At 43.3% G+C, this 144,179-nt stretch overlaps 4 protein-coding genes across 4 annotated transcripts; 3 read left to right on the forward strand and 1 right to left on the reverse strand.

The window, feature by feature from the left end:
* Positions 1-10,774: 10,774 nt before the first annotated feature.
* Positions 10,775-41,077, reverse strand: slc25a11 (solute carrier family 25 member 11). The gene is made up of 9 exons (XM_084318537.1): positions 40,817-41,077; positions 38,122-38,274; positions 37,165-37,282; positions 36,991-37,079; positions 35,812-35,902; positions 35,250-35,340; positions 26,208-26,307; positions 23,474-23,525; positions 10,775-11,584 (listed from the first exon to the last, which is right to left on the reverse strand). Exons 1-9 carry the CDS (start codon positions 40,879-40,881, stop codon positions 11,429-11,431), a joined length of 915 nt encoding a protein of 304 aa, XP_084174663.1. The 5' UTR covers positions 40,882-41,077; the 3' UTR covers positions 10,775-11,428.
* A 14,583-nt stretch (positions 41,078-55,660) lies between these two features.
* LOC311240533 (dynein regulatory complex subunit 5-like) lies at positions 55,661-70,967 on the forward strand (the record flags this gene model as incomplete). Its single annotated transcript, XM_084329112.1, has 6 exons — positions 55,661-55,817; positions 56,381-56,949; positions 57,237-57,686; positions 58,853-58,988; positions 70,424-70,809; positions 70,953-70,967. The coding sequence occupies 6 exons, from the start codon at positions 55,661-55,663 to the stop codon at positions 70,965-70,967; spliced, it is 1,713 nt and encodes a 570-aa protein (XP_084185238.1).
* Positions 67,783-87,111, forward strand: LOC311240761 (motile sperm domain-containing protein 1-like). Its single transcript, XM_084329340.1, has 6 exons — positions 67,783-67,821; positions 70,953-71,333; positions 72,986-73,061; positions 84,335-84,645; positions 84,898-85,053; positions 85,777-87,111. The coding sequence occupies exons 2-6, from the start codon at positions 71,048-71,050 to the stop codon at positions 85,803-85,805; spliced, it is 858 nt and encodes a 285-aa protein (XP_084185466.1). The 5' UTR covers positions 67,783-67,821; positions 70,953-71,047; the 3' UTR covers positions 85,806-87,111.
* Positions 87,112-106,110: 18,999 nt separating this feature from the next.
* LOC311230774 (motile sperm domain-containing protein 1-like) lies at positions 106,111-125,645 on the forward strand. Its single transcript, XM_084317133.1, has 6 exons — positions 106,111-106,460; positions 109,592-109,972; positions 111,586-111,661; positions 122,922-123,232; positions 123,479-123,634; positions 124,311-125,645. Exons 2-6 carry the CDS (start codon positions 109,687-109,689, stop codon positions 124,337-124,339), a joined length of 858 nt encoding a protein of 285 aa, XP_084173259.1. The 5' UTR covers positions 106,111-106,460; positions 109,592-109,686; the 3' UTR covers positions 124,340-125,645.
* The last annotated feature ends 18,534 nt before the right edge of the window (positions 125,646-144,179 follow it).

Raw genomic sequence — 144,179 nt, forward strand, 5'->3', positions numbered from 1 at the left:
CTTAATTATGTTGTGTGCTCTCCTGGTGGCCCTGGTAGAGTAAATGTCCTGTAGTGAGGGGAAGGCTGCTCCAGAGATGTACTGGGCAGTTTTAATCACTCGCTGGAGTGCCTTCCTCTCCTTAGCAGTGCAGTTTCCATACCAGACCGTGATTGAGCTGGTAAGGACACTCTCAACCGTACTTCTATAGAAGTTGCTGAGAATCTTGGGTGTCAGACGACACCACTGCTGTTGTAAAGTACATGATGGAAGGAAACAAACAACAATTTGCCTCTCATTCAGCCATTAACTCTTTGACTTTTCCATCTGAAAGTGCTATTATTATTATATTATTATTATTATTATTATTATTATTATTATTATTATTATTATTATTATTATTATTATTATTATTATTATTATTATTATTAGTATGAATAATATTATGAATAGTATTATTACACACAGATATGTAATAATAATAATAATGTTGTATTGCTATAATGTTACTATATTATAGTTATTATTGGTTATTAGCTGCAAGGCCACTACTTGTATTTGTCAATATATTATTATTATTATTATTACCATTCTTCCTAAACATATAGTTCCAGTCCCATGCAAGACTATAATCCACTGTAATATGGGCCCTGTAGGCCTGATGGTGGTACTATAGCAATGTCCAAAATGTCACTGATGGACATTACTGGACACACTCATTTCTTGTCCAAATGAAAATCCCTTTACAGGTTAGAGATTGTTGGCCTATTATCATGATGGATCATGGACAACTATAAACTTGTAGATTTTTTTTCTTGCCAGCCTGGGGGATTGAACCGGCAACCTTATGGTCACAAGCCCACTTCTCCAACGGTTGCCAAATACTTACCGTAAAATGAAATACATTTACAGATTACAACCTTTATTTAATGGTTCATATTTTGATATTGAGGGTAATTTACTATATTTTTATGGCATTTACACTTAAAAGTAGAAAAACAAAAGTAATCTAAAAGAATACAGTGAATTTCCTGTGAATTCTTTTTTTTTACAGTGTACTAATTAAAGTAAGACACTGAATGTCACTGACTCATACAGTACTAATTACAGTAAGACAATGATGTCACTGTGACTCATACAGTACTGATTACAGTAAGACTGAATGTCACTGTAACTCATACAGTACTAATTACAGTAAGACTGAATGTCACTGACTCATACAGTACTAATTACAGTAAGACACTGAATGTCACTGACTCATACAGTACTAATTACAGTAAGACAATGTCACTGTGACTCATACAGTACTAATTACAGTAAGACAATGATGTCACTGACTCATACAGTACTAATTACAGTAAGACAATGTCACTGTGACTCATACAGTACTAATTACAGTAAGACAATGATGTCACTGTGACTCATACAGTACTAATTACAGTAAGACTGAATGTCACTGTAACTCATACAGTACTAATTACAGTAAGACTGAATGTCACTGACTCATACAGTACTAATTACAGTAAGACAATGTCACTGTAACTCATACAGTACTAATTACAGTAAGACTGAATGTCACTGACTCATACAGTACTAATTACAGTAAGACACTGAATGTCACTGTGACTCATACAGTACTAATTACAGTAAGACTGAATGTCACTGTAACTCATACAGTACTAATTACAGTAAGACAATGTCACTGTGACTCATTGTTTCACATCTGAACATCATTTGAAACGTGATATGGAGCAACTGCACAATCTGTGTCTCAATGTTGATAATATTTGAATGAAGACTTGTGGAGATATAGCGGTTAATTGATTTAGCATATTTTGGAGAAAAGATAACATTGGAGTGATGAACTTCACAATTGACCGTAGGTGCCAGATTTGACCTTTAGGCTGATGCTACAGCGCCACCATCAGGACTATTGGCCTCATATTTGAGGAAGCATAGTCTGGGCACAGGACTGGACCTACTGTATGTGCGTCGTTTTGTAAATGTTCATGCATAGGAAGGCTGTTTTAGTACAAATCTGTTGGCACTATTGCGCCCCCTATGGAGTGGTATTCAAATCGTTTTGTTCTCATGATCATAATACCTTCACCCAACATATCTACAGTACTGAATATCATGATGATTGTATAAAATAATGACGACTTATGGATCATTTTATGCTAAGAGATGTGCTTTAATCAAAGTTCAAGAAGTTTGTCGGTTTGCGGCGGCCATACATTTATCCAATTTGGCTCATTTATATTCGCTTGTTTCCCTGAGGCTCTGTATCTGATTTGGTTCTCATTGAACCAAATGTGAAAATGCCCTGTAGACAAATCTGTTTTTCATGAAAGTCAAAATAGTGGGCAAACAATATGGCGGACATGGGTCGTCCCAATTGCAAAGTTGTATATATACTGTATACATATATATATATACCATAACACCATTATGAAGTTTGCAGACGAAACAACGATGAGTCGGCCAATAGAGAGGAGTTGCTCAACACCAAGAAAACCAAGGAGCTCATGGTGGACTTCAGGAGGACCTGTCTTAGGGGTTAGGGGGGGTGTGTGTGTCAGAGGACATGCCCAGTTTGAGGCCTACTCTCACCGAGGTCGAGCGTGTCTCCGTGCCCCCGTCCACATCACCGAGGTCGAGCGTGTCTCCGTGCCCCCGTCCACATCACAGAGGTCCAGCGTGTCTCCACGCCCCCACATCACTGAGGTCCAGCGTGTCTCCACGCCCCCGTCCACATCACTGAGGTCCAGCGTGTCTCCACGCCCCCGTCCACATCACAGAGGTCCAGCGTGTCTCCGTGCCCCCCATCCACATCACCTAGGTCCAGCGTGTCTCCGTGCCCCCGTCCACATCACAGAGGTCCAGCGTGTCTCCGTGCCCCCCATCCACATCACCTAGGTCCAGCGTGTCTCCGTGCCCCCCGTCCACATCACAGAGGTCCAGCGTGTCTCCACGCCCCCACATCACCGAGGTCCAGCGTGTCTCCACGCCCCCACATCACCGAGGTCCAGCGTGTCTCCACGCCCCCACATCACCGAGGTCCAGCGTGTCTCCACGCCCCCACATCACCGAGGTCCAGCGTGTCTCCGTGCCCCCCGTCCACATCACCGAGGTCCAGCGTGTCTCCACGCCCCCACATCACGAGGTCCAGCGTGTCTCCACGCCCCCACATCACCTAGGTCCAGCGTGTCTCCACGCCCCCACATCACCGAGGTCCAGCGTGTCTCCACGCCCCCCCCCCACATCACCGAGGTCCAGCGTGTCTCCACGCCCCCACATCACCGAGGTCCAGCGTGTCTCCGTGCCCCCCGTCCACATCACCGAGGTCCAGCGTGTCTCCACGCCCCCCGCCCACATCACCGAGGTCCAGCGTGTCTCCACGCCCCCCCCCCACATCACCGAGGTCCAGCGTGTCTCCACGCCCCCCCCCACATCACCGAGGTCCAGCGTGTCTCCACGCCCCCACATCACCGAGGTCCAGCGTGTCTCCGTGCCCCCCGTCCACATCACCGAGGTCCAGCGTGTCTCCATGCCCCCCCGCCCACATCACCGAGGTCCAGCGTGTCTCCACGCCCCCCCCCACATCACCAAGGTCCAGCGTGTCTCCATGCCCCCCCCCACATCACCGAGGTCCAGCGTGTCTCCACGCCCCCGTCCACATCACCGAGGTCCAGCGTGTCTCCACGCCCCCGCCCACATCACCGAGGTCCAGCGTGTCTCTGTGCCCCCCGCCCACATCACCGAGGTCCAGCGTGTCTCCGTGCCCCCCGCCCACATCACCGAGGTCCAGCGTGTCTCCACGCCCCCGCCCACATCACCGAGGTCCAGCGTGTCTCCACGCCCCCCCCCACATCACCGAGGTCCAGCGTGTCTCCATGCCCCCGCCCACATCACCGAGGTCCAGCGTGTCTCCACGCCCCCCGCCCACATCACCGAGGTCCAGCGTGTCTCCACGCCCCCCCCCACATCACCGAGGTCCAGCGTGTCTCCATGCCCCCTGCCCACATCACCGAGGTCCAGCGTGTCTCCAGCTTCAAGTTCCTGGGAGTCCACGTCTCCGAGGACCTCTCTTGGAACCTCAACACCTCAGCACTGGTCAAGAAGGCTCACCAGCGCCTCTTCTTGCTGAGGAGACTGAGGAAACCCCTCCGATTCTGGTGAACGTCAGTCTCAGTTTCAGCTTATTTAAAAAAAGACAGTAGGCCTACACATTAATAAACATTTCTGTAAATGTGTCCGTTTTAGCCAGCTGGCTAATTCGCAACTGTAGTCCTTTTGGCAAGATGTTATAAGACCGACCATACACCTAGAACAGAAGGATTACAAGTAAAACACAGTATTTTACAACACAATCCAACATAATAGTAAAAGCAATAATAAAATACACAATGAACTTATTAAAGGTGATCACATGTTTGATTGGTTAATAACCAGGTCTTGAGTTTAGTAACTTTTACCGGTGCACGATACTGTACGACTCTGTTGCCTATACTCAATTTATACCTACCTACTGCTTTCACTGTCTACAACTGCCCTACACTGTAATCATAGTCATCTTAACTACCCATCCCATACTATACTCTACCCATATACTCTGTATGGTAGCATGTACAACAGTGCTGTATATACCGCATACCGGTATTTACATTTATATTTTTATATTTACGGCATATATATATATATATATATATATATATCCATATTTTTCTGAATATACCAGATTATAATCCCTCTATATACTTACTTATACACCTGCATATAACCCATAGCTCTGTATGATAACATGTACAATAATAATGCATAAATATCTACCCACACCTGTATGTACTTACCTGCACAAGTCCTTTTACATATCTGTAGATACTATATCGATATCCTACTCTTACTAGTTACGCTGCTGGCCAGTATGACTACTACCATAGTGTCTTTACACTGTATATTTACACTATACTACAACTCTGTACATACTTGATTAGCACTACACTCAGTAGTACTAATTTGTATATTTTGTACCCAGTTTAATCACCTGTACATTGTATATTGCTGTTGCACTTTACTGTTACATTTGCACTCTGTTTGGATGCCAAACTTATTTTCGTTGTACTGTACTTGTGCTGTATAATGACAATACATTTTAATCTATTCTAATCTAATCTATTGTGTGGAAGGCACCTTTATGAGGCTAAACTGCAGACAAGCCTGTAGTTCTAGTTTTCCTCCAGCAGGGGGAGGTGACCAACCACTACTGTCAAATCCTCTCTCTGTGTGAATGAATGAATGAATGAATGAATGAATGAATGAATGATTGAATGAATGAATGAATGAATGAATGAATGAATGAATGAATGAAAACTTTATTTAACAGATTGCAGAATTGGTACAATACAGTACGGCTCAATACACACAATTGTTAAGGGGATGCAGACCAGAGAAAGACGTTTGTCTTGTTTACATCAGGGTCCCCCATTTTCAATTCATATTGACATTTATGACATACACAACATACATGACATTTATGGCATAGGGACATACAGGTATTTAGTACTGATACATTTGTGACATATACGGTATTCAAATATACAGTACTGTTACCCATAGATCCTGACAGACATATGATGGGGAGGGGACTGTACATGAATGAATGAATGAATGAATGAATGAATGAAAACTTTATTTAACAGATTGCAGAATGGGTACAATACAGTACGGCTCAATACATACAATTGTTAAGGGGATGCAGACCTGAGAAAGACGTTTGTCTTGTTTCCATCAGGGTCCCCCATTTTCAATTCATATAGACATTTATGACATACACAACATACATGACATTTATGGCATAGGGACATATAGGTATTTAGTACTGATACATTTGTGACATAAACGGTATTCAAATATACAGTACTGTTGCCCCTAGATCCTGACAGAGTATATACATATGATGGGGAGGGGACTGTACATTAGGAGGGGGTGGGTGGGTGGGAGAGAAATATACATACGGCGGGGAGGGAATATATACATGCGGTGGGGAGGAGACTGTCTATTAGGAGGTGGTGGAGGTTTTGGGCATTTACGGTGGCCAGTTTAGAATTGCAGCCTCCCGTAGGTGCTCTTTAAGAGCGGTTTTGAATGTGGGCAGGGATTCACATTCCTTTACAGCTTTGGGTAGGGCGTTCCACATTGTTGTGGCATAATTGCGAAACGTGTTTAGTCCCTTGTTTGAGCCGAATCTGGGTTTAACATGATTTGTTGAGCTTCCTCTGGTGTAGTGGTTGTGGTATTCACTGACCTTTGGGAAGTATTTTGACATGTACATGGGCACCCCGGTCGTATAGTGTATCTTGTAGACCAGGCCCATTGCAAGTTGCTGTACTCTGTCGTCTACTCTAAGCCATCCTAGGTTGTCAAAGTGGGCAGGGGTGAGGTGGGTTCTGGGGTTCAGGTCAAGTAGTAGTCTGACCAGTTTGTTTTGTGATGTTTGTAATTTTGTTTTAAGCGCCTTTGAGGTGCTTTGGTACCATGAGGTGCACGCATAGTCATAGTACCCTTGAATGAGTGCTCCTGCCAGAGTCTTCAGGGTATTCTTGTTTACCAGAGAGGAGATCCGGTACAAGAATCTAGTTCGTTGGTTAACTTTTTTTTATTACATTGGATGCCATTTTGTCACAGGAAAGATTTGCCTCTAGGATGGAACCCAGGTAGGTAATTTCATCTTTCCTTGTGACAATATTGTCACCCACTGTAACTGAGAAGCCGTCGGTCTTGCTGAGTTTGTTATTTGAACCGAAGAGAATGGACTCTGTTTTACCCATGTGTAATGATAGTTTGTTATCAGCGAGCCATATGCAGATTTTGCCTAGTTCCGAGCTGAGGGTTTTTTCAACCTGTAACTTGTTCTTGTCAGAGACCAGCAGGGCTGAGTCGTCCGCAAACAGGAACAAGTTGCAGTCACAAGCTGACGACATGTTATTTGCATAAATTAGGAACAGTGGTGTGGTATGGGACTTGGCGGGTTCAGTAGATGGAGCGCTCGTCTGGTAATCAGAAGGATCCCGGTTTGATTCCGGCTGCTCCCGGTAGCGTGTCGTCGAAATGCCTATTAGCAAGACACTTAACTTAACTGACCGAGAGCAGACGATTTTAGCATGGGATAGAGCACGAACGAAGGCATGTAGACATTTTTTTTTCATGTTGGAGTATAAATAGTGCCTGTCAAATGAGCCATACTATTGTCTCCATAGCTATAATATAGAATATACGATGGGTCTGCAAACATCGTGAAAATGGTCAAAAAGCTGGCTCCAGGGAGTAACACCCCTTCCTGACAGGGAGCGACGCGAGCGAGCGTGATTGCGAAAATGATTAAAATGTATTCGTTTCAATCAGACTATCCTGACCTGCCGCGAGCGACAGCGAACTGAGCGGCGATGTCGTTCACCCCTCAGATATTCGCTCGCTGTGTCTCTAGTTGGGCGATTACGCGGCCGAGTCCCGCCCCTAAACACTTTTTATTGGTCAAGAATTCATTTTAACTTTGCCCCCCCCCACGTGTGCTTCCAGGTAACACACACACACACAGACACACTCGGACACGCGCCGCCTCATATCAGGACAGTGTCGCGCGCGATTTCGTCTCCAGTTCGCTCGCTCGCTCCCTGTCAGGAACCGGTGTTAGACGAAGCCGTCTGTTGCGATGCCACCATTAGATATATACGGTAGGGATCCGTCACCTTGTTTGTAGAGCTATAACTATATTCTATATTATAGCTATGGATACAATACTATGGCCCATTTGACATCACCTATCTATCGTTCAATATGTGAAAAAGAATGAATTTGTCCATCCATACGTTCCCGTGTTATACCGTGGTGAATATAAGTATGGTTTCAGAGCGGTCTAGGGTAATTCATGAAATGCTGAGTTAAAGCCCTATACCAGGGGTGGCCAACCAGTCAGAGATTAACACTTTCAGCGCCACGCCTGGTTTTCCGTTTTACCGCTTGAATGCCACCATCGGCGCCAATGTTAACGTTAATATCGCCTAATCTATGTTTTAAATTATGGCTATGTGTCTAATCTGCCCATCGCATTATCAAAGACTATTTTCCAGTCAGTGCTGTGAAGGCAGATTGTTTTTTTATCGCGTTGTTGCCGTTTCAGAGCAGTTAGAAAAGCCCCCGTTTTGATATAAAAAACAGCTCATTCTGGAGCATTCTATGAAAATCGTCTTTTAGTGGAATATTCCACAACGTTGATTTTCGTCGGCCTTTTTATGAATCGTTTTCAAATAAACGCTAGATGATCAATATTATACGTGCACGCACGCACATTACGGCCGCGCACGGATAATCGCCTCGTTGATTTCCTCTTGGACTTTTACAGTGAAACCGAAAGAAGACATTTCACAAAACAGCTTATAACTTCATCAAACTTACTCTGATTATCCTACCACTGATAACATAGAGTCCTTACCTGACATCAGATGGTATCCAACTGGTATATTCCAATTCCTGATCACCATTCGAAAAAATCGATACGTGTATGGATCCAACGCGATACAGTAGAACTCCATGATCCGCGGGGATCTGAGGCTCCAGAATGAACTCTGGTAACCCCGGCTGGATCAGTGAACTGGAAAATGTACCGGATTTTTTTCCCCATTAATTTTCATTGAGTCCATTCCAAAATCACTTATGTCATCTGGGAGACGACAGGGGGCGCTTTTTTCCACAGTGATCGTCGGCGCCCCTCGGCTATACTCGGGTAGGCTCGGGTGATGCAATAATTTTTCAGATCGCAAAAAAATAATAATAATCCGAGAAATCTCGTGAGTGGCTAGCAACCACCTATAAAAAAACACGAGAAATCTCGTGAGTGGCACTGAAAGAGTTAAGAGCCACAAAAATTACTGTGGTACCACAAAGAGCCACACCATATACCAGCGTTTCTCAACCTTTTTTTTCAGTCACGGCACCCTTCATGTGTATATAGGTCTCACCCTCTGGTCTCTGAAGTTGCTAATGTCTTTTTTATTTGGGCCTCACAGGGTTAAAAGTACCCTGTGAGACCCCCGGTTACAAAATTACAAAATCATGTTTAGCCATTTAAAAAGAAAAAGTCTGTAAATGTTTATTTAAAAAATGTTAAGCACATGTATAGTCAATTTGTCCTGTTGTTCAGCCTCACAATGCTATTTGATAGTAAATGTGTTTATATGTCCCACCCTCTGAAGTTGCTAATGTCTTTTTCCTCTTATGCCCGAAATATACAGTAAACGTGTATATTTTCAGCATTACGTTTGTTTACCAATGATTTTAACTGTTATTAGTGAAATATAAGATTATAGAAATCTCAGGGCATTGAGTCGGAAATCGGCGCATATTGACAGGAGGAAGTGGAGCAGCCAAAAGTGAGTATAGTCTTTTGAAGGAAGAAACTCTGGGCTTTCGAATTTCGAAAAACTACCCTACCCAGCTCACACCAGCCCCTGTCAATCATCTGACTTCTGGATTTACTTTTTTATTTCTCTTATTTTTTGGGATTATCTCCCACAAACCTGAACGTTATTGCGATAAAACAGAACGCAGTTAGTTTCTCTACCTTTCTGTGAACGTCTAGCAAAAAACGGGTGTTGCAATATGATGAAAAATGGTAGAGAAATTTAAAAAGATGGCAGAATTCAGTACTGTATACAAAACCTGTTTTCATTTGCTTAGATTTTTCAGGTCTGGTAAATTTTAGCATGGTGTTATTCACAGTCAAAGATAAAAAATATTTTTTTAAATATAATTGATATTCTCCTTTGGTTCATTACAATTTACTCAAGCCTAGTAACACACTATTTCTGACACTGGGAATACATTCCCTGAGATCCATAGATGTCCCTAGATTCAGATACCAAGAACATGCAAATAGACCATTTAAAAAAAAATCTGTGAATGTTTATTTTACGTCTTTATGGAATGAGTGACATACAAAAAAAAAGAAAAAAGTATATAATTATAATATATATATATTTTTTGTTTTGTTTTTATGGATGGAAGAGCCACACATTGACGGGCAAAGAGCCACATGTGGCTCGCGAGCCGCGGGCTGGCCACCCCTGCCCTATACGTCCATTCCACTATAGACGTTGCCATTTCTTGCCTGTATACGCTATTATCCCGAAATCAAATCTATATCATAGGTATTATGTTCCATCATGAATGCATGAAAGGGGGGGGGGGTCATTTCTGATTATTTGATTGTCAGTAACGGCATTCGCATTGAACACTAAAAACGGTTATCAGCCCGATCGGTGTAAAAGCATTGCAGGATCAAGCTAAAATTGACGTCAGATCATTCTTACCTGTGATCGGGAGTATTCCAAAAATTATATTCAAATTGTTTGATCGCCATCTGGTACATCCAATGCCCATTTGGCCCACGGCATAATCGACCACAACTTATGGATCGGGGTTATTTGACGCGCTTCGATGGAACTGGCAGAACGGCTGCCCTCGCCCGACAAGGAAACATGAAAACGGAGACGTTTGGCCGTCCCACAGAGAAAGATACAAGGTTGCAAAGGGTGCTCGATACCGCCGTCTAGCGGGATGTGGCCGGTATTGCACATTAGGGACCTCAGACTCATTCCATATGGCAAAAACAGGCTCCCTGGGTGGATAATGAATACAAATATCTACCCAGAAACTACTTTTCTCGTTTTTGGCACTGAACGACTTAGGCCCAGAAACATTTTTGGCACCCAAAGTGTTAAGAGAACTACAAAGCAGATGAGGCTCAAAAACATATTTTATTATTTATTTCTCTCTCTCTCTTTCCATCCATCTTTAACTGGCTGTAACCATACAGAGCCATCCCATGGGGGGTTCAAAATGCTACAAACATGATGACATCACTGACGTTCTTCATGACAGTAATTTTACATTCTTTTTTTATTACAAAAAGAATTAAATCCGCTTTGAAAACACCGTTCTGAGTGTGTGCATGTGTACAGTACGTGTGTGCATGTGCATGTGTACAGTACGCGTGTGCGTGTACATTATGTGTGTGAATCTACATGTGTACAGTACGTGTTTGTGTGTGTACAGTACGTGCGTGTGCGTGTACGTGTGTACAATACGTGCATGTGTGTGCGTGTACATGTGTACAATACGTGTGTATGTGTGTGTGACTGCGTGTACATGTGTACAGTATGTGTGTGTGTGTGGAAAGGAGAGTGTGATTAGTGGACTGTACCAAGTCTCAGTGCTTTGGAGGGGTGCACCACTGGGTAGTGTATGAGTTGATACAGGTCTAGTCTACTTGGTACGACTCTGTAACGCTGTCTCCTCATTGGCTTCACTTACAATGCGTGTGCGTGTGTGTGTGTGTGTGTGTGTGTGTGTGTATGTGCACGTGTGTGTGTGCGTGCATATGTGTGTGTGTCTAGCGGTCCAGCACGTGCTTCTTATAGAGCTTATTCATCTGTTCGAGGAAGATGAAGGTGAGGACTGTGTGAGGACCCAGACGGGCGTAGTATGGAGTGAAGCCCTTCCACAAGGAGAAGAAACCCTCGTTACGAATCACCTTCACCAGCACCTCCTGGTAGAGAGACACAAAGATGCAGAGAGAGAGACACACAGAGACAGAGAACGAGAGAGAGACAGAAAGAGAGAGACACACAGAGACAGAGAACGAGAGAGAGACAGAAAGAGAGACACACAGAGACAGAGAACGAGAGACAGAAAGAGAGACACACAGAGACAGAGAACGAGAGAGACAGAAAGAGAGAGACACACAGAGACAGAGAACGAGACAGAAAGAGAGACACAGACAGAACGAGACAGAAAGAGAGACACGCACACACACACAAAGCTAGACAGAGAGAGAGACAGACAGAGAGACAGACAGAGGCAGAGAGAGAGACAGAGAGAGAAAAAGAGAGAGAGAGATAGAGAGGAGGGAGGAAGAGAGAGACAGAGTGGAGGGAGAGAGAGACGGGGAGGGAGGGACAGAGAAGGGAGTGATATAGTAACAGTATAGTAATAGTAAAATATAGTATCAAACTAGTACTAATTCTTAAACTGTAATACTAATTAAACCATTCTTATTCTGTACTACTAATTAAACCATTCTAATACTGTACTACTAATTAAACCATTATAATACTGTACTACTAATTAAACCATTATAATACTGTACTACTAAGTACACCATTCTAAAGGTGCTCCCATAGTCGAGCGGACCGTACACAGAGCGGACTCAAAGCAGACCCAAAGCGGACTCAAAGCAGACCCAAAGCGGACTCAAAGCAGACCCAAAGCGGACTCCAAGTGCGAAGGTCCAATTTTCTAATGCGCTGACGTCCGCGCCGCTGACTTGGTGTCACACAAAACGCTGCTCTCCGTTTTGGTTGACATCGACTTGCATTTAATGTGACGCCGATCTGCATTTACTCTGACCACTCGCTTTTTCTTTCACTCGCAAAAGAGAATGAATGAAGTGTGTAAAACTGCCAGTTTTATTATCGAAATATTGGAAACGGAGATAACATAGAGTCTATGTTATCTCCGTTTCAGAGCATGTGAGCGGAGCGGAGCGCGGAGCAGAGCGGGTGGATTTTGAAATGAGTGCGGAGTGGGCTTTAAAATGGGTCAGAGTGACTCCGGAGCGAGAGCTCTCCTCCGCTCCGAGCCGCTCAGTGCACACAGTGTGTTGTGAAGGGCCAGATTAAACCGAATATATATATTTATTATATATATATATTTAATTGTATTTGTATATTCTCTAATATTCCTTGATATCCCTTGTATATTCCTTGTACAATATGCATTGAATATCCATCCTAGCCTACTGAACATCCCATAATAGTCTCCATTCTACTATTGGTCGAGACCTTGGTGCCAGGCTGCCATACCCCCCAGACCCAGTTCAAACGTACCGCTCAACATGTACGAACAAGTCCTAGTTCCGCGTAGGAATCTGGCTACCGCACCACTAACGGTACTATTTGTTCATAGTGCGTATATATACTGCGCTACTAAAGTAGGACTTCCTTTTTTAGTCCAGTTTCTTACCCTCCAATAGAGTGACAGACGTAAAGCCTCCCCGCGACGCCACGTGTGGGAGTAAGGCCAAGTTCGGCCTACCATCGGTATTGAGACATCGTGTATATTAATATTTGAATAGTCATATTTGGCACTATATCGTCGAGTTGGACGTAGTCTATTAAGCTAATAATAGTCTATTCATATGTAGTGCTTCGTGCGGTGAGAATACTATCGTAGTCAGTACCCCATCGTTTCGGGCAGAGAACTGGCTGCTTATCCAGGGTGGCCGACCCCATGTGAGGCTGCACCCGAGGAGCCCCAGAGCCGACGAGCGAGTGGACCTGCATACCGGATTATTCTACCGACGACAGCCCGCCTTCCCAGGCACGGATTATGCTTTGTATACAGTGATTATTCTATGGATAAAGACCAACACTGCCGTGTGTTGGAAACCCCCCCCCGGAGAGGACGACAGGTGAGGAGACGCTCTACACGACGAGGTCGCTTCACGTCTCTCCATCGTGGACCGGAGGAAGCCGGCCCACAGAGAGTCCAACTGCTTTCATCTGTGGATCGAGGATCGCTGAGGCACCGAGCCGCACAACCGTGGGTTCTCCCAGGATACCCTCGGCCAGACGGATACAGCCAGACTCTACCCCCCCCCCCCTTCTCCAGTTGTCTTACAAGCGACCGGAATTCCCCCCTAGTGTATCCAGTTCTATAATCATTAATAGAATAGTAGCTTACTACAAAAACCTAGGGGTCCGCAAGGACGACTTCAAACTGGAAATGGTAACAACAGATGAGGTACTCAATAAACTGAGCGCCCTCCAACCTAACAAGGCCACTGGCCATGACAACATCCCCTCCAAATTCCTCAGAGACTCAGCAGCCGCCATCACCCCAATCATCACACACATAATAAACCTCTCCATAAAACAGGGACACGTCCCCAAGGACTTCAAAATTGCGAGGGTGACCCCTCTGCACAAAAAGGGCAGCAAATTAGACCCAGGCAACTACCGCCCTGTTTCTATTCTCACCTCCATCTCGAAAGTCATGGAAAAAATAGTCTACGAACAGGTCGAAAAGTACCTAGCGGAAAAAAATCTAATCTACGAATTCCAATCTGGCTTCAGAACATCCCACTCCACTGACACATGCCTTCTCTATTTGAATGACCACATCAAACAAGAGGTGGACGCAGGCAAATACTGCGGCATGGTCATGCTGGACCTACAAAAGGCCTTTGACACGGTCAATCACTCCATTCTGATTGACAAGCTAAAAGCAATTGGTTTTGATAGCCTATCAGTGAGCTGGATGCAATCCTACCTTGAGGGGAGGGAACAGATGGTGGAGGTAAACGGTACCCTATCCCCCCCCCTCACAGTGAGCTGTGGTGTTCCACAAGGAAGCATACTAGGACCGCTACTGTTCCTAATTTATGCAAATGACATGTCGTCAGCTTGTGACTGCAACTTGTTCCTGTTTGCGGACGACTCAGCCCTGCTGGTCTCTGACAAGAACAAGTTACAGGTTGAAAAAACCCTCAGCTCGGAACTAGGCAGAATCTGCATATGGCTCGCTGATAACAAACTATCATTACACATGGGCAAAACAGAGTCCATTCTCTTCGGTTCAAATAACAAACTCAGCAAGACCGACGGCTTCTCAGTTACAGTGGGTGACAATATTGTCACAAGGAAAGATGAAATTACCTACCTGGGTTCCATCCTAGAGGCTAATCTCTCCTGTGACAAAATGGCATCCAATGTAATAAAAAAAGTCAACCAACGAACTCGATTCTTGTACCGGATCTCCTCTCTGGTAAACAAGAATACCCTGAAGACTCTGGCAGGAGCACTCATTCAGGGGTACTACGACTATGCTTGCACCTCATGGTACCAAAGCACCTCAAAGGCGCTAAAAACAAAATTACAAACATCTCAAAACAAACTGGTCAGACTACTGCTTGACCTTACTCCTAGAACCCACCTCACCCCTGCCCACTTTGACAACCTAGGATGGCTTAGAGTAGATGACAGAGTACAGCAACTTGCAATGGGCCTGGTCTACAAGATACACTACACGACCAAGGTACCCATGTACATGGCAAAATACTTCCCAAAGGTCAGTGAATACCACGATCACAACACCAGAGGGAGCTCCACAAATCATGTTAAACCCAGATTCGGCTCAAATAAGGGACTAAACACGTTTCGCAATTATGCCACATCAATGTGGAACGCCCTACCCAAAGCTGTAAAGGAATGTGGATCACTACCCACTTTCAAAACCTCTCTCAAGAGACACCTACGGGAGACTGCAATTCAACACTGGCCCCTGTAAATATCCTAACCCAACCCCCTCCAATGTACAGTCATTTACCTAGTATGGTTTTGTCAATAGTCCAATGTACAATTTTGTTTGTTTGTACAGAGTCTCCCCCCCCTCAATGTACAGTTTTGCTTGCTTATACAGTGTGCCCCACCCCCCCCCCCAACCACCTCCAATGTAAATTACCCAGTATGGTTGTCAATATCCCAGTGTACCCAACCCCCCCCACCCAACCTCCTCCAATGTACAGTTTCTACGTCAAATGTATATACTCCCTTTTCTTGACTCCTTCTGTATCACAAACAGTACTGTATTTGCAAATCTGGTATGTCATAAATGTATAGATGTAGCAGTACTGACTATCTGTATGTCATGTATGTCATATATGTCCTGATGAATTGAAAATGGGGGACCCTGGTGGAAACAAGACGAAAGTCTTTCTCTGGTCTGCATCCCCTTAACAATTGTGTGTATTGAGCTGTACTGTATTGTACCCATTCTGCAATCTGTTAATAAAGTTTTCAATCAATCAATCAAAAGTATCATTGCTATTATTCCTTAAATATTCCAGGTTGTATATTTACCGCCTGCGCCACCAGAGATTGGACGTTCTCTATTGATATACCAACGAATACTCTTGCCATAAAAGTGCATACTAATTCCCATTCATAAATGTGATTGATTTGATTAAGTGCTTGCTCTACACACCATCGCTGTGTAGAAATAAAGACCTATTTCTAATTCGTACATTTGTGTTGGATCCGTTTCATCTACGTGACAGTGTTCATCATAATATATTTATGCCGAGTACTGGGTGGCCGAATATTAAGTACAAAGGTAGTGGTAGTAAGTATCATATCTAGTAATACAGTCAGGGAATTGTACCCCTCAGTTACAATTGGTCCTTCGAGCCGGAGCACCTGGACCTGGAGCACCAGCACCTGGACAAGCGGGCCATGGTACACTGCCGGTACCAGCCCATACCAAGGAGCGGGAGGAGACTCGCCTAGGAGGCCTCTCCCCCAACGCTCGCCGATGTATCCACAGTCAGCGTCATACATTGGCACGCCTATGGTACCCGACTTCACCCAAGAGAACCGGGCCCAGTATACAGAACTCCGCATGTGTCTGGAGACCATGTTGGTGGATGTATTGGATGAACGCCATAAATACGCCATCCTACTGAAGCACTTAAAGGTACCCCGCGCACATAATATAGCGCTCGCCTACGCGACTTCCACCACCCCATACACAGCAGCGCTGGTAGCATTGGACCAGAGGTATGGGCGCATATGGGATTACGTGATCCAGGAGATCCGACACATCGACCGCTTACCCCCAGCAATAGACAATCGAGCACTGGACGACCTGTCCATCAGAGTGCAGTCCCTGGTAGGGATGTTGGGAGCGCAGAGAGAGAAGGGGAGGCATGAACTTTACGCCAACTCAAATGTGGAAAGGATCTTGGAGAAGCTGCCGCCCGCTCGACAGGAGCGTTTTAGGCGGCAGAGAGACCACCGAGACCCGAATGGCCCCGAACCGAACCTCCTCGATCTAGCAGACTTCCTGGCGAGAGAAGTCAGCAGCCTACGGCTAGATACATTCGGACGGAGCACCCCTGGCTCCAGAGAAGGAACCAGACGACTAAATGATGGAAGAAGATCGGTGACTGTGATGCACCAATCGGAGTCAGTACCGAGCAGCAGGAGCCACAGTACCCCCTCCAGAACGGAGAAGTGGAAGATAGTGTGCCCCTACTGTGAGAAAGAACACTGGCTAGCGCAATGTGACTCCTTCCCCAAGCTGAACGCGGAGGAAGCAAGTCAATGGATAAAGTCCAACAAGCGCTGTTTTCGCTGTGCGCGCTCACACATGGCAGCCGAATGCCGCTTAAAGAAAAGGTGCACCAAGTGCGATGGAGCCCATCTGGACATACTTCACGACAGTAACAGACGGCGCCCTTCACCCGCACCATCCAGCAGCAAAGCGAGCGTCATGTACATCGATCCCGCCAGCAGCAGTGGAGCCCGAGTACTCCTAAAAGTAGTGCGTGTGACACTAAGCTACCAGAATAAAGTCCTGGACACTTACGCCGTCCTCGATGACGGGTCAGAGAAGACCCTTCTGCTCGCCTCCGCTGCGGCCCAGCTAGGGCTGCGGGGAAGCGAAACCCAAATGACAATTCGGACAATAAGACGAGATTTGAAGACGATAAAGGGCGAGAATGTCTCATTCTCTATCGCAGCAAGCGGCCAGCCTGAGCGACGGTACCAGATTACAGACGCTTTCACCAGCCAAGAAATAGGACTGTCGCGGTACACATACCCCGTCGCCAAGCTGATGGAGAAATATGCACATCTGCGCAAGTTACCGATCCCGCTCATAGACAATGCTATGCCGACCCTGTTGATAGGCTCCGACCATGCAGACCTCATTGTCCCGATAGACCGGGTTCATACCGGACCCCGAGGCTGTCCTGCAGCAGTCGAGACCCGTTTGGGATGGACTCTCCAAGGCCCGCTCGCCAAATCTCTCAACCGAAGTACAGCCACTAGATGTCTCCACTCCCGAGTCACAGAGGGAGAAACCGCACTCCTGCAACACGTAGAGCGGTTATGGACCTTGGAACAAATGCCCTTTAAGAACGGAAAGAAAGACATTCGCTCTAAAGATGACATTTACGCCATTCACCTCCTCGAGACAGGGACCAAGAGAGTCCCGGTCAACGGCGTGTTGAGATACGCCACGCCACTCCTGCGGCGAGAAGGAATGCCTACTTTCCACGCCAAGACAGACGCCACAGAACGGTACCTGCTGAACACGGAGCGGCGCTTAGCCAAGAACCCCGCCCAAGAGAGTGTATACCGCGCTGAGATTGAGAAGCTCATCACAGCGGGACACGTCACAAAGATGGACATTAAAGAGGCTGACCAGACCACTGAATCGTGGTACGTGCCTCACCACAAGGTCCATCACAACGGTAAAGACCGCATAGTATTTAACTGCAGCTACCAGATCGGACCCCAAAATCTGAATAAAGAGTTACTGCCCGGTCCCACACTCGGCCCCTCCCTACTCGGCGTTCTACTCCGCTTCCGCCAGGAAAAGGTGGCCATCAGCGGGGACATTAAAGGAATGTTCCTGCAGGTGAGATTAGTAGAGGAGGACAAGCCCCTGTTACGGTTCCTATGGAGAGAGAAGCCAGGAGATGAGCACCCAGCCATCTACCAATGGGAAGTCCTCCCCTTCGGAACGACGTGCAGCCCCTGCTGTGCTACATTTGCACTACAGAAACATGTAGCAGAGGACCCAGCAGCGGACGAAGAGGTCCGACACAGCGTAAAGAACAGCTTCTACGTAGACAACTGTCTACAAAGCCTTTCAACCCAGGAAGAAGCCGAGGCTCTCCTGATTAAACTCCGCGCCTCATTGATCAAAGGCGGCTTTGATCTCAGGCAGTGGGCCAGCAGCGATCCGCAAGTACTGCGCAGCCTCTCCTCCGAGGACAAGGCAGCCAGCAGCGAGACCTGGATGGCTACAATCCCGGGAGAAGCCCAGGAGATGACCCTGGGATTGGTGTGGCGATTCAAAACAGATTCGCTTCACTACAGACACAAGCCCCTGACTACGGAGCAGGGAAGGCCGGCGGCGGCGCCGACCACCAGACGGAGTGTGTACACAACACTCGCCCGACAATATGACCCGCTAGGATGTATTCTACCGTACACCACCAGGGCAAAAATGATTGTACGAGCATTGTGGGACAAGGACCAGGGCTGGGACGACCCCATTCCCGCACACCTTGCATCCACCTGGAGAGAGTGGGAGATGGAGCTCCACTCACTCCCAGGCGTTAATATGCGCCGAAGCTACTTCCCACCCACGGTGAGGCCAGAGACATGTAAAATGGACTTACACGTCTTCAGTGACGCCTCAGAGGTCGCATACGGATCAGTAGCCTACTTGCGGGCCCAAGAAGAGAGGGGAGAGATCTACACAGCATTTGTCCTCGCCCGCTCGAGAATAGCCCCACGCAAGCAACAATCTATCCCACGCCTAGAGCTCTGCGCAGCCCTAGCCGGAGCGCACCTAGCCACGCTCATCCAACGTGAGCTCACCATACCGGTGTCTAGAACAATCCTGTGGTCAGATTCCACGACAGTACTCGCCTGGATCAAATCGGACTCATGCAAGTACAAAGTCTTCGTGGGAGTCAGAGTCACCGAGATTCAAGACTTAACCGAAGAGTTAACCGGAGAAACAGAGTGGCGCTACGTTGATACAAAACAGAACCCAGCTGACGTCATCACCCGGGGAATGCCCCTAGATGACCTCACCCGTCGCAATGTCTACAGTGACGGCCCAGCATTCCTAAAGCTCCCGGAAGGAGAGTGGCCCACGCCTATCCCGAGGGAAGCCAGTCAGGAGGAGGCTGAGAATAAGAAGCCTGTGTTCTGTGGATTGAGCACTGTTATCTCCGCAGACCCCAACATAGATGATTGCACTACCATAGAGAGTGCACAACAAAGGACATTCCTACTGCACTACCTACCGTCTCTACAGACCCGCCAGAAGTGGGTAAAGGAGAGAGACAATTTGACAGAAGGAACGGTCGTCATGATTATTGATCAATCACTGCCCAGAGCTATGTGGCCGGCCGGCCGCGTAAGCAAAGTGATCACCGGTGCCGACGGCAAGGTCCGAGCAGCTGAAGTGCTTGTCCAGGGTCGCACTTACACCCGTCCCGTGGCGAGGCTCATAGAACTGCCCCGACTCCCAGACACAATCGATGATGACCATGACCCTATAACCCTATGACTTTGTGAAGTTGACTGACCCCTACAGCAAACCCTTATGTGTAAATAGACAACGCGATTAATCTGTCTCTGCTTAACTGATTAGGTCTGGGACCAATCAGGGGGTGGCTGTTGTGAAGGGCCAGATTAAACCGAATATATATATTTATTATATATATATATTTAATTGTATTTGTATATTCTCTAATATTCCTTGATATCCCTTGTATATTCCTTGTACAATATGCATTGAATATCCATCCTAGCCTACTGAACATCCCATAATAGTCTCCATTCTACTATTGGTCGAGACCTTGGTGCCAGGCTGCCATACCCCCCAGACCCAGTTCAAACGTACCGCTCAACATGTACGAACAAGTCCTAGTTCCGCGTAGGAATCTGGCTACCGCACCACTAACGGTACTATTTGTTCATAGTGCGTATATATACTGCGCTACTAAAGTAGGACTTCCTTTTTTAGTCCAGTTTCTTACCCTCCAATAGAGTGACAGACGTAAAGCCTCCCCGCGACGCCACGTGTGGGAGTAAGGCCAAGTTCGGCCTACCATCGGTATTGAGACATCGTGTATATTAATATTTCAATAGTCATATTTGGCACTATATCGTCGAGTTGGACGTAGTCTATTAAGCTAATAATAGTCTATTCATATGTAGTGCTTCGTGCGGTGAGAATACTATCGTAGTCAGTACCCCATCGTTTCGGGCAGAGAACTGGCTGCTTATCCAGGGTGGCCGACCCCATGTGAGGCTGCACCCGAGGAGCCCCAGAGCCGACGAGCGAGTGGACCTGCATACCGGATTATTCTACCGACGACAGCCCGCCTTCCCAGGCACGGATTATGCTTTGTATACAGTGATTATTCTATGGATAAAGACCAACACTGCCGTGTGTTGGAAACCCCCCCCCGGAGAGGACGACAGGTGAGGAGACGCTCTACACGACGAGGTCGCTTCACGTCTCTCCATCGTGGACCGGAGGAAGCCGGCCCACAGAGAGTCCAACTGCTTTCATCTGTGGATCGAGGATCGCTGAGGCACCGAGCCGCACAACCGTGGGTTCTCCCAGGATACCCTCGGCCAGACGGATACAGCCAGACTCTACCCCCCCCCCCTTCTCCAGTTGTCTTACAAGCGACCGGAATTCCCCCCTAGTGTATCCAGTTCTATAATCATTAAAGTATCATTGCTATTATTCCTTAAATATTCCAGGTTGTATATTTACCGCCTGCGCCACCAGAGATTGGACGTTCTCTATTGATATACCAACGAATACTCTTGCCATAAAAGTGCATACTAATTCCCATTCATAAATGTGATTGATTTGATTAAGTGCTTGCTCTACACACCATCGCTGTGTAGAAATAAAGACCTATTTCTAATTCGTACATTTGTGTTGGATCCGTTTCATCTACGTGACAGTGTTCATCATAATATATTTATGCCGAGTACTGGGTGGCCGAATATTAAGTACAAAGGTAGTGGTAGTAAGTATCATATCTAGTAATACAGTCAGGGAATTGTACCCCTCAGTTACACAGTGGTTTAAACTGATGTAATATACATGTAGTACAATGCCAAAGCAATAGGTGGCGATGTAGTTCAAACATGAAGGCCATTTTCAACCAATCAGAAGGGTGAACGCGTCACTAGTCACTACACATCCTGCTAAGTCAAAACAGAAATCCGCCATCTTTAAATCACCTCGGGAACTATTAGCAACATTTATTTTCAGCAAGAAACAAACAAGGTGCAATAAAAAAAAAGGATACATTCACTGTGTTCTGCCTCATTTATTGATGAAACGAAACATCAACACAATGTAGCACCAAGAGCGGAGAGTTTAGTCTCACAAAAAGAGCGCTGATGTTGTTAGCTTACATGCTAACGTGAATGGGATCTGCCAGTATAAACACTTAGCATTGCGGCTAGGCTAGCGTACATTAGCATAGTAAAGCTAGTAGAATGGTTGAAAACTTTACTTAACAGATTGCAGAATGGGTACAATACAATACGGCTCAATACAAACAATTGTTAAGGGGCCCAGGGGGTGCAGACTGTTGTAGTTTGGTCAAATCAAGCTAATTTATATCATGCTCCAAACAAAATATTTTTTCTGTTGAGCGGGCAGGAGCGCGGAACGCTTGATGCGCAAATGAAGCTGAGCGCTGAGCGAGCGTAGAGTGGCTTGGGGGGGGGGGGCCAACATGAGCGAATGAGAGCGGAACTAAGCCGTCCAGAGCGAAGAACAGATTTCTCGGCCGATCTACGCCGCTCACATGCTCTGCTCCGTTTCCAATATTTAGAAAATAAAACTGGTATTTTTATTTCATGCAATGCGTGTTTGTCATTTCAGCACCACGCGCTGTCCACCTCATGTTGAGCAAGCCTATACGGTACATTGCACCTCGCTGCCTATATACCTGTTATTCAAGTGTGTAAAACTGCCTGTTTTATTATCGAAATATTGGAAACGGAGATAACACTCTTTATTTTGACATCGGATGACGACGACATGACAGAAGTTGAACAGCGTGGGAACATTTTTGTAAACTGCCGCGAGACATGTAGGAAATTGGTCCGCGCAGGTCCGCTGAGGTCCGCTCGACTATGAAAGCTCAAAGAGTCCATGCGGACCTCGCAGAGTCCAGTCCGCATACAGTCCGTTCGACCATGGGAGCACCTTAATACTGTACTACTAATCAAACCATTCGTATACTGTAGTATTAATTAAACCATTCGTATACTGTAGTACTAATTAAACCATTCTTATACTGTAAGCGCCGTAAGAACTGTTTCTGGACGGCTGCCACGTATGCGCGCTGTATGAGTGGATCCTAAGACTGTCTCCCGACCCCGCCTGTCCATCCCTCCCTCCCTCCCTCCCGCCCACCTGGTGCAACGACACTTTGTTTAACTACTCTGTTGTTGATGCAGCCTGACTATCGCATATGGCGTCTCAGGCATTCTGTAGATGACATGTGTCAACAAATGTACATGTCTGTTTGAATTTATGCTGTGCCATTGTTACTGTAAAAAATTTTATGATTGTGATGTTGTTATTATTATTAATGAGACGATGAGCTGTATGTGTGTGTCGCTGGAATTTCCCCAAGGGGATTAATAAAGGAATATCTTTTTAGTACTAATAAAACCATTCTTATACTGTACTACTAATCAAACCATTCGTATATTGTAGTACTAATTAAACCATTCGTATACTGTAGTACTAATTAAACCATTCTTATACTGTACTACTAATCAAACCATTCGTATACTGTACTCACCGCACTATTTTTATACTCCGGCTTGCCATCAATCATTCTCATACTCTGAATCCTGAGGAAAAATAAATATTAGTCATGAAAAGTTCATATCTGTGTGTCTGTGTCAGTATGCATGTGTGTGTGTGTGTGTGTGTGTGTGTGTGTGTGTGTGTGTGTGTGTGTGTGTGTGTGTGTGTGTGTGTGTGTGTGTGTGTGTGTGTGTGTGTGTGTGTGTGCGCGTGTGTTAGAGCCTGTTTTTGGGATTCGAACATTTGCCAGGGTTTTTCGAACGGACGTTCGAACCATCGTTTTTAATCATGCAAAAATTTGCTAATTTTTCTGGTTCAGTACTGTCGAGTCTTAGCGCACATTTACGCATAATAACGTAGCGCATATGCGCACATTGCTGCGGTTATTAAGAGTACTGACTACGTACTGGTCACGGGACGCTTCAATAATGTTTGGATGATAATCCATTTTGTGAATACATTTGTTGAAACAACATCTTTGTTGGCCAACGGCTCCTGCTACTTTAACGTTAGCAAGCTAAAGCCAAGGGCTGCGCTCTGCATAGCTTAATTAATGTGCATAACATAACTTACCTGTGTAACGTTATGTAACTTGTGTTCCCTTGGGAAAGCATCAGCATCAGCATCACTGCATACACTTGGTTTAATCCAAACGTCCATTCGGAAACGTTGCATTATGAAATAAGACGGTGAGTGTGATTCATTTCCTGATATGACGGTGACCCCTCCTCATCTCACTAGACTGTGTTGTTGTGACCTGTGTTCGCGCGTGACTTTCGCATTATTGTAAACACAACATAGTACTGTGATATTCTCATATAGATCACATTCTGATATATATTTGTTGTGTAAAATAAAAATTGAAAAAAAGAATGCACCGATCGCCACTTCCGGTTTGGCGTGAGTGTAACTCGCCCGACCATCCACCAGGCGGCGGTATTGAGGCGTTGCAATATCAGAACAGGGTCCGGCTGCGATCCGGAGGGAGGCTGGATGAATTATGAATGCCATGGCGAAAAAATTAAATATTTATCCCAAACACGTGATATGCCGTTGTTGGCGTTCAACGCATGGCGGGCAATAACGATTTACGCCGTTTATGGCGCACAATGTGTTAATTAAGATTCGAATGCCAACGTAACTAACGAAGGTCCGAACGAGTGTGTGTGTGAGTATGTATATCTGTGCGTGAGTGTGAGTGTGAGTGTGTGTGTGTGTGTGTGTGTGTGTGTGTGTGTGTGTGTGTGTGCAGGGGAGGAAACTAACTTTTTGGCTTACCAGCCAACTGGCGAGTAGATGATTTTTTTTACCAGCCAAACAGATTTTTTACCAGCCATAAATAAATCGCGCTAATTGTGATAATTACTTCTTTGTATGTCTTCGTCTAAATTGATTTTCAATCATAGTAATAATCACTGTGTCTCTACTCTTTCAAATATGTATTAGCATAAAACATTAATAAGTGTCTCTACTCTTCACAATATTAGCATAAAACATGTATTAATCACACCGTCTCTACTCTTCAAAATATTAGGATATCACATATTAACATGAAAGAGGGAACTATTCTGGACTGGGTTGGGCTGAACTGGGCAGTGAAAGATGCTGGGCTGGACTGGGTTGGGCAGGGAAAGTTGGGCTGGTCTAGGTTGGACTGGGTTGGGCTGGACTGGGCTGGGCAGTGAAAGAACCAAGCATTTCACTGTAATGTAATAGCTAAATAAAAAAAACTTGAACTTGACTTGTTACATTTGCACTCTGGTTGGATGCCAAACGTATTCTGGTTGTACTGTATGATGACAATACATTGGAATCGAATCTCATGTCAACGCTAGGGGTTCAGCAGGTGTATTCTGAATGACAAGTATGACAACATCACCGTTGTGAAGGGCATATGGGCGAGTGGTGATATGGGGGGAAACCGGTAATAATTCTGTAATAATAAAATGTCACTCGGCTGCATTTAAGCAAAGCCGCTCAGTATAGTCATCCACTATGTTCAATGCGCGTTATGGTAGCTTGTTACATGCTAGGTAGCTATCCGGCTAATGCTGGGTTAGCCTCACGCCCACTTGTCATTCTCATCCGACTCGAAGGAGACGTGTCGAGTGCTGTTGTTCGCCCCCATGTCAGACAGGCCGCACTGATATCCGAAAGAGACGACTCTACATGCAATTATTTTCATCCACAATGTGTTTTTGTCTAAGTTTGTCTACGTTGTCAAGCCGGTGACAGGAGTCTGTAGGTCCGCACGCAGTGGTCTATCCACTTCCCCTAGATGCGCGACATCTTCTAGAAAACGAGTGTTCATTGGAGGAGCTTAGAGCGCATCTGTACAATGATGATGTTCATTGGTTATGGATTATTATGAGGCGCAAATGGGAGGAATCATAAGGGGGGAGTCAGAGTTCGGCTTGTGCCAGTGAGCAAATCTGCAGATTGCAGAATAATTTTATTTTGTTTACTAGTCGCCAGACTGGCGAGTGGTCTTCGTGAATCACTCGCCAAACATAAAAAATACTCGCATTTGTCGAGTAAAGTGGCCTAATTTCCTCCCCTGTGTGTGTGTGTGTGAGAGTGAGTGAGTGAGTGAGTGAGTGAGTGAGTGAGTGAGTGAGTGAGTGAGTGAGTGAGAGAGAGAGAGAGAGAGAGAGAGAGAGAGAGAGAGAGAGAGAGAGAGAGAGAGAGAGAGAGAGAGAGAGAGAGAGAGAGAGAGAGAGAGAGACCTGGTCTTGACGATGTCAACAGGCATGGACGCTGCTGTGGTGACCAGACCACTGATCATACTGGCACAGAAGTGACACAGAATATCATCTCCAAAATATCCTGAGAGGGGAAAGAGAGAGCGAGTGAGAGAGAGAGCGAGAGATAGAGAAAGGGAGAGAGGCAGGGAGAGAAAGAGAAACAGGCATATACTGTATAAGTCAATAGCACTCTGGAATGCTCTGCCGAAAAACATCTCATCCACAATACATAATAAAATTACAAGTCAAGTATGTAACTGTTATCTGTGTATTTTATCTTTTTTTCTTTTTTGACTGGAATGTTAGATTTTATAATGTGAATTTGTATATTTGTATTAATTTAATTTTTTTTATTTATTTTTATCCACTTTTTCTCTATATTTTCTATTTTTCTATACTGTAGTGTGTTCTGTAGTGTGTAGTGTAGTGTGTAGTGTAGTTTTTCTTTTTGTTTCCACTTTTTCTCCCCATTTTCTATTTTTCTCCCATCCCAATTTCGTATTATCCAATTCTTCCCTCCCCTGTCTTGACGTTGCTAGACTATGCCTCGCACTGGTCGGTTGTAGTGAGGACAGTAGCCTTGCATCACGTGTCCCCTCCGGTACACGAGGAGGCAGCCTGTCGCATCTTTTCACCGCAGCAGCTCGAACTCTCAGTGGCGAGGAGTAACGCGTGGGAGGCTCACGCTGCCCCCGCTACTTCCTGCTTCCGTCGCACCGGCGTCACCAAACCGACCTGTAGGAGTCGCTGTCCACAACGTCCAATCCCCACCCACCGGTTTTCCCACCCTCTAACACTTTGCCAATTGTGTTAGTATGAACGACCGGCCAGCCGGTAGCAACGCAGAGAGCTGGGCTCGAACCCAGCGTCTCCTGCGTTAGAGGCGAGCGCCTTGCTCACTGCGCCACTCAGCCGCCCTGTGTACTGTAGTGTGTACTGTAGTGTGTAGTGTGTACTGTAGTGTGTAGTGTGTACTGTAGTGTGTAGTGTGTACTGTGTATTGTAGTGTGTACTGTAATGTGTAGTGTAGTGTGTTCTGTGTATTGTAGTGTGTACTGTAGTGTGTACTGTAATGTGTAGTGTAGTGTGTAGTGTAGTGTGTACTGTAATGTGTAGTGTAGTGTGTACTGTAGTGTGTAGTGTGTACTGTAGTGTGTAGTGTAGTGTGTAGTGTGTTCTGTAGTGTGTTCTGTAGTGTGTACTGTAGTGTGTAGTGTAGTGTGTAGTGTAGTGTGTAGTGTGTACTGTAGTGTGTACTGTAGTGTGTTCTGTGTATTGTAGTGTGTACTGTAGTGTGTACTGTAATGTGTAGTGTAGTGTGTAGTGTAGTGTGTACTGTAATGTGTAGTGTAGTGTGTAGAGTTGTTCCGATACCGATACCAGTATCGGAAATGCCGCCGATACTGCCTAAAATGCTGGTATCGGTATCGGCGAGTACCCTCTAATGTTGCGCTCCGATACCATGATGTAATTTATCAACAACACTGCGGACGTTGGGCTCTGTAGATATACCCTACTCGCTGAGTGAGCATTATAAAACAAACGTGTGCTTAATCGACCGTGAATTAAAGTGTCAATTGCCATTTGTCATTTTAACAGCAGAGCAGATACTTTCTTAAAATACCATCGTCCCGACAGAGCGCTGTTGACAGGGAGCTCTGATGGGTTCGCTTGGTGGCTGGTGTTATTAGCATTGAACAGCTAACCGAAAGCTAGCTTTGACGTTACCTTGGCTAAAGTTGGGGCTATTCATAATCCAGCAATAATGGCTGCAGACCTGCAAGCAAAGTACAGCAAGTTGGCAAAGGAGTATTCCAAGTTAAATCACAATGTCACCAGTAACGTTACAGTCTTCTATGGTCTTCCCATCTGCTGGTAGCTCCATGCTAGCTAACCTAGCTCACGTTAGCGTCGTCACTGAACCACCTCGCGTACACAATTAATGACATGTTGCGGACAGCCATATCGGCGACAATGTTTAGCTTTTAGTGCCAAATGATAAGAGTCTGAGGCGGAGTCTCAAAAGAGAATGTTGAATATTTATTGTGCAAAAATCACAACAGATCCTCTCCAACGGAGCCTTGTAGACTGAGTAGGGTATATCTGCAGAGCCACTGGGTAGCGAGTGCAAAGCGAGTGGATCATTGGAGTAGGGTATATCTGCAGTGCTGCAGCCCCATACTCATTGATTAATGATACTAATACAAATCTATACAATCACCTGTTGAATAAATACCATTACTTTCTAGTTATTACTAAAAAACAGTATATATAAAACAGTATCTGTAAAAATATATATATATATATATATAATTTATATACTTTTTTTTTTTAATGTATGCACTGGTATCAGATAAGTATCGGTATCGGCCGATACCCAAAGCTTAGGTATCGGAATCGGATCGGAAAGGAAAAAATGGTATCGGAACATCTCTAGTAGTGTGTACTGTAGTGTGTAGTGTAGTGTAGTGTGTAGTGTAGTGTGTAGTGTGTTCTGTAGTGTGTACTGTAGTGTGTACTGTAGTGTAGTGTGTACTGTAGTGTGTAGTGTGTTCTGTAGTGTGTACTGTAGTGTGTACTGTAGTGTGTAGTGTAGTGTAGTGTGTACTGTAGTGTGTACTGTAGTGTGTAGTGTAGTGTGTAGTGTAGTGTGTAGTGTAGTGTGTACTGTAGTGTGTAGTGTAGTGTGTAGTGTAGTGTGTACTGTAGTGTGTACTGTAGTGTGTTCTGTAGTGTGTACTGTAGTGTGTAGTGTAGTGTGTACTGTAGTGTGTAGTGTAGTGTGTACTGTAGTGTGTACTGTAGTGTGTAGTGTAGTGTGTACTGTAGTGTGTACTGTAGTGTGTAGTGTAGTGTGTACTGTAGTGTGTAGTGTGTACTGTAGTGTGTAGTGTAGTGTGTACTGTAGTGTGTACTGTAGTGTGTAGTGTAGTGTGTACTGTAGTGTGTACTGTAGTGTAGTGTGTAGTGTGTAGTGTGTTCTGTAGTGTGTACTGTAGTGTGTAGTGTAGTGTGTACTGTAGTGTGTAGTGTAGTGTAGTGTGTACTGTAGTGTGTACTGTAGTGTGTACTGTAGTGTGTACTGTAGTGTGTTCTGTAGTGTGTACTGTACTGTAGTGTGTAGTGTAGTGTGTACTGTAGTGTGTACTGTAGTGTGTTCTGTAGTGTGTACTGTAGTGTGTTCTGTAGTGTGTAGTGTAATGTGTACTGTAGTGTGTACTGTAGTGTGTACTGTACTGTAGTGTGTAGTGTAGTGTGTAGTGTAGTGTGTACTGTAGTGTGTACTGTAGTGTAGTGTGTAGTGTAGTGTGTAGTGTAGTGTGTAGTGTAGTGTGTACTGTAGTGTGTAGTGTGTAGTGTAGTGTGTTCTGTAGTGTGTACTGTAGTGTGTAGTGTAGTGTGTACTGTAGTGTGTTCTGTAGTGTGTAGTGTAGTGTGTAGTGTAGTGTGTACTGTAGTGTGTAGTGTAGTGTGTAATGTAGTGTGTAGTGTAGTGTGTACTGTAGTGTGTAGTGTAGTGTGTAGTGTAGTGTGTACTGTAGTGTGTACTGTAGTGTGTTCTGTAGTGTGTACTGTAGTGTGTAGTGTAGTGTGTACTGTAGTGTGTAGTGTAGTGTGTACTGTAGTGTGTACTGTAGTGTGTACTGTAGTGTGTAGTGTGTACTGTAGTGTGTACTGTAGTGTGTAGTGTAGTGTGTACTGTAGTGTGTAGTGTAGTGTGTACTGTAGTGTGTAGTGTAGTGTGTAGTGTAGTGTGTTCTGTAGTGTGTACTGTAGTGTGTTCTGTAGTGTGTACTGTAGTGTGTAGTGTAGTGTGTACTGTAGTGTGTAGTGTAGTGTGTAGTGTAGTGTGTACTGTAGTGTGTAGTGTAGTGTGTAGTGTAGCGTGTACTGTAGTGTGTAGTGTGTAGTGTAGTGTAGTGTGTACTGTAGTGTGTACTGTACTGTAGTGTGTAGTGTAGTGTGTAGTGTAGTGTGTACTGTAGTGTGTACTGTACTGTAGTGTGTAGTGTAGTGTGTAGTGTAGTGTAGTGTGTACTGTAGTGTGTTCTGTAGTGTGTACTGTAGTGTGTTCTGTAGTGTGTAGTGTAATGTGTACTGTAGTGTGTACTGTAGTGTGTACTGTACTGTAGTGTGTAGTGTAGTGTGTAGTGTAGTGTGTACTGTAGTGTGTACTGTAGTGTAGTGTGTAGTGTAGTGTGTAGTGTAGTGTGTAGTGTAGTGTGTACTGTAGTGTGTAGTGTGTAGTGTAGTGTGTTCTGTAGTGTGTACTGTAGTGTGTAGTGTAGTGTGTACTGTAGTGTGTTCTGTAGTGTGTAGTGTGTAGTGTAGTGTGTACTGTAGTGTGTAGTGTAGTGTGTAATGTAGTGTGTAGTGTAGTGTGTACTGTAGTGTGTAGTGTAGTGTGTAGTGTAGTGTGTACTGTAGTGTGTACTGTAGTGTGTTCTGTAGTGTGTACTGTAGTGTGTAGTGTAGTGTGTACTGTAGTGTGTAGTGTAGTGTGTACTGTAGTGTGTACTGTAGTGTGTACTGTAGTGTGTACTGTAGTGTGTAGTGTGTACTATAGTGTGTACTGTAGTGTGTAGTGTAGTGTGTACTGTAGTGTGTAGTGTAGTGTGTACTGTAGTGTGTAGTGTAGTGTGTAGTGTAGTGTGTTCTGTAGTGTGTACTGTAGTGTGTTCTGTAGTGTGTACTGTAGTGTGTAGTGTAGTGTGTACTGTAGTGTGTAGTGTAGTGTGTAGTGTAGTGTGTACTGTAGTGTGTAGTGTAGTGTGTAGTGTAGCGTGTACTGTAGTGTGTAGTGTGTAGTGTAGTGTAGTGTGTACTGTAGTGTGTACTGTACTGTAGTGTGTAGTGTAGTGTGTAGTGTAGTGTGTACTGTAGTGTGTACTGTACTGTAGTGTGTAGTGTAGTGTGTAGTGTAGTGTAGTGTGTACTGTAGTGTGTACTGTAGTGTGTTCTGTAGTGTGTAGTGTAGTGTGTAGTGTAGTGTAGTGTGTACTGTAGTGTGTACTGTACTGTAGTGTGTAGTGTAGTGTGTACTGTAGTGTGTACTGTACTGTAGTGTGTAGTGTAGTGTGTAGTGTAGTGTGTACTGTAGTGTGTACTGTACTGTAGTGTGTACTGTAGTGTGTAGTGTAGTGTAGTGTGTACTGTAGTGTGTACTGTAGTGTGTACTGTAGTGTGTAGTGTAGTGTGTAGTGTGTTCTGTAGTGTGTACTGTAGTGTGTTCTGTAGTGTGTAGTGTAGTGTGTACTGTAGTGTGTAGTGTAGTGTGTAGTGTAGTGTGTTCTGTAGTGTGTACTGTAGTGTGTACTGTAGTGTGTAGTGTAGTGTGTACTGTAGTGTGTACTGTAGTGTGTAGTGTAGTGTGTAGTGTAGTGTGTAGTGTAGTGTGTACTGTAGTGTGTACTGTAGTGTGTAGTGTAGTGTGTAGTGTAGTGTGTACTGTAGTGTGTAGTGTAGTGTGTACTGTAGTGTGTAGTGTGTACTGTAGTGTGTAGTGTAGTGTGTACTGTAGTGTGTACTGTAGTGTGTAGTGTAGTGTGTACTGTAGTGTGTACTGTAGTGTAGTGTGTAGTGTAGTGTGTAGTGTGTTCTGTAGTGTGTACTGTAGTGTGTAGTGTAGTGTGTACTGTAGTGTGTAGTGTAGTGTAGTGTGTACTGTAGTGTGTACTGTAGTGTGTACTGTAGTGTGTACTGTAGTGTGTTCTGTAGTGTGTACTGTACTGTAGTGTGTAGTGTAGTGTGTACTGTAGTGTGTACTGTAGTGTGTTCTGTAGTGTGTACTGTAGTGTGTTCTGTAGTGTGTAGTGTAATGTGTACTGTAGTGTGTACTGTAGTGTGTACTGTACTGTAGTGTGTAGTGTAGTGTGTAGTGTAGTGTGTACTGTAGTGTGTACTGTAGTGTAGTGTGTAGTGTAGTGTGTAGTGTAGTGTGTAGTGTAGTGTGTACTGTAGTGTGTAGTGTGTAGTGTAGTGTGTTCTGTAGTGTGTACTGTAGTGTGTAGTGTAGTGTGTACTGTAGTGTGTTCTGTAGTGTGTAGTGTAGTGTGTAGTGTAGTGTGTACTGTAGTGTGTAGTGTAGTGTGTAATGTAGTGTGTAGTGTATGTGTAATGTAGTGTGTAGTGTAGTGTGTACTGTAGTGTGTAGTGTAGTGTGTAGTGTAGTGTGTACTGTAGTGTGTACTGTAGTGTGTTCTGTAGTGTGTACTGTAGTGTGTAGTGTAGTGTGTACTGTAGTGTGTAGTGTAGTGTGTACTGTAGTGTGTACTGTAGTGTGTACTGTAGTGTGTACTGTAGTGTGTAGTGTGTACTGTAGTGTGTACTGTAGTGTGTAGTGTAGTGTGTACTGTAGTGTGTAGTGTAGTGTGTACTGTAGTGTGTAGTGTAGTGTGTAGTGTAGTGTGTTCTGTAGTGTGTACTGTAGTGTGTTCTGTAGTGTGTACTGTAGTGTGTAGTGTAGTGTGTACTGTAGTGTGTAGTGTAGTGTGTACTGTAGTGTGTAGTGTAGTGTGTAGTGTAGCGTGTACTGTAGTGTGTAGTGTGTAGTGTAGTGTAGTGTGTACTGTAGTGTGTACTGTACTGTAGTGTGTAGTGTAGTGTGTAGTGTAGTGTGTACTGTAGTGTGTACTGTACTGTAGTGTGTAGTGTAGTGTGTAGTGTAGTGTGTACTGTAGTGTGTTCTGTAGTGTGTAGTGTAGTGTGTAGTGTAGTGTAGTGTGTACTGTAGTGTGTACTGTACTGTAGTGTGTAGCTGTAGTGTGTACTGTAGTGTGTCTGTACTGTAGTGTGTAGTGTAGTGTGTAGTGTAGTGTGTACTGTAGTGTGTACTGTACTGTAGTGTGTACTGTAGTGTGTAGTGTAGTGTAGTGTGTACTGTAGTGTGTACTGTAGTGTGTACTGTAGTGTGTAGTGTAGTGTGTAGTGTGTTCTGTAGTGTGTACTGTAGTGTGTACTGTAGTGTGTAGTGTAGTGTGTACTGTAGTGTGTAGCTGTAGTGTGTACTGTAGTGTGTACTGTAGTGTGTACTGTAGTGTGTACTGTAGTGTGTAGTGTAGTGTGTACTGTAGTGTGTACTGTAGTGTGTAGTGTAGTGTGTAGTGTAGTGTGTAGTGTAGTGTGTACTGTAGTGTGTACTGTAGTGTGTAGTGTAGTGTGTAGTGTAGTGTGTACTGTAGTGTGTAGTGTAGTGTGTACTGTAGTGTGTACTGTAGTGTGTAGTGTAGTGTGTAGTGTAGTGTGTACTGTAGTGTGTACTGTAGTGTGTACTGTAGTGTGTTCTGTAGTGTGTAGTGTAGTGTGTACTGTAGTGTGTACTGTAGTGTGTAGTGTAGTGTAGTGTGTACTGTAGTGTGTAGTGTAGTGTGTACTGTAGTGTGTTCTGTAGTGTGTTCTGTAGTGTGTAGTGTAGTGTGTACTGTAGTGTGTACTGTAGTGTGTAGTGTAGTGTGTAGTGTAGTGTGTACTGTAGTGTGTAGTGTAGTGTGTTCTGTAGTGTGTAGTGTGTACTGTACTGTAGTGTGTACTGTAGTGTGTACTGTAGTGTGTACTGTAGTGTGTAGTGTAGTGTGTACTGTAGTGTGTACTGTAGTGTGTACTGTAGTGTGTAGTGTAGTGTGTACTGTAGTGTAGTGTGTACTGTAGTGTGTAGTGTAGTGTGTAGTGTAGTGTGTACTGTAGTGTGTACTGTAGTGTGTACTGTAGTGTGTAGTGTAGTGTAGTGTGTAGTGTAGTGTGTACTGTAGTGTGTACTGTAGTGTGTACTGTAGTGTGTACTGTAGTGTGTAGTGTAGTGTGTACTGTAGTGTGTACTGTAGTGTGTAGTGTAGTGTGTAGTGTAGTGTGTACTGTAGTGTGTAGTGTAGTGTGTACTGTAGTGTGTACTGTAGTGTGTAGTGTAGTGTGTACTGTAGTGTGTAGTGTAGTGTGTACTGTAGTGTGTACTGTAGTGTGTAGTGTAGTGTGTACTGTAGTGTGTAGTGTAGTGTGTAGTGTGTAGTGTGTAGTGTAGTGTGTACTGTAGTGTGTAGTGTGTAGTGTGTTCTGTAGTGTGTACTGTAGTGTGTACTGTAGTGTGTTCTGTAGTGTGTTCTGTAGTGTGTACTGTAGTGTGTAGTGTAGTGTGTAGTGTAGTGTGTAGTGTAGTGTGTACTGTAGTGTGTACTGTAGTGTGTTCTGTAGTGTGTTCTGTAGTGTGTAGTGTAGTGTGTAGTGTAGTGTGTACTGTAGTGTGTAGTGTAGTGTGTACTGTAGTGTGTACTGTAGTGTGTTCTGTAGTGTGTACTGTAGTGTGTAGTGTAGTGTGTAGTGTAGTGTGTACTGTAGTGTGTAGTGTGTACTGTACTGTAGTGTGTAGTGTAGTGTGTACTGTACTGTAGTGTGTTCTGTAGTGTGTAGTGTAGTGTGTAGTGTAGTGTGTAGTGTAGTGTGTACTGTAGTGTGTAGTGTAGTGTGTTCTGTAGTGTGTAGTGTAGTGTGTTCTGTAGTGTGTACTGTAGACTGTAGTGTGTACTGTAGTGTGTAGTGTAGTGTGTACTGTAGTGTGTTCTGTAGTGTGTAGTGTAGTGTGTACTGTAGTGTGTAGTGTAGTGTGTAGTGTGTAGTGTAGTGTGTTCTGTAGTGTGTAGTGTAGTGTGTTCTGTAGTGTGTAGTGTAGTGTGTACTGTAGTGTGTAGTGTAGTGTGTTCTGTAGTGTGTTCTGTAGTGTGTAGTGTAGTGTGTACTGTAGTGTGTACTGTAGTGTGTACTGTAGTGTGTTCTGTAGTGTGTAGTGTAGTGTGTACTGTAGTGTGTACTGTAGTGTGTAGTGTAGTGTGTAGTGTGTTCTGTAGTGTGTAGTGTAGTGTGTTCTGTAGTGTGTAGTGTAGTGTGTAGTGTGTTCTGTAGTGTGTAGTGTAGTGTGTAGTGTAGTGTGTAGTGTAATGTGTTCTGTAGTGTGTAGTGTAGTGTGTTCTGTAGTGTGTAGTGTAGTGTGTTCTGTAGTGTGTACTGTAGTGTGTAGTGTAGTGTGTAGTGTAGTACCTGAGTCTAACAGGCCCTGTTTAGTCTGGGAATAGGAGGCCAGCTGAGCTGCGTTCACAACCACTGCCCTCGCCATGGTAGGAACACAACCCTGGCACAAGACAGAGCGACAGACAAACAGACAGACAAGGTCAAGGTCAAATGTATTAGTATGGCCCAAACTGGGCAATTCATAGACAAATAGATTAGACTTCCATCGTAAAATCAGACAGGAAGAAGTCAGTGAAATGACACCAATCTTTACTTTCACTTCTAATAATAATAATAATAATTAGGGATTTAATTTATATAGCACACTTTAAACTCCGTGAGCTCTCACGGTGCTTCACAGCAGACGGAAAATACCATTTTAAAATAAAATAAAAGGTTTAAAACAAGAAAATATTCAAATGAATTAAATAAAAAGATAATAAAAAAAAAAAAAAGTTTAAAACAAACACAAAGGTTACAACATTCTAGTGACAAAGAGGTGATGATTTATATGGTGAACCCTCTGGGACTGAACAACATGACACTCAGACATATATAATAATTATTATTATTATGGTTTTAATGATCTTACCCTCCACAGGGTGACGAGCCCCTCCTCTTTGGTTATTCTGGCCAGGGCGTTGAAGACGTTGCTGTATCCTCTCTTCTGATCTGGAGGAAGACTGGAGAGGAAGACTAGTGAGGATGACTAGAGAGGAAGAGTATTGAGGAAGACTAGAGAGGAAGACTCACATGCTAAAGCTCCTCCCATAGTCGAGCGGACCATACACGGACTGGACTCCGCGGAGGTCCACAGGACTCATTGAGCTTTCATAGTCGATCGTACCTCAGCGGACCTCCACGGACCAATTTCCTACATGTCTCGCACCAGTTTACTACATTTCCCACAATTCTTTCGCGCTGTTTACACTTCTGTTATGGCGTCATTATCAGATGATGAAGAAGAGCTGCTCTGTTTACTGGATTTGCGGGAGAAAAAGCAGAGACGGTGGTATGTGAGGCCACTCAATGTACTTCATTTGCCAGTCTCTCTTCAAAATGTGCGTCTATCTGTGCCATCGTTTTTACCACAAGATGGCGATGGCGTCAAGGGCTAATCTCGCGTCCACGCCGTCAGAAAATAGGAGCTTCGCACTTGGAGTCTGCTTTGGGTCTGCTTTGAGTACCCTTTGGGTCCGCTCGACTATGGGAGGACCTTAATACTCTCTCCTCTGATCTGGAGGAAGACTAGTGAGGAAGACTAGTGAGGAAGACTAACGAGGAAGACTAATGAGGAAGACTAGAGAGGAAGACTAACGAGGAAGACTAGAGAGGAAGACTAACGAGGAAGACTAGAGAGGAAGACTAACGAGGAAGACTAGAGAGGAAGACTCACACATGCTAATACCCTCTCCTCTGATCTGGAGGGAAACTTTTCTTACATTCTAAATGTAGTTTACCAGTAGATGTCGTTCTTACATTCTAAATGTAGTTGTTACCAGTAGATGTCGTTCTTACATTCTAAATGTAGTTTTTACCAGTAGATGTCGTTCTTACATTCTAAATGTAGTTTTTACCAGTAGATGTCGTTCTTACATTCTAAATGTAGTTTTTACCAGTAGATGTCGTTCTTACATTCTAAATGTAGTTGTTACCAGTAGATGTCGTTCACAAGTGTTTACTGCATGCCACCAAAACAGAGAGTCGTTAATATTAATATTTGTGTTAATGTTAATAAGATTGTATTTTTTTTTTTAAACTTTTCTCTCACCGTCCATCCGCAGTCATTCTGATGAGCGCCACCTCGGCCGGCGTGCCCACAAACGCCCCTACAGCGCCCGCCGTCATGCCAATCAACGCCTAGAGAGACGAGGTTAAACACAAATAATGCAATTACTAAATACAATTATTATGTGAGTGAGTGAGTGTTTCTGTGTCTGTGTACCTTCATTAAGAAGTTAGGAGGTTTGCCATCTTCTCCCGTCATCTTCTCAAACAGCACAGTGTAGATACCCAACCTGGTGGTGGTGTAGGTGGCCTGACGCAGCAGGCCTGCAGAGAGACTACACACACACACACACACACACACACACACACACACACACACACACACACACACACACACACACACACACACACACACACACACACACACACACACACACACACACACACACACACACACACACACACACACACACACACACACACACACACACACACACACACACACACACACACACACACACACACACACACACACACACACACACACACACACACACACACACAGATATAAAGTAATTATTATTACTATTAGTAGTAATATCTTACCCAATATAAATGTCTAAATTATTACTTAGTAATAGTAGTAGTAGTAATATCTTACCCAGTATAAAGGTCTATATTAGTATTACTATTAGTAGTAGTAATAGTAGTAGTAGTAGTAATATCTTACCCAGTATAAAGGTCTATATTAGTATTAGTAGTAGTAGTAGTAGTAGTAGTAGTAGTAGTAGTAGTAGTAGTAGTAGTAGTAGTAGTAGTAGTAGTAGTAGTAGTAATATCTTACCCAGTATAAAGGTCTATATTAGTATTACTATTAGTAGTAGTAATAGTAGTAGTAGTAGTAATATCTTACCCAGTATAAAGGTCTATATTAGTATTACTATTAGTAGTAGTAGTAGTAGTAGTAGTAGTAGTAGTAGTAGTAGTAGTAGTAGTAGTAGTAGTAGTAGTAGTAGTAGTAGTAGTAGTAGTAGTAGTAGTAATATCTTACCCAGTATAAAGGTCTATATTAGTATTACTATTAGTAGTAGTAGTAGTAGTAGTAGTAGTAGTAGTAGTAGTAGTAGTAGTAGTAGTAGTAGTAGTAGTAGTAGTAGTAGTAGTAATATCTTACCCAGTATAAATACCACCGAGTCCTTCATTCCTCAGTATAGATGTGAGAGCATGGAAGCTGGTCTTGTATTCTTTGGCCTTTGACCCCTGACCACTCAACTGCATTCTGTTTTTCACCAAGTCCAACGGCTGAACAAACACTGTTGCACCCATTCTGGAGACAGCGAGAGAGGAGAGAGACAGAGAGAGGAGAGAGACAGAGATGGATGGACAGAGAGGAGAGAGACAGAGAGAGGAGACAGACACAGAGAGGAGAGAGACAGAGATGGATGGACAGACATACAGAGAGAGAGAGAGAGAGAGAGAGAGAGAGAGAGAGAGAGAGAGAGATTAGTTAGACCACTAATAACAACAGTAGTAGTACAACAGTTTTACTGAACAGTATAGACTTAGACCATCAGTTTAACTGAACAGTATCGACTTAAAGGAACACTCCAACATTTTGGGAAATTAGCTTATTTGCCATCTACCCTGGAGTTAGACAAGAAGATACATACCTTTTTCTTCTCTGTGCATGCAGTAGGAGTAGGAAGACGTTTGGAACTAGGCTAATGGAGGAACCTACTTCCAGTGACTGACGCTAAGCTAGGCTAACGGTGCGCGTCTTCCTACTCGTACTGCGTGCACAGAGAAGAAAAAATGTATGTATCTTCTTGTCTAACTCCAGGGTAGATGGCAAATAAGCTAATTTTCCAAAATGTTGGAGTTTTCTTTTAAGACGATCAGTTGAGATATTTAAATAATTTTCCTCCATTAGAGAGCTCTAATATGCTTTTATGTGTTAGAATGCAGCAACGTTTTGATTTGACATGTTACACGTGGTTCTTGTTATCAGATTTAGGATTGAAGAATTTTTCAGATACAGATACCCCATTTTAGCCTCATATCAGACTCATATCACACCAGTATCAGTGTCTATTTTATCCTGGTATCAAATCAATATCACACCAGTATCAGTATCTACATCGCTATATTACATTCATCAGTTCTCAATGTTCTGTTCTGTTCTGTGCCGTTTACACTATAAGTACTCTTGTACCACTGATAAGATACTGCAATTCAACATAAGATAAGATAAGATTTTCCTTTATTGGTCCCCTTGGATCAATTCAACATGAAGACATTCTGTCTACGCACATCCTGTAGAGACCTGGAGATGATTATAGAGCAGGATGGGAGATCTGGCGATGAAGTCATTAACCCTTTCACTACCACACTACCACAGAGTTAAGCCTTTCACTACGACAATACAGAAGGTTAACCCTTTCACCGCCACACAACAAAGGGTTAACCCACGGCGGCTACGTGGCGTAGTGGGCAAGGCGCTCGCCACGAAATCTGGAGACGCTGGGCTTGCCTGATCGAGCCCAGCGCTCCACATTTGCTTTCAGTTTAGCTGGTCGTCCGTACTAATACACATTGGCCGTATTAGGGGGTGGGAAACTGATGGGTGGGGATCGGGCGTTGTGGACAGCGACTCCTACAGGTCGGTTGGTGCGCCTGCGCAGTAGAATCAGGAAGTGTCGGGGGCAGCGTGAGCCTCCCACGCGTTACTCCTCGCCACTGAGAGATCGAGCTGCTGGACTTGTGCTATGTATGACTTAGTCCACATTGCAGCCGGCTTGTGGGAGGCAAGAAACAGCGTTCGTGACAGGGGAGGGTTGAATTGGATGATACGAAATTGGGATGGGAGAAAATATAGAAAATGGGAGAAAAAGTGAAAAAAAAAAAAAAAAAAATTAACCCTTTCACTGCCACACTACAGAAGGTTAACCTTTCACTACCACACACTACGTCTGTAGTGTGGTAGTGAAAGGGTAACCGTCTGTAGTGTGGTAGTGAAAGGGTAACCTTCTGTAGTGTGGTAGTGAAAGGGTAACCTTCTGTAGTGTGGTAGTGAAAGGGTAACCTTCTGTAGTGTGGTAGTGAAATGGTTAATAACTGTGTGTGTGTGTGTGTGTGTGTAGGGCTTTCCCTAAACAATGGTATAGGGGGCGGGGCACAGAACCACTATGGCAACACGCCAGTGCAGTGAAAGCTTGGGGCCATCTTAGAAACACGTCGTTGGGGGTCAGCAGTGCACCCTGCGTCTTGTCAAAGCTACCGACTCGTCTCACAACAGCTGTCACGTCACGCGCATGCAGCCGGTTCAACAGGATTCTGAGGCGCACCACCGGAGGGGTCGTGACATTTTGGAGCGGCGCACAGCCATGGACATGACTCTGGTCGAGAAGCTCTAACTGACTGACTGGAGCAACGCTGTGTGTAGCATTAGCTCCCTGAGTGTATGGAAGGGTCAACGCTCATTAGCTAATGTCAGCAATGTCAGGGCCTTACACTCACAGCAACTGATAAGAGATAGGGGGGAGATAGAGGGAGAGAGAGAGATGGGTGGACATGTAGAGAATCACTCTCCTATGTTATGTAATTACAACTTCAATGTCAAACAGACACGCCCCCCCCCCCCCCCCCACACACAGTTAGACCACTAACAACAGTTGGGAGAGACAGAACCTGGTTGCTCTTTTCTCTCGCGAGATCTGTCAAAACGGGTTGGGTTTATCAGCTAGCCTCTAGCTTCGCCGTAGTACATCATGTGAAATGTATATAACTGTTACATAACTGTTACTGCTTTTAATCCCAGGCTAAAGAGTGTTACAGCGATGCTATTGACCGCTAGCATTAGCAGAACTCACCCAGCCAGCCCTCCGAACAGGAACTTGATGGCTTTAGGAGAGGTTTTGGGTTTAGCGTCCGCCATGGTGCCGTCTGTCTGTGTGTGTGTGTCGGTCCCCGTGTCAGAGGGTCGTGGAGCGGACGGTCGGTCCGCCTGCAGCAGCACCGGAGCTCCGAGCAGAGAACAGAGCAAGGTGACACTCAGGGGCGCGCACGTCACGTGACACTCAGGGGCGCGCACGTCACGGAGTCTTCTTCTTCTTCTTCTTCTTCCTCTTCTTCTTCTTCTTCTTCTTCTTCTTCTTCTTCTTCTTCTTCTTCTTCTTCTTCTTCTTCTTCTTCAATGGGTTTAATGGCGGATCGCGACCACAAAAGGCGCATACCGCCACCTACTGTACAATCCATTTTACAATGTCTTCTTCTGAGTAGCCTGAGAATCCTCTCACTGGCAAGCTTGTGCCAGCCAGGGGCGTATCTAGACCCAGCACTCTACTGGGGCACAGGGGGGGAGCATAGCTGTCAACATTGGGATTTGAAAAAACTGGAGATTTCGCCCCGACCGGCGCTATTGATATGCAAAGTAGCCAGGTGGGTATTTATAGCGAGTTGGCGAGTGCAGCGCATTCCTGTGTGCACGCGCGTGCCGTGCACATCCGTGCGTGTGCATAATGTATCTTCTCAATGATTCTATGTTATAGCTATATGATCTTTCTCTAATGTATAGTGGAATAGCTTACTCTGCTCGTTGTGTTTCCCGTTAAAGTAACAGTTCATTCAAATGTGGTCCTTTGGAAATCACGTGGAGGCGGAGACAGCGCTGCGGGTGAAAACGGTTCTGACCGTTGTTTTATTGGAATATCCAACAGCTTAAATTATCTGGTTCACAGCATCAATTATTTTCTATCTCTAATCAGCTTTTCCCGGAGGGCTTCTTAGTGGCGTCTCTTATTCTCGAACTGGTGGGGTGGATTCTCCGTCTCTGCTTTTCCGTTCTCCCTGCGTGTCTCTCTGCGTCTCGGTGTCTCCGTGTCTCTGTCTCACCTCCATCATTCAACCTGTAGGTTTTATAGAGAAGAGAGAACCCCCCCCCACCCTTGCCCCATCCAGTGCCGTCACCCCAGAGAGCCTGCTTTCCTATTGGCTAGAAGGTCTCCCCTCTCAGTGATTTGGGTCTTGCGAAACAGCGTTACAAGGTGACCTTACAGAGGGGATATGAACTAGTTTCCTTTTAGAATGATTTACCCAAGTGTCCTTGAATGCGACCCTCATACAGATGGAAATATAGTACCCACTCAACTTAACAGTGGGTATCACAGAATGGCCTGTTTGGTCTGCTTAGCTAAAGTAAACAGAACTCGGATGTTGGCCTTCAGGCCGTCACTTCTTGACTTAAAAGTTTAGTTATTTGGCGCACCATCCCTGTTCGTTGTGGAGGAAGATGTGTCATATGTTTGCCATTTGATCTGTTCTTATTTTTATGGCACTCTGGGCCTTTCCTATAACTGCTAAGTGAAGGCTGAAGGGGTGCACTGTTAGCTTTTTGACTGAGTTCTCCTGTGGCTTTTTCCATCAACCGCTAGATGATTTTAATCCTTCCCGTAATGCTTATATGGGTCATTTTGATCCATTTCGACTGAGGCCAGTTAACAGCCTTCTTGTTGACTCAAATGTATGGTTAACCTAACAGGTGATTTGGCATGGCTGTGAGTCTCTATTTTTCTAAGAGAAAATAACCTAGTTCTTTGCTATTTCATATATGTGCATAATTTCTATTGTTTAATTTACAGGTTTTATTTAGATAAATATACGACAATCCACCCTTAGTGGGTTTCATAACCCACTATATAGCACCAATATGTTCTAAATTAAACATGTTAAACCATAATTATCATTTTTGCTAATATTTTCAAAAAATTCAAAAAATCCAAAATTTACACAAATCGAACTACCAAACCCATTTCCGTCTGTACAGTTACAAAATCATCATTCACTCTTTCCGTTGGCTTCTTCCCCAGTCACACACAATATCAGTTATTACTATGACTTCAGACTAAGAAAGCTGTTCCTGTTTTTACAAGGAAACACTCTTTCAATAACAGCTTTTTTGTTTAGACTATTTTATCCATGTTTACTTAGCTTCAATGTGTCTGTTTTGTGTAATTGACTCTGCAAGAAAAGATTAATACATCCTACCCAAAAGATTAACACTCTAAACATCGAGGGAGATTCAAACCAACAAACATAAATCATCTCTTCTCCTTGTAAAGACCACTGAGGCCTCAATTATTCTTCGCTTTCATCCCTGTCAGTTATCCCTGTTTAAACCTCCTGAGGTCTTTACTGCTACCTCGTTTTGACTGTTTTCTTCTTGTTGTATTTTGTGCTAACCACAGCCTCTTCTTTGTTGCATGCAGTTTTTGGTACTGCTCCGATTTTCCACAGAAGGAAACGATTTTCCCTCTGTCCTTTTTTGCATTTTGGATTGTTATTTACAAACACACAATGGATTGGAAGTTCTCTTTTCCGCACAGATACATCTTTACTGTTCTGTATTTGACAACACTCTTTTTCCAAATTCGTTATCTATATATTCCACAGCTTCAATTGTTAATATTCAATCAAATCACCTTTGTCTCATTCATTTTTGTGCTGTACTATCTTACTAGATCAATTATCTCAAGTTCAACACAATCACCACTTCCACCCTTGAAAGTGGAATAACCATTTATTACACTATCAATACCTTGTTTCCAGACAGCCTCCTCGGTCCGGACAGCCAGCTCTAGACGAGGCCAACCACCAACAGAACCTATGTGCATGGTAACAAACCACAGTCCCTTTAAACACACATCCCACACACTCTGCCAGCCTTCAACAAGCCGGTGCAGAGTCTCCCATAAGCCAATTATCAATTTCACACGTCTGCACCCTACTTGTAAACTATTTGGCCAATGGTGACCAAAATCTACAGAGCTTACCTATAAACAGAGAAACACGTTCGCCCAACACTTACCAAACCCAAAAAAGTGACACAACTCCCCAGAATCTACTCCTGGACTCTCAATGAGCGGAAAACTAAATCATGAACCAGCTCCCGTCCACCCTTAGTTTCCAGCCCATTATATTAGACATTCCTACCAGTCCCGCTGTGTCACCACCACCTGCTATCCCTGACCGGCGAGAGATCCCTCCCAGCCAGTCAGTTCCTAAAAAAAATAGAGTGTCAAACAAAAAAAAAAAAAAAAAAAAATTTGCAAACAAACATAAACAAAAATTCGTGAGTGCCCTCATGCAACACACCCATCAACAGAACTAAACTATCAGCTAGAGGCATAAATACCCCCGCATAACCACTAAGAAATAAAAATTAAAAATTAAAAAGAAATTAAGTAAAGAAATTAATTTTTATTATTATTTTTTATTTTTTTTTAAAGTCTCCTTGACCACCCTTGGATCAAGTATGTATAATCACTACTAAAATAGTCCTTTGTTATTAACTCTGTTTAATATTATGTCTAAATATCAACTGTTTAACCCTTCTCTGACACCGTCTGGTTCAGAGTTCACATGACCACAAGAGCCATTGCGGTGACCATTTTTCTCTCTCTCTCCAATCTGTGCAGCCGGGCCAGGCTGTACAGGTGGGAGATACCAAAAATCGTCCACCATACCCTTCTCCCTTACGTTTTCCTCACTGCCACAGCAAGAGTTGATCAGACACACTGTAGCAAAAAGGAAAACCCATGATTGGTCTATTAATTAACTGTTAGTACGATTGGCTCATGCATCTGTCAGTCATTTCATCTCTCCCTGTTAGTTGCACATCCATCTTAGTCGCTTCCACTCATAACCTAATGTACCAACGCTTCTATATATACATATATATATTTTTTTTTTTATTCTATTTTTATTCCAATCAGTCCTTTTTCCCATTTTAACTTATTAATACCTCTATTTTCCCGAGCACTATGAGCTTCGCTTGTGCATTCCTGCCTCGTTCTTATTCAACCTATGGCCTTTGCAGACACACCCTCTTTACACCCCTTCTGAAAATGTCCCAACTTTCCACATGTCCAGCAACTCTGTTTTCTGATGGACGCTTGCTTTCTATTGGACTCTGGCTGAGCCCGCCACCCTTTGCCACATGACCGAGCGAAATGGCCAACCTCCCCACAACCCCAGCACACAGCCGACGCCGGCCATCCCAGGGGTTCCAGTTCACCCAGTTTACCACGACTCCCACAGTCTCTCGGCTGGCCTCCCACCGTCCTCTCCAGGTCCACCCCTCTCCTGTCCTCTGGTCGCATGTCCTGTTGCCTGGAGGAGAGAGGGGCATACCTGTCCTTTTCTGCTGCCTCTCCTCTGGCCTTCTCTTGTTGGGAGGGGCCTGGAAACTCACCCCTCCTGCGGTTCTGTTCACCCTGTTGCGGCCCAGTTCCCTGTCCGGGCAACAGAGCACAGGGCATTCTTTGATCACAGCGGCCTAGGTCAGACGCCCGAAGCATGATCTCAACAGCTGTCGCTTCTAGTAGCACAGTCTTTCTCGCCAGTTCTCGTCCCAGTCTCTGAGTCTCGTGTGCGGCTTGACCGATCTCCAGCTGTGTCTTCATCAGATCTCGATGAACTGCCTCGTGTTGTTCGAACGCTGTCACAAACGCTCTCTGTTGTCTATAGTATGCTGCCTCTTCCCCCATCTCAGCACGGGCGGCTTGCCGTCCCATCGTTGGGCTCCGCCTCTCATCTTGGCTTTGGTGCTGAGGGCAGGATGGATGTGGGAAACGGGTGGGCTGTAGAAACTGTTCGTGTATTCCATACCTGCTGTTGGTCTCAGTTCCAGCCCTCCGGCCAGAGTGGACTTCGTGGGACGGCTGTAACCTCAGTCTCTTTTTCTGCCCCTTGGTTAAACCGCAGTCGCCTGCAATGGACACTCCAGCTTGAATCGGTTCTGGTTGGAGTAACACCGTTGTCACTGGTTCACTCCCCTGTGTTGGAATCAAAGTCATCATTCCAAGTCCTTCTGTCGTACTGGTCACATGAGAGAAGTCCATATTCAAATCAATCAGATCATCACTGGTATAGTCTATCTGGGAAATGTCTGCAGAGGCTCTCGGCCTACTCCCCCCAATGGCCCGATCACTAAGGCCCTCTTCCATATTGTCGTTGTTGTTATTCTATTGTTATTGCATCTAACGCTTCAGTTGTTCCTATCAAATGTCCCACTAAGGTGAACTTCCTATGTTACTGTCATTCATTCCACTTTCAACACACTCTTGTAATCACCGTTTGGAAGAACAAGTTTCTCTGTGTCCAAACCTATTTTTCGCTACTTGAGTTAAAATTCACCCACACTATCAGATTTATACCGGTGCAGACAGGGATTGACAATTTTCTTATCATTCATACTATACCAAGGCTCATATAGCCATTTCCCCAATTGGTATTGAAATCGCCAGAGCCCTAGTCCTCGCCGAGCCTGTGCAAAAAGAAAGCAAAAACATAACACTTAATACAGTGGCATTTCCCTTGTCATTTCCTCAATATTTATGCATTGGAAATGTCGGGCATTCCTATACTAATTCTTCTAGAGAGATTCGGTGTGATCTACTTGAATATAACGATACGGCTTTACTTGTTTTTGTCCGTTTGTCCAACCGGAAACTGGAGGTTCCAATCCTTTGTGTGTTCCTTTCACCTTTGGTTCTCTGGGGAACATAATCATTAAGTTCCACACAACCTATCAATTCTAACAAATGGTAAACTTGGTTAGCCATCTGTTCCAATTTCTTTTTGCCTTGTTGAAATTGTCATAATTTATACTTTAAATGACTGCTCCGCGTATTAACTTATGTATAAATGTAATATTAACTTCCCTACTTGCTTTCTACTATGAAAATCAAAAACTATACTTCTTCCTACATTTCTCACCACATTTACATCTCACGCCTTCATCACATTCTTCATACAACACCATTCTACATTATTTTCCCACACATACCCCCTCACACCACCAAAAAAACCTTTTGGTGGCGTCACTGCTTCCATCCACTATCACGGGAAAAAATTTATCTTTAGCAACTTAGGTCACTAAACCCCTGACCGTTACATAGCCCAGTTGTCCACGTTATTAAATTCATGAACCCCAGTACTATACCCACCGCAACATTTCCCATGATCCCTGAATCCACGAGACCCGTCTTCTCACAGCCCAAAGCATCTTCCCTCAGTTTCGAACCTGAATGAAAACACCCCAAGCCCCCTTCCAAGGAATATCACAACTCGTCCAACCACCACCTGTACCGGCACCTATTTCACATACATAACAGCTACATAGTTTAAAACAACCACCCAACCAATAACACACAACAAGACGCAAAGCCAACCCTGCCTCCAAGGACCCCAACCGAAGGGGGAAACCAGGGGACTGGCACTTTCCCTAAAATGAAAAACAAAAAACACGCCACAACCGTCTCTAACCAAAACCAATCTAATGTAAAACCCATCTCCCTTATAACAAATGCTCCAACTCCTTGCCCCCAGCCCAAACACACACGCCACTCTCAAGAGGGCCAGTCTGGGGGTTGGAGGGACCCCAACTAGAAACGGTCCGTAACGTACCCACAATCCATTTGAAGGCAAGGCATCGAGGGGGGGCGCACGTGGAGAAATGAAGGGAGGGAGAGAAGGAGAGACATACATACGGAAGAGGAGTTCCCAAACGACCATGAATATTACCCTATCCTTCCGTAAAGTAAACACTATTTTAAATACAACCACTGCCTCAAACCCACCATAAGGGCAACCTAACTCGAATACTCTAACTAACTGCATGCCATGTATGTCCTGATGAACCGAAAATGGGGGACCCCGATGTAAACAAGACGAAAGTCCTTCCCGGTCTGCATCCCCTTAACAATCGTGTGTATTGAGCCGTACTGTATTACCCATTCTGATAAAGTTTTCAACCCACCAATCAACCAACAGAGTCCATCTGGGAGAGAGGGATAGACAGAGAGAAGGTGAGATACCGGGAGGGAGGGAGGGAGAGAGGGAGAGCGGGAGGAAGACAGGGAGGGAGAGAGGGAGGACAGATGAAGGGAGGGGGGGCACAGAGAGGGAAGGAGCTGTTATGAAGGGAGGGGGGGGCACAGACAGATGAAGGGAGGGGGGGAGCTATGACGGGAGGGGGGGCACAGAGAGGGAAGGAGGGGGGACGCTATGAAGGGAGATTTATTTATTTTCTTTCTATTCCCAGAATCAACCAGCAGACTTCACCGTACAGCCTGGTCCAGTTAACCCACAGCTTAATACAACTAATGGTCTTTGCATGGAGTTCCTAAAGGCCACCACTATACCCCAAGGGACGGAGGGAGGGAGAAGGGAATGGGGGAGGGAGGGATGCAGGGAGAGAGGGAGGGAGGGAGGGAGAGGGGGAGAGAGGGAAAGAAAAAGAGAGACGGCGAGACGAAGGGAGGAGGGGGGGACGGGGGAGGGAGAAGGCAGGCCGAAACCCCACCTGTCCAAAAAGGCCTTTGACCGTCATCCCCCTATTTTAACTTTATCGCCCTCGTTTTTTAAATCCTTTGTTTATTCTATGTTCCTAATTAACCAAGTTCTATTCCTCCCCTATAACTGTTTTAAACCTGTAGCGTAGCACTCTGGGATCCCATCGAACAAAAAGCGCATCACAAATCCAATCCATTATTATCACTATCACACGTGTGGCTGCCGTCCTGGCGGACATCTGTGCTCTACTGAGTGCACCCTTCTAGTCCAGCGAGAGCGCCGACGCTCCGTATATTTTGAGCAGGGTTGCCGTCTGTCAACACAAGTTGGAACCCTGGAGGAAGCGACATAAGGAAACAAATTGCCAATAACTGTGAAGTTATCTTCGAACCCGTATCAGGAAATAAGCCCTCATCACATCCGGTTAAATTAAATGCGAAACAAGACCTCCTGTGCGTCTCATTTTACAAACTTGTCCTCGTGAGCAGCGCGCATCACAACCACATCTAAAGGTGCATTGTTTGCAAACATTAGAACAGACACGTGACTCATACGCACACAGGAACGGGAGAGAGGGAGGGAGGGAGAGAGGGAGGGAGAGAGGGTGGCAGGGAGGGAGGGAGGGAGGGAGGGAGAGGGAGGGAGGGAGGGAGGGAGGGAGGGAGGGAGGGAGGGAGGGAAAAGAGTACTATATCTGCATGGGGGGGCACACACTATGGTATAGAGGGAGATGATATCTCATCTCTACAGTGGGGAGGGGGGGGGGGGCACACACCATAGAAACTATGAAGGGAGAAAGGAAGCATTCCAGGGAAGGAGCTGTACCATAGGGAGCTCACACCATATAATAAATGGAAGGATGGAATGGACCCACTATGATAGTGCAGGATGGATGGAAGGGGGGAGGGGAAGGGGGCACACACTATGATAATGCAGGATGGCACCCATTTATAATAGTGCAGGATGGCACCCATTATAATAATGCAGGATGGCACCCATTATAATAGTGCAGGAGGGGGCACACCCTATAGGGAAGGCTACAGTGGGGAGGGGGGGGCCCTGATGAAACTCCTAGTATCCTCTCATATACTGTACCATTTTAGCCATAAAAGGGGAAAAAAGGAGGGAGGGAGTGGAAAAGGGAGGGAGGGATGGAGGAAGAAAAGGAGGTGAGGAAGGGAGAGAGAGAGAGGAGAGGAGAGGAGAAGGAGGGAGGGAGAGAGAGAGAGAGAGAGGGAGGGAGGGAGGCAACCTAGGGAGAGAGGGCGAAGCAACAGCAGAGGTGTATCCATTTCAAAGACAACACCGCCCCCTGCTGTCTCTATTCGACAAGTGCGTCATCACGCAGCCACTCCTCCCATGACGTCAGCCGACGTGCTCACACAACATGAACCCCAATTCCCAGAATTCCCTGTACCGAATCGTAGTCCGGCATTAAGGATGGCTTCCCGCGAGACGTCGCCACAGGCTTACGTCACGTTTACACACACAAGGTCCCGCTGTCAGCAAAAATAGCATCACGCGATATTCCCCGAGACTCCCAGCATGCAACATTGTTAGCACAGGTAGCTTTAGCATGTTAGCATAGTTAGCTTAGCATTTTTAGCATAGTTAGCTGTCCACTGCTAACACCATTAGCTTTATACTGTTAGCCCAATTAGCTTAGCTCAATGTTGCTATCGCTCGATTAGCCTAGCACGGCTAGTTAGCTTAGCCTAGCCCCTTACAATAGCGTTTCCTATACGGCCCACTATCCTGTTGATTTGAGCAGCACAACACATCGCGACGTTTTGCACAACCCAGTCATACTTTATAACATAATTCTAAATTTATTAAGCATTCGTTCATAAACCTTACAGTATCATTTTCTCGTTTGTACGCCCGTCCGGCCCCGGCCGGCTCCGTATTTTAAATATAACGCTCCCGATCCAGCCCCGCATTTTAAATCTAACGCACCCCCTCTAGGCCCCCACCAAGCAGATGCTCCTAGTGACGTCATCAGTGGTGGCCGCGATCTGCCATTAAATCATTGTAGCAGAAGAAGAACCCTGCTTTCTTTGATCTTTACCACATTAAACCACGACCTTATTACCACTGATTTAAAAAAATTCAAATAACGTGACACATCCTTTTGGTTCCATCTCACTCGTCATTCACTCAATTCATTCGATATCGCAACGCAGCGTCCATACGGTATGTACGACGTTTTTGCGGACAGTGCTATGGTGTCCCCGCGGCCGTACCCGTGAATAAATGAATGAATGAAAACTTTATTTAACAGATTGCGTCCCTAGAGTTATCATAATGATACAAAAAATACCGGCATCCACTCCATAACCTCTAGCAGACTCATTCACACACATCCTCTCTCATCCACACGGTTACACTCATACTTCCATTCAGCAACCTCATCATTTTTAGCACTGGTCAACCTTGCACATCATGTAGCATCATTTGGTAGCCTTTTTCAGCCACCTTGGATGAAGCTATAAGTTTCGTCATCTCAACACAACAGTCGTACTAAACATTAATAACCCCAAGCATTCCCCGTTAGCTTGCAACGTAGCTTAGCATGTATTAGCCCTGCTTTGTATAGCAGTAGCTTCCCGGGTATAAAACGGCTTTATTCCGTATTGGTTGTAATATAGTAATCCGCGACGTCTAGCGTTATGATGACGTACGTTTGATTATAGCCATGATACCATACATGTGTCATCCTATTTCATCTAAACAACATATATACATTGTTACATACTAAAGTCCTTATATAATGCCTCATCGCTTCTAAGTGCAGTTTTTTAGTTCGAACATAAGCGCAGATCTTTATAACCCCCCAGTGCACAAGTGCTAATTTTTCCGAGGTTTAAGAGGACTACCTTACGCGCTCCAGATCTCTTGTTCCGTAAGAACTAAACGGATTCGTACGACGTCGATTTGTCTTTAGCAACGTACAAACCAGACGTCTCCAGTTATTGTCATTGCATTTGAACCTACGATTCTAAACAAGAGTATCTGTCGCCTAACCTGGCGCAATCCTCTAGCCCCTCAGCAGTGCGCGACCTGAACTATTTTATTGTCCAACCCGATCGCGCCAATCCCCTTCATTTCATTAGTGCCGATACGGCTGTGCGCTCAATCGTTTAATTCGATCGCGCCAATGCAACCATTCTCTACCCCTGTTCGAAATCTGCCCAAACAAACCCCGACAATACAGACACATCTTCAACTCACCGTTTGGCCTCTGCTGGTTGTTGTTGCTCGAGGATGGCGTAGTCAGGCGTCGCTGCTCTGCTCTGAGAGTTTTTGAAGTTCTGTTGTCCTTGTCCTGGGTCCCGTTCGGATGTACAGACCGGTAGTCACGGCGCCAGATTAATGTATCTTCTCAATGATTCTATGTTATAGCTATATGATCTTTCTCTAATGTATAGTGGAATAGCTTACTCTGCTCGTTGTGTTTCCCGTTAAAGTAACAGTTCATTCAAATGTGGTCCTTTGGAAATCACGTGGAGGCGGAGACAGCGCTGCGGGTGAAAACGGTTCTGACCGTTGTTTTATTGGAATATCCAACAGCTTAAATTATCTGGTTCACAGCATCAATTATTTTCTATCTCTAATCAGCTTTTCCCGGAGGGCTTCTTAGTGGCGTCTCTTATTCTCGAACTGGTGGGGTGGATTCTCCGTCTCTGCTTTTCCGTTCTCCCTGCGTGTCTCTCTGCGTCTCGGTGTCTCCGTGTCTCTGTCTCACCTCCATCATTCAACCTGTAGGTTTTATAGAGAAGAGAGAACCCCCCCCCACCCTTGCCCCATCCAGTGCCGTCACCCCAGAGAGCCTGCTTTCCTATTGGCTAGAAGGTCTCCCCTCTCAGTGATTTGGGTCTTGCGAAACAGCGTTACAAGGTGACCTTACAGAGGGGATATGAACTAGTTTCCTTTTAGAATGATTTACCCAAGTGTCCTTGAATGCGACCCTCATACAGATGGAAATATAGTACCCACTCAACTTAACAGTGGGTATCACAGAATGGCCTGTTTGGTCTGCTTAGCTAAAGTAAACAGAACTCGGATGTTGGCCTTCAGGCCGTCACTTCTTGACTTAAAAGTTTAGTTATTTGGCGCACCATCCCTGTTCGTTGTGGAGGAAGATGTGTCATATGTTTGCCATTTGATCTGTTCTTATTTTTATGGCACTCTGGGCCTTTCCTATAACTGCTAAGTGAAGGCTGAAGGGGTGCACTGTTAGCTTTTTGACTGAGTTCTCCTGTGGCTTTTTCCATCAACCGCTAGATGATTTTAATCCTTCCCGTAATGCTTATATGGGTCATTTTGATCCATTTCGACTGAGGCCAGTTAACAGCCTTCTTGTTGACTCAAATGTATGGTTAACCTAACAGGTGATTTGGCATGGCTGTGAGTCTCTATTTTTCTAAGAGAAAATAACCTAGTTCTTTGCTATTTCATATATGTGCATAATTTCTATTGTTTAATTTACAGGTTTTATTTAGATAAATATACGACATGCATGCACGCGCTTCTGCTCACAAAACTTTGGCTGCACTGCATGCAACCCCGTCCCATGAAGAACGCATCACTGCAGTTGTGTTTATTGTCTCTTTCTAAACCGTGGGAAGGGGGGCACGTAATTGAATTTTTCTGTATGTCTTGCACAAATTGGAAAATGACAAAGTTGACTTTGACTTTTAACATGTGTCTATAGTGTCAGACACTAATGTTAAAAACGGATACTACTGGTGCTGATTGATTTAATTGATTGATTGATTGATTGATTGATTGATTGAAAAGTTTATTAACAGATTGCAGAATGGGTACAGTACAGTACAATTGTTAAGGGGATGCAGACCAGAGAAAGACTTTCGTCTTGTTTACATCAGGGTCCCCCATTTTCAATTCATCATAACATATATGACATACATGACATACAGATAGACAGTACTGCTACATCTATACATTTATGACATATCAGATTTGCAAATACAGTACTGTTTGTGATACAAAAGTGTCCAGAAAAAGAGTGTATTTACTACATTTGACATAGAAACTGTACATTGGAGGAGGTTGGGTGGGTGGGGGCTGTACATTGGAGGTGTGGGGGGGGGGGGGGGGGTTGGGTAGTGGGGACGCGTGTAGCATAATGCCAGCGGAAGAGTGCAAGAGCGCTTCCGCATTCTTCGCCGCGCATGCGCATGAGGTCCTTGCTTAGTTTAGACACCCCATTCAACACAGTGAATCCCAAACTCGAAACTCCGTTAAGCTCCAGAGAGAGAGGCTGAAAACCGCCAGTTCTTGACCGACGGATGGGAGCCGAATCGCGGATCAGAGTTTTCTGATGAATAGCCCCAAAACATGGAGGTCGCGAACGGCGCCGGCTTCGCTGACCAGAGCTCTCTCAGATTCAAAATTTTTATCGCAGCCTGGAACATACATGTTTCGGAACCAATGTGTAACTAGACAGTTACAATATAACATTTATATTAATTAACCCAGTTAATGCCTTAAGAGAAAGAGTCTGGTGGTCAATTACTACGGAAATGTTGTGTCTTACTAATAATAACAGAGACTTCTATTGACCGCGGAATTAGTTATTATTAGTAAGACAACATTTCCGTAGTAATTGACCACCAGACTCTTTCTCTTAAGGCATTAACTGGGTTAATTAATATAAATGTTATATTGTAACTGTCTAGTTACACATTGGTTCCGAAACATGTATGTTCCAGGCTGCGATTAAAATTTTTAATCTGAGAGAGCTCTGGTCAGCGAAGCCGGCGCCGTTCGCGACCTCCATGTTTTGGGGCTATTCATCAGAAAACTCGGATCCGCGATTCGGCTCCCATCCGTCGGGCAAGAACTGGCGGTTTTCAGCCTCTCTCTCTGGAGCTTAACGGAGTTTCGAGTTTGGGATTCATTCATTGAATGGGGCGTCTGAACTAAGCGAGGACCTCATGCGCATGCGCAGCGAAGAATGCGGAAGCGCTCTTGCACTCTTCTGCTGGCATTATGCTACACGCAGTGGGGACACACACATTTTACACTGTACATTGGAATACTGACAAAGCCATACTTGGTCATTTACTGTACAACTATGGTTAAGACATTTGTAGGGGCCAGTTTCGAAATTCGAATTGCAGTCTCATGTAGGTGTTTTTTGAGAGTGTTTTTGAAAGTGGGTAGTGATTCACATTCCTTTACAGCTTTGGGTAGGGCGTTCCACATTGATGTGGCATAATTGCGAATTGCTGTAATATAAAGTGAAATTCTACCATGCCTCAATGTATCAACTTTAAACATACACTAAATGTTAATGTTAGAAATGTTCATTTCCATTATTTCCACCATGTGCAACATTTCCTAAGAACAGCAATGTCCATTCTATCAACTCCAAATCTGTGCTATGAGCTCAATTATCCCGGTGCATGCAGAAGTAGAATTGCTGTCTTGTTTTGGATGAATGAGTAGAAATGAAAAACGGAAATCTTCTTTTATTAAAGTAGTTTTGACATGTGATATAGATAAAGATATTGTTTCATTGTGTATTGATTAACTTTACATTTGCTCTTCATTACTTAACAAAAGTTATACTGGCACATGGTATCAATGGATTATGGGTACATTTAAAGCAGTGCCAATGTAAGACTGACTTTACATTAAACGAATGACAATAATATAGTGTATAAAGTAGGGTATTATTTGGACTAAAGAATGGTGTTGTCTCACCCTACTCGCATGTTGAGGGAGAGCACCATACATTATACACTGAGAAACCACGGCCGAGAGTGAGCTCCATCCTCCAATGTACAGTTTCTATGCCAAATGTATATACACTCTTTTTCTGGACACTTTTGTATCACAAACAGTACTGTATTTGCACATCTGATATGTCATAAATGTATAGATGTAGCAGTACTGTCTATCTGTATGTCATGTTACGTATGTCATATATGTTATGATGAATTGAAAATGGGGGACCCTGATGTAAACAAGACGAAAGTCTTTCTCTGGTCTGCATCCCCTTAACAATTGTATGTACTGAGCTGTACTGTACTGTACCCATTCTGCAATCTGTTAATAAACTTGTCAATCAATCAATCAATCAATCAAGCTCTGCGGCAAGCGTCAACCCGTCTGTGTTCTAGCAGCTACTGTACCTTTAAATGCAGCACAGGAAGTAGTGAGACTCTGTTACCAAGGAAACGGACAGTCAACAATAGAAATATCTGTCGTTTTCTTTGAGAATATATTAACGTTACAATACATCGCTAGACAGTGGCAATAACTGTAGACGGGCCAGGTCCTCCTCTTCGTCTTTGTGTTTATTGTTTTTCATCGTAAGACTTGAAGCAACAATGTCCACGTTGAATCCCCCCCCAGTGGCGAAAATCAACCTCGCTGGAAATGGAAGAAGGATACGAAGGATCATTGCAGAAGATCCAGAGTGGTCCCTTGCGGTGATACCTACATTATCAAACCTCTGCCTGCAACACATTGCGAATAACTTTGCGGGTATGCGCCATGTTTTTATTTTCATAAACATGAGATGCATTTGATTAGATTTCACACAGTGTATCTTGTTTGCATACTTCTTTTATATTTATATTTAAATAAATAAATAATTTAGTTATAGTATAATAAAATAAAAATAATACAATTATATAGTATAGTATATAGAAGTATAATATAGAATAATACATTATATAATAGAACAGTGTACTATAAATATAGATAAATGTGTTTGTGTGTGTATGAATGAACCTCAGTAAATATGCAATTTAACTGATAGATACACAAAATGTATTTATTTATGTTAATTTAATTGTGTTGATGTTTTCAATTCTGCAAAATAAGTTGTACATTTTGTTTGGTTTGGTAAACACTGCACTATGAACAGTCTATCAGTGTACTGTATGTGTGTAGGGGCGCAGGTACAATAAGAGTTTTCTTCTTCCTGTTCCTTTCGGTCATGGAATTTAGTGGGTCATATTAAGTGAACTATATGTACTGAAGACACTGTTGGACTGTAACAATTCCATGTACGAATAAATAAAAAATGATATTTATTCTTACAGACAAGCCCATATTTGAGGAACTTCCCCCCGGTGATAAGGAGCATGTTCTGGAGAGGCTGTCCTCTTCTCTGCCCCTGCATGTGACGGCCAACTTGATCAGTGACGATGGCTACTGGGAGCGGTGCTGCAGGCAGCGATGGGACCTGTGTGACGTCTCCCATTACGGCCACAGCTGGAAAAGAATGTTCTTCGAGAAACACCTGCAGAATATCATTGAGCACTTTATCCCAGATGTGACAGACCCAAAGATTGTACTCGACATGGTCCCTCTTTGCAAGAACTACATTAAGAGGCTGGATATCTCCCAGCTGCTGCCCCCTGTCAAAGAGGCCCAGAAGGCAGAAGAGGAAGATGGCTCAGATCTGACCATTGACAGTGGTCCTGATGGACCATCCATGGACCACTTTGATTTTGGCATTCTGTTGAACAAGCTGACCGGACTGGAGGAGCTGCATTTGGTGTACAGGGTCAACAGTTGTGGCATGAACTTTGATTGGAATATGTTTGAGTTCACCCTCCGAGACTGTGAGTCTCTGGCCAAGGCCCTGAAGTCCTGCAAGACTTTGAGGGTGAATCATTGATTGCTACTTCAAATGCAGTGTTTGTGATAATGTTAACGTAACCCAAGTCAGGTTTAAATCAGAAGAAAATAGTTCCTCCAGCGAAAATACTGCTGGTTATTGTTGTGCATTATAAATTAATAGTAACATTATTATGTTCTCTGTAAGAGGATATTATAGTTTATATTATTCTTATTAATTGCTTACTTTCTTTTGTATGCTATGTAGCCAGTATTACTAGCCCCTGATACTCCTTAGTGTGGACTGTATCAACTCATACTGTGCTATTTCTATAGGTTCTGAGGCTCCATCAAAGCAACGTGGAGGATGAAAAATGCCGGCTGCTGGTGAAATACCTTCTGGACCACCCCTCTCTGACAGCGCTTGACCTCTCTTACAACGTGATCGGGAACAGGGGCGCCAGGGCCATTGGCAAGCTGCTCAGCAGGAGTAAACTGGAAACCTTGACCATCAATGACAACAACGTTAGTGGCCCAGGGGCCCAGGCCATAGCTTACGCCCTATCCAAGAACTCCACCCTGCTTTCCCTCAACCTGCGTCTGAACCGTTTAGGAGATGAGGGGGGTCAAGCCATTGGCCAGGCCTTGCTGAAGAACAACACCCTACTAGACCTGCATCTAGGAGGCAACCTGCTGACTGAGCCCAGTGCCACCATCATATCTCAAGTCCTGGTCGAGAACAACACACTCAGAAGCATCAATCTCTCATGCAACAGGCTGGGCATTGTGAGTATATAGAGCATCCATGTACAGTACATAGTGTTATACTTGTTCTACAGTACTTACATATGCCAGTATAATAAATTGCTCTCAAGCCTGTGTAATGTACACTGTATAAGATAAGGGAAATAGGAATGTCTCATTGCCATCACATTCCAAGAAAAGCAAGTGCGGTAGGACAATCAATCAATTAATCAATCAAGGAATTTTGTCACATACTCCCGTCATAGTACAAGTACAATGTGCAGTGAAGTGTTTGTTGCCAACTCCAAGTGCTACTATACAATAGATAAAGTAAGAGCAAAAAAGTAAACAAAAGAAATGAAGAGCTGTCAAATATAATCATATGGATTGTAATGTGCAGATGGATTTGATGGAACCAGTCAGTATGTGCCAATGATTGTATATGTGTATTCATATGTGTATATTCACACTATTTAGTATTTTATGAATATAAAAATATAGAATATTTTATGAGAGTAATATCGAATAATATAAGAATGTAGGACATAAGAATATGGATGTATATAATGCTATCGATAATATGTATATCCAGGACCTGGCTAGTATTGTGAAGGATTTCAAAATGTTCATAGATGTGTGTTGTAAACATGCAATCAGGGCTTGAAATGAAGGGTGTCTCCATGGGACAATAAAAACTGTGCCTGGTGTGATCCAGTTCCCGGGACGGTAAAGGCTGCATTTCTTTTTTATTCCAAAAATAGTTCTGTAAAATATGCTCGTGAGAGAATACAATGCAGTTTTGTTTTTTATATATAGGCTATATAAACAATCAACAAAAAAATATGAAAAAGAAAAAAATAAATAACCAAAATAACACAAAAAACTTAAATAGAATAGTAGGTAAAGGCTGGATTATATAGTCACGTTTTGGGGGGATTTGGGATGGTTCCTTTTCAGTTTAGGACAAGTAAAACTGTAGTTTGTGACGGTTGTGAAATGTTTTTAATATAAGCCCTGCATGAAATAATGGAAAGTTGAGTGTGTGGATGTTGTCTCTTATTGCTTGTTCAGGGTTATCAAGATTGCCCGAAACCCATTTGACACTTGTGCCTCTGTGTGTGTGTGTGTGTGTGTGTGTGTGTGTGTGTGTGTGTGTGTGTGTGTGTGCGTGTGTGTGTGTGTGTGTGTGCGTGCGTGTGTGTGTGTAGGGTGGTGGTAAAGTCTTGGAGGAGGGGATGTCTTACAACACCAGCATCACAGAATGTGATATTCGTCTTACAGAGGTGGCTGAGGAGAGCAGTTTCTGCATCAACCAGGTGGTTGGGAAAAACAAGGACAGAACATGCAAGAGACACACTCAAGATAACAACATCAAGCAGACACCAGAGAGCAAATAAAACCTCACCTGTCATTCATTTATCACCGCCTCAGCGTCTTATGTATTAGATATATTTCTGGATTACAGGGTAAATTGTGTAACATTATATAATTGGGATGTTTGTTGACTTTATCAAGCCCTTTTGAACTTTGGTAATACAGATTTGTGTGCACCAGGGTGGCCTGGGCAATTCAATGAGAGAACAACAGTTCAATGAGAGATCCGCAAGGACAACAAGGATGGTTGCAACAAGCGTGCAATAGGTGTTGTTGAGGTGGGCAACTGTGTGGGGGGGGGGGGGGGGGGGGTGGGTGGTGGTGGTGGTGGTAAAATACAAGGAAAATCTGTTGTAACGGGAAAGCAGAGGCAACAGGGCATCAACAATGTCCATACTCAGCCAGACAAATAAAGACGCGAAACCGCAGGGTATATATAGGTCTATCTCACGTTGTGACGTTCAGTCAGGGTTTGCATAAAATTCTATTAAAACAAATAAAAAAAGTAATTTCTAGTGAGAGAAGGGAAAAACCATGAACAGAAGAGTAAGATATTGTGCTGAATGTGTGTAGACTAGTCACTAGACATTAGGAATGAACAACGGCACGGCAAAAAAAGTTGTAATAGTTTAAATAATGCACTAGCTAATTAACATAACATAATGCTATAACGTTCGATTGAGATGACGACAACACCAGCTCGGGTTTGGATTGGCTATTGTATCTTGCAAATGTAATTTACTGGAGGAAGTGTTGTGTTGGCTATTGTGATGCTTCCTGTTTGTTGTTGTGAAGAATAACGTTAATATAATAGCATCTCTATAAATAATCTTATGTTGGGAGGAAATCTGTGCTAAATTAATGTGGTCCTGCGCGCACCAGTCATTTTAAATGATTTGATCGATTCTTGTACTGGATCTCCCCTCTGGTAAACAAGAATTGATTGATTGATTGATTGAAAAGTTTATTAACAGATTGCAGAATGGGTACAGTACAGTACATCTCAATACATACAATTGTTAAGGGGATGCAGACCAGAGAAAGACTTTCGTCTTGTTTCCACCAGGGTCCCCCATTTTCAATTCATCATAACATATATGGCATACATGACATACAGATAGACAGTACTGCTACATCTATACATTTATGACTTATCAGATTTGCAAATACAGTACTGTTTGTGATACAAAAGTGTCCAGAAAAGGAGTGTATATACATTTGGCGTAGAAACTGTACATTGGAGGAGGTTGGTGGGTTGGGTGGGTTGGGTGAGGGCTGTATATTGGAGGTGGGGGGGGGGGGGGGGGGGGGGGTTGGGTAGGGGACACACACACATTTTACACTGTACATTGGAATGTTGACAAAGCCTTACTTGGTCATTTACTGTACAACTAGGTTAGGACATTTGTAGGGGCCAGTTTCGAATTGCAGTCTCACGTAGGTGTTTTTTGAGAGTGTTTTTTAAGGTGGGTAGTGATTCACATTCCTTTACAGCTTTAGGCAGGGCGTTCCACATTGATGTGGCATAATTGCGAAACGTGTTTAGTCCCTTGTTTGAGCCGAATCTGGGTTTTACATGATTTGTGGAGCTCCCTCTGGTGTTGTGATCGTGGTATTCACTGACCTTTGGGAAGTATTTTGACATGTACATGGGTACCTTGGTCGCGTAGTGTATCTTGTAGACCAGGCCCATTGCAAGTTGCTGTACTCTGTCGTCTACTCTAAGCCATCCTAGGTTGTCAAAGTGGGCAGGGGTGAGGTGGGTTCTAGGAGTCAGGTCAAGTAGTAGTCTGACTAGCTTGTTTTGAGATGTTTGTAATTTGTTTTTTAGTGCCTTTGAGGTGCTTTGGTACCATGAGGTGCAAGCATAGTCGTAGTACCCTTGAATGAGTGCTCCTGCTAGAGTCTTCAGGGTATTCTTGTTTACCAGAGAGGAGATCCGGTACAAGAATCGCGTTCGTTGGTTGAATACCCTGAAGACTGGCAGGAGCACTCATTCAAGGGTACTACGACTATATGCTTGCACCTCATGGTACCAAAGCACCTCAAAGGCGCTAAAAACAAAATTACAAACATCTCAAAACAAACTGGTCAGAAGCTTACTCCTAGAACCCACCTCACCCCTGCCCACTTTGACAACCTAGGATGGCTTAGAGTAGACGACAGAGTATAGCAACTTGCAATGGGCCTGGTCTACAAGATACACTACACGACCAAGGTACCCATGTACATGTCAAAATACTTCCTAAAGGTCAGTGAATACCACGATCACAACACCAGAGGGAGCTCCACAAATCATGTTAAACCCAGATTCGGCTCAAACAAGGGACTAAACACATTTCGCAATTATGCCACATCAATGTGGAACGCCCTACCCAAAGCTGTAAAGGAATGTGAATCACTACCCACTTTCAAAACCACTCTCAAAGAACACCTACGGGAGACTGCAATTCGAAACTGGCCCCTGTAAATGTCCTAACCCAACCCCCTCAAGTCTTTTTCTGGTCTGCATCCCCTTAACAATTGTATGTATTGAGCTGTACTGTACTGTACCCATTCTGCAATCTGTTAATAAAGTTTTCAATCAATCAATCAATTTAGATTGTAGTACTTCGTCTAACCAGAGGAGGTCGCCATCTTACTTTGTGCACGCTGGTAGCCTGCGTTAATGCCAAGCAAGCAGTGCAAAAATGCTTCCGCATTCGTCACCGCACGCTAGTGCGGTAAAGCGCCCTTCTTTTCAGACAAATGCTACCGTGCGTGCACCGGCGGCGGCGTGCTCGCTCAGGTGCGTGCGTGCGCCGGCGTGCTCGCGCGAGGTGCCCGCGCATGCGACACGAGCGGAGCTCAATATATAGAAGTCACCGCCCCTTATTCAGTATCTAGCAAATAGCTCAATTGGCAAGGACACATGGCTGTGGATCCTATGGCTTGTTTGCTGGCGAGTTCGAATCCCATCGAAAATATTTTTTAACGTGATTTTTTTTTAACGTGTATTCTTTCGCCGATTAAGGTTAGGCATTGTTTCGGAGTTGGTTAAGGTTAGAACGGTTAAGTTTAGGCGCTGTTAAGGAGCTGGTTAAGGTTAGAGTTTGTCAAAGAGAATGGCAATATAATTTCTATGGTTAAGGTTAGGCATTGTTTCGGAGTTGGTTAAGGTTAGAACGGTTAAGTTTAGGCGTTGTTAAGGAGCTGGTTAAGGTTAGAGTTTGTCAAAGAGAATGGCAATAGACAGCCTATTTCCGCGCGACCTGGGCGCTGGGCGGCGGAAAATGAAAGGCGCATTACTGCATGCCACTACGGTAAATTTTTCCACTGCTTGCTTGGCATAAAGCTACACGCAACCTGGTACATTATGTGAATGTAACCATGAGGCTTAGGGGTATATAATAGACGGACAAAAGTTATTATTTAAAATATATAATCTTTATTAAATATTGCAGTATAAAAGTAGATTGTCTTTATTACAAATATGGTATGAGGGCCGACGTTCCACTCTACTGGTTAAAGTTGCTTACTTGTGAGTAGTACGTTCATTGATAAAGACAAATAATGTCCACAGCCGCTCCAGTGTAAAACAAAGATATCCAAATGGTTTATTTCCCTTCCACAGCGAAGTCTTTCTTTACAGAAGTGATCCTAAAGCTATTTTCCTAAATATTCACGTCACTACTACAAGGTAAGAAAACTGTATTTTCCCAGTCTCCAAAATCACTGCCAACTCGACACATGACAAAATTCCTCCACACCTAAAAGCCATAAATCAACTTGCCGGCTCTTTCCACAGCAAAACGGTAGGCAAGGCACCCGGGTCTTGAAATGCAGGCTTCAATCTATGTTGTTTAATCTATCTGTTCAGTACTGCTCAGCACTGTTTCAAGATGCACACTGACCTCTTCTTCTTCTTCTTCTTCTTGTGAATTTCCGGCAGTCTAGACACCTTTCGGCGTATTGCTGCCTAACTGTTCAATCTTCTTCTTCTTCTTCTTCCTTGGACTTATTGTCGGGTCGCAACCACAGAAAGGCGCATACCGCCACCTCCTGTACAACCCAGCGACTGGGCCAGATAAAGCAAGACCCGGCAAATAAAAAAAAACACTAACAATAAAAATAAACATAAACCCAGGATAAACAAACCTAATAAATCTAAACCTAAAACCTAACCACAACAAAGCACCATCATGAAGTGCAGCTAATGCTGCTACTTCCCGACTAGGCCCCCCTCTGTGATGCACTCACTGCCTCCTGAGTTCTGACTCTGGCCTTCTTGGTTACTTACAATCCCCTTATCTAACTCACTAATAATCACTTCCTCCCACCTCAGACCCTCCATACCCAAGTGTTGAATTGCCACTTTAACTACCAACTGATCCTTTCCGTCTTACTCTTAACCAGAGCTGTCACATTGACCACTCCTGCCACAAAGGCAATATTAAATGTCAACTCCCACATCCTCTTTTTAACCTCCTGCACCACCCTCTCCGCCAAATGCCCTTCCCCAACCCCCTGTCCCTTACCTTGATCTCCCTGACCTACCACCCTAGCTGCCTCTGCATACGACATCTTTCCTTCCCTTCTCACTCTCTGAACCACTACCCCCCTTTTCATCACCTCACAACCCCTAAACGCTACACTATGCCCCCCACCACACAACACTTCGGCCCCACTCCCTCTCCACACTTCCCATAATCATGTTCCCCGCCACACCTCGCACACCTCAGCTTCCTCCTACACGCAATGGCTATATGGCCAAACTCCTGGCACCTATAGCATCTCAGCGGATTCTGAACAAACTCCCTAACCCTGATCGCCATATTATACCCTACAAACACCTCTTTAGGAACAACCTCACCCTCAAACTGAATAACTACCGTCTCCGACTCTATCCTATCTGCTCCCCTCTTCATCCTTTCTGCACTCCTAACGTTCTCATTACGCCTGTTACTCTTCAAATCCCCTACCAGCTGCTCTATACTAACGTTGATTGGAATCCCAGTAATTACCCCCTTGCAACCACCATTCCTTTTCTCCCCTACTCTCACTAACCTTCACTTTGCCAATGCTCCTCACTTCCCTTCTTCTTCTTCTTCTTCTTTAGAATTTCCGGCAGTGTAGACGCAGCGTATTACTGCCCTCCGCAGTTCTTTTGATGAGCTCTTCTTCTTCTTCTTCTTCTTCTTCTTCTTCTTCTTCTTCTTCTTCTTCTTCTTCTTCTTCTTCTTCTTCTTCTTCTTCTTCTTCTTCTTCTTCTTCTTCTTCTTTCTTCTTTTGAATTTCCCGCAGGCGTATTACTGCCCTCCTCAGTTCTTATACTACGCTAGTGGTGTGCCATAGTTAGGCCTCTGGTAAACCAACTTTTGATTGTTTACCCTCTTCTTCTTCTCATCTTCAAAACACATTACTATCGACTCTATCTCCTTCTTCTCTGCTCCTCTTGCCTGTCCAATACTAATAAATACAATAACGCTATATCCTCTGGTACAACTCTGAAGCGTGCAGAAATGTCAGCACTGCCTCTGTGATCAGCTGGTGGTTCTCATTATCCATGCCAAAGAAAGATTTAAGAGAGAAGGAAGAGACTCCCAACTCTACCAGACGTTTATAAAAGATTTCCCTCTCTTTCCTATACCTTTCACATTCTAGGAAAACATGCCAGACAGTTTCAGTCTCTCCACATTCACACCGCCCATCTGGATGTTTTCCCACAATGCACAAGGTACTGTTCAACCCACAGTGTCCCAGTCTCAATCTACACATCTTCACCCTATCACTCCTAGACCCATATCCATCCACCTTGATTTTGACCCGAGGCTGCAGAGAGAAATAGTGCCTTCCCTTGGTCCCCCTTTCCCACTCAGCCTGCCACTCAGCCTCAACTCCTTTCTTTATCTTCTCTCTGAGTTCTACTCTTCCCATTGTTCTCCCTTGAATATATATAGATACACAAATGTTCTAGAATGTTTGGTTACTTATGACATACTGTGACATCACAAATGTTCTAGAATGTTTGATTCCTATCACAATTTAGGCACTAGAAAGAGAGACAGACTGAATTCCATATCAACTGAACCCTAACCAACTGAGCCCCTATAATCAGGTAGGCTAAAACAGTGACCACCTGTTGACCACCACCTGTTATGACATGGAGATTAAACAATGAATATCAAAGCATAACAAGCAACAGTTCATGAACCTTCTTATATTAAATGCTGGCTGTTGCACACTACAAGACAACCATTTATAGTTACCACTTAGCTTCACCATATCTATTATAAAACACTCACACACAGTCACATAATGATACAAAGGGAATGCACGGTAATACAAACGAACACTTACACTTTCAACGAATGAGTGCAGAAATGGGATGAGGTACAACTTAGGGTAAGGTGCAATGAGGTATGATGCAAATCTCTTTACCAATAAATATAAAGTGTGTTAAAGTGGGTAAAGTGGGTGCTACAGTGAGTTGTTTATTTAAAGTGAGTGTTACATAGTGTTATTGTCGTTGAGCATCCTGATGGCCTGGGGATAGAAGCTCCTTCTGAGTCGCTCTGTTCGATTGTATTGTATGTGTTTATTGTATTTGTTCTGCTACAGGCATATTTATTTTTGTAGTGTAGTAAATGTTTTGATGTACAAGACACGAGTTGTGTTGTAATTGTGATGAAATATGGATGAAGGTAATGCATCTTTTCATCAGAAAATTCACTCATATCCAACAAACCATAGTAATAAACTCCACTTACCTTTCTGTCGGACATCTAGCCATCAATTCAACATTAGCTTAGTGTACCGGCTACAGTGGTGCCGTTTGACCCGGATGCCTGAGTGGTGTGAGTTTAGGGGGGGTGAATGTAACGGATATGTACCGCGATAGTGTGACTACGGTACATAGAAGTAAAACTCACTCCCCAGAGGCATCCAAACTGAGCGCTTAGAGAGGAATTCCTTTCTTGGCGCAGCGGTTTGTGATGTCGCCCGCAGTGCGGACGCCCGGGGTTCGACTCCCACTCAAGGCATGGTCGAAGTGTTTGGCAGGTACAGCGTTGTACCGGCTACATTAGCAGCAGTAATAGTAGTAGCAGCAGTATAAGTAGTAGTAGTAGTAGCAGTATAAGTAGTAGTAGTAGTACAGTAATAGTAGTAGCAGCAGTAGCAGTAGTAGTAGTAGTAGCAGCAGTAGCAGTATAAGTAGTAGTCGTAGTATAGTAGTAGTAGTAGTAGTAGCAGTAGTAGTAATAATAATAATAGTTTAGTAGTAGTAGTAGTAGTAGTAGTAGTAGTAGTAGTAGTAGTAGTAGTAGTAGTAGTAGTAGTAGTAATACTAATAATAGTTTAGTAGTAGTAGTAGTAGTTTTATTCAGTCATCACACAATACAATCATTCCAGACTGTAAATAAGGTCAACAGTCTTTGTTTGGCAGTGACTGAAAATGTACAGGCTGAAGCATAATTCGTATATGCCTGTCCTATACTCTTATCAAATAAGCTACCCTCCAAAACTAAAATAATAATCAAAATGACTCATTCTTAAATTTATATCAGCAATGTTCCATAAATTAACCCCAACAATATAAATACATCTCCTTTTTAGATTAGATTCAAATGTATTGTCGTTATACAGCATTATATAACAGTAAAGTGCAATAGAAATATACAATGTACAGGTGATTAAACTGGATATAAAATATATAAATAAGTACTACTGATTAATAGTGCTAATCAGATGTATGTACAGAGTTGTAGTATTATTATGTACAGTGATATAGGTATAAAGACACTAGTCATACTGGCCATCAGCGTAACTAGTAAGAGTAGGTAAGGGATATATGTACAGATATAGATATAGTATCTACAGGTATGTAACAAAATACATATCCCTTTAATCCCTTTATTGACTTTGTGTACAGTAAACTTACAAACATCTCTCAAATCATATTTGCTCTCCTGTATTGAAAAAAACGTTTGAGTTTGTCTGTAAATTATTTGCATTATACAGCCAATAAGAGAAGGGGAGAGAAGTATAGGAGAGGAGATAAAACTGGGAACGAGGTTAGGAGGAGAGGAGAAACGAGGGGAGAGATGAGAGTAGGAGAGGAGAGAGGAGAGAGGAGAGAGGGGAGAGGGGAGAGGAGAGAGGAGATAGGGGAGAGGAGAGAGCGGAGAGGGGAGAGGAGAGAGGAGAGAGGGGAGAGGAGATAGGGGAGAGGAGAGGGGAGAGAGGGGAGAGGAGAGATGAGAGAGGGGAGAGGGGAGAGGAGAGAGGAGATAGGGAAGAGGGGAGAGGGGAGAGGAGAGAGGAGAGAGGGGAGAGGGGAGAGGGGAGAGGGGAGAGGGGAGAGGAGAGAGGGGAGAGGGGAGAGGAGAGAGGGGAGAGAAGAGAGGGGAGAGGGGAGAGGAGAGAGGAGAGAGGGGAGAGGAGAGAGGGGAGAGGGGAGAGGAGAGGGGAGAGGAGAGAGGAGAGAGGAGAGAGGGGAGAGGGGAGAGGGGAGAGGGGAGAGGGGAGAGGGGAGAGGGGAGAGGGGAGAGGGGAGAGGGGAGAGGAGAGAGTGGCGTCTCCACTACCAGTTGTTCTCTTCCCCAGTCAGCTGGTGGTATCGAGGAGAAGAAGAGGCGGGCGTTGCAGCTGTCAGTCACCGCGCAGAACGTAAACACGGAAAAAGACACAGAGAGAAATGATTGATCGGGAAAACGTCAAATGAAATAACGTGATTCTCTCCCTCTCTCTCCTCATTGGTTTACGTCTCAAGGGGGGTGGGGGGGCGGGACCCACACTAGCTGAGGCAGCGACCCAGTAGGTGGTGAGTTTGTGTCCTAAAGATGTTATTCTGGTTCAGAAGAAAATGATGCTTTACTACTTTTCGTTCGAGTGAATTGTGAAGCTTTTTAACGTCTTGAATAAGTGTCTTGTGTTTTCCAGCTGTAGCCTCACGAGCTCAGTTGAGGAACTGTTGCTAGCTAGCTAATCTACGTTTCCTTATTAATGCTAGCTTTACAGTTAGACATGAAGCACTAGTCAAGTCTACTGGTGTTTTGAACGCTAGTTAACCTGTAGCTGTATGTAGGCTTTTTACAATTATAATCACAGATGATTTGAACGCTAGTTAACCTGTAGCTGTATGTAGGCTTTTTACAATTATAATCACAGATTATGTAGCTAGTGGTACTAGTAGCTTCCCATTATCTTAAGTGTTTATTTTAGCTAGTAGTAGCTACTAGTAGTCTCCAGTCTCGGTCCTTGGAGCAGGCTTGGTCACATCACTGTATGGGCGCTGGGTGCCCTTGCTCAGGGCATTGTACCAGAAGCAGAACCCACAACCATTTGCTCTCTAAGCAGTCTTGTCAATCTGTCAACCTATTTGATAACGATAAGCGAACAGGACAGAGTTATAATCTCTGTTAGTATCTATGGGTAACAGTACTACTGTATATTTGCATATCGTATATGTCACAAATGTAACTACTATATACCTGTATGTCATGTATGTCCCTATGCCATAAATGTCATGATGTCATGTATGTTGTCGTGTAATGTCATAAATGTCACTATGAATTGAAAATGGGGGACCCTGATGTAAACAAGACAAACGTCTTTCTCTGGTCTGCATCCCCTTAACAATTGTGTGTATTGAGCCGTACTGTATTGTACCCATTCTGCAATCTGTTAAATAAAGTTTTCATTCATTCATTCATTCATTCATTCATTCATTCATTCATTCAGTTACTGCAGGCTCTGTGAATGTAAACAAACGTATATCTCTAAAGTGCCCAGTACTGGGAGGCAAACTATGTTGCTGCTGCTAATGTGTCGTTGTGGTTGGACATTTTCTTGCATTCGTATCCATATATTACATAATACATCGGACACTCATTGAACATTCAGTGTCTACCAAGCTATCTGTCTACTGTTTGAATGGAGAGGCAGAGATTCAAAGTACATTATAGCAAGTGTACTAGCTGTACTGATAAGATTACCAATAGATAACTAGTACAATATAGTACATTGTACTAGCTGTACTGAAGTGCTGTTTATGGGGCTGACTTGTCAGATATTTGTGCTGGGCCTGAATATATTGTGGTGGGCCTGTCAGATATTGTGGGCCTGTCACATTATTGTGGTGGGCCTGTCAGATATTGTGGTGGGCCTGTCACATTATTGTGGTGGGCCTGTCAGATATCGTGGTGGGCCTGTCACATTATTGTGTTGGGCCTGTCAGATATTGTGGTGGGCCTGTCAGATATCGTGGTGGGCCTGTCACATTATTGTGGTGGGCCTGTCAGATATTGTGGTGGGCCTGTCAGATATTGTGGTGGGCCTGCCACATTATTGTGGTGGGCCTGTCAGATATCGTGGTGGGCCTGTCACATTATCGTGGTGGGCCTGTCAGATATCGTGGTGGGCCTGTCACATTATTGTGGTGGGCCTGTCACATTGTGGTGGGCCTGTCAGATATTGTGGTGGGCCTGTCAGATATTGTGGTGGGCCTGTCAGATATCGTGGTGGGCCTGTCAGATATCGTGGTGGGCCTGTCACATTATTGTGGTGGGCCTGTCACATTGTGGTGGGCCTGTCAGATATTGTGGTGGGCCTGTCAGATATTGTGGTGGGCCTGTCAGATATCGTGGTGGGCCTGTCAGATATTGTGGTGGGCCTGTCAGATATCGTGGTGGGCCTGTCAGATATCGTGGTGGGCCTGTCACATTATTGTGGTGGGCCTGTCAGGTATTGTGGTGGGCCTGTCAGATATTGTGGTGGGCCTGTCAGATATCGTGGTGGGCCTGTCACATTATTGTGGTGGGCCTGTCACATTGTGGTGGGCCTGTCAGATATTGTGGTGGGCCTGTCAGATATTGTGGTGGGCCTGTCAGATATCGTGGTGGGCCTATCAGATATCGTGGTGGGCCTGTCAGATATCGTGGTGGGCCTGTCACATTATTGTGGTGGGCCTGTCACATTGTGGTGGGCCTGTCAGATATTGTGGTGGGCCTGTCACATTGTGGTGGGCCTGTCAGATATTGTGGTGGGCCTGTCAGATATCGTGGTGGGCCTATCAGATATCGTGGTGGGCCTGTCAGATATCGTGGTGGGCCTGTCACATTATTGTGGTGGGCCTGTCAGATATTGTGGTGGGCCTGTCAGATATTGTGGTGGGCCTGTCAGATATCGTGGTGGGCCTGTCAGATATTGTGGTGGGCCTGTCACATTATTGTGGTGGGCCTGTCAGATATCGTGGTGGGCCTGTCAGATATCGTGGTGGGCCTGTCAGATATCGTGGTGGGCCTGTCAGATATTGTGGTGGGCCTGTCAGATATTGTGGTGGGCCTGTCAGATATCGTGGTGGCACTGGTGGGCCTGTCAGATATTGTGGTGGGCCTGTCACATTATTGTGGTGGGCCTGTCAGATATCGTGGTTGGCCTTTCAGATATCGTGGTGGGCCTGTCAGACATTGTGGTGGGCCTGTCAGATATCGTGGTGAGTCTGTCAGACATTGTGGTGGGCCTGTCAGATATCGTGGTGAGTCTGTCAGACATTGTGGTGGGCCTGTCAGATATCGTGGTGAGTCTGTCAGACATTGTGGTGGGCCTGTCAGATATCGTGGTGAGTCTGTCAGACATTGTGGTGGGCCTGTCAGATATCGTGGTGAGTCTGTCAGACATTGTGGTGGGCCTGTCAGACATTGTGGTGGGCCTGTCAGATATCGTGGTGGGCCTGTCAGATATCGTGGTGAGTCTGTCAGACATTGTGGTGGGCCTGTCAGATATCGTGGTGGGCCTGTCAGATATCGTGGTGAGTCTGTCAGACATTGTGGTGGGCCTGTCAGATATTGTGGTGGACCTTCACATAATGGGAAACGTTGCAGGAGTACTATGTTCTGAATCTGCACACATTTCTTCCTTTAATGTCCCGTCCTGTCGTCTTCTCTCCACCAGATGGCGACAGTGTGACATCAGACTGCCAGCCAGCCACTCGGAGCCTCAGAGCCTCAGAGCATGGCTGTGGGCAGGATTACATGTGAGGGGGACCAATGAGAAGCCAGGAGAGCCATGAACGAGCAGGAGGGGGAGGTGGAGGAGGGTTGAGGAGACGAGAGGAGAGGGGAGAGATGAGAGGAGGAGAGAAGGAGCAGAGAGGAGAGGAGAGACGGGGGGAGAGGGGAGATATCAGAGCAGGAGAGGAGAGAGGAGAAGTGGCGTCTCCACTACCAGTTTTCCTCTTCCCCAGTCAGCTGGTGTTCTATTCTAATGAGAGGAGTTCCCACAGGAGAGTTCTGACTCTATACAACCCCTACACCTTCCCTCTGAGCTTTAAGAGTAAGTCAGTCTATCTATCTATCTATCTATCTATCTATCTATCTATCTATCTATCTATCTATCTATCTATCTATCTATCTATCTATCTATCTATCTATCTATCTATCTATCTATCTATCGATTAGATAGATTGTCTTTTAGATAGATTGTCTTTTAATATACTTGTGCTGTTCAAGTTGGTAAAACTCCTGTTTTTATACATAATCAGATTGTTTTTAGGAATACTGTGCACAAGCATTACGCTAGAGGTTCCAGTAGTGGGCAGCTTGAATTGCCAGGTCCTAAAACCAACGCTTTAAGGAGATATTTTATTTTTAGAGCATTAACTCTTTGGAATAACCTGCCTCAAAACCTCTGCTGCATTAAACAGTAGATTCACTTTTTAAAATAATCTTAAATTGTTTTTAACACTGTAAAGTAATTTTTTGTTTTTGTTTTACACTAATGTAATTGTAGCTATCTTAATTGTTACAGTAGTTTCATTATGCATTGTGTGTACTGACTTTTAATAATTTTGTTTTTGCAATAATAATTGTTTTTGTATTTTATTTTTGTGTGTGGACCCCAGGAAGACTAGCTGGTTGCTATGGCACCAGCTAATGCGGATCCCTAATAAAATAAAATCTATCTATCTATCTATCTATCTATCTATCTATCTATCTATCTATCTATCTATCTATCTATCTATCTATCTATCTATCTATCTATCTATCTATCTATCTATCTATCTATCTATCTATCTATCTATCTATCTATCTATCTATCTATCTATCTATCTGTCTGTCTGTCTGTCTGTCTGTCTGTCTGTCTGTCTGTCTGTCTGTCTGTCTGTCTGTCTGTCTGTCTGTCTGTCTGTCTGTCTGTCTGTCTGTCTGTCTGTCTGTCTGTCTGTCTGTCTGTCTGTCTGTCTGTCTGTCTGTCTGTCTGTCTGTCTGTCTGTCTGTCTGTCTGTCTGTCTGTCTGTCTGTCTGTCTGTCTGTCTGTCTGTCTGTCTGTCTGTCTGTCTGTCTGTCTGTCTGTCTGTCTGTCTGTCTGTCTGTCTGTCTGTCTGTCTGTCTGTCTGTCTGTCTGTCTGTCTGTCTGTCTGTCTGTCTGTCTGTCTGTCTGTCTGTCTGTCTGTATATCTATACCTGTCTGTACTGTATTATCTATCTACCATCTACCTCTGTCTGTCTGTCTGTCAATATCTCTCCTCTCTCTCTCTCTCTCTCTCTCTCTCTCTCTCTCTCTCTCTCTTCTCTCTCTCTCTCTCTCTCTCTCTCTCTCTCTCTCTCTCTCTCCTCTCTCTCTCTCTCTCTCTCTCTCTCTCTCTCTCTCTCTCTCTCTCTGAATACTTGTATATGTATAAACTACTATGTATATAGTATTAGTAGTAGCAGTAGTTGTATATAGTATTAGTAGTAGCAGTAGTAGTAGTATAGTAGCAGTAGGTTTATATAGTATTATTATGATTAGTATAGTAGTAGCAGTAGTTGTATATATTGATCATGATGATGATGATGAGGACTTTACTTCAGACTCGAGGTCCATATTACACATATACAAAACACATTAGTACAACAACATTAGTAGTATAGTAGTAGTTGGAGTAGTATAGTAATGTAGGTGTTCTATAATACAAATACACGTCTCCTCTCGCTCTCTCTCTCTAGTGTTGTGTACAGCTCCCTCTCTCTACAGGGTGGTGGAGGCAGAGGGGAGTGTAAGAGCCAAGTCTTGCGTCGACCTGTAAGTGTACACACTACACACTCACACATACACACACACATGCAATTTCTTGTGTCTTGCTGAGGAGGTTAGATGGAGGAGATGTGTAATAAACAAAAGTGAAAACCAGAGACCGTAATAAAGGAAGACGACACATTAAAGTGGAGATGAAGCAGTGCGATAAATACATATTCATAGCATCACATTAGTATTTAGATAAGCCACAGAAGAAATCACGTTATAAAAATAAGCAGTTTCTAAGAAAAAACGATTTGTTGTGTGCATTTCTGAAGCATTTAGCATTATGGGCGCGGCCATTTTGTTGCTGACGTCATGCCACTGGTTGTATACACTGCTGGTACACTGCCTATAGTGAATGGGTCAGTCAGTAAATAAAATGTTGCCTACAAAACAACGGGACCGCGGTGGTTCTGTTTGTATTGCTCCTGGCTGTTCAAACTAATTTTACCATGTGAGAGAGAGGAAAGTTGGTTAATTTCCACAAACTACCAGTGAAAAAAACAGTGTTGTTGGCATGTTGGCTCGGGCTGGCTGCACTCAGGCGGCGCGACCAGCCTGTTGGACAGGGAAGGAGGATCTGCAGAGAACACTTCATTGCCTCGGATTATGTTGTTGGGGTGGGATGTTTGTCCAGAAGACCACTAATCAGCTGAAGCCGGACGCGGTTCCCTCGGTCTTCGACAGACAGACCGGCGTTAGCTCTCGGGAGCGATCGCTAGCTAGTTGGCACCAGCCGGCGACCGGCGTTAGCAACCGGAGCGTCGCGGAGCATTCAGCCTGCTGGCTACCTAGACCCACTTCAACCAGCGTCGCGGAGCATTCAGCCTGCTGGCTACACAGCTTGTCGGTGTGCTGGAGCCTCTGCAAGCTAACGGTAGCTGGCTACACAGCTTGTCGGTGTGCTGGAGCCTGGAGCCAGCTACCGTTAGCTTGCAGAGGCTCCAGCACACCGACAAGCTGTGTAGCCAGCTACCATTAGCTTGCAGAGGCTCCAGCACACCGACAAGCTGTGTAGCCAGCTACCGTTAGCTTGCAGAGGCTCCAGCACACCGACAAGCTGTGTAGCCAGCTACCGTTAGCTTGCAGAGGCTCCAGCACACCGACAAGCTGTGTAGCCAGCTACCGTTAGCTTGCAGAGGCTCCAGCACACCGACAAGCTGTGTAGCCAGCAGGCTGAATGCTCCGCGACGCTGGTTGAAGTGGGTCTAGGTAGCCAGCAGGCTGAATGCTCCGCGACGCTCCGGTTGCTAACGCCGGTCGCCGGCTGGTGCCAACTAGCTAGCGATCGCTCCCGAGAGCTAACGCCGGTCTGTTTGTCGAAGACCGAGGGAACCGCGTCCGGCTTCAGCTGATTAGTGGTCTTCTGGACAAACATCCCACCCCAACAACATAATCCAAGGCAATGAAGTGTTCTCTGCAGATCCTCCTTCCCTGTCCAACAGGCTGGTCGCGCCGCCTGAGTGCAGCCAGCCCGAGCCAACATGCCAACAACACTGTTTTTTTCACTGGTAGTTTGTGGAAATTAACCAACTTTCCTCTCTCTCACATGGTAAAATTAGTTTGAACAGCCAGGAGCAATACAAACAGAACCACCGCGGTCCCGTTGTTTTGTAGGCAACATTTTATTTACTGACTGACCCATTCACTATAGGCAGTGTATACACCCAACCAGTGGCATGACGTCAGCCATGACGTCAGCAACAAAATGGCGGCGCCCATGTTGAAAACAGGGATATTATATTTGATTTTTCAGACAAATAAGAGATTTCACATTTGATTATAGAACCCTGTCTTACACAAGGTACACAACAAACAAACTAGGATCACATTGCTCACTGCTTCATCTCCACTTTAAGCTGCACCAGTAGATAGATAGATATAGATCAGGGGTTCCCAAACTTTTTCAGCTCGAGACCCAAAAGAGAAATTTGGTGTTTTCACGGGACCCAAACTTACAAAAATACATCATGAATTGCCATAACATACATTTATAAACTACTGATAAAGAACACAACAAACCATGAATTTCAAATGTATATAACATTTATTTATTTAATTATAAAAGTACATCACAGCAATAATCAGAGTAATGTTAAGTTGCTCACCACCTCATAACATATGTACATACAATTTTGTAACACTTTTAAATGAACAAACATGTTCTACTCTCCTTTCTATTTCTCACCCCTTTTTCAACTCTCCATTTCTTACCCCCTCCCTCCGTCCCTCAACCTTAAACCCCAACATTGAGCAACATTCTGATTAACACTATGATCGCCGCGGACGAGTTTTCACGTCTTTCCGAGCCATGCTCATTCTGCCGAAGACGCCGTAACTCGTCTTTGATGTCAATATTTCAAAAATCTGTCATCGAAATCATATTTCCTTTCCGGAGCCCTGAGACACACTGCTGATCTCCTCTCAACTCTCTAGCGGTTCAAGAGCGCCATCTGGTGGCCGATCGGCAGATCGCCAACCGGATATTAACCTTTGAACCGGTAGTGCTCATCCATATGTGGTCCGGCCACTCGCTATAGCTCCCGCGACTCCATTTTGAAACACTGGATAATAGATTGCTCACCCTAACTCAATAAACAACGTTATTTGGACGTATATACTATTATACAACCTGGAAATGGATCGGGCATTTCTACATCCCATAATAGAAAAAAATCTGTTCCACGCTCATCTGCCAGCGGCGCGAGGAAGCCACGGTAAGATTCAGCGTTATTTTCTAACGTATTCTATACTAACTGATCTGATGAACATATGACCCACTCTGGATGAATCATCTAACGCTGCCCACGGAATTATAAACGATCCCCCGCCCATCCGGTCATCATCAGATGATGCGTAGAAACTTCTAGAACCACGTCCAGTTGAAACTTTTTATCTCGCACAGATTCCTACCAAACTGTATTTGATCATCAATATAATGCATTTAGGGCTATAAATCACGTTCTGAAGAAAGCTGCAGAAAACGATAAAAACATACTTATACTTTAGACCATATTTTAGTATGAATATGTGAATGAAAAAGTTTAACGTTGCTACACCCTGAACAATACATATAGGACATTGAATGGGCCATAATAATGGCAATTTAGCAATAGAATTTAAAAAGTTATAGCCCTGCAAAGAAGGGGAACTTGATTTGGCATAATTGCGAAACGTGTTTAGTCCCTTGTTTGAGCCGAATCTGGGTTTTACATGATTTGTGGAGCTCCCTCTGGTGTTGTGATCGTGGTATTCACTGACCTTTGGGAAGTATTTTGACATGTACATGGGTACCTTGGTCGTGTAGTCTATCTTGTAGACCAGGCCCATTGCAAGTTGCTGTACTCTTGTTGTCTACTCTAAGCCATCCTAGGTTGGCAAAGTGGGCAGGGGTGAGGTGGGTTCTAGGAGTCAGGTCAAGCAGTAGTCTGACTCGTTTGTTTTGAGATGTTTGTAATTTGGTTTTTAGTGTTTTTGAGGTGCTTTGGTACCATGAGGTGCAAGCATAGTCGTAGTACCCTTGAATGAGTGCTCCTGCCAGAGTCTTCAGGGTATTCTTGTTTACCAGAGAGGAGATCCGGTACAAGAATCGAGTTCGCTGGTTGACCTTTTTTATTACATTGGATGCCATTTTGTCACAGGAAAGATTAGCCTCTAGGATGGAACCCAGGTAGGTAATTTCATCTTTCCTTGTGACAATATTGTCACCCACTGTAACTGAGAAGCCGTCGGTCTTGCTGAGTTTGTTATTTGAACCGAAGAGAATGGACTCTGTTTTGCCCATGTGTAATGATAGTTTGTTGTCGGCGAGCCATATGCAGATTTTGCCTAGTTCCGAAATGCAGATATGTTACTTCCGGTTCCAGAACCGGAAGTTAGGAACCGGTTCCTAATTAGAACCGGTTTTCGGTGCCCAACCCTAGGTATGTGGCTGGTTGAAGTTTTCAACCAGCAGATCTATTCTGGGCTTGGTTTTTGAAAGTGCTATTCTGAGGTCATGCTGAGCATTTAGTCTGTTTCTGTATTTGTTTTTCAGGTATGCTAGAGTAAAAAACCCAGATTCACATAAGTATGTGGTGCCAAACTGAATCAACACATCTACAGCTTTTTTATATAAAAAAAAATAAATAAAAATAAAAATAATTTATTAAAATATATATATATATTTTTTATTGGCAACCCATTTTGGGTCGCGACCCTAAGTTTGGGAAACGCAGATAGATAGATAACTTCCCAGACATTTACCCTGTAATTTCCAGGAACTTACAGTGTAACTTCCTTGTATGAATCTGTACAAAATATTGAATGGTTCCTACTGGTACAGTACTTAAATGTAGGAGCAGCAGGACCAGGAGGAACCCTTGAGGATTTAGAGTAACTTCCCCCACATGCTTACTGTATGTCTTCTACCTCACCTCAATATAGTAATGTAATAATATACATCATGTATATCTTTAATTACACAATCAAATGGTATGCAGGTCACTCAAACTATCTGCATGAAGAAAAAAAAAAGTTTAATCTGCTGCCTTGAATCTGATGGTCCTCACTTTACAACCTAACTAGCACACAAGCTGTCACCTTGCATTTACCATCATTACATGATACATAATAGGGTTTGTACGGGTGCTGGAAATCCTTGAAAATGCTTGTATTTCAATGTGCTGTTTTCAAGGTTTTAAATGTGCTTGAATTGTGTATAAAGTGCTGGAAAGTTATTGAAATTGTAATTGCACTTTATACTTTCATAATAAATCGCTATCTGACTGAATAGTTTTTTTTTTAGACAAAGAAATTAAATAAGTCGGAGCGACTTCGAGCGAGCCTATTTTGTGTTCGCCTTTCACGCAAAATGAAATGTGGCTGGGCTCGACCCGTAGTGTTTTTTTTACCTGTGCCATCTGAGAACAGCGCGCGCGCGTGTGTGTGTGGCCAACATGCCGGGAGGCTGTCGTTTTAATGAGCTCTGGCTTGGAGATATAAAATATAAGTCATGGTTAAAAAGAGGAGAAAATCCCAGAGTAGCCGTGTGCAACATATGCAGAAAGGACTTGCAGATCTTTACCATCTTTCGAGCCACATGAAAGGTGAGCCAATGAGCATGGATGTTATTAACGTGTTTTCGACCTGGCTCGCCAGGTACTACTAAGTTTGAGACTACAAGACTCCACACCTGTCTCCGTAAATGTTCGTTATAAAAATACCACTTCAATAATCGAAATAGTCAAGTAACAGGCAGAATACACTATTGGAATTACAAACTCGAGCAATGGGCTAACGTTAGCTGCTAACCAAGTTATCCATGAGGACTATGCTAACCTAACTAGCGTTAGCTGCTAACCCTGGAAAATGCTCAAAGCGGACTCCACAACACTAGTTCCATTCGTGAGGAAAGGGGGTGGGTTATATTGACAACGCTTGACAACAGAAGTTTAAACATAACTTCATATTTATTGGTTATTTGTTTCTTTATATCATCCAGTTTCCATCTCCGTGTGTTAAACTATTCCTGTTTACATTCGAGTGTGACATCATCACCTACGGCAGCTTAGACGATCAAAACGCAAACCTAGAACAAAACCCGAGGGGGGGGGGGGGGGGGGCTCTCTCGCGCGTTCTCGCCCTCTCTCTCTCGTTGAAAAAACCCTCAGCTCGGAACTAGGCAGAATCTGCATATGGCTCGCTGATAACAAACTATCATTACACATGGGCAAAACAGAGTCCATTCTCTTCGGTTCAAATAACAAACTCAGCAAGACCGACGGCTTCTCAGTTACAGTGGGTGACAATATTGTCACAAGGAAAGATGAAATTACCTACCTGGGTTCCATCCTAGAGGCTAATCTCTCCTGTGACAAAATGGCATCCAATGTAATAAAAAAAGTCAACCAACGAACTCGATTCTTGTACCGGATCTCCTCTCTGGTAAACAAGAATACCCTGAAGACTCTGGCAGGAGCACTCATTCAGGGGTACTACGACTATGCTTGCACCTCATGGTACCAAAGCACCTCAAAGGCGCTAAAAACAAAATTACAAACATCTCAAAACAAACTGGTCAGACTACTGCTTGACCTTACTCCTAGAACCCACCTCACCCCTGCCCACTTTGACAACCTAGGATGGCTTAGAGTAGACGACAGAGTACAGCAACTTGCAATGGGCCTGGTCTACAAGATACACTACACGACCAAGGTACCCATGTACATGTCAAAATACTTCCCAAAGGTCAGTGAATACCACGATCACAACACCAGAGGGAGCTCCACAAATCATGTTAAACCCAGATTCGGCTCAAATAAGGGACTAAACACGTTTCGCAATTATGCCACATCAATGTGGAACGCCCTACCCAAAGCTGTAAAGGAATGTGGATCACTACCCACTTTCAAAACCTCTCTCAAGGGACACCTACGGGAGACTGCAATTCAACACTGGCCCCTGTAAATATCCTAACCCAACCCCCTCCAATGTACAGTCATTTACCTAGTATGGTTTTGTCAATAGTCCAATATACAATTTTGTTTGTTTGTACAGTGTCCCCCCCCCCCCCTCAATGTACAGTTTTGCCAATGTACAGTCATTTACCTAGTATGGTTTTGTCAATAGTCCAATGTACAATTTTGTTTGTTTGTACAGTGTCTCCCCCCCCCCCCCTCAATGTACAGTTTTGCTTGTTTATACAGTGTGCCCCCCCCCCCCCCCAACCACCTCCAATGTAGATTACCCAGTATGGTTGTCAATATCCCAGTGTACCCAACCCCCCCCCACCCAACCTCCTCCAATGTACAGTTTCTACGTCAAATGTATATACTCCCTTTTCCTGACTCCTTCTGTATCACAAACAGTACTGTATTTGCAAATCTGGTATGTCATAAATGTATAGATGTAGCAGTACTGACTATCTGTATGTCATGTATGTCATATATGTCCTGATGAATTGAAAATGGGGGACCCTGATGTAAACAAGACGAAAGTCTTTCTCTGGTCTGCATCCCCTTAACAATTGTGTGTATTGAGCTGTACTGTATTGTACCCATTCTGCAATCTGTTAATAAAGTTTTCAATCAATCAATTCAATCAATCAATCTCTCTCTCTCTCTCTCTCTCTACATTCAATGATTTAAAGTAGCCGAACGTTACAGTATAAATACTAACTGGATAGTTGATGATATAAACATTTAATTTCATTATCTGAAATATTCTAAAATCATTAAGTCTGCTATAAGCCATTATCTTGGCTTCAAAACAAAATTTTCAACGATACTAAACAACATGGCCCCCCTAAGAACCACCAGGGTAAAAAATCGCGCTGAGCCGTGGATGCACGCTGAAATACTGACCGCTATGAAAACCAGAGACAAAAAATGCTCTGAGTTTCGTAAAAGTCAGTCAAAGCTTAACATAAGCACGAGCAGTGAACTCCAAGCCCACGTGACTGAACTCAAACTGGAAAGAAACAGACTAAGAAATGATGTAAACTCCATGATCAGAACAGCAAAAAAAAATCATCAATGACAAAACCGAGGAAAACAAAAACAAACCACGTGAACTTTGGAAATTACTCAATAACAAACTATGCTGCAGTAAAAAACTTAAAACCAGATTCTCAAACATAAACATAAAGACGGACAACACGCTCATCACAGAAAAGCTGGATGTAGCCAATTACTTAAATAGTTTCTTCACAAACATAGCCACAACACTGGTAAACAAACTACCCTCCCACTCAGGGCATTATGGGGTAGAACACATAGTAGCATACTACAAGAACCTAGGGGTTCACAAAGACGACTTCAAACTGGAAATGGTAACAACAGATGAGGTACTCAAAAAAACTGAGCGCCCTCCAACCTAACAAGGCCACTGGCCATGACAACATCCCCTCCAAATTCCTCAGAGACTCAGCAGCCGCCATCACCCCAGTCATCACACACATAATAAACCTCTCCATAAAACAGGGACACGTCCCCAAGGACTTCAAAATCGCGAGAATGACCCCTCTGCACAAAAAAGGCAGTAAATTAGACCCAGGCAACTACCGCCCTGTTTCTATCCTTACCTCCATCTCGAAAGTCATGGAAAAAATTGTATACGAACAGGTCGAAAAATACCTTGCGGAAAAAAATCTAATCTACGAATTCCAATCTGGCTTCAGAACATCCCACTCCACTGACACATGCCTTCTCTATTTAAACAACCACATCAAACAAGAGGTGGACGCGGGCAAATACTGCGACATGGTCATGCTGGACCTACAAAAGGCCTTCGACACTGTCAATCACACCATTCTGATTGACAAGCTAAAAGCAATTGGTTTTGATAGTCTATCAGTGAGCTGGATGCAATCCTACCTGGAGGGGAGAGAGCAGATGGTGGAGGTAAACGGTACCCTATCCCCCCCCCTCACAGTAAGCTGTGGTGTTCCACAAGGAAGCATACTAGGTCCGCTACTGTTCCTAATTTATGCAAATGACATGTCGTCAGCTTGTGACTGCAACTTGTTCCTGTTTGCGGACGACTCAGCCCTGCTGGTCTCTGACAAGAACAAGTTACAGGTTGAAAAAACCCTCAGCTCAGAACTAGGCAAAATCTGCATATGGCTTGCTGATAACAAACTATCATTACACATGGGCAAAACAGAGTCCATTCTCTTCGGTTCAAATAACAAACTCAGCAAGACCGACGGCTTCTCAGTTACAGTGGGTGACAATATTGTCACGAGGAAAGAAGATATTACCTACCTGGGTTCCATCCTAGAGGCAAATCTTTCCTGTGACAAAATGGCATCCAATGTAATAAAAAAAGTCAACCAACGAACTCGATTCTTGTACCGGATCTCCTCACTGGTAAACAAGAATACCCTGAAGACTCTGGCAGGAGCACTCATTCAAGGGTACTACGACTATGCTTGCACCTCATGGTACCAAAGCACCTCAAAGGCGCTAAAAACAAAATTACAAACATCTCAAAACAAACTGGTCAGACTACTGCTTGACCTTACTCCTAGAACCCACCTCACCCCTGCCCACTTTGACAACTTAGGATGGCTTAGAGTAGACGACAGAGTACAGCAACTTGCAATGGGCCTGGTCTACAAGATACACTACACGACCAAGGTACCCATGTACATGTCAAAATACTTCCCAAAGGTCAGTGAATACCACGATCACAACACCAGAGGGAGCTCCACAAATCATGTTAAACCCAGATTCGGCTCAAACAAGGGACTAAACACGTTTCGCAATTATGCCACATCAATGTGGAACGCCCTACCCAAAGCTGTAAAGGAATGTGAATCACTACCCACTTTCAAAAACACTCTAAAAAAACACCTACGGGAGACTGCAATTCGAAACTGGCCCCTGTAAATGTACAGTAAATTACCAAGTATGGTCTTGTCAATATTCCAATGTACAGTTTTGTTTGTACAGTTGTACAGTGTACAGTGTCCCCCACCCACCCCTCCTACCCAACCTCCCGCCCCCCCACTCCTACCCAACCCCAACCACCTCCAATGTACAGTCCCCCCCCCCCCCCCCCCCCCCCCACCTACCCAATCCAATGTACAGTTTCTACGTCAAATGTATATACTTTTTTTTCTGGACTCTCTTTGTATCACAAACAGTACTGTATTTACAAATCTGGTATGTCATAAATATATAGATGTAGCAGTACTGTCTATCTGTATGTCATGTATGTCATATATGTTACGATAAATTGAAAATGGGGGACCCTGATGTAAACAAGACGAAAGTCTTTCTCTGGTCTACATCCCCTTAACAATTGTATGTATTGAGCTGTACTGTACTGTACCCATTCTGCAATCTGTTAATAAAGTTTTCAATCAATCAATCAATCCCTTTGTGTGTGATTATTATTTTCTCACAGTAGTGTGTATATATATATGTGTATGTTTGGCTAAAGTGGATAGAAAACACAGTACTGTGCAAAAGTCTTAGGCACCCAAGAGTTTTTATATAAATGGTCTTAGGCCCCGTTTAGACGGAAATGCTAGCAGGTGAATCCGCAAAAATATTTTTTCGGATGTGCCTTTCGTTTATACGGAAACTGCGTTTTTACGGGGTGAAACCGTAAAAAAGTGAGACCACCTTCCAGGGTGGAATTCCTAGAAACGATAAACCTTTGCGCTCTCATCTAAACTGTCAAACCGCATAAAACGATGATGAAAGGGTTGTCAAGGCTCTCGTCGCGCGTACTGCTTACATCACAGGCATGCGCCAGTAGCCTAGAAGCGTAAACAAAGCATGTCTGATTCTATCCATGGCGATCACCTGAAGGCTACATTGGTAGTACTTTTAAATACACAAGAATCTGTCCCGCGGCTATCACAACTATTAGTACTGGACCCACTGTCTGTGAGTGACTCAGCTTTGGTCCAATCACATTCCCCACCCACAGTCTGCGAATCAGAGGCAGAGTAGGGCGGGTCTTCACAGCACGTCATGTGACATACGCGCCAATCGTGTGACAGTGGGGCTCCGTCGTTACAGCCTCGTCTGCACGCAGAATTCCATCCCAAAACGCTAGTCTAAACGCAAAATTAAAAGTGAGACCGTAAGACGACTTTTGCGGTTTCTGTTCAGACTCTCTCCGTCTAAACGTAGCCTTAGATGTAAATAATTTTTTTTATTAGTGTGTCAGTAGACTACTCTTAGTACATTTTAATTCAATTATTTTTTAAAGCATCTTCATGGTTACTAATGCAAACATATGTTGCAGGGACTTATTATAATCATCATATTGGCGTGACTGTATGCATCAAAGGGTTAAATCAAGCATTTTTAAGTGCTTTAGTTTAGAGGAAATGTCAAAATATCGTGATATGGCCAAAAAATATCACAATATCATTTAGAGGCCATATCGCCCAGCCCTACATCAGGGTCCCCCATGTTCAATTCATCATGACATTTATAACATACACGACATACAGATATACAGTACGTTACTGCATAACACATCGGCTCAGCCAGGTTATATATGATGCCAACTCTACATAATTTTGGTTGTTTATAGCACAATAACATCTGATTTAATGTGATGGAAGAAGTGAAATGATCATTTTGGGTAAATATTTAATTTACCACAGCCGCATAAGATGTTGGAAAATCTTGAAAATGCAGCTTGAAAATGCTTGAAAAGTGCTTGCATTTTGCCTTGAAAAGGTGTACAAACCAGACTCGACGAGGACCGACCGCACCATTAGCCTCGCTAATCTCCTGACTCCTATGATATAACTTCCCTTTTCTCCCCAGGGTCGTGCGCCACCAGGACGTGTCCCCTAGGAACTGGGGCCGGAGAGACCGGTTCCGCATGGATGTGAGAGGGGGGGGGCAGGTGGGAGGAAAGGAGATCTGGGCGGAGCTGAGAGGAGGAGAGGAGGGAGGAGAAGATGGAGGAGGAGGAGACGAGGAGGAGGAGGAGGAGGGAAGGAGGAAGAGAGGAGGAGGAGGAGCGGAGGAGAAGAGGAGTAACCAGAGAGCACTGGCACCGTTAGGACCTTTGTCTCCTCTACTGGTCCCCACACAGAGGACAGCAGGAAGTCTCCAGCAGACTGCCTCATCAGGTCAGAGATACACTGTGACTCGTCTAGAACAGGGTTCTACAGCTGACCTCAGGTCAGAGATACACTGTGACTCGTCTAGAACAGGGTTCTACAGCTGACCTCAGGTCAGAGATACACTGTGACCGGTCCTTGAAGTGCTTAAAGTGCTTGATTTTTTACCAAAAAAAATTCAAATCAACCATTCGCAGTGTGTGTGTGTGTGTGTGTGTGTGTGTGTGTTTGTTTGTGTTAATTTGTGTGTTTTCTCCCCAGCCCCGCGGAGTCCGTCCCAGTTTGCAGTGTGTGTGGTGGTGGGGGTGGTGTGTGTGACAGTGTTATTGCTCCCCCTGCACACTGAGCCGAGCTCCATGGTTCCACTCTACCTCCATGTCTCCTCCACACAGAAACTGGTCTGTGCCTACATACTGGGTAAGGTGTGTGTGTGTGTGTGTGTGTGTGTGTGTGTGTGTGTGTGTGTGTGTGTGTGTGTGTGTGTGTGTGTGTGTGTGTGTGTGTGTGTGTGTGTGTGTGTGTGTGTGTGTGTGTGTGTGTGTGTGTGTGTGTGTGTGTGTGTGTGTGTGTGTGTGTGTGTGTGTGTGTGTGTGTGTGTGTGTGTGTGTGTGTGTGTGTGTGTGTGTGTGTGTGTGTGTGTGAGATAATGGACAAAGATGTTCCTTTCACAGACAGTAGGTTTGTCTCTGTGCAGACATGTTGCTTCCTTAGTCACTAGGCCAAGCACCTCATTCACACACTGGATGTATTGACTAATAATACTACAATATTAGCAGTGTATTATTAAGAAAACACATAAGGGTTAAGTTATTGTGTATAATAACCTGTACCTCCCCTCCCCCTCCCCCATGCTGCTATGATGCTTGAATGTCCCCAAGGAGATCAATAAGGAAGGAATATTTTATCTTATATGTGTGATATATGTATACATGATCTATCTGTCTCTCTCCTCTCTGTTTCTCTCTCTCTCTCTCTCTGTCTCTCTCTGTCTCTCCTCTGTTCCTCTCTGTGTCTATCTCCTCTCTCTCTCACATCATCTGGACCTCTCTGTCTATTTCTGTTTAACCTCCTCTGTCTGTCTGTCTCTCTCTCTCTCTCTCTCTCTCTCACTCTCTCTCTCTCTCTCTCTCTCTCTCTCAGGTCTCCTTACCATGGCGTTCCTACGATAACAGTGACACTATGGGATGGTGACAGACAGCATCTTAACATTGTGAAGCTGCTGTTCTGAGCCAAGCCTTCTTAGCAGTAGACGGGACCAAGACATCTGAATGATTGACCTGGGACCAGCTGGATAATCTCTCTAGAATCATTTAGAATGGACGTTTTAGTGATTTTGAATGGAAAAATAAAATGCCACTCTAGCTGAAAGGGAGCTGTCAATCAAGTGTGATCTGACCACGCCCCCACAATCCTGAGAAATGGTCTGAGCAGCCAGATGATTTATTTTATTTAACTCTGGTAATGCAGTACAGAATCAGTACAGCATACTGATAAAACTCAAGTCAACCCAACTCTAATAATAGTAATATGAATCAGAAGGCATGTGTCGTTCCTCCAATATGATGAAACTGTTTGTTATGGAAGATGTCTATGGTTTTTCAATACAATGGCAATTGTTTAGCCATAAAGATGAAACAGCAGCAGGTGACAACTCAACTATATGTATACATCCAAGAATCTGTTTCACGAACGTGGTGGACCACTAATTCATGGAGAGGAACGTCCTGCACTTAAAAAAAAAAATCCTACGACTAGGTCGGTTCTCTTTTTTTCTCTTGGAGGGTGGACGATCTTAAATCGGTGCCCTATTACAACGCTGACTGAGAATAATAATATTTCTGAATAGCTTCTGAGGGAATGTATGTACAGTTAGGTGTGTGTGTGTGTGTGTGTGTTAACAGATCTCTCATCTGAACTAACTAACTGCTCTGTGTCTTATTGTGCGCGGACCGGGCGAGCGCTCGAATAACTACTGTTTCAATGTTTACTCCTTTTATTGTAGCTCCTCTGAAACTTCTAAAGGGATACTTTCACATTTAGAATCTGAATGTGTTCTGGTTCTTAACACAATGGGGACGAACAACGTATATCTCCGTGTTTCGATTCCACCCGTTGTGGACAGAAGCACGGATATATCCGTGGCAAGTTGTTATTGATTTTATTCCATTTTAATAACCTATTCAAGGTCGCCGAGCGGCACTGCAGATGTACCCTACTCTTTGAATTCGACAAAGTGCAATACCGGCCAGATCCTCTTAGGGGCGCTATCGCGATAATGCAATGTTCCCAAGCACAAATCGTCATCTTGGAGACAGTGGTGGAGGCGGGCGGCTCGGTTTAATAGTTGGAGATGTTTTGTCTGAGTTTGTTTACCTGTTTAATTGTTTTCTCTCGCGGTTGTATATTTAGAGAGTATGACTTGTTCATGTGGGAAAAGGGATTTGAAGACGTGTGCTATGCCCTGTGTTCCCTCTGGGTGAGACGTCGGGGTCCAGGGCGGTCAGTTGTCAGGATGAGAATGGCCATGACAAAGGGAAGGGGACGGGTGGGGACAGTATGGAGTGTAGTGGGGAGGAGAGTGGGGGATAAGGGTGGAAAAAGGTGGGGAAGAAGAGTAGGGAAAGTGAGGGGAAGGGGAGTAAGAGGAAGAAAGAGAGGGGAGATAGCTTGAGTGGGTCAGAGGATGAGGGCAGAGGGAAGGATTTTGTAGGGTTGAATGTAGTGGTGCGATTTGAGGGAGAAGACAGAGTTAGGGATATTGAGCCGAGACAGTTGTCAAAACTCATTAAAGCGCAGTTAGGAGAGGTAAGGTACGGAAAGGTGTTGGGGGATGGGAACTTGTTTATAGGGTGTGTAAGTGTAGTGCAGGTAGAGCATAGAGGAGGAGGTAGAGGAAATGAAGAGCATTGGCAAAGTGAATGTCTGTAGAGTAGTGATAGTAGGGGAGAAAAGGGATGGTGGTTGCAAGGGGGTGATTAGTGGAATTCCAATTAAGGTTAGTATAGAGCAGCTGTTAGGAGATTTGAGGAGTAACGAACGTAATGGGAAAATTAAGAGTGTAGAAAGGATGAAGAGAGGTGCAGAGAAGGAGGAGACAGGGACGATAGTTATTCAGTTTGAGGGTGAGGTTAGTCCGAAAGAGGTATTTTTAGGGTATTTGGCAAGGTATTTTTAGGGTATTTGGCATATAGTGTTAGGGAGTTTGTGCCGAAACCATTGAGGTGTTTCAGGTGTCGGGAGTTTGGACATATAGCTAAGTCATGTAGGAAGGGGCAGAGATGTGCTAGATGTAGTGGGGAGCATGAGTATGGGGATTGTGACCGGGGAGTGGAGCCGAGGTGTTGTAGTTGTGGTGGGAAGCATAATGTAGCGTATTGGGGTTGTGAGGCGATGAAACGAGAGGTAGTGGTCCAGCAGGTGAGAAGGGAAGATAGGATTTCATATGCAGAGGCAGCTAGGAAGGTAGGACAGGGAAATCAAGACAAGGGACAGGGGTTTAGAGAAGGGCATTTGGCAGTAAGGATAGTGCAGGAGGATCAGGGAAAGCAAGATGGGGAACAACTGGGTTTTAGAAAAGGGCATCTGTCAGTAGAGGAAGTTCAGGAGGAGAAAGAGAGGGTGTGGGGGGAGAAGTTGGATATAGTGGCCTTTGTGGCAGGAGTAGTGAATACAACAACGATGGTTAGCAGTAGGACAGATAGGTTAAAGTTGATAATTAAAGCAGCAGTGCTACACTTGGGTATGAAGGGGTTGACATTGGAGGAAGTTGTAAGGGAGATAGGGAAGGGGGTTATTGTGAGTGATCAAGTAAGAGAGTTAGGGAAGGGGGTGGTGAGTGTTCAAGAAGGCCAGAGTCAGCCCACAGGAGGCAATGAGTGACTCATAGTTTAGGTTTGGATAGGGTGATGATGTTAGGGATGGGTTTGTTGTTTTGTGTGTTATGGGGTTGAATGGATTGTACAGTAGGTGGCGGTATGCGCCTTTTGTGGTCGCGATCTGCCATTATACCCAGTGAAGAAGAAGGATATTGTAGAATGTGGAGGGCGGCAATACGCCTAGATGCGTAGTCCGCCGGAAATGTACACGAAGAAGAAGAATAATGCAATGTTCCCTGTGGCCGAACAGTGGACTATTTTTTTTTACTTTCAATGGAGTTTTATGTTAGCTCGATTCTGGATCTGCAGCCTGTAGCTTGGATTACGTTTTGCATCGCATATTTCACCATGCAATAAGGGGATTTATCATCAGCCAATGGACATATCGATCTACCAGATGGCGATCGATAACGGGGAAATGCTCGGGGGGATCCCACCGGACCACGGTAAGATCTTTTTCACGTAAAGTACATCCCGATCGGGCCTTGTGAGGCTAACGCGGTTATTGGTAATCAATAATCAGAAACGACGTCCCCCGCTCCCCTCTTTCATGCATACATGCGTGAGGATCGTGCCGATCATATGCAGTTTGAGTTTTAACTGGAGCGTATCTATAACCGAAATGCCATTGGATTTAACGTTATTAGCTATTAGCCCATTATCTCTGCTTCCAGGAAATATACTAGACCAAATCCGGTATAAAGCTTATATTCACGGCGCTATAAAATGAGAACGTATTGATGATTTTTTTTCTTCTTTAAGCCATTTTGAAGGGATGGTTTATGGTCTCAATTCACAATGAGAATGGACAGATAGCAATACTATAAAGTATAGATTTAGCTCTACAAACAGCCCCACGTCTGTTTACATTTCCAGGTCCTCTTGAGATTAATTAGACTCATCCCAGTGGCCGCGAAAGTGTTAAGCAGGTCTGTTAGCATGTTAGCATTCCTTATTGAAACCAGTGGGGTTTTGTTCTTAATGGGATACTTCACTTTAGTAGAACTTGTCTAGGTACAGCAGTCTTACCTCCATGTAAAGTCTAGCTGTCAACGCCACCATTCCTCCCAGGTGTCAGACTCCTCATTCACTCATTTTGAGGACCACGTTTAAATATACTTCTGAAGAATAAACAAACTACTGCTGTGCAGATTTCAATAAAAACAGACAATTATGAGTCAAAGGTACATGTTTGTTTTGACATTTGATGTGTCTTTACAGATTAGCTGGAGGAAAGATCCTAAACATTCTGTGATAAATTGATAGTTGGTGAGAAATAGTTCCTTTATTGATAATTTGTTACTTTATACTTCAGAAGTATTATATTTAGGGCGGCTAAGTGGCGCAGTGGGCAAGGCGCTCGCCACCAACGCAGGAGATGCTGGGTTCGAGCCCAGCTCTCGGCGTTGCTACCGGCTTGGCTGGTTGTTCATACTAACACAATTGGCAGTGTTAGGGGTGGGAAAGCCGGTGGGTGGGGATATGTTTGTTTTGACATTTGATGTGTCTTTACAGATTAGCTGGAGGAAAGATCCTAAACATTCTGTGATAAATTGATAGTTGGTAAGAAATAGTTCCTTTATTGATAATTTGTTACTTTATACTTCAGAAGTATTATATTTAGGGCGGCTAAGTGGCGCAGTGGGCAAGGCGCTCGCCACCAACGCAGGAGATGCTGGGTTCGAGCCCAGCTCTCGGCGTTGCTACTGGCTTGGCTGGTCGTTCATACTAACACAATTGGCAGTGTTAGGGGTGGGAAAGCCGGTGGGTGGGGATTGGACATTGTGGACAGCGACTCCTACAGGTCGGTTGGTGCGTACAGCAGAATCAGGAAGTATCGGGGGCAGCGTGAGCCTCAAGCGCTGTACTCCTTGACACAGAGATCGCGCTGTTCAGGTGAAAAGATGCGACAGCTGCCTCCTCGTGTACCGGAGGGGACACATGATGCAAGGCTTGGTCCTCACTGCAGCCGACCAGTGGGAGGCATAGTCTAGCAACGTTCGAGACAGGGGAGGGGAGAATTGAAGGGAGAATTGGCGAGGCGAAATTGGGATGGAAGAAAAATTGAAAAATAAGGAGAAAAAGTGGATAAAAAAAAAGAAGTATTATATTTAGACTTGGTTCTCAAAATGAATGGAGGTAAATGGGGAGCCTGACACCTGGGAGGAATGGTGGTGTTGACAGCAGTGGTTTGCTAGCTTACTAGTAGACTACTTTAGATGGAGGTAAGACTGACGATTTTTTACTTTCGTTTTTCTAAGTGAAATATCCATGACTAATGTCTGTTGAAAGAAAATAAATTCTAATAACACTACTTTAGGAGGGAGGCACAATAATAATGATTTAAGGGGACATATTATGTATCTTTATTATATATTATTTATTAACTCATTGACCCGATGATAGTCGGGTTAACTCACCATCGCTTGAGCGCCAATCACGAGTATAGTCGGGTTTTAATCGTTATTTATTTTATTAGCGATATCCATTAATTTTCATCCATTCAACCTGATGTTATCGTTGGGAATGGGTCTGAGCTCGCAAAAGGGCAAATACCGGCCAAAAATCCGATCATTGGATTGGTTTGGCTGGGGATGTGCATAAAAAAATAAACTCCGGTCCAGGTTTTCCTTCTTGGGCATGCAGTATCGTTACAACAGATGGACTGGGGACACTCAACGTTGGATCAATAAACGCGATCAATATTTGGAATGGCGATCAGGAATTGGATTAATCTTTTTGCAGAACATCAGATGTGAGGTAAGGAATCTATGTTACCAGTCTTGGGTTAATCAGATGTTTTTTTTCACAGCGATCACAACGTGTGTGTGCGTGCCGTTGGCGCTGAGCAAGGCACGGATTAGCGATTTTTCAGCCTGCTTCTGTATCGTGCATAAGGACACAATACCATAGATAATCTAGCGTTTATTTGAAAACTATTCATAAATCAGCCGAAAAATGACAACGTGTTTTGTGTATTCCACTAAAGGGCTATTATCGCGTCTCTGGAATTACTAGAAATCTCCAAAACTATACTCTTATTCAAAACGGTATCAAACGGAAATGTACCGATGAAAAAACAATCCGTTTCGTACATGTTGACTGCAAGCAAGTCATTGATAAGCGACGGGTGTATTAGACCCATAGCCATAATTTAAGATATATTTTAAGCACTCGCAAATATCCCCGTCCTCCCATTGATTAAAGCGCTGGCGTACTAGGCCTAATCTCCCGGAAGGGGCTCCGGTCAATGAGTTAAGAGGACATATTATGTATCTTTATTTTTATATATTATTTATTAAAGGACATTATGTATCATTAATAATATATATTATTTATTAAAGGGGACCACTATTTTATATAACTTTCTTGAATCTGTGGAACATGTTTATTACGTTTTCTTTGCAAAGAAATTTGTTGTTAATGATTTGTTTTCCAGCACCTCTTTCTGTGTTTCTGGTGGGTGTAGCAGCAGCACCACATTTTAAATTCATTATTCTCTTCCCTGCCTGGCTACTCCACACCCAGGTACATTAGGTAAGCAGTGTTCCTGCCAGCAAAATAATTTACGACTTTGCTTACAGCAAGGAGTACATAAACCAGTTTCCCCTAGCAGCTAAAAAAACATTCCAGTCTGCCAAATCCATACAAAGATTAGGCCAAAACCTGTAACCTATTTTCCATAATATTTCCCCTTTAACACATTGAGCGCCATAGGCTTCCCCCATCCTTCACTGTCCAGCTGCACCAGCTTTTCATGACAATTTCTGCGGTATTTCACGATCTTTGCGGACACTATTGTGTATTCTATATTATAGCTATGGAGACAATAGTATGGCTCATTTGACAGACACTATTTCTAGTCCAACATGTACAAAATAGTTTGTTTCTACACACTGTAGTTTGTAGTTTATTGCACGCTAAACATCATCCATTTCCAAGATAATCCAGTCTTTTTCCATAGATCGTGAGATAAAACGTGTTATCCAATAAGCCCAAACCGTTCTGGTTGATCCCCTGAAACCCCAAATACTCCCAAATCAAAGGTATATACCATGTACACATGTGCCTTCACAAAATTATCAAGGGGAAGATAATCAAGGGGATTATCAGTTTTTAACTCAACTGTGATCGTGTTTGTCGAGCATGTTTTACGTCCGGTAAAACACAGAACTGTGATCGTTACAGAAACATGTTTCAGGTTTGGTAAAATAGACATAGGGGGTCCTTACCTTAGCCAGAAGGTAATCCAAAAAGAATAATTCCAATGATCCCATCAGCGATCGCGATTACTCGTTTATATGTAATTACACGTGTTTACGGGACACTATAGGTTTTGAGGCGAGCAGATCTGCTAGCGATTGCTTTGGAAGAGCTCCTCCCCTTCAGAGCGAGTCTCGATAGTCCGGTTCATTCATTGACTCTCCTGTTCCCTTTCTATCAGGGTAGGCGATACTGCCACCTGGTGATATTCGATCGGCATTGCAATTCCAAACGTGGGCAAACGATCCAGGGACACACAGAATGATCTGGATGATGTTTTAGAACGGGGATCAGAGGGAAAAGATCTAAAACCGTAATATTACGTGTTTGGCGCTCAAGCGTTGGCGAGGAAACACGTAATATTACATGTTTGGTGCTGAATGAGTTAATAAATGATAATACACAATACTAAAGATAAATGTCCCCTTTGGTACTTAAAGGACTAGTTCATTTTAAAACTAATAGTTTTGGTCATTATGTACTCACCCCCTTGTCAGTGGAAACTGAAGTTTGTACATCCACATAATACTTAGAGAGTTAGCTAGCACAGCTGCATCTGCAATGACCCAAACATTTTTTTTAAGTGAACCAGAACCATTACTTTAAACTAATGAGGAACTATATGTTATACCAAACTGTTAATTAACCAATAATAATGATTAAATACCTAGGAACTAATGAGGAACTACATGTTAATAAAGTACTTAATTAACCATCAGTTCATTAGACCTCAGTCAGACCTGACAGTGCAGTGAAATCCTTCTACTTCACTTCCCAAAGACACATTCAGTAAATAACTATCCAACCATTTCAAACCTGCTTACCTTCATTTAATCAGTTCAATCATATTTGTTCCTACATTTTGTTACCATTTAGTCCCTTTAACTTCCTTTAACTACTCCTTATTTGAGCTGCAGGCTCAAGTCTAGAAGTACAGGGTGCAGACACTGCAGACGGACAGTCCACAGTCCTTTGCCTTTCATTAGTCCATGTGTGCCGGTTCTTTGGTCCATCAGTCTCCTTTGACCAGTGTGCACGCCAAGACATATTGGTCCTCATTCTCGAACTGATTTACGAGAAAGCCTGTGTTCTTAAGGGCTTCATTTGGGAGAAATCATTTGGTGATTGCATTCATGTCGATTCTACAGACATCCTTGGATTAAAATAATTATAATAATAATAGATACGACAATATTTGTATCATTAACAATTACGTTTTACATGACTCAACGAGGCATCGTGATGTCCGGAAATAAATAAAAGCACCACACAAACACTGCAAAGGACAGTGAATAAATAAATAAGAACTAAACTCAATCGCGTGGATATAGCTATAGTATAGTACACGTGATCTCAAGAAGGTAATGAACGAGCTCAGTGGCAGTTTCTTATGTCTGGTCATTTTTAGCATGGTGTTATTCACTGTCAAAGATGCAAAGAAAAATCATAATTCATATTCTCCTTTCTCCAACATTTTGGGAAATTTGCTTATTTAACATCTTCCCTGGAGTTAGACAAGAAGATACATACCTTTTTTGTCTATCTGCATGCATTAGGCTTAGGGAACGCCTGCACCGTTAGCGTAGCTTAGCTTCATCACTGGAAGTGGGTCAGACTTTTACCCTGAAGTTCCCTAGTCACGAAATACACTCCAAATACAACTCCAAAACGTTCCTGTAAACATGTTGTGACCTGTGTATTTACCACGTGGAGAAATAAAAAAGAATTGAATTAGACATTTACGTTTTCTAAGCAAATATACTCTGAACAATTTTTTGCCTAACCACTCCTCTCGGGGCGCAGTGATTTCACGCAACGCAGTGCTACTTTTTAACGTGACGCCAGTGTTTGTTTACATTTTCATTTCATTCAAAGGATCCGAACCGATTGAAGTTTATGGATACCATGACTGTGGTAAGTTTTAATTTATGTTTTTAGATGGAAGGCTGTATTCCATCTGTCTAACGTTAGCGAATATTGTGAGATTGATGAATAGGACAGTCACAACGTTGCTGGACCATCGACCTAGTTAGCCCCTTTCCTGACTGTGATGCATGGCTACAGGGTTTTGGCGGGTGAATCCACACTTGTGGTATTATTATAACTCATTTATTGTGTAACGCTAGCCCCTTAAAACTTACCACAGTCATGGTATCCATAAACTTCAATCGGTTCGGATCCTTTGAATTAAATGAAAATGTAAACAAACACTGGTGTCATGTTAGAAAGTAGCACTGCGTTGCGTGAAATCACTGCGCCCCGAGAGGAGTCGTTAGGCAAAAATTTGTTCAGAGTATATTTGCTTAGAAAACGTAAATGTCGAATTCAATTATTTTTTATTTTTATTTATTATATTTACACAGGTCACAACATGTTTACACAAACGTTTTGGAGTGTATTTCGGGACTGTAGGGAACTTCAGGGTAAAAGTCTGACCCACTTCCAGTGATGAAGCTAAGCTACGCTAACGGTGCGGGCGTTCCCTAAGCCTAATGCATGCAGATAGACAAAAAAGGTATGTATCTTCTTGTCTAACTCCAGGGAAGATGTTAAATAAGCTAATTTCCCAAAATGTTGGAGTTTTCCTTTAAGCAAGCCTAGTAATAGACACAATATTTCTGACACTGGGAATACATTCACTGAGGTCCATAGATGTCCCTATAGATACCAAGAACATGGACCTTGTAGAAGTGGAGCAATATTCCATTTACTTAGGTATGTATTTTAGGCGGATTTTCAGAAAATAGGGCTGTGGGCTTAAAGAGGTTAAAGGACCAGACCAGTCTTTTTGACATGGGCTCCAAGTAATATTTGCCTTGATACAAAAATCAAGGCGCCCTTATTTTTTCATAATCTTTTACCGTCACTGAAAATGTGTATTATTTTCGGATGATTCCTCACTTCCATTGTATCTGAAAAAGTGTCTTACAAACCACATGGACTGACACCACACATGACTAAAATCAATTGTTTTCTGAAAAGTTTTGCCATATTGGTATTTTAGTCAGATGTTAGCATGGTGTTTTAATCAGATGTTAGCATGGTGTTTTAATCAGATGTTGGCATGGTGTTTTAATCACATGTTAGCATGGTGTTTTAATCACATGTTAGCATGGTGTTTTAGTCAGATGTTTTCATGGTGTTTTAATCAGATGTTTTCATGGTGTTTTAATCAGATGTTTTCATGGTGTTTTAGTTAGATGTTAGCATGGTGTTTTAGTCAGATGTTTTCATGGTGTTTTAGTCAGATGTTAGCATGGTGTTTTAGTCAGATGTTAGCATGGTGTTTTAATCACATGTTAGCATGGTGTTTTAGTCAGATGTTAGCATGGTGTTTTAATCACATGTTAGCATGGTGTTTTAGTCAGATGTTAGCATGGTGTTTTAATCAGATGTTAGCATGGTGTTTTAATCAGATGTTAGCATGGTGTTTTAGTCAGATGTTAGCATGGTGTTTTAGTCAGATGTTTTCATGGTGTTTTAATCAGTTGTTTTCATGGTGTTTTAATCAGATGTTTTCATGGTGTTTTAGTTAGATGTTAGCATGGTGTTTTAGTCAGATGTTTTCATGGTGTTTTAGTCAGATGTTAGCATGGTGTTTTAGTCAGATGTTAGTGTAACGGAGGTACCGCAGTATATCCACAGTCACGGGTGCAAGTAGTGACGTGGCTGTGGATGGTAAGCGGTACTGCAAGTAAACTCACTCCCCAGAGGCATCCAGACCCGGAAGCAAGCAGTGAATTCACTTCTTGCTTAGTGGTCTGTGATGCCGCCCGCGATGCGGGCGTCCGGGGTTCAACTCCCACTCAGGGCGATCCCTTAACAGGGGTCGAATCGACTTTAAACACAACGCAGACAAGATCACACCGGCTACATGTGGTGCCGTGACCCGGATGCCCTGGGTGGAGTGAGTTTAGTGGGGTGAGTGTAACGGAGGTACCGCAGTATATCCACAGTCACGGGTGCAAGTAGTGACGTGGCTGTGGATGGTAAGCGGTACTGCAAGTAAACTCACTCCCCAGAGGCATCCAGACCCGGAAGCAAGCAGTGAATTCACTTCTTGCTTAGTGGTCTGTGATGCCGCCCGCGACGCAGGCGTCCGGGGTTCAACTCCCACTCAGGGCGATCCCTTAACAGGGGTCGAATCGACTTTAAACACAACGCAGACAAGATCACACCGGCTACATTAGCATGGTGTTTTAGTCAGATGTTAGCATGGTGTTTTAGTCAGATGTTAGCATGGTGTTTTAGTCAGATGTTAGCATGGTGTTTTAGTCAGATGTTAGCATGGTGTTTTAGTCAGATGTTAGCATGGTGTTTTAGTCAGATGTTAGCATGGTGTTTTAGTCAGATGTTTTCATGGTGTTTTAGTCAGATGTTAGCATGGTGTTTTAGTCAGATGTTTTCATGGTGTTTTAGTCAGATGTTTTCATGGTGTTTTAATCAGATGTTTTCATGGTGTTTTAGTCAGATGTTAGCATGGTGTTTTAGTTAGATGTTAGCATGGTGTTTTAGTCAGATGTTTGCATGGAATGTTAGTGAGAAAATGTGGTGACGTTCTTTCTAGTTTATGTGGTGTTTAAGACACATTTTCAAATACAAAGACAGTGGCTCAGGAGGTAGAGCAGTCGTCTGGTAATAATCCGGAGGTTCCCAGTTCGATCCCCGCTTCTCCCAGGCAGCATGTTGAAGTGTCCTTGAGCAAGACACTTAATCCCTAATTGCTCCCGATGAGCAGGTTGGCACCTTGCATGGTTGCCTCTGCCGTCGGTGTGTGAATGTGTGAGTGAATGGGTCAAATGTAAGGAACAAATTGTAAAGCGCTTTGGATAAAAGCGCTATATAAATGCAGCCATTTACACTGGAAGCCAATGGCAAGTGGTAAATCAGTAGAACATTTTATAATTATGCTGAAGAGATTTTTGTATTAAAGCAACAACGATTTGGAACCCACATGTCAAAAAGATGGTATGGTCTTTTGAAACAGTGTTGCCAACTTAAACACTGTCTCTTTCTGCTTCCCCCCCTGCAACAAGGAAATTATAACAGAAGAAAGGGTCATCACATCAGAACCAAGGAAACTATAACAGAAGGAAGGGTCATCACGTCAGAACCAAGGAAACTATAACAGAAGAAAAGGTCATCATTTCAGAACTAAGGATACTATAACAGAAAGAAGGGTCATCACGTTACCCGTGAAGTGTGGAAACTTTCAGTTTGGCCGACATTGAGTTGAATGGGATCATCTTTTATGAGCTGTCATTTAAACAGGTTATTACCTCGGATGTCAGAATCATTGGCAATTTGTTGCATTGTTAACTAACGTTTGATATATTGGTTAATGTATTATTTCCTCAGATAGCTGGTATATTTAGAATTTTAATACAGGCTTCAATAGAACTGGCACCAAGCAGAGCATAGGACCATGGTATTCTGACGTGATGACCCTTCCTCCTTTTATAGTTTCCTTGCTCTGTAAATAGCTGTAGTGTACAGTGTATATTTATGTAGAGGAAGTGACAGTTGTGTGTGTGTGTGAAGAAAGATTCATATTTTTTAATACTTTGTTCAAGTTCTGTTTTGTGGACCAATAAAAACCTGTGTGCTCTGAGGCGGTGTTTTGTCTCCTAGTTCTCCACCCGTTTTATGACCTTGTAAAGTCAGAGCCCCATTCATTCATGCGATCCAGAACCGGGCCATAAGATATTTTTTAGGAGTCCATAAATACACACCAAAAGGGGCTATAGAAGGGGACATGGGGTGGGATTCTTGCTTGGTCAAGCAAAAAGGTGAAATGGTGAGGTTATGGAACCGCCTGGTCCAGCTGCCAAATGGCAGGGTGACTAAAAAGATTTTTAATTGGGACAGAGCACACGGTCATCCCTGGTCAAGAGAGATGTCTATGATTTTTTCTTCTACTGACTTGAGTATGATTTTTATGAACAATTTGCAGTGTAAGGTTCACATAATTAAAACAAAATTATCAACAATCCATCAGGATAAGTGGAAGGTGGAGATTTTGAAAAAACCTAAACTTAGAAAATATATTGCAATTAAAAATGAGTATTTTACTGAACCTTATGTAATGTTAAACTTAAAGAGAAGACGGAGGTCTCTGTGTGCCCAGTTGAGGTCTGGCACCCTGCCATTGGCTGTGGAAGTGGGTAGATTCCAGGGTAAACCTGAGGAGGAGCGGTTGTGTGTTCTGTGTGATCTGGGAGTGGTGGAGGATGAATATCATTTTGTTTTTTATTGCCCTTTGTACACTACTTTGAGGAGAGCTTTATTTGCAAAAATTCAAATTATAAACCCAGATTTGTTTTGGCAGTCTGAGAGCTGTATGTTGAGTTGTTTTTTTGTGGAGGACATCTTTGGTTTTGCAGGATTTTTGGAGAAGGCATGGCACCTGAGACAAAACACACTGTATCCTATATAATTGTATTTGAATTCACCTTGTTTTTCTGTTTATTTACATTGAGTACAGCTTGTGTTATATTACGTTTTATTGTATTTTCTTGTATTTTCTTTTTTTATGGCCATCTTGGTCTGTGACATTTGTTAAGTAATGGGTAAAGTATATTGTTATATACTTATTGTTATGTGTCTTGTAAGCCCATATGGGCTGGGCATACATCTGTATGTAAGACACGAAAATAAAAATATCAAATCAAATCAAATCAAATCAAATCAAAAAATCATTGTCAATGGAGCCACACCAGATTTTACATCACTGGGGTCGGAGGGGTCTCTCTCTGAATTCTAGCTTTAGGAGAGAGTGGCACTTGTTCACAGATACTGACTGAACTGTCCTGGGCCACAGGAAGAACATACCTGAATTCTTCAAATGGGTGGCATTCCGCTTTAACTACTAGATGACCTCACAAGGATAGATATGAGGAGCAATCTTGGAAGATGAATCATTTTGGCCTGTAATGACTTTGAAGAGGTGCCAATTTAAAGCTACAATGTGTAAGATTTTTTTTGACCGAATTTTGCTCCAAATATATCTGAATGTGGCCATACTAACTCACAGTTTCATTGACCAGTGTAGCAGCAGTGCAAAGATATTCCATTCTAAAGTTTCTTAAACCAATATATAAATACACTATGGTAGTAGCCATACTGGCCAGTGGTATAACTAGTGAGCGCAGGTAGGGATATACTGCATACCGATATATCTGTTACCCATACTGTGCGGATTGTGAACTCTTGTCGATACTAAATGTATATCTGCCTACTGCTTCCACTGTCTACAACTGTCTTGAGCACAAACAGTTTGGGTGGCTGGGGTCTTTCAGGATCCTGTGTGCCTTGCTGACGCACCGCTTGGTGAATATGCTGTCTATGGTGGGTAGTTTGCATCCGCAGACCGTCTGTAGTGTGGCAGTGAAAGGGTTAACCTTCTGTATCGTCACAGTGAAAGGGTTAACCATTTGTCATGTGGCAGTGAAAGGGTTTTTATTTATATAATATATATTTGTATATTATATTACTCGTTGCCTTTATTCTTAAGCTTAGCATTGTATTTTATTTGTATAACTTTTTTTTTATCATGTCTATTTTATTTTATTGATCTATTCTATTTTATTATTTGTATTTTTGCACAATCAAGGCGGGCATGGCCACCTACATTTCACTGCATGTCTCGTGTATGTATGTGACAAATAAAACTCCCGACTCTTGAATGAAGAGTGACTTCTTACCCAGTGGCGCCATCTTGTGGCCTGAAGTATGTTACTAGTCTTGAATGTTTTCTCTGACATCACATATTGCACGCTGCACCACAGTGTCCACTGTCCAGTGTGTGTAAATGTCACGTTCCTACCGTTTATTATCAGACTCTCAGTCCACTTTTCATTATCCTCCATCTCTGTCTCAATAGCCTCCATTTTGTCATGTTCAATCACCACCACAGCTCTTCTGGCACCTACTGCATCTCCGACTCTGATTTACACATCTTTGCAAAATGATTCTTCTTTTTACATGACCTCCATGTCTGGCTGAAGGCCTTTTTTTTTTTTTTTTTTTTTTTATGATCCTTTCCTCATGTGTTTCTAAAGATTTACAAGTTTTTATAGAGTAATACTTTTTTTTGTCTTTTTATAATACATCCACATATCTTTTAGAATGGTGCAGAATAAAACTGAATATTGATTAATTTATCATTTAAACATCTTTTGTGGGACCAACATTAATGTTGTTGTTTACATGTATGTATGTATGTAGGGCTGACCTCAACTAGTCGAATAGTCGACTAATCGATCGAAAGGAGCCGTATAGTCGAATGCACAATTTTTTTTAAAGTATAATATATTTTTGTATCATTCTTTCCAAAAGAGGCCTAGAAGCTTGGCTAACGCTAATGGCGTGCATACCAGTGAGGCTAACTGCCTAAGAAAACGGGCACAGAGGCACTGAAAGAGGATTTCACCCGTCTAATTAACACACTATAGGCAAATAATTATCAAGATGTATCCATCAGTGGACCAATTGCATGCTTTCGCAGTAGACTGCTTCAGACATTAATAAAGTTTTCAATCAATCAAACCTACTCCCTACTAGCGAGGTGGGTCGCTACAGTATTTTACACAAATGTCCAGTGAAAAGTAAGAATGATTGTATTGTATGTGAAATAGACTAATAGTGTTTATTGTATTTGTTCTGCTACAGGCATATTTATTTTTGTAGTGTAGTAAATGTTTTGATGTACAAGACACAAGTTGTGTTGTAATTGTGATGACATATGGATGAATGTAATGCATGTCTTCATCTTTTTATCAGAAATTCACTCATATCCAACAAACCATAGTAATAAACTCCACTTACCTTTCTGTCGGACATAGCCATCAATTCAACATTAGCTTTAGAGTTCCTAAACTCTGGAACACTCTAAGTTCATCATTGAGGTCAACAACCTCCTTATCTATATTTAAAAAACAATTAAAATCTCATTTAATTTCATCATAAATCATCAACACATTAAGTTACTCCTGTGCATCAGTGTTACATCTACTGTATGGCTGCTTGTTCTTTTTCTTCATTATATACTGTTCATATGTTATTCTCCTCTCCTTTGCCTTCTTGTACTTAAAAAAAGAAAAATCTTGTTATTGACTCGTGGCAACCTTCCATGTTTTCGCTATAGTGCTTGACTGCCTTATGTCTCTGATCCTGTTTTGAGTTTATTTTCTAGACCATGTTTTCATGTATTTCGTATGTTTATGGACAATGGGATGGGAGTGGAACTTTGTACAAGCCCTTTGGGCTTCGTTCCCTCCTAGCACTGTTTTTTTTTTTTTTTTTTTTTTAAATAATGTGCTAAATAAATAAACTAAACTAAGCATGTAAAATGATTGGAGCGCGCACTGTTTGACGAGTGCTTTGCAGGGACACACACCATGCTCACCACGACTATGCTTGCACCTCATGGTACCATAGCACCTCAAATGCCCTAAAAACAAGACTACAAACATCACAAAACAAACTGGTCAGACTACTGCTTGACCTTACTCCTAAAACACACCTCACCCCTGCCCACTTTGTCGTCTACTCTAAGCCATCCTAGGTTGTCAGAGTACAGCAACTTGCAATGGGCCTGGTCTACAAAATACACTACACCACTAAGATACCCATGTACATGTCGAAATACTTCCCAAAGGTCAGTGAATTCCACGACCACAACACCAGAGGGAGTTCCACAAATCATGTTCAACCCAGATTCGGCTCAAACAAGGGACTAAACACGTTTTGCAATTATGCCACAACAATGTGGTACGCCCTACCCACAGCCGTAAAGTAATGTGAATCCCTACCCTCCTCCAAAACCACTCTCAAGAGCACCTACATATTTTTTATGATCTTTCTCTTAACACATTGTCTGCCACGCAGTTTGCCCATCTTATACCACTCTCTGCCAGTGCTGTAACCCCATGGAGTCGCTCACCTTCTTTGCAGGGCTATAACTTTTTTAATATTATAGCTATATCGACATTACTATGGCCCATTCAACATCGGGTATCTGTCGTTCCGGATGTGGAAACGTTATATTTTTCCATTCATACATTGTCGTGTTAGTACCGTCGTGAATATAAGTATGTTTTTAGAGTGTAGAGCAGTAATTCCTAGAACGTGTTATATTATACATAATCGATTGGCGTTTCGTTCCTTGCAAATGCATATGATCGCTATACATTATGCTCCATCATCCGTGAAGGAAAGGGGGGGGGGGGGGACGTTTATGATTCCTTGATTGTCAGTAACGGCTTTCTTTAGTACGACATCATACGTTGATCAGATGGATTGCAATGAAATAAATGCACAATCGAGCTGGAATTAACGTTAGATTCCTCTTACCTGTGGCCGATGAGTCTGGAGGAAAAAAATTCTAATTATTTTATTTCCATCTGCTAGATCCATTATCCATTTGTACGACACAATAAACGCCGAAAGCATATTGATTCTTGCGTCTCGAAAGCGATCCAATGCACTCGAGGTGTTTGTCTGGATCCACGTAACAAGATAGCTCTGCCGGAACCTTTTCCCTGATGCACAGAGCGCCACATCCGGTTTAGAGTGGAGTGCAACTCGCCCGAAATCCACCAGGCGGCGGTATTGAGGCGTTGCAATATCAGACAGAGTCCAGCTGGCTCCCGGAGCCTTCCTGGATGAATTATGAATGCCAATAGCGAATAAAGGAAATAACGATCATAAAAACGAGTAAGCTCGTTGTTGGCATTATTAGGATTGGCGGGCAATAACGAGTAAACTCGTTTTTGGCGCAGGATGTGTTAAACAGTAGGCTACTGTATATTTGTATGTCATAAATGTCTTGATGCAACAGTACTGTATATCTGTATGTCAATCATGTATATTTCATAAATGTCTTGATGAATTGAAAATGGGGGACCCTGATGTAAACAAGACGAAAGTATTTTTCTGGTCTGCATCCTCTTAACACTTTCAGTGCCACAAGGTGGCGCCAGAGTTAGCGCTTCAATGCCACCATCGGCGCCAATGTTACGCTTAATATCGCCTAATCTATGTTTTAAATTGTGGCTATGTGTCTAATCTGCCCGTCGCTTATCAAAGAATCCTTTTCCAGTCAGTGCTGTCAAGGCCGATTGGTTTTTTATCGCTTCATTTCCGTTTGAGAGCATTTTGAAAAGCACCCGTTTTGAGGTAAAAAACAGTCCATTCTGGACCATTCTATGATAATCGTCTTTTACTGGAATATTCCAGAACGTTGATATTTGTCGGCCTATTTATGAATCGTTTTCAAATAAACGCTAGATGATCAATATTATACGTGCACGCACGCACATTCGAGCCGCGCACGGATAATCGCCGTGTTCATTTCCTCTTGGATTTTTACAGTGAAACCGATAGAGGACATTTCACAAAACAGCTTATATCTTCATCAAAATGAGTCTGATTATCCTAACACTGATAACATAGATGGTATCCAACTGGTATATTCCAATTCCTGATCACCATTCGAAAAAATCGATAAGTGTATAGATCCAACGTGATACAGTAGTACACATGATTCCGCGGGTCTCAGAGGCTCCAGAATGAACTGTGATAACCCCGGCTGCATCAGTGGACTGGAAAATGTGGAGTACAGGATTTTTTTCCCCATCCATTTTCATTGAGTCCATTCCAAAATCCCTTATGTCATCTGGGAGACAATAGGGGGCGCTTTTTTCCACATCTGATCGCCGGCGGCGCTCGGGTAGACTAGGGTAGGCTCGCGTGATGCAATATAGTTTCAGATCGCAAAAAAAATCTCGTGAGTGGCTTTCAACAAGATATTAATAATTCCGAGAAAACTCATGAGTGGCATAGAAAGTGTTAACAGTTGTTTGTATTGAGCCGTACCGTATTGTACCCAAAGAAATAATAACTTGGACACCATGTTATATTTACAAGAAAATTTGTCAGACAACTTGACTACATTTCTTTTTTAATGTCTTTACTGAAGCACGTCTCTTTCATTTCTGTCTCACTTCCTGCATATGTCACCAACTACCGACACTCAGACAGTACAACAGAACATGTACATAAACATCACAGACCCGCTCTCCAGTACTTCAAACTAACTGAGGAGGTGAAGCTTATTCCAATAGTTATCCGGTACTTCTAACTAACTGTATCCATCCTGTATACCTGCTAGGAGTAGGCTATAGCCATGTAGCTGCTGTATGCTAACATTCTGAACAGTATAGCCATGTAGCTGCTGCATGCTAGCATTCTGAACAGTAGGCTATAGCCATGTAGCTGCTGTATGCTAACATTCTGAACAGTATAGCCATGTAGCTGCTGTATGCTAACATTCTGAACAGTTTAGCCATGTAGCTGCTGTATGCTAACATTCTGAACAGTTTAGCCATGTAGCTGCTGTATGCTAGCATTCTGAACAGTAGGCTATAGCCATGTAGCTGCTGTATGCTAACATTCTGAACAGTATAGTCATGTAGCTGCTGCATGCTAACATTCTGAACAGTATAGCCATGTAGCTGCTGTATGCTAACATTCTGAACAGTTTAGCCATGTAGCTGCTGTATGCTAGCATTCTGAACAGTAGGCTATAGCCATGTAGCTGCTGTATGCTAACATTCTGAACAGTATAGTCATGTAGCTGCTGCATGCTAACATTCTGAACAGTATAGCCATGTAGCTGCTGTATGCTAACATTCTGAACAGTATAGCCATGTAGCTGCTGTATGCTAACATTCTGAAAAGTATAGCCATGTAGCTGCTGTATGCTAACATTCTGAACAGTATAGCCATGTAGCTGCTGTATGCTAGCATTCTGAACAGTAGGCTATAGCCATGTAGCTGCTGTATGCTAGCATTCTGAACAGTATAGTCATGAATTTAAGTACTCCAACATGCTTTAAAGTAAGGGAAATATATGAAAATCTGCAAACTAAATCCTTACCAATCAATTTCTTCACTAATGTGTTTGTAAAGGTGTGTAGTAAGATGTATTAAAAAGTTGAAGTTCAAATCCTGTATGTTTTTTCATAACAACTGCTCAAAGTTGAGGTACCGAATACCGATTTCCGAAAAATCTCAAATGTTCTGTTTGGCATTGGGTAACTTATGAGGGGTCAAACTATGTTTTTTTTCATGATTCTGAGTTGATTGTAATGATGTATTTTTCACTCAAATCATTCCTCGTTGAAAAAAGGCCACGCCCACTCTTATATTTAAATTCGAAAGTAGCTTTATTTGTAGTTATAAGTAGTTACAAGTGCTGATCACTTCAGGAGTCAATCTCTGAGTCTTCTCCAGACTCACCAACATCATGACCACAATTCTTGCATGAAATTCCTTTACAGACTCCACATGCTGAGATGCACTTAAGGCCATTCCTCTTGCAGCTGCAATCTCCGTTACAGTTGCAGCTTGTGAACTGCAGTAGCTCCTCAGGAGCCATGGGGTCTAGTGTTGGGACTGGCTCATAGCCATGTACACCTAATGTCCATCCATAGTCACTGGGGTTCAGAGACATACTCTGCAGAAGGATCCAGTCCTGGGTTTGTAGGTAGGCACGGAGAATGCTGTTCAGCTGCACCCTCTGTTGGAGGTAGAGTTTCTGGTTTGATCAGCCCTGCCGCTGCCTTCCGTGAGAACATGTGTCGAATTTCACCCAAAGCAGCTGAGGCAGCGACCCAGTAGGTGGTGAGTTTGTGTCCTAAAGATGTTATTCTGGTTCAGAAGAAAATGATGCTTTACTACTTTTCGTTCGAGTGAATTGTGAAGCTTTTTAACGTCTTGAATAAGTGTCTTGTGTTTTCCAGCTGTAGCCTCACGAGCTCAGTTGAGGAACTGTTGCTAGCTAGCTAATCTACGTTTCCTTATTAATGCTAGCTTTACAGTTAGACATGAAGCACTAGTCAAGTCTACTGGTGTTTTGAACGCTAGTTAACCTGTAGCTGTATGTAGGCTTTTTACAATTATAATCACAGATGATTTGAACGCTAGTTAACCTGTAGCTGTATGTAGGCTTTTTACAATTATAATCACAGATTATGTAGCTAGTGGTACTAGTAGCTTCCCATTATCTTAAGTGTTTATTTTAGCTAGTAGTAGCTACTAGTAGTCTCCAGTCTCGGTCCTTGGAGCAGGCTTGGTCACATCACTGTATGGGCGCTGGGTGCCCTTGCTCAGGGCATTGTACCAGAAGCAGAACCCACAACCATTTGCTCTCTAAGCAGTCTTGTCAATCTGTCAACCTATTTGATAACGATAAGCGAACAGGACAGAGTTATAATCTCTGTTAGTATCTATGGGTAACAGTACTACTGTATATTTGCATATCGTATATGTCACAAATGTAACTACTATATACCTGTATGTCATGTATGTCCCTATGCCATAAATGTCATGATGTCATGTATGTTGTCGTGTAATGTCATAAATGTCACTATGAATTGAAAATGGGGGACCCTGATGTAAACAAGACAAACGTCTTTCTCTGGTCTGCATCCCCTTAACAATTGTGTGTATTGAGCCGTACTGTATTGTACCCATTCTGCAATCTGTTAAATAAAGTTTTCATTCATTCATTCATTCATTCATTCATTCATTCATTCATTCAGTTACTGCAGGCTCTGTGAATGTAAACAAACGTATATCTCTAAAGTGCCCAGTACTGGGAGGCAAACTATGTTGCTGCTGCTAATGTGTCGTTGTGGTTGGACATTTTCTTGCATTCGTATCCATATATTACATAATACATCGGACACTCATTGAACATTCAGTGTCTACCAAGCTATCTGTCTACTGTTTGAATGGAGAGGCAGAGATTCAAAGTACATTATAGCAAGTGTACTAGCTGTACTGATAAGATTACCAATAGATAACTAGTACAATATAGTACATTGTACTAGCTGTACTGAAGTGCTGTTTATGGGGCTGACTTGTCAGATATTTGTGCTGGGCCTGAATATATTGTGGTGGGCCTGTCAGATATTGTGGGCCTGTCACATTATTGTGGTGGGCCTGTCAGATATTGTGGTGGGCCTGTCACATTATTGTGGTGGGCCTGTCAGATATCGTGGTGGGCCTGTCACATTATTGTGTTGGGCCTGTCAGATATTGTGGTGGGCCTGTCAGATATCGTGGTGGGCCTGTCACATTATTGTGGTGGGCCTGTCAGATATTGTGGTGGGCCTGTCAGATATTGTGGTGGGCCTGCCACATTATTGTGGTGGGCCTGTCAGATATCGTGGTGGGCCTGTCACATTATCGTGGTGGGCCTGTCAGATATCGTGGTGGGCCTGTCACATTATTGTGGTGGGCCTGTCACATTGTGGTGGGCCTGTCAGATATTGTGGTGGGCCTGTCAGATATTGTGGTGGGCCTGTCAGATATCGTGGTGGGCCTGTCAGATATCGTGGTGGGCCTGTCACATTATTGTGGTGGGCCTGTCACATTGTGGTGGGCCTGTCAGATATTGTGGTGGGCCTGTCAGATATTGTGGTGGGCCTGTCAGATATCGTGGTGGGCCTGTCAGATATTGTGGTGGGCCTGTCAGATATCGTGGTGGGCCTGTCAGATATCGTGGTGGGCCTGTCACATTATTGTGGTGGGCCTGTCAGGTATTGTGGTGGGCCTGTCAGATATTGTGGTGGGCCTGTCAGATATCGTGGTGGGCCTGTCACATTATTGTGGTGGGCCTGTCACATTGTGGTGGGCCTGTCAGATATTGTGGTGGGCCTGTCAGATATTGTGGTGGGCCTGTCAGATATCGTGGTGGGCCTATCAGATATCGTGGTGGGCCTGTCAGATATCGTGGTGGGCCTGTCACATTATTGTGGTGGGCCTGTCACATTGTGGTGGGCCTGTCAGATATTGTGGTGGGCCTGTCACATTGTGGTGGGCCTGTCAGATATTGTGGTGGGCCTGTCAGATATCGTGGTGGGCCTATCAGATATCGTGGTGGGCCTGTCAGATATCGTGGTGGGCCTGTCACATTATTGTGGTGGGCCTGTCAGATATTGTGGTGGGCCTGTCAGATATTGTGGTGGGCCTGTCAGATATCGTGGTGGGCCTGTCAGATATTGTGGTGGGCCTGTCACATTATTGTGGTGGGCCTGTCAGATATCGTGGTGGGCCTGTCAGATATCGTGGTGGGCCTGTCAGATATCGTGGTGGGCCTGTCAGATATTGTGGTGGGCCTGTCAGATATTGTGGTGGGCCTGTCAGATATCGTGGTGGCACTGGTGGGCCTGTCAGATATTGTGGTGGGCCTGTCACATTATTGTGGTGGGCCTGTCAGATATCGTGGTTGGCCTTTCAGATATCGTGGTGGGCCTGTCAGACATTGTGGTGGGCCTGTCAGATATCGTGGTGAGTCTGTCAGACATTGTGGTGGGCCTGTCAGATATCGTGGTGAGTCTGTCAGACATTGTGGTGGGCCTGTCAGATATCGTGGTGAGTCTGTCAGACATTGTGGTGGGCCTGTCAGATATCGTGGTGAGTCTGTCAGACATTGTGGTGGGCCTGTCAGATATCGTGGTGAGTCTGTCAGACATTGTGGTGGGCCTGTCAGACATTGTGGTGGGCCTGTCAGATATCGTGGTGGGCCTGTCAGATATCGTGGTGAGTCTGTCAGACATTGTGGTGGGCCTGTCAGATATCGTGGTGGGCCTGTCAGATATCGTGGTGAGTCTGTCAGACATTGTGGTGGGCCTGTCAGATATTGTGGTGGACCTTCACATAATGGGAAACGTTGCAGGAGTACTATGTTCTGAATCTGCACACATTTCTTCCTTTAATGTCCCGTCCTGTCGTCTTCTCTCCACCAGATGGCGACAGTGTGACATCAGACTGCCAGCCAGCCACTCGGAGCCTCAGAGCCTCAGAGCATGGCTGTGGGCAGGATTACATGTGAGGGGGACCAATGAGAAGCCAGGAGAGCCATGAACGAGCAGGAGGGGGAGGTGGAGGAGGGTTGAGGAGACGAGAGGAGAGGGGAGAGATGAGAGGAGGAGAGAAGGAGCAGAGAGGAGAGGAGAGACGGGGGGAGAGGGGAGATATCAGAGCAGGAGAGGAGAGAGGAGAAGTGGCGTCTCCACTACCAGTTTTCCTCTTCCCCAGTCAGCTGGTGTTCTATTCTAATGAGAGGAGTTCCCACAGGAGAGTTCTGACTCTATACAACCCCTACACCTTCCCTCTGAGCTTTAAGAGTAAGTCAGTCTATCTATCTATCTATCTATCTATCTATCTATCTATCTATCTATCTATCTATCTATCTATCTATCTATCTATCTATCTATCTATCTATCTATCTATCTATCGATTAGATAGATTGTCTTTTAGATAGATTGTCTTTTAATATACTTGTGCTGTTCAAGTTGGTAAAACTCCTGTTTTTATACATAATCAGATTGTTTTTAGGAATACTGTGCACAAGCATTACGCTAGAGGTTCCAGTAGTGGGCAGCTTGAATTGCCAGGTCCTAAAACCAACGCTTTAAGGAGATATTTTATTTTTAGAGCATTAACTCTTTGGAATAACCTGCCTCAAAACCTCTGCTGCATTAAACAGTAGATTCACTTTTTAAAATAATCTTAAATTGTTTTTAACACTGTAAAGTAATTTTTTGTTTTTGTTTTACACTAATGTAATTGTAGCTATCTTAATTGTTACAGTAGTTTCATTATGCATTGTGTGTACTGACTTTTAATAATTTTGTTTTTGCAATAATAATTGTTTTTGTATTTTATTTTTGTGTGTGGACCCCAGGAAGACTAGCTGGTTGCTATGGCACCAGCTAATGCGGATCCCTAATAAAATAAAATCTATCTATCTATCTATCTATCTATCTATCTATCTATCTATCTATCTATCTATCTATCTATCTATCTATCTATCTATCTATCTATCTATCTATCTATCTATCTATCTATCTATCTATCTATCTATCTATCTATCTATCTATCTATCTATCTGTCTGTCTGTCTGTCTGTCTGTCTGTCTGTCTGTCTGTCTGTCTGTCTGTCTGTCTGTCTGTCTGTCTGTCTGTCTGTCTGTCTGTCTGTCTGTCTGTCTGTCTGTCTGTCTGTCTGTCTGTCTGTCTGTCTGTCTGTCTGTCTGTCTGTCTGTCTGTCTGTCTGTCTGTCTGTCTGTCTGTCTGTCTGTCTGTCTGTCTGTCTGTCTGTCTGTCTGTCTGTCTGTCTGTCTGTCTGTCTGTCTGTCTGTCTGTCTGTCTGTCTGTCTGTCTGTCTGTCTGTCTGTCTGTCTGTCTGTCTGTCTGTCTGTCTGTCTGTCTGTCTGTATATCTATACCTGTCTGTACTGTATTATCTATCTACCATCTACCTGTCTGTCTGTCTGTCAATCAGGCATATCTCTCTCTCTCTCTCGCTCTCTCTCTCTCTCTCTCTCTCTCTCTCTCTCTCTCTCTCTCTCTCTCTCTCTCTCTCTCTCTCTCTCTCTCTCTCTCTCTCTCTCTCTCTCTCTCTCTCTCTCTCTGAATACTTGTATATGTATAAACTACTATGTATATAGTATTAGTAGTAGCAGTAGTTGTATATAGTATTAGTAGTAGCAGTAGTAGTAGTATAGTAGCAGTAGGTTTATATAGTATTATTATGATTAGTATAGTAGTAGCAGTAGTTGTATATATTGATCATGATGATGATGATGAGGACTTTACTTCAGACTCGAGGTCCATATTACACATATACAAAACAACATTAGTACAACAACATTAGTAGTATAGTAGTAGTTGGAGTAGTATAGTAATGTAGGTGTTCTATAATACAAATACACGTCTCCTCTCGCTCTCTCTCTCTAGTGTTGTGTACAGCTCCCTCTCTCTACAGGGTGGTGGAGGCAGAGGGGAGTGTAAGAGCCAAGTCTTGCGTCGACCTGTAAGTGTACACACTACACACTCACACATACACACACACATGCAATTTCTTGTGTCTTGCTGAGGAGGTTAGATGGAGGAGATGTGTAATAAACAAAAGTGAAAACCAGAGACCGTAATAAAGGAAGACGACACATTAAAGTGGAGATGAAGCAGTGCGATAAATACATATTCATAGCATCACATTAGTATTTAGATAAGCCACAGAAGAAATCACGTTATAAAAATAAGCAGTTTCTAAGAAAAAACGATTTGTTGTGTGCATTTCTGAAGCATTTAGCATTATGGGCGCGGCCATTTTGTTGCTGACGTCATGCCACTGGTTGTATACACTGCTGGTACACTGCCTATAGTGAATGGGTCAGTCAGTAAATAAAATGTTGCCTACAAAACAACGGGACCGCGGTGGTTCTGTTTGTATTGCTCCTGGCTGTTCAAACTAATTTTACCATGTGAGAGAGAGGAAAGTTGGTTAATTTCCACAAACTACCAGTGAAAAAAACAGTGTTGTTGGCATGTTGGCTCGGGCTGGCTGCACTCAGGCGGCGCGACCAGCCTGTTGGACAGGGAAGGAGGATCTGCAGAGAACACTTCATTGCCTCGGATTATGTTGTTGGGGTGGGATGTTTGTCCAGAAGACCACTAATCAGCTGAAGCCGGACGCGGTTCCCTCGGTCTTCGACAGACAGACCGGCGTTAGCTCTCGGGAGCGATCGCTAGCTAGTTGGCACCAGCCGGCGACCGGCGTTAGCAACCGGAGCGTCGCGGAGCATTCAGCCTGCTGGCTACCTAGACCCACTTCAACCAGCGTCGCGGAGCATTCAGCCTGCTGGCTACACAGCTTGTCGGTGTGCTGGAGCCTCTGCAAGCTAACGGTAGCTGGCTACACAGCTTGTCGGTGTGCTGGAGCCTGGAGCCAGCTACCGTTAGCTTGCAGAGGCTCCAGCACACCGACAAGCTGTGTAGCCAGCTACCATTAGCTTGCAGAGGCTCCAGCACACCGACAAGCTGTGTAGCCAGCTACCGTTAGCTTGCAGAGGCTCCAGCACACCGACAAGCTGTGTAGCCAGCTACCGTTAGCTTGCAGAGGCTCCAGCACACCGACAAGCTGTGTAGCCAGCTACCGTTAGCTTGCAGAGGCTCCAGCACACCGACAAGCTGTGTAGCCAGCAGGCTGAATGCTCCGCGACGCTGGTTGAAGTGGGTCTAGGTAGCCAGCAGGCTGAATGCTCCGCGACGCTCCGGTTGCTAACGCCGGTCGCCGGCTGGTGCCAACTAGCTAGCGATCGCTCCCGAGAGCTAACGCCGGTCTGTTTGTCGAAGACCGAGGGAACCGCGTCCGGCTTCAGCTGATTAGTGGTCTTCTGGACAAACATCCCACCCCAACAACATAATCCAAGGCAATGAAGTGTTCTCTGCAGATCCTCCTTCCCTGTCCAACAGGCTGGTCGCGCCGCCTGAGTGCAGCCAGCCCGAGCCAACATGCCAACAACACTGTTTTTTTCACTGGTAGTTTGTGGAAATTAACCAACTTTCCTCTCTCTCACATGGTAAAATTAGTTTGAACAGCCAGGAGCAATACAAACAGAACCACCGCGGTCCCGTTGTTTTGTAGGCAACATTTTATTTACTGACTGACCCATTCACTATAGGCAGTGTATACACCCAACCAGTGGCATGACGTCAGCCATGACGTCAGCAACAAAATGGCGGCGCCCATGTTGAAAACAGGGATATTATATTTGATTTTTCAGACAAATAAGAGATTTCACATTTGATTATAGAACCCTGTCTTACACAAGGTACACAACAAACAAACTAGGATCACATTGCTCACTGCTTCATCTCCACTTTAAGCTGCACCAGTAGATAGATAGATATAGATCAGGGGTTCCCAAACTTTTTCAGCTCGAGACCCAAAAGAGAAATTTGGTGTTTTCACGGGACCCAAACTTACAAAAATACATCATGAATTGCCATAACATACATTTATAAACTACTGATAAAGAACACAACAAACCATGAATTTCAAATGTATATAACATTTATTTATTTAATTATAAAAGTACATCACAGCAATAATCAGAGTAATGTTAAGTTGCTCACCACCTCATAACATATGTACATACAATTTTGTAACACTTTTAAATGAACAAACATGTTCTACTCTCCTTTCTATTTCTCACCCCTTTTTCAACTCTCCATTTCTTACCCCCTCCCTCCGTCCCTCAACCTTAAACCCCAACATTGAGCAACATTCTGATTAACACTATGATCGCCGCGGACGAGTTTTCACGTCTTTCCGAGCCATGCTCATTCTGCCGAAGACGCCGTAACTCGTCTTTGATGTCAATATTTCAAAAATCTGTCATCGAAATCATATTTCCTTTCCGGAGCCCTGAGACACACTGCTGATCTCCTCTCAACTCTCTAGCGGTTCAAGAGCGCCATCTGGTGGCCGATCGGCAGATCGCCAACCGGATATTAACCTTTGAACCGGTAGTGCTCATCCATATGTGGTCCGGCCACTCGCTATAGCTCCCGCGACTCCATTTTGAAACACTGGATAATAGATTGCTCACCCTAACTCAATAAACAACGTTATTTGGACGTATATACTATTATACAACCTGGAAATGGATCGGGCATTTCTACATCCCATAATAGAAAAAAATCTGTTCCACGCTCATCTGCCAGCGGCGCGAGGAAGCCACGGTAAGATTCAGCGTTATTTTCTAACGTATTCTATACTAACTGATCTGATGAACATATGACCCACTCTGGATGAATCATCTAACGCTGCCCACGGAATTATAAACGATCCCCCGCCCATCCGGTCATCATCAGATGATGCGTAGAAACTTCTAGAACCACGTCCAGTTGAAACTTTTTATCTCGCACAGATTCCTACCAAACTGTATTTGATCATCAATATAATGCATTTAGGGCTATAAATCACGTTCTGAAGAAAGCTGCAGAAAACGATAAAAACATACTTATACTTTAGACCATATTTTAGTATGAATATGTGAATGAAAAAGTTTAACGTTGCTACACCCTGAACAATACATATAGGACATTGAATGGGCCATAATAATGGCAATTTAGCAATAGAATTTAAAAAGTTATAGCCCTGCAAAGAAGGGGAACTTGATTTGGCATAATTGCGAAACGTGTTTAGTCCCTTGTTTGAGCCGAATCTGGGTTTTACATGATTTGTGGAGCTCCCTCTGGTGTTGTGATCGTGGTATTCACTGACCTTTGGGAAGTATTTTGACATGTACATGGGTACCTTGGTCGTGTAGTCTATCTTGTAGACCAGGCCCATTGCAAGTTGCTGTACTCTTGTTGTCTACTCTAAGCCATCCTAGGTTGGCAAAGTGGGCAGGGGTGAGGTGGGTTCTAGGAGTCAGGTCAAGCAGTAGTCTGACTCGTTTGTTTTGAGATGTTTGTAATTTGGTTTTTAGTGTTTTTGAGGTGCTTTGGTACCATGAGGTGCAAGCATAGTCGTAGTACCCTTGAATGAGTGCTCCTGCCAGAGTCTTCAGGGTATTCTTGTTTACCAGAGAGGAGATCCGGTACAAGAATCGAGTTCGCTGGTTGACCTTTTTTATTACATTGGATGCCATTTTGTCACAGGAAAGATTAGCCTCTAGGATGGAACCCAGGTAGGTAATTTCATCTTTCCTTGTGACAATATTGTCACCCACTGTAACTGAGAAGCCGTCGGTCTTGCTGAGTTTGTTATTTGAACCGAAGAGAATGGACTCTGTTTTGCCCATGTGTAATGATAGTTTGTTGTCGGCGAGCCATATGCAGATTTTGCCTAGTTCCGAAATGCAGATATGTTACTTCCGGTTCCAGAACCGGAAGTTAGGAACCGGTTCCTAATTAGAACCGGTTTTCGGTGCCCAACCCTAGGTATGTGGCTGGTTGAAGTTTTCAACCAGCAGATCTATTCTGGGCTTGGTTTTTGAAAGTGCTATTCTGAGGTCATGCTGAGCATTTAGTCTGTTTCTGTATTTGTTTTTCAGGTATGCTAGAGTAAAAAACCCAGATTCACATAAGTATGTGGTGCCAAACTGAATCAACACATCTACAGCTTTTTTATATAAAAAAAAATAAATTAAAATAAAAATAATTTATTAAAATATATATATATATTTTTTATTGGCAACCCATTTTGGGTCGCGACCCTAAGTTTGGGAAACGCAGATAGATAGATAACTTCCCAGACATTTACCCTGTAATTTCCAGGAACTTACAGTGTAACTTCCTTGTATGAATCTGTACAAAATATTGAATGGTTCCTACTGGTACAGTACTTAAATGTAGGAGCAGCAGGACCAGGAGGAACCCTTGAGGATTTAGAGTAACTTCCCCCACATGCTTACTGTATGTCTTCTACCTCACCTCAATATAGTAATGTAATAATATACATCATGTATATCTTTAATTACACAATCAAATGGTATGCAGGTCACTCAAACTATCTGCATGAAGAAAAAAAAAAGTTGAATCTGCTGCCTTGAATCTGATGGTCCTCACTTTACAACCTAACTAGCACACAAGCTGTCACCTTGCATTTACCATCATTACATGATACATAATAGGGTTTGTACGGGTGCTGGAAATCCTTGAAAATGCTTGTATTTCAATGTGCTGTTTTCAAGGTTTTAAATGTGCTTGAATTGTGTATAAAGTGCTGGAAAGTTATTGAAATTGTAATTGCACTTTATACTTTCATAATAAATCGCTATCTGACTGAATAGTTTTTTTTTTAGACAAAGAAATTAAATAAGTCGGAGCGACTTCGAGCGAGCCTATTTTGTGTTCGCCTTTCACGCAAAATGAAATGTGGCTGGGCTCGACCTGTAGTGTTTTTTTTACCTGTGCCATCTGAGAACAGCGCGCGCGCGTGTGTGTGTGGCCAACATGCCGGGAGGCTGTCGTTTTAATGAGCTCTGGCTTGGAGATATAAAATATAAGTCATGGTTAAAAAGAGGAGAAAATCCCAGAGTAGCCGTGTGCAACATATGCAGAAAGGACTTGCAGATCTTTACCATCTTTCGAGCCACATGAAAGGTGAGCCAATGAGCATGGATGTTATTAACGTGTTTTCGACCTGGCTCGCCAGGTACTACTAAGTTTGAGACTACAAGACTCCACACCTGTCTCCGTAAATGTTCGTTATAAAAATACCACTTCAATAATCGAAATAGTCAAGTAACAGGCAGAATACACTATTGGAATTACAAACTCGAGCAATGGGCTAACGTTAGCTGCTAACCAAGTTATCCATGAGGACTATGCTAACCTAACTAGCGTTAGCTGCTAACCCTGGAAAATGCTCAAAGCGGACTCCACAACACTAGTTCCATTCGTGAGGAAAGGGGGTGGGTTATATTGACAACGCTTGACAACAGAAGTTTAAACATAACTTCATATTTATTGGTTATTTGTTTCTTTATATCATCCAGTTTCCATCTCCGTGTGTTAAACTATTCCTGTTTACATTCGAGTGTGACATCATCACCTACGGCAGCTTAGACGATCAAAACGCAAACCTAGAACAAAACCCGAGGGGGGGGCTCTCGCGCGTTCTCGCCCTCTCTCTCTCGTTGAAAAAACCCTCAGCTCGGAACTAGGCAGAATCTGCATATGGCTCGCTGATAACAAACTATCATTACACATGGGCAAAACAGAGTCCATTCTCTTCGGTTCAAATAACAAACTCAGCAAGACCGACGGCTTCTCAGTTACAGTGGGTGACAATATTGTCACAAGGAAAGATGAAATTACCTACCTGGGTTCCATCCTAGAGGCTAATCTCTCCTGTGACAAAATGGCATCCAATGTAATAAAAAAAGTCAACCAACGAACTCGATTCTTGTACCGGATCTCCTCTCTGGTAAACAAGAATACCCTGAAGACTCTGGCAGGAGCACTCATTCAGGGGTACTACGACTATGCTTGCACCTCATGGTACCAAAGCACCTCAAAGGCGCTAAAAACAAAATTACAAACATCTCAAAACAAACTGGTCAGACTACTGCTTGACCTTACTCCTAGAACCCACCTCACCCCTGCCCACTTTGACAACCTAGGATGGCTTAGAGTAGACGACAGAGTACAGCAACTTGCAATGGGCCTGGTCTACAAGATACACTACACGACCAAGGTACCCATGTACATGTCAAAATACTTCCCAAAGGTCAGTGAATACCACGATCACAACACCAGAGGGAGCTCCACAAATCATGTTAAACCCAGATTCGGCTCAAATAAGGGACTAAACACGTTTCGCAATTATGCCACATCAATGTGGAACGCCCTACCCAAAGCTGTAAAGGAATGTGGATCACTACCCACTTTCAAAACCTCTCTCAAGGGACACCTACGGGAGACTGCAATTCAACACTGGCCCCTGTAAATATCCTAACCCAACCCCCTCCAATGTACAGTCATTTACCTAGTATGGTTTTGTCAATAGTCCAATATACAATTTTGTTTGTTTGTACAGTGTCCCCCCCCCCCCCTCAATGTACAGTTTTGCCAATGTACAGTCATTTACCTAGTATGGTTTTGTCAATAGTCCAATGTACAATTTTGTTTGTTTGTACAGTGTCTCCCCCCCCCCCCCCTCAATGTACAGTTTTGCTTGTTTATACAGTGTGCCCCCCCCCCCCCAACCACCTCCAATGTAGATTACCCAGTATGGTTGTCAATATCCCAGTGTACCCAACCCCCCCCCACCCAACCTCCTCCAATGTACAGTTTCTACGTCAAATGTATATACTCCCTTTTCCTGACTCCTTCTGTATCACAAACAGTACTGTATTTGCAAATCTGGTATGTCATAAATGTATAGATGTAGCAGTACTGACTATCTGTATGTCATGTATGTCATATATGTCCTGATGAATTGAAAATGGGGGACCCTGATGTAAACAAGACGAAAGTCTTTCTCTGGTCTGCATCCCCTTAACAATTGTGTGTATTGAGCTGTACTGTATTGTACCCATTCTGCAATCTGTTAATAAAGTTTTCAATCAATCAATTCAATCAATCAATCTCTCTCTCTCTCTCTCTCTCTACATTCAATGATTTAAAGTAGCCGAACGTTACAGTATAAATACTAACTGGATAGTTGATGATATAAACATTTAATTTCATTATCTGAAATATTCTAAAATCATTAAGTCTGCTATAAGCCATTATCTTGGCTTCAAAACAAAATTTTCAACGATACTAAACAACATGGCCCCCCTAAGAACCACCAGGGTAAAAAATCGCGCTGAGCCGTGGATGCACGCTGAAATACTGACCGCTATGAAAACCAGAGACAAAAAATGCTCTGAGTTTCGTAAAAGTCAGTCAAAGCTTAACATAAGCACGAGCAGTGAACTCCAAGCCCACGTGACTGAACTCAAACTGGAAAGAAACAGACTAAGAAATGATGTAAACTCCATGATCAGAACAGCAAAAAAAAATCATCAATGACAAAACCGAGGAAAACAAAAACAAACCACGTGAACTTTGGAAATTACTCAATAACAAACTATGCTGCAGTAAAAAACTTAAAACCAGATTCTCAAACATAAACATAAAGACGGACAACACGCTCATCACAGAAAAGCTGGATGTAGCCAATTACTTAAATAGTTTCTTCACAAACATAGCCACAACACTGGTAAACAAACTACCCTCCCACTCAGGGCATTATGGGGTAGAACACATAGTAGCATACTACAAGAACCTAGGGGTTCACAAAGACGACTTCAAACTGGAAATGGTAACAACAGATGAGGTACTCAAAAAAACTGAGCGCCCTCCAACCTAACAAGGCCACTGGCCATGACAACATCCCCTCCAAATTCCTCAGAGACTCAGCAGCCGCCATCACCCCAGTCATCACACACATAATAAACCTCTCCATAAAACAGGGACACGTCCCCAAGGACTTCAAAATCGCGAGAATGACCCCTCTGCACAAAAAAGGCAGTAAATTAGACCCAGGCAACTACCGCCCTGTTTCTATCCTTACCTCCATCTCGAAAGTCATGGAAAAAATTGTATACGAACAGGTCGAAAAATACCTTGCGGAAAAAAATCTAATCTACGAATTCCAATCTGGCTTCAGAACATCCCACTCCACTGACACATGCCTTCTCTATTTAAACAACCACATCAAACAAGAGGTGGACGCGGGCAAATACTGCGACATGGTCATGCTGGACCTACAAAAGGCCTTCGACACTGTCAATCACACCATTCTGATTGACAAGCTAAAAGCAATTGGTTTTGATAGTCTATCAGTGAGCTGGATGCAATCCTACCTGGAGGGGAGAGAGCAGATGGTGGAGGTAAACGGTACCCTATCCCCCCCCCTCACAGTAAGCTGTGGTGTTCCACAAGGAAGCATACTAGGTCCGCTACTGTTCCTAATTTATGCAAATGACATGTCGTCAGCTTGTGACTGCAACTTGTTCCTGTTTGCGGACGACTCAGCCCTGCTGGTCTCTGACAAGAACAAGTTACAGGTTGAAAAAACCCTCAGCTCAGAACTAGGCAAAATCTGCATATGGCTTGCTGATAACAAACTATCATTACACATGGGCAAAACAGAGTCCATTCTCTTCGGTTCAAATAACAAACTCAGCAAGACCGACGGCTTCTCAGTTACAGTGGGTGACAATATTGTCACGAGGAAAGAAGATATTACCTACCTGGGTTCCATCCTAGAGGCAAATCTTTCCTGTGACAAAATGGCATCCAATGTAATAAAAAAAGTCAACCAACGAACTCGATTCTTGTACCGGATCTCCTCACTGGTAAACAAGAATACCCTGAAGACTCTGGCAGGAGCACTCATTCAAGGGTACTACGACTATGCTTGCACCTCATGGTACCAAAGCACCTCAAAGGCGCTAAAAACAAAATTACAAACATCTCAAAACAAACTGGTCAGACTACTGCTTGACCTTACTCCTAGAACCCACCTCACCCCTGCCCACTTTGACAACTTAGGATGGCTTAGAGTAGACGACAGAGTACAGCAACTTGCAATGGGCCTGGTCTACAAGATACACTACACGACCAAGGTACCCATGTACATGTCAAAATACTTCCCAAAGGTCAGTGAATACCACGATCACAACACCAGAGGGAGCTCCACAAATCATGTTAAACCCAGATTCGGCTCAAACAAGGGACTAAACACGTTTCGCAATTATGCCACATCAATGTGGAACGCCCTACCCAAAGCTGTAAAGGAATGTGAATCACTACCCACTTTCAAAAACACTCTAAAAAAACACCTACGGGAGACTGCAATTCGAAACTGGCCCCTGTAAATGTACAGTAAATTACCAAGTATGGTCTTGTCAATATTCCAATGTACAGTTTTGTTTGTACAGTTGTACAGTGTACAGTGTCCCCCACCCACCCCTCCTACCCAACCTCCCGCCCCCCCACTCCTACCCAACCCCAACCACCTCCAATGTACAGTCCCCCCCCCCCCCCCCCCCCCCCCACCTACCCAATCCAATGTACAGTTTCTACGTCAAATGTATATACTTTTTTTTCTGGACTCTCTTTGTATCACAAACAGTACTGTATTTACAAATCTGGTATGTCATAAATATATAGATGTAGCAGTACTGTCTATCTGTATGTCATGTATGTCATATATGTTACGATAAATTGAAAATGGGGGACCCTGATGTAAACAAGACGAAAGTCTTTCTCTGGTCTACATCCCCTTAACAATTGTATGTATTGAGCTGTACTGTACTGTACCCATTCTGCAATCTGTTAATAAAGTTTTCAATCAATCAATCAATCCCTTTGTGTGTGATTATTATTTTCTCACAGTAGTGTGTATATATATATGTGTATGTTTGGCTAAAGTGGATAGAAAACACAGTACTGTGCAAAAGTCTTAGGCACCCAAGAGTTTTTATATAAATGGTCTTAGGCCCCGTTTAGACGGAAATGCTAGCAGGTGAATCCGCAAAAATATTTTTTCGGATGTGCCTTTCGTTTATACGGAAACTGCGTTTTTACGGGGTGAAACCGTAAAAAAGTGAGACCACCTTCCAGGGTGGAATTCCTAGAAACGATAAACCTTTGCGCTCTCATCTAAACTGTCAAACCGCATAAAACGATGATGAAAGGGTTGTCAAGGCTCTCGTCGCGCGTACTGCTTACATCACAGGCATGCGCCAGTAGCCTAGAAGCGTAAACAAAGCATGTCTGATTCTATCCATGGCGATCACCTGAAGGCTACATTGGTAGTACTTTTAAATACACAAGAATCTGTCCCGCGGCTATCACAACTATTAGTACTGGACCCACTGTCTGTGAGTGACTCAGCTTTGGTCCAATCACATTCCCCACCCACAGTCTGCGAATCAGAGGCAGAGTAGGGCGGGTCTTCACAGCACGTCATGTGACATACGCGCCAATCGTGTGACAGTGGGGCTCCGTCGTTACAGCCTCGTCTGCACGCAGAATTCCATCCCAAAACGCTAGTCTAAACGCAAAATTAAAAGTGAGACCGTAAGACGACTTTTGCGGTTTCTGTTCAGACTCTCTCCGTCTAAACGTAGCCTTAGATGTAAATAATTTTTTTTATTAGTGTGTCAGTAGACTACTCTTAGTACATTTTAATTCAATTATTTTTTAAAGCATCTTCATGGTTACTAATGCAAACATATGTTGCAGGGACTTATTATAATCATCATATTGGCGTGACTGTATGCATCAAAGGGTTAAATCAAGCATTTTTAAGTGCTTTAGTTTAGAGGAAATGTCAAAATATCGTGATATGGCCAAAAAATATCACAATATCATTTAGAGGCCATATCGCCCAGCCCTACATCAGGGTCCCCCATGTTCAATTCATCATGACATTTATAACATACACGACATACAGATATACAGTACGTTACTGCATAACACATCGGCTCAGCCAGGTTATATATGATGCCAACTCTACATAATTTTGGTTGTTTATAGCACAATAACATCTGATTTAATGTGATGGAAGAAGTGAAATGATCATTTTGGGTAAATATTTAATTTACCACAGCCGCATAAGATGTTGGAAAATCTTGAAAATGCAGCTTGAAAATGCTTGAAAAGTGCTTGCATTTTGCCTTGAAAAGGTGTACAAACCAGACTCGACGAGGACCGACCGCACCATTAGCCTCGCTAATCTCCTGACTCCTATGATATAACTTCCCTTTTCTCCCCAGGGTCGTGCGCCACCAGGACGTGTCCCCTAGGAACTGGGGCCGGAGAGACCGGTTCCGCATGGATGTGAGAGGGGGGGGGCAGGTGGGAGGAAAGGAGATCTGGGCGGAGCTGAGAGGAGGAGAGGAGGGAGGAGAAGATGGAGGAGGAGGAGACGAGGAGGAGGAGGAGGAGGGAAGGAGGAAGAGAGGAGGAGGAGGAGCGGAGGAGAAGAGGAGTAACCAGAGAGCACTGGCACCGTTAGGACCTTTGTCTCCTCTACTGGTCCCCACACAGAGGACAGCAGGAAGTCTCCAGCAGACTGCCTCATCAGGTCAGAGATACACTGTGACTCGTCTAGAACAGGGTTCTACAGCTGACCTCAGGTCAGAGATACACTGTGACTCGTCTAGAACAGGGTTCTACAGCTGACCTCAGGTCAGAGATACACTGTGACCGGTCCTTGAAGTGCTTAAAGTGCTTGATTTTTTACCAAAAAAAATTCAAATCAACCATTCGCAGTGTGTGTGTGTGTGTGTGTGTGTGTTTGTTTGTGTTAATTTGTGTGTTTTCTCCCCAGCCCCGCGGAGTCCGTCCCAGTTTGCAGTGTGTGTGGTGGTGGGGGTGGTGTGTGTGACAGTGTTATTGCTCCCCCTGCACACTGAGCCGAGCTCCATGGTTCCATTCTACCTCCATGTCTCCTCCACACAGAAACTGGTCTGTGCCTACATACTGGGTAAGGTGTGTGTGTGTGTGTGTGTGTGTGTGTGTGTGTGTGTGTGTGTGTGTGTGTGTGTGTGTGTGTGTGTGTGTGTGTGTGTGTGTGTGTGTGTGTGTGTGTGTGTGTGTGTGTGTGTGTGTGTGTGTGTGTGTGTGTGTGTGTGTGTGTGTGTGTGTGTGTGTGTGTGTGTGTGTGTGTGTGTGTCTGTGTGGATAATGGACAAAGATGTTCCTTTCACAGACAGTAGGTTTGTCTCTGTGCAGACATGTTGCTTCCTTAGTCACTAGGCCAAGCACCTCATTCACACACTGGATGTATTGACTAATAATACTACAATATTAGCAGTGTATTATTAAGAAAACACATAAGGGTTAAGTTATTGTGTATAATAACCTGTACCTCCCCTCCCCCTCCCCCATGCTGCTATGATGCTTGAATGTCCCCAAGGAGATCAATAAGGAAGGAATATTTTATCTTATATGTGTGATATATGTATACATGATCTATCTGTCTCTCTCCTCTCTGTTTCTCTCTCTCTGTCTCTCTCTGTCTCTCCTCTGTTCCTCTCTGTGTCTATCTCCTCTCTCTCTCACATCATCTGGACCTCTCTGTCTATTTCTGTTTAACCTCCTCTGTCTGTCTGTCTCTCTCTCTCTCTCTCTCTCTCTCTCTCTCTCTCTCTCTCTCTCAGGTCTCCTTACCATGGCGTTCCTACGATAACAGTGACACTATGGGATGGTGACAGACAGCATCTTAACATTGTGAAGCTGCTGTTCTGAGCCAAGCCTTCTTAGCAGTAGACGGGACCAAGACATCTGAATGATTGACCTGGGACCAGCTGGATAATCTCTCTAGAATCATTTAGAATGGACGTTTTAGTGATTTTGAATGGAAAAATAAAATGCCACTCTAGCTGAAAGGGAGCTGTCAATCAAGTGTGATCTGACCACGCCCCCACAATCCTGAGAAATGGTCTGAGCAGCCAGATGATTTATTTTATTTAACTCTGGTAATGCAGTACAGAATCAGTACAGCATACTGATAAAACTCAAGTCAACCCAACTCTAATAATAGTAATATGAATCAGAAGGCATGTGTCGTTCCTCCAATATGATGAAACTGTTTGTTATGGAAGATGTCTATGGTTTTTCAATACAATGGCAATTGTTTAGCCATAAAGATGAAACAGCAGCAGGTGACAACTCAACTATATGTATACATCCAAGAATCTGTTTCACGAACGTGGTGGACCACTAATTCATGGAGAGGAACGTCCTGCACTTAAAAAAAAAAATCCTACGACTAGGTCGGTTCTCTTTTTTTCTCTTGGAGGGTGGACGATCTTAAATCGGTGCCCTATTACAACGCTGACTGAGAATAATAATATTTCTGAATAGCTTCTGAGGGAATGTATGTACAGTTAGGTGTGTGTGTGTGTGTGTGTGTTAACAGATCTCTCATCTGAACTAACTAACTGCTCTGTGTCTTATTGTGCGCGGACCGGGCGAGCGCTCGAATAACTACTGTTTCAATGTTTACTCCTTTTATTGTAGCTCCTCTGAAACTTCTAAAGGGATACTTTCACATTTAGAATCTGAATGTGTTCTGGTTCTTAACACAATGGGGACGAACAACGTATATCTCCGTGTTTCGATTCCACCCGTTGTGGACAGAAGCACGGATATATCCGTGGCAAGTTGTTATTGATTTTATTCCATTTTAATAACCTATTCAAGGTCGCCGAGCGGCACTGCAGATGTACCCTACTCTTTGAATTCGACAAAGTGCAATACCGGCCAGATCCTCTTAGGGGCGCTATCGCGATAATGCAATGTTCCCAAGCACAAATCGTCATCTTGGAGACAGTGGTGGAGGCGGGCGGCTCGGTTTAATAGTTGGAGATGTTTTGTCTGAGTTTGTTTACCTGTTTAATTGTTTTCTCTCGCGGTTGTATATTTAGAGAGTATGACTTGTTCATGTGGGAAAAGGGATTTGAAGACGTGTGCTATGCCCTGTGTTCCCTCTGGGTGAGACGTCGGGGTCCAGGGCGGTCAGTTGTCAGGATGAGAATGGCCATGACAAAGGGAAGGGGACGGGTGGGGACAGTATGGAGTGTAGTGGGGAGGAGAGTGGGGGATAAGGGTGGAAAAAGGTGGGGAAGAAGAGTAGGGAAAGTGAGGGGAAGGGGAGTAAGAGGAAGAAAGAGAGGGGAGATAGCTTGAGTGGGTCAGAGGATGAGGGCAGAGGGAAGGATTTTGTAGGGTTGAATGTAGTGGTGCGATTTGAGGGAGAAGACAGAGTTAGGGATATTGAGCCGAGACAGTTGTCAAAACTCATTAAAGCGCAGTTAGGAGAGGTAAGGTACGGAAAGGTGTTGGGGGATGGGAACTTGTTTATAGGGTGTGTAAGTGTAGTGCAGGTAGAGCATAGAGGAGGAGGTAGAGGAAATGAAGAGCATTGGCAAAGTGAATGTCTGTAGAGTAGTGATAGTAGGGGAGAAAAGGGATGGTGGTTGCAAGGGGGTGATTAGTGGAATTCCAATTAAGGTTAGTATAGAGCAGCTGTTAGGAGATTTGAGGAGTAACGAACGTAATGGGAAAATTAAGAGTGTAGAAAGGATGAAGAGAGGTGCAGAGAAGGAGGAGACAGGGACGATAGTTATTCAGTTTGAGGGTGAGGTTAGTCCGAAAGAGGTATTTTTAGGGTATTTGGCAAGGTATTTTTAGGGTATTTGGCATATAGTGTTAGGGAGTTTGTGCCGAAACCATTGAGGTGTTTCAGGTGTCGGGAGTTTGGACATATAGCTAAGTCATGTAGGAAGGGGCAGAGATGTGCTAGATGTAGTGGGGAGCATGAGTATGGGGATTGTGACCGGGGAGTGGAGCCGAGGTGTTGTAGTTGTGGTGGGAAGCATAATGTAGCGTATTGGGGTTGTGAGGCGATGAAACGAGAGGTAGTGGTCCAGCAGGTGAGAAGGGAAGATAGGATTTCATATGCAGAGGCAGCTAGGAAGGTAGGACAGGGAAATCAAGACAAGGGACAGGGGTTTAGAGAAGGGCATTTGGCAGTAAGGATAGTGCAGGAGGACCAGGGAAAGCAAGATGGGGAACAACTGGGTTTTAGAAAAGGGCATCTGTCAGTAGAGGAAGTTCAGGAGGAGAAAGAGAGGGTGTGGGGGGAGAAGTTGGATATAGTGGCCTTTGTGGCAGGAGTAGTGAATACAACAACGATGGTTAGCAGTAGGACAGATAGGTTAAAGTTGATAATTAAAGCAGCAGTGCTACACTTGGGTATGAAGGGGTTGACATTGGAGGAAGTTGTAAGGGAGATAGGGAAGGGGGTTATTGTGAGTGATCAAGTAAGAGAGTTAGGGAAGGGGGTGGTGAGTGTTCAAGAAGGCCAGAGTCAGCCCACAGGAGGCAATGAGTGACTCATAGTTTAGGTTTGGATAGGGTGATGATGTTAGGGATGGGTTTGTTGTTTTGTGTGTTATGGGGTTGAATGGATTGTACAGTAGGTGGCGGTATGCGCCTTTTGTGGTCGCGATCTGCCATTATACCCAGTGAAGAAGAAGGATATTGTAGAATGTGGAGGGCGGCAATACGCCTAGATGCGTAGTCCGCCGGAAATGTACACGAAGAAGAAGAATAATGCAATGTTCCCTGTGGCCGAACAGTGGACTATTTTTTTTTACTTTCAATGGAGTTTTATGTTAGCTCGATTCTGGATCTGCAGCCTGTAGCTTGGATTACGTTTTGCATCGCATATTTCACCATGCAATAAGGGGATTTATCATCAGCCAATGGACATATCGATCTACCAGATGGCGATCGATAACGGGGAAATGCTCGGGGGGATCCCACCGGACCACGGTAAGATCTTTTTCACGTAAAGTACATCCCGATCGGGCCTTGTGAGGCTAACGCGGTTATTGGTAATCAATAATCAGAAACGACGTCCCCCGCTCCCCTCTTTCATGCATACATGCGTGAGGATCGTGCCGATCATATGCAGTTTGAGTTTTAACTGGAGCGTATCTATAACCGAAATGCCATTGGATTTAACGTTATTAGCTATTAGCCCATTATCTCTGCTTCCAGGAAATATACTAGACCAAATCCGGTATAAAGCTTATATTCACGGCGCTATAAAATGAGAACGTATTGATGATTTTTTTTCTTCTTTAAGCCATTTTGAAGGGATGGTTTATGGTCTCAATTCACAATGAGAATGGACAGATAGCAATACTATAAAGTATAGATTTAGCTCTACAAACAGCCCCACGTCTGTTTACATTTCCAGGTCCTCTTGAGATTAATTAGACTCATCCCAGTGGCCGCGAAAGTGTTAAGCAGGTCTGTTAGCATGTTAGCATTCCTTATTGAAACCAGTGGGGTTTTGTTCTTAATGGGATACTTCACTTTAGTAGAACTTGTCTAGGTACAGCAGTCTTACCTCCATGTAAAGTCTAGCTGTCAACGCCACCATTCCTCCCAGGTGTCAGACTCCTCATTCACTCATTTTGAGGACCACGTTTAAATATACTTCTGAAGAATAAACAAACTACTGCTGTGCAGATTTCAATAAAAACAGACAATTATGAGTCAAAGGTACATGTTTGTTTTGACATTTGATGTGTCTTTACAGATTAGCTGGAGGAAAGATCCTAAACATTCTGTGATAAATTGATAGTTGGTGAGAAATAGTTCCTTTATTGATAATTTGTTACTTTATACTTCAGAAGTATTATATTTAGGGCGGCTAAGTGGCGCAGTGGGCAAGGCGCTCGCCACCAACGCAGGAGATGCTGGGTTCGAGCCCAGCTCTCGGCGTTGCTACCGGCTTGGCTGGTTGTTCATACTAACACAATTGGCAGTGTTAGGGGTGGGAAAGCCGGTGGGTGGGGATATGTTTGTTTTGACATTTGATGTGTCTTTACAGATTAGCTGGAGGAAAGATCCTAAACATTCTGTGATAAATTGATAGTTGGTAAGAAATAGTTCCTTTATTGATAATTTGTTACTTTATACTTCAGAAGTATTATATTTAGGGCGGCTAAGTGGCGCAGTGGGCAAGGCGCTCGCCACCAACGCAGGAGATGCTGGGTTCGAGCCCAGCTCTCGGCGTTGCTACTGGCTTGGCTGGTCGTTCATACTAACACAATTGGCAGTGTTAGGGGTGGGAAAGCCGGTGGGTGGGGATTGGACATTGTGGACAGCGACTCCTACAGGTCGGTTGGTGCGTACAGCAGAATCAGGAAGTATCGGGGGCAGCGTGAGCCTCAAGCGCTGTACTCCTTGACACAGAGATCGCGCTGTTCAGGTGAAAAGATGCGACAGCTGCCTCCTCGTGTACCGGAGGGGACACATGATGCAAGGCTTGGTCCTCACTGCAGCCGACCAGTGGGAGGCATAGTCTAGCAACGTTCGAGACAGGGGAGGGGAGAATTGAAGGGAGAATTGGCGAGGCGAAATTGGGATGGAAGAAAAATTGAAAAATAAGGAGAAAAAGTGGATAAAAAAAAAGAAGTATTATATTTAGACTTGGTTCTCAAAATGAATGGAGGTAAATGGGGAGCCTGACACCTGGGAGGAATGGTGGTGTTGACAGCAGTGGTTTGCTAGCTTACTAGTAGACTACTTTAGATGGAGGTAAGACTGACGATTTTTTACTTTCGTTTTTCTAAGTGAAATATCCATGACTAATGTCTGTTGAAAGAAAATAAATTCTAATAACACTACTTTAGGAGGGAGGCACAATAATAATGATTTAAGGGGACATATTATGTATCTTTATTATATATATTTATTAACTCATTGACCCGATGATAGTCGGGTTAACTCACCATCGCTTGAGCGCCAATCACGAGTATAGTCGGGTTTTAATCGTTATTTATTTTATTAGCGATATCCATTAATTTTCATCCATTCAACCTGATGTTATCGTTGGGAATGGGTCTGAGCTCGCAAAAGGGCAAATACCGGCCAAAAATCCGATCATTGGATTGGTTTGGCTGGGGATGTGCATAAAAAAATAAACTCCGGTCCAGGTTTTCCTTCTTGGGCATGCAGTATCGTTACAACAGATGGACTGGGGACACTCAACGTTGGATCAATAAACGCGATCAATATTTGGAATGGCGATCAGGAATTGGATTAATCTTTTTGCAGAACATCAGATGTGAGGTAAGGAATCTATGTTACCAGTCTTGGGTTAATCAGATGTTTTTTTTCACAGCGATCACAACGTGTGTGTGCGTGCCGTTGGCGCTGAGCAAGGCACGGATTAGCGATTTTTCAGCCTGCTTCTGTATCGTGCATAAGGACACAATACCATAGATAATCTAGCGTTTATTTGAAAACTATTCATAAATCAGCCGAAAAATGACAACGTGTTTTGTGTATTCCACTAAAGGGCTATTATCGCGTCTCTGGAATTACTAGAAATCTCCAAAACTATACTCTTATTCAAAACGGTATCAAACGGAAATGTACCGATGAAAAAACAATCCGTTTCGTACATGTTGACTGCAAGCAAGTCATTGATAAGCGACGGGTGTATTAGACCCATAGCCATAATTTAAGATATATTTTAAGCACTCGCAAATATCCCCGTCCTCCCATTGATTAAAGCGCTGGCGTACTAGGCCTAATCTCCCGGAAGGGGCTCCGGTCAATGAGTTAAGAGGACATATTATGTATCTTTATTTTTATATATTATTTATTAAAGGACATTATGTATCATTAATAATATATATTATTTATTAAAGGGGACCACTATTTTATATAACTTTCTTGAATCTGTGGAACATGTTTATTACGTTTTCTTTGCAAAGAAATTTGTTGTTAATGATTTGTTTTCCAGCACCTCTTTCTGTGTTTCTGGTGGGTGTAGCAGCAGCACCACATTTTAAATTCATTATTCTCTTCCCTGCCTGGCTACTCCACACCCAGGTACATTAGGTAAGCAGTGTTCCTGCCAGCAAAATAATTTACGACTTTGCTTACAGCAAGGAGTACATAAACCAGTTTCCCCTAGCAGCTAAAAAAACATTCCAGTCTGCCAAATCCATACAAAGATTAGGCCAAAACCTGTAACCTATTTTCCATAATATTTCCCCTTTAACACATTGAGCGCCATAGGCTTCCCCCATCCTTCACTGTCCAGCTGCACCAGCTTTTCATGACAATTTCTGCGGTATTTCACGATCTTTGCGGACACTATTGTGTATTCTATATTATAGCTATGGAGACAATAGTATGGCTCATTTGACAGACACTATTTCTAGTCCAACATGTACAAAATAGTTTGTTTCTACACACTGTAGTTTGTAGTTTATTGCACGCTAAACATCATCCATTTCCAAGATAATCCAGTCTTTTTCCATAGATCGTGAGATAAAACGTGTTATCCAATAAGCCCAAACCGTTCTGGTTGATCCCCTGAAACCCCAAATACTCCCAAATCAAAGGTATATACCATGTACACATGTGCCTTCACAAAATTATCAAGGGGAAGATAATCAAGGGGATTATCAGTTTTTAACTCAACTGTGATCGTGTTTGTCGAGCATGTTTTACGTCCGGTAAAACACAGAACTGTGATCGTTACAGAAACATGTTTCAGGTTTGGTAAAATAGACATAGGGGGTCCTTACCTTAGCCAGAAGGTAATCCAAAAAGAATAATTCCAATGATCCCATCAGCGATCGCGATTACTCGTTTATATGTAATTACACGTGTTTACGGGACACTATAGGTTTTGAGGCGAGCAGATCTGCTAGCGATTGCTTTGGAAGAGCTCCTCCCCTTCAGAGCGAGTCTCGATAGTCCGGTTCATTCATTGACTCTCCTGTTCCCTTTCTATCAGGGTAGGCGATACTGCCACCTGGTGATATTCGATCGGCATTGCAATTCCAAACGTGGGCAAACGATCCAGGGACACACAGAATGATCTGGATGATGTTTTAGAACGGGGATCAGAGGGAAAAGATCTAAAACCGTAATATTACGTGTTTGGCGCTCAAGCGTTGGCGAGGAAACACGTAATATTACATGTTTGGTGCTGAATGAGTTAATAAATGATAATACACAATACTAAAGATAAATGTCCCCTTTGGTACTTAAAGGACTAGTTCATTTTAAAACTAATAATTTTGGTCATTATGTACTCACCCCCTTGTCAGTGGAAACTGAAGTTTGTACATCCACATAATACTTAGAGAGTTAGCTAGCACAGCTGCATCTGCAATGACCCAAACATTTTTTTTAAGTGAACCAGAACCATTACTTTAAACTAATGAGGAACTATATGTTATACCAAACTGTTAATTAACCAATAATAATGATTAAATACCTAGGAACTAATGAGGAACTACATGTTAATAAAGTACTTAATTAACCATCAGTTCATTAGACCTCAGTCAGACCTGACAGTGCAGTGAAATCCTTCTACTTCACTTCCCAAAGACACATTCAGTAAATAACTATCCAACCATTTCAAACCTGCTTACCTTCATTTAATCAGTTCAATCATATTTGTTCCTACATTTTGTTACCATTTAGTCCCTTTAACTTCCTTTAACTACTCCTTATTTGAGCTGCAGGCTCAAGTCTAGAAGTACAGGGTGCAGACACTGCAGACGGACAGTCCACAGTCCTTTGCCTTTCATTAGTCCATGTGTGCCGGTTCTTTGGTCCATCAGTCTCCTTTGACCAGTGTGCACGCCAAGACATATTGGTCCTCATTCTCGAACTGATTTACGAGAAAGCCTGTGTTCTTAAGGGCTTCATTTGGGAGAAATCATTTGGTGATTGCATTCATGTCGATTCTACAGACATCCTTGGATTAAAATAATTATAATAATAATAGATACGACAATATTTGTATCATTAACAATTACGTTTTACATGACTCAACGAGGCATCGTGATGTCCGGAAATAAATAAAAGCACCACACAAACACTGCAAAGGACAGTGAATAAATAAATAAGAACTAAACTCAATCGCGTGGATATAGCTATAGTATAGTACACGTGATCTCAAGAAGGTAATGAACGAGCTCAGTGGCAGTTTCTTATGTCTGGTCATTTTTAGCATGGTGTTATTCACTGTCAAAGATGCAAAGAAAAATCATAATTCATATTCTCCTTTCTCCAACATTTTGGGAAATTTGCTTATTTAACATCTTCCCTGGAGTTAGACAAGAAGATACATACCTTTTTTGTCTATCTGCATGCATTAGGCTTAGGGAACGCCTGCACCGTTAGCGTAGCTTAGCTTCATCACTGGAAGTGGGTCAGACTTTTACCCTGAAGTTCCCTAGTCACGAAATACACTCCAAATACAACTCCAAAACGTTCCTGTAAACATGTTGTGACCTGTGTATTTACCACGTGGAGAAATAAAAAAGAATTGAATTAGACATTTACGTTTTCTAAGCAAATATACTCTGAACAATTTTTTGCCTAACCACTCCTCTCGGGGCGCAGTGATTTCACGCAACGCAGTGCTACTTTTTAACGTGACGCCAGTGTTTGTTTACATTTTCATTTCATTCAAAGGATCCGAACCGATTGAAGTTTATGGATACCATGACTGTGGTAAGTTTTAATTTATGTTTTTAGATGGAAGGCTGTATTCCATCTGTCTAACGTTAGCGAATATTGTGAGATTGATGAATAGGACAGTCACAACGTTGCTGGACCATCGACCTAGTTAGCCCCTTTCCTGACTGTGATGCATGGCTACAGGGTTTTGGCGGGTGAATCCACACTTGTGGTATTATTATAACTCATTTATTGTGTAACGCTAGCCCCTTAAAACTTACCACAGTCATGGTATCCATAAACTTCAATCGGTTCGGATCCTTTGAATTAAATGAAAATGTAAACAAACACTGGTGTCATGTTAGAAAGTAGCACTGCGTTGCGTGAAATCACTGCGCCCCGAGAGGAGTCGTTAGGCAAAAATTTGTTCAGAGTATATTTGCTTAGAAAACGTAAATGTCGAATTCAATTATTTTTTTATTTTTATTTATTATATTTACACAGGTCACAACATGTTTACACAAACGTTTTGGAGTGTATTTCGGGACTGTAGGGAACTTCAGGGTAAAAGTCTGACCCACTTCCAGTGATGAAGCTAAGCTACGCTAACGGTGCGGGCGTTCCCTAAGCCTAATGCATGCAGATAGACAAAAAAGGTATGTATCTTCTTGTCTAACTCCAGGGAAGATGTTAAATAAGCTAATTTCCCAAAATGTTGGAGTTTTCCTTTAAGCAAGCCTAGTAATAGACACAATATTTCTGACACTGGGAATACATTCACTGAGGTCCATAGATGTCCCTATAGATACCAAGAACATGGACCTTGTAGAAGTGGAGCAATATTCCATTTACTTAGGTATGTATTTTAGGCGGATTTTCAGAAAATAGGGCTGTGGGCTTAAAGAGGTTAAAGGACCAGACCAGTCTTTTTGACATGGGCTCCAAGTAATATTTGCCTTGATACAAAAATCAAGGCGCCCTTATTTTTTCATAATCTTTTACCGTCACTGAAAATGTGTATTATTTTCGGATGATTCCTCACTTCCATTGTATCTGAAAAAGTGTCTTACAAACCACATGGACTGACACCACACATGACTAAAATCAATTGTTTTCTGAAAAGTTTTGCCATATTGGTATTTTAGTCAGATGTTAGCATGGTGTTTTAATCAGATGTTAGCATGGTGTTTTAATCAGATGTTGGCATGGTGTTTTAATCACATGTTAGCATGGTGTTTTAATCACATGTTAGCATGGTGTTTTAGTCAGATGTTTTCATGGTGTTTTAATCAGATGTTTTCATGGTGTTTTAATCAGATGTTTTCATGGTGTTTTAGTTAGATGTTAGCATGGTGTTTTAGTCAGATGTTTTCATGGTGTTTTAGTCAGATGTTAGCATGGTGTTTTAGTCAGATGTTAGCATGGTGTTTTAATCACATGTTAGCATGGTGTTTTAGTCAGATGTTAGCATGGTGTTTTAATCACATGTTAGCATGGTGTTTTAGTCAGATGTTAGCATGGTGTTTTAATCAGATGTTAGCATGGTGTTTTAATCAGATGTTAGCATGGTGTTTTAGTCAGATGTTAGCATGGTGTTTTAGTCAGATGTTTTCATGGTGTTTTAATCAGTTGTTTTCATGGTGTTTTAATCAGATGTTTTCATGGTGTTTTAGTTAGATGTTAGCATGGTGTTTTAGTCAGATGTTTTCATGGTGTTTTAGTCAGATGTTAGCATGGTGTTTTAGTCAGATGTTAGTGTAACGGAGGTACCGCAGTATATCCACAGTCACGGGTGCAAGTAGTGACGTGGCTGTGGATGGTAAGCGGTACTGCAAGTAAACTCACTCCCCAGAGGCATCCAGACCCGGAAGCAAGCAGTGAATTCACTTCTTGCTTAGTGGTCTGTGATGCCGCCCGCGATGCGGGCGTCCGGGGTTCAACTCCCACTCAGGGCGATCCCTTAACAGGGGTCGAATCGACTTTAAACACAACGCAGACAAGATCACACCGGCTACATGTGGTGCCGTGACCCGGATGCCCTGGGTGGAGTGAGTTTAGTGGGGTGAGTGTAACGGAGGTACCGCAGTATATCCACAGTCACGGGTGCAAGTAGTGACGTGGCTGTGGATGGTAAGCGGTACTGCAAGTAAACTCACTCCCCAGAGGCATCCAGACCCGGAAGCAAGCAGTGAATTCACTTCTTGCTTAGTGGTCTGTGATGCCGCCCGCGACGCAGGCGTCCGGGGTTCAACTCCCACTCAGGGCGATCCCTTAACAGGGGTCGAATCGACTTTAAACACAACGCAGACAAGATCACACCGGCTACATTAGCATGGTGTTTTAGTCAGATGTTAGCATGGTGTTTTAGTCAGATGTTAGCATGGTGTTTTAGTCAGATGTTAGCATGGTGTTTTAGTCAGATGTTAGCATGGTGTTTTAGTCAGATGTTAGCATGGTGTTTTAGTCAGATGTTAGCATGGTGTTTTAGTCAGATGTTTTCATGGTGTTTTAGTCAGATGTTAGCATGGTGTTTTAGTCAGATGTTTTCATGGTGTTTTAGTCAGATGTTTTCATGGTGTTTTAATCAGATGTTTTCATGGTGTTTTAGTCAGATGTTAGCATGGTGTTTTAGTTAGATGTTAGCATGGTGTTTTAGTCAGATGTTTGCATGGAATGTTAGTGAGAAAATGTGGTGACGTTCTTTCTAGTTTATGTGGTGTTTAAGACACATTTTCAAATACAAAGACAGTGGCTCAGGAGGTAGAGCAGTCGTCTGGTAATAATCCGGAGGTTCCCAGTTCGATCCCCGCTTCTCCCAGGCAGCATGTTGAAGTGTCCTTGAGCAAGACACTTAATCCCTAATTGCTCCCGATGAGCAGGTTGGCACCTTGCATGGTTGCCTCTGCCGTCGGTGTGTGAATGTGTGAGTGAATGGGTCAAATGTAAGGAACAAATTGTAAAGCGCTTTGGATAAAAGCGCTATATAAATGCAGCCATTTACACTGGAAGCCAATGGCAAGTGGTAAATCAGTAGAACATTTTATAATTATGCTGAAGAGATTTTTGTATTAAAGCAACAACGATTTGGAACCCACATGTCAAAAAGATGGTATGGTCTTTTGAAACAGTGTTGCCAACTTAAACACTGTCTCTTTCTGCTTCCCCCCCTGCAACAAGGAAATTATAACAGAAGAAAGGGTCATCACATCAGAACCAAGGAAACTATAACAGAAGGAAGGGTCATCACGTCAGAACCAAGGAAACTATAACAGAAGAAAAGGTCATCATTTCAGAACTAAGGATACTATAACAGAAAGAAGGGTCATCACGTTACCCGTGAAGTGTGGAAACTTTCAGTTTGGCCGACATTGAGTTGAATGGGATCATCTTTTATGAGCTGTCATTTAAACAGGTTATTACCTCGGATGTCAGAATCATTGGCAATTTGTTGCATTGTTAACTAACGTTTGATATATTGGTTAATGTATTATTTCCTCAGATAGCTGGTATATTTAGAATTTTAATACAGGCTTCAATAGAACTGGCACCAAGCAGAGCATAGGACCATGGTATTCTGACGTGATGACCCTTCCTCCTTTTATAGTTTCCTTGCTCTGTAAATAGCTGTAGTGTACAGTGTATATTTATGTAGAGGAAGTGACAGTTGTGTGTGTGTGTGAAGAAAGATTCATATTTTTTAATACTTTGTTCAAGTTCTGTTTTGTGGACCAATAAAAACCTGTGTGCTCTGAGGCGGTGTTTTGTCTCCTAGTTCTCCACCCGTTTTATGACCTTGTAAAGTCAGAGCCCCATTCATTGTCAATGGAGCCACACCAGATTTTACATCACTGGGGTCGGAGGGGTCTCTCTCTGAATTCTAGCTTTAGGAGAGAGTGGCACTTGTTCACAGATACTGACTGAACTGTCCTGGGCCACAGGAAGAACATACCTGAATTCTTCAAATGGGTGGCATTCCGCTTTAACTACTAGATGACCTCACAAGGATAGATATGAGGAGCAATCTTGGAAGATGAATCATTTTGGCCTGTAATGACTTTGAAGAGGTGCCAATTTAAAGCTACAATGTGTAAGATTTTTTTTGACCGAATTTTGCTCCAAATATATCTGAATGTGGCCATACTAACTCACAGTTTCATTGACCAGTGTAGCAGCAGTGCAAAGATATTCCATTCTAAAGTTTCTTAAACCAATATATAAATACACTATGGTAGTAGCCATACTGGCCAGTGGTATAACTAGTGAGCGCAGGTAGGGATATACTGCATACCGATATATCTGTTACCCATACTGTGCGGATTGTGAACTCTTGTCGATACTAAATGTATATCTGCCTACTGCTTCCACTGTCTACAACTGTCTTGAGCACAAACAGTTTGGGTGGCTGGGGTCTTTCAGGATCCTGTGTGCCTTGCTGACGCACCGCTTGGTGAATATGCTGTCTATGGTGGGTAGTTTGCATCCGCAGACCGTCTGTAGTGTGGCAGTGAAAGGGTTAACCTTCTGTATCGTCACAGTGAAAGGGTTAACCATTTGTCATGTGGCAGTGAAAGGGTTTTTATTTATATAATATATATTTGTATATTATATTACTCGTTGCCTTTATTCTTAAGCTTAGCATTGTATTTTATTTGTATAACTTTTTTTTTATCATGTCTATTTTATTTTATTGATCTATTCTATTTTATTATTTGTATTTTTGCACAATCAAGGCGGGCATGGCCACCTACATTTCACTGCATGTCTCGTGTATGTATGTGACAAATAAAACTCCCGACTCTTGAATGAAGAGTGACTTCTTACCCAGTGGCGCCATCTTGTGGCCTGAAGTATGTTACTAGTCTTGAATGTTTTCTCTGACATCACATATTGCACGCTGCACCACAGTGTCCACTGTCCAGTGTGTGTAAATGTCACGTTCCTACCGTTTATTATCAGACTCTCAGTCCACTTTTCATTATCCTCCATCTCTGTCTCAATAGCCTCCATTTTGTCATGTTCAATCACCACCACAGCTCTTCTGGCACCTACTGCATCTCCGACTCTGATTTACACATCTTTGCAAAATGATTCTTCTTTTTACATGACCTCCATGTCTGGCTGAAGGCCTTTTTTTTTTTTTTTTTTTTGTTATGATCCTTTCCTCATGTGTTTCTAAAGATTTACAAGTTTTTATAGAGTAATACTTTTTTTTGTCTTTTTATAATACATCCACATATCTTTTAGAATGGTGCAGAATAAAACTGAATATTGATTAATTTATCATTTAAACATCTTTTGTGGGACCAACATTAATGTTGTTGTTTACATGTATGTATGTATGTAGGGCTGACCTCAACTAGTCGAATAGTCGACTAATCGATCGAAAGGAGCCGTATAGTCGAATGCACAATTTTTTTTAAAGTATAATATATTTTTGTATCATTCTTTCCAAAAGAGGCCTAGAAGCTTGGCTAACGCTAATGGCGTGCATACCAGTGAGGCTAACTGCCTAAGAAAACGGGCACAGAGGCACTGAAAGAGGATTTCACCCGTCTAATTAACACACTATAGGCAAATAATTATCAAGATGTATCCATCAGTGGACCAATTGCATGCTTTCGCAGTAGACTGCTTCAGACATTAATAAAGTTTTCAATCAATCAAACCTACTCCCTACTAGCGAGGTGGGTCGCTACAGTATTTTACACAAATGTCCAGTGAAAAGTAAGAATGATTGTATTGTATGTGAAATAGACTAATAGTGTTTATTGTATTTGTTCTGCTACAGGCATATTTATTTTTGTAGTGTAGTAAATGTTTTGATGTACAAGACACAAGTTGTGTTGTAATTGTGATGACATATGGATGAATGTAATGCATGTCTTCATCTTTTTATCAGAAATTCACTCATATCCAACAAACCATAGTAATAAACTCCACTTACCTTTCTGTCGGACATAGCCATCAATTCAACATTAGCTTTAGAGTTCCTAAACTCTGGAACACTCTAAGTTCATCATTGAGGTCAACAACCTCCTTATCTATATTTAAAAAACAATTAAAATCTCATTTAATTTCATCATAAATCATCAACACATTAAGTTACTCCTGTGCATCAGTGTTACATCTACTGTATGGCTGCTTGTTCTTTTTCTTCATTATATACTGTTCATATGTTATTCTCCTCTCCTTTGCCTTCTTGTACTTAAAAAAAGAAAAATCTTGTTATTGACTCGTGGCAACCTTCCATGTTTTCGCTATAGTGCTTGACTGCCTTATGTCTCTGATCCTGTTTTGAGTTTATTTTCTAGACCATGTTTTCATGTATTTCGTATGTTTATGGACAATGGGATGGGAGTGGAACTTTGTACAAGCCCTTTGGGCTTCGTTCCCTCCTAGCACTGTTTTTTTTTTTTTTTTTTTTTTAAATAATGTGCTAAATAAATAAACTAAACTAAGCATGTAAAATGATTGGAGCGCGCACTGTTTGACGAGTGCTTTGCAGGGACACACACCATGCTCACCACGACTATGCTTGCACCTCATGGTACCATAGCACCTCAAATGCCCTAAAAACAAGACTACAAACATCACAAAACAAACTGGTCAGACTACTGCTTGACCTTACTCCTAAAACACACCTCACCCCTGCCCACTTTGTCGTCTACTCTAAGCCATCCTAGGTTGTCAGAGTACAGCAACTTGCAATGGGCCTGGTCTACAAAATACACTACACCACTAAGATACCCATGTACATGTCGAAATACTTCCCAAAGGTCAGTGAATTCCACGACCACAACACCAGAGGGAGTTCCACAAATCATGTTCAACCCAGATTCGGCTCAAACAAGGGACTAAACACGTTTTGCAATTATGCCACAACAATGTGGTACGCCCTACCCACAGCCGTAAAGTAATGTGAATCCCTACCCTCCTCCAAAACCACTCTCAAGAGCACCTACATATTTTTTATGATCTTTCTCTTAACACATTGTCTGCCACGCAGTTTGCCCATCTTATACCACTCTCTGCCAGTGCTGTAACCCCATGGAGTCGCTCACCTTCTTTGCAGGGCTATAACTTTTTTAATATTATAGCTATATCGACATTACTATGGCCCATTCAACATCGGGTATCTGTCGTTCCGGATGTGGAAACGTTATATTTTTCCATTCATACATTGTCGTGTTAGTACCGTCGTGAATATAAGTATGTTTTTAGAGTGTAGAGCAGTAATTCCTAGAACGTGTTATATTATACATAATCGATTGGCGTTTCGTTCCTTGCAAATGCATATGATCGCTATACATTATGCTCCATCATCCGTGAAGGAAAGGGGGGGGGGGGGACGTTTATGATTCCTTGATTGTCAGTAACGGCTTTCTTTAGTACGACATCATACGTTGATCAGATGGATTGCAATGAAATAAATGCACAATCGAGCTGGAATTAACGTTAGATTCCTCTTACCTGTGGCCGATGAGTCTGGAGGAAAAAAATTCTAATTATTTTATTTCCATCTGCTAGATCCATTATCCATTTGTACGACACAATAAACGCCGAAAGCATATTGATTCTTGCGTCTCGAAAGCGATCCAATGCACTCGAGGTGTTTGTCTGGATCCACGTAACAAGATAGCTCTGCCGGAACCTTTTCCCTGATGCACAGAGCGCCACATCCGGTTTAGAGTGGAGTGCAACTCGCCCGAAATCCACCAGGCGGCGGTATTGAGGCGTTGCAATATCAGACAGAGTCCAGCTGGCTCCCGGAGCCTTCCTGGATGAATTATGAATGCCAATAGCGAATAAAGGAAATAACGATCATAAAAACGAGTAAGCTCGTTGTTGGCATTATTAGGATTGGCGGGCAATAACGAGTAAACTCGTTTTTGGCGCAGGATGTGTTAAACAGTAGGCTACTGTATATTTGTATGTCATAAATGTCTTGATGCAACAGTACTGTATATCTGTATGTCAATCATGTATATTTCATAAATGTCTTGATGAATTGAAAATGGGGGACCCTGATGTAAACAAGACGAAAGTATTTTTCTGGTCTGCATCCTCTTAACACTTTCAGTGCCACAAGGTGGCGCCAGAGTTAGCGCTTCAATGCCACCATCGGCGCCAATGTTACGCTTAATATCGCCTAATCTATGTTTTAAATTGTGGCTATGTGTCTAATCTGCCCGTCGCTTATCAAAGAATCCTTTTCCAGTCAGTGCTGTCAAGGCCGATTGGTTTTTTATCGCTTCATTTCCGTTTGAGAGCATTTTGAAAAGCACCCGTTTTGAGGTAAAAAACAGTCCATTCTGGACCATTCTATGATAATCGTCTTTTACTGGAATATTCCAGAACGTTGATATTTGTCGGCCTATTTATGAATCGTTTTCAAATAAACGCTAGATGATCAATATTATACGTGCACGCACGCACATTCGAGCCGCGCACGGATAATCGCCGTGTTCATTTCCTCTTGGATTTTTACAGTGAAACCGATAGAGGACATTTCACAAAACAGCTTATATCTTCATCAAAATGAGTCTGATTATCCTAACACTGATAACATAGATGGTATCCAACTGGTATATTCCAATTCCTGATCACCATTCGAAAAAATCGATAAGTGTATAGATCCAACGTGATACAGTAGTACACATGATTCCGCGGGTCTCAGAGGCTCCAGAATGAACTGTGATAACCCCGGCTGCATCAGTGGACTGGAAAATGTGGAGTACAGGATTTTTTTCCCCATCCATTTTCATTGAGTCCATTCCAAAATCCCTTATGTCATCTGGGAGACAATAGGGGGCGCTTTTTTCCACATCTGATCGCCGGCGGCGCTCGGGTAGACTAGGGTAGGCTCGCGTGATGCAATATAGTTTCAGATCGCAAAAAAAATCTCGTGAGTGGCTTTCAACAAGATATTAATAATTCCGAGAAAACTCATGAGTGGCATAGAAAGTGTTAACAGTTGTTTGTATTGAGCCGTACCGTATTGTACCCAAAGAAATAATAACTTGGACACCATGTTATATTTACAAGAAAATTTGTCAGACAACTTGACTACATTTCTTTTTTAATGTCTTTACTGAAGCACGTCTCTTTCATTTCTGTCTCACTTCCTGCATATGTCACCAACTACCGACACTCAGACAGTACAACAGAACATGTACATAAACATCACAGACCCGCTCTCCAGTACTTCAAACTAACTGAGGAGGTGAAGCTTATTCCAATAGTTATCCGGTACTTCTAACTAACTGTATCCATCCTGTATACCTGCTAGGAGTAGGCTATAGCCATGTAGCTGCTGTATGCTAACATTCTGAACAGTATAGCCATGTAGCTGCTGCATGCTAGCATTCTGAACAGTAGGCTATAGCCATGTAGCTGCTGTATGCTAACATTCTGAACAGTATAGCCATGTAGCTGCTGTATGCTAACATTCTGAACAGTTTAGCCATGTAGCTGCTGTATGCTAACATTCTGAACAGTTTAGCCATGTAGCTGCTGTATGCTAGCATTCTGAACAGTAGGCTATAGCCATGTAGCTGCTGTATGCTAACATTCTGAACAGTATAGTCATGTAGCTGCTGCATGCTAACATTCTGAACAGTATAGCCATGTAGCTGCTGTATGCTAACATTCTGAACAGTTTAGCCATGTAGCTGCTGTATGCTAGCATTCTGAACAGTAGGCTATAGCCATGTAGCTGCTGTATGCTAACATTCTGAACAGTATAGTCATGTAGCTGCTGCATGCTAACATTCTGAACAGTATAGCCATGTAGCTGCTGTATGCTAACATTCTGAACAGTATAGCCATGTAGCTGCTGTATGCTAACATTCTGAACAGTATAGCCATGTAGCTGCTGTATGCTAACATTCTGAACAGTATAGCCATGTAGCTGCTGTATGCTAGCATTCTGAACAGTAGGCTATAGCCATGTAGCTGCTGTATGCTAGCATTCTGAACAGTATAGTCATGAATTTAAGTACTCCAACATGCTTTAAAGTAAGGGAAATATATGAAAATCTGCAAACTAAATCCTTACCAATCAATTTCTTCACTAATGTGTTTGTAAAGGTGTGTAGTAAGATGTATTAAAAAGTTGAAGTTCAAATCCTGTATGTTTTTTCATAACAACTGCTCAAAGTTGAGGTACCGAATACCGATTTCCGAAAAATCTCAAATGTTCTGTTTGGCATTGGGTAACTTATGAGGGGTCAAACTATGTTTTTTTTCATGATTCTGAGTTGATTGTAATGATGTATTTTTCACTCAAATCATTCCTCGTTGAAAAAAGGCCACGCCCACTCTTATATTTAAATTCGAAAGTAGCTTTATTTGTAGTTATAAGTAGTTACAAGTGCTGATCACTTCAGGAGTCAATCTCTGAGTCTTCTCCAGACTCACCAACATCATGACCACAATTCTTGCATGAAATTCCTTTACAGACTCCACATGCTGAGATGCACTTAAGGCCATTCCTCTTGCAGCTGCAATCTCCGTTACAGTTGCAGCTTGTGAACTGCAGTAGCTCCTCAGGAGCCATGGGGTCTAGTGTTGGGACTGGCTCATAGCCATGTACACCTAATGTCCATCCATAGTCACTGGGGTTCAGAGACATACTCTGCAGAAGGATCCAGTCCTGGGTTTGTAGGTAGGCACGGAGAATGCTGTTCAGCTGCACCCTCTGTTGGAGGTAGAGTTTCTGGTTTGATCAGCCCTGCCGCTGCCTTCCGTGAGAACATGTGTCGAATTTCACCCAAAGCAGTACCTGGTGCATGATGGTAAATGTACTGGAAGATGGTAGTACCAGCCTGTATCACTGCATCCTTAGTAGCTTGTGTGTCAAGGAAGATGTCCATGTGTTCATCAATGTCCCCTGCACAGAACCAGCAAAAAAAATTCACTTTGAGATTTGTTTAAAATATAAAGTGAAATAGAATTTATTTTTTATTATTATTATTACCTGTCAAATAAGGTTGTTTTCCCATGGCCAGCTA

Source organism: Notolepis coatsorum (genome assembly GCF_963971535.1).
Source record: "Notolepis coatsorum genome assembly, chromosome: 1".
Classification (NCBI taxonomy): domain Eukaryota; kingdom Metazoa; phylum Chordata; class Actinopteri; order Aulopiformes; family Paralepididae; genus Notolepis; species Notolepis coatsorum.

Bases quoted from the DNA above. Each gene is read 5' to 3' on its own strand.
- slc25a11 (XM_084318537.1), bottom strand. From the start codon at position 40,881: ATGGCGGACGCTAAACCCAAAACCTCTCCTAAAGCCATCAAGTTCCTG. The intron at 37,283-38,121 runs GTAAGATATTAC...GTGTGTGTGTAG, and splicing joins CTCGGTGGTATTTATACTGG to TCTCTCTGCAGGCCTGCTGC. The intron at 35,903-36,990 runs GTGAGAGAAAAG...CTTCCTCTCCAG, and splicing joins AGAATGACTGCGGATGGACG to TCTTCCTCCAGATCAGAAGA.
- LOC311240761 (XM_084329340.1), top strand. From the start codon at position 71,048: ATGAGAAGCCAGGAGAGCCATGAACGAGCAGGAGGGGGAGGTGGAGGA. The intron at 71,334-72,985 runs GTAAGTCAGTCT...CTCTCTCTCTAG, and splicing joins CTTCCCTCTGAGCTTTAAGA to TGTTGTGTACAGCTCCCTCT. The intron at 73,062-84,334 runs GTAAGTGTACAC...TTTTCTCCCCAG, and splicing joins GCCAAGTCTTGCGTCGACCT to GGTCGTGCGCCACCAGGACG.
- LOC311230774 (XM_084317133.1), top strand. From the start codon at position 109,687: ATGAGAAGCCAGGAGAGCCATGAACGAGCAGGAGGGGGAGGTGGAGGA. The intron at 109,973-111,585 runs GTAAGTCAGTCT...CTCTCTCTCTAG, and splicing joins CTTCCCTCTGAGCTTTAAGA to TGTTGTGTACAGCTCCCTCT. The intron at 123,635-124,310 runs GTAAGGTGTGTG...TCTCTCTCTCAG, and splicing joins GGTCTGTGCCTACATACTGG to GTCTCCTTACCATGGCGTTC.